The sequence below is a fragment of the Phascolarctos cinereus genome, unplaced genomic scaffold, assembly GCF_003287225.1.
Source record: "Phascolarctos cinereus isolate Bilbo 61053 unplaced genomic scaffold, phaCin_HiC Scaffold_4;HRSCAF=312, whole genome shotgun sequence".
NCBI lineage: Eukaryota > Metazoa > Chordata > Mammalia > Diprotodontia > Phascolarctidae > Phascolarctos > Phascolarctos cinereus.
Genome location: NW_027555847.1, coordinates 207,359,214 through 207,503,392, shown reverse-complemented (window position 1 = coordinate 207,503,392; position 144,179 = coordinate 207,359,214). Strand labels below are relative to the sequence as shown.

The window sequence follows — 144,179 nt, the reverse complement described above, 5'->3', positions numbered from 1 at the left end:
AACACTACTGTAGAGAAACCTAGCATTATAAGCATGGGATTTTCTCAGCAGTTGGTAACATTCATTGTATTCTTTCTCTTGCAATATGTAAAGACAATGAAGCTTATACGCAGGAGATAGAATACCTACAACATATCTCTCTCTTTTAAAAATGAAAGTGGAAGTATAACTCAATCCTTCTCTAAGCAATGCAGTCTTAGCAGAACACTTCTATAGAGAAACACAGCAGTGTAAGGATGGGATTTTCTCAGCAGTTGCTCACATTCATTGTATTCTTTCTGATGCAATAGGGAGAAGACAGTGAAGCTTCTTGCAGGATAAACAATAGCTAAAAGATATCTGTTTCTTCAAAACAGTAAAGTGGAATTGTAACTCCACACTTCTCTGGCAATTTTGTATTAGCAGAACACTACTATAGAGACACCTTGCATTGTAAGCATGAGATTGTCGCAGCAGTTCGTAACATTCCTTGTATTCTTTCTCATGCAATGTTGAAAGACAGTGAAGCTTAATGCGAGATGTTCAATAGCTAAAAGACATCTCTTTCTTTGAAACACAAAAGTGGAATTGTTACTCCACATATCTCTCGGCAATCCTGTATTAGCAGAACACTACTACAGAGAAACCTAGCATTGTAAGGATGGGATTTTCTCAGCAGTTGGTAACATTCCTTGTATTCCTTCTTTGGCACTTTATAAAGACAGGCAACTTAACGCAGGACATCCAACAGCTAAAAGATATCTCTTTGTTTGAAAGAGAAAAGTGGAAAGATAACTCCAGCGTTCTGTTAGAAATTCGGTCAGGGCACAACACTAGCATACAGAACCAGCGTTGGAAGGTTGGGGTTTTCTCAGCACTTGCTAACATTCCTCGTATTCTTTCTTTGGCAGTTTGTAAAGTCAGGGAAGCTCAACGCAGGCCATCCAACAGCTAAAAGATATCTCTTAGTTGGAAGGAGAAAAGTGGAAGGAGAACTCCAACGTTCTCTACACAATTCGGTCCGAGCAGAACACGAGTATATATAACCAGCGTTGTAAGGTTGAGATTTTCTCAACACTGGCTAACATTCCTCGTATTCTTCCTTTGCCAGTTTGTAAAGACAAGCAACCTTAACGGAGGACATCCAACAGCTAAAAGATATCTCTTTGTTTGAAAGAAAAAGTGGAAAGATAACTCCAGCGTTCTGTAAGAAATTCGGTCAGGGCACAACGCTGCATACAGAACCAGCGTTGGAAGGTTGGGGTTTTCTCAGCACTTCCTAACATTCCTCGTATTCTTTCTTTTCATTTTGTAAAGACAGGGAAGCTCAACGCAGGCATCCAACAGCTAAAAGATATCTCTTTGTTTGAAGAGAAAAGTGGAAGGATAACTCCAGCGTTCTCTAAGCAATTCGGTCCGAGCAACACGAGTATACAGAAACTGCGTTGTAAGGAGATTTTCTCAGCACTTGCTAACATTCCTCGTATTATTTCTTTGGCAGTTTGTAAAGACAGGGAAGCTTAACGTAGGACACAACAGCTAAAAAGTATCTCTTTGTTTGAAAGAGAGAAGTGGAAGTATAACTTCCACGTTCTCTAAGCAATTCGGTCCGAGCAGAACACTAGTGTAGAGAAACAGCGTTGTAAGAATGAGATTTTCTCAGAAGTTGTTAACATTCCTTGTATTCTTTCTCTTGCAGTACGTTTAGATATTGAAGCAAAGACAGTGGAACTGAATGCAGGAGACAGAATAGCTAGCAGATATCTTTTTTTTTTCAAGCAATCAATTCCAAGTTTAATTCCAAACCTCTCTAACTATTTCATTCTTAGCAGAACACCAGTACGAAGAAACAGCGTTGTAATAACTACCTTTTCTCAGCAGTTGCTACCATTCATTGTATAGTTTCTCTGCACTATGTAAAGACAGTGAAGCTGAACGCATGAGACAGAATGTGTAACAGATGGCTCTTTCCTTGAAGCAGAAAAGTCGAAGTTTAACTCCAAGCTTTTTAAGCAATGCAGTCGTACCAGAACACCAGTATAGAGGAACAGCGTCGTAAGAATGAGATTTTCTCAGCATTTGGTAACATTCCTTGTATTTTTTCTGTTGCAGTATGTAAAGACAGTGAAGATGAACGCAGGAGATAGAATACTTAAGAGATATCACTTGCTTTGAAACACTAAAGTCGAAGTTTAACTCCCAGCTTCTCTAAGCAATGCAGTCTTAGGAAAACACCAGTATAGAGAAGCAGCGTTGTAAAAATGAGATTTTCTCAGCAGTTACTAACATTCCCTGTATTCTTTCTCTTGCAGTATGTATAGAAAGCGAAGCAAAGACAGTGCAGCTGAACGCAGGAGAGGGAATAGCTAGCAGATATCTCTTTTTTGAAACAAAATTCGAAGTTTAACTCCAAACCTCTCAAACCAATGCATTCTTAGCAGAAAACAGTATGGAGAAACATCGTTGTAATCACTACGTTTTCTCAGCAGTTGCTAACATTCCTTGTATAGTTTCTCTGCGATATGTAAAGACATTGAAGCTTAACGCAGGAGACAGAATGTGTAACATATCTCTTTTGAAACAAAACTAACTTTAACTCCAAACTTCAGTAAGGAATGCAGTCTTAGCAGAACATCAGTTTACAGTAACAGCGTTGAAAGAATGAGATTTTCTCAGCAGTTTTAACATTCCTTTGTATTCTTTCTCTTGCAGTAGTTAAAGACCATAAGCTGAACGCAGGAGGTAGAAGAGCCAACAAATATCTCTTTTTCTGAAACAGAAAAGTCAAAGGTTAACTCCAGACTTCTCTAAGCAATGCAGTCTTAGCAGAACACCAGTATAGAGAAACAGCACTGCAAATATGAGACTATCTCAGCAGTTGCTAACATGCCTTGTATTCTTTCTCATGCAGTATGTAAAGACCGTGAAGCTGAATGCAGGAGATAGAATAGCCAACAGATATCTCTGTCTTTGAAACAGAAAACTCGAAGTTTAACTCCAAACTTCTCTGAGCAATGCAGTCTTAGCAGAACACTGCTTTAGAGACACACGGCAGTGTATGGAAGGCATTTTCTCAGCAGTTTGTAACATTCCTTTTATTCTTTCTCTTGCAATATGTAAGGACAGTGAAGATTAATCCACGAGATGGAGTAGCAGAAAGATATCTCATTCTTTCAAACACAAAAGTTGAAGTGTAACTCCCCACTTCTCCGGGCAATGCAGTCTTAGCACAACACTGCTGTAGAGAAACATAGCATTGCAAGGATGGGATTTTCTCAGCAGTTGCTAACATTCAGTGTATTCTTTCACATGCAATGTGGAAAGAACGTGAATCATACTGCAGGATAAACAATATCGAGAAGATATCTCTTTCTTTGAAACAGGAAAGTGGAAATTTAAATCTACACTCCTCTGGGCAATTTTGAATGAGCAGAACACTACTGTAGAGAATGTTGCATTGTAAGCATGAGATTGTCTCAGCACTTGGGCACATTCCTTGTGTTTTTTCTCCTGCAATGTGGAAAGACAGTGAAGCTTAATGCCGGATGTTCAATAGGTGAACCACATCTCTTTCTTTGAAACAGAAAAGTGGACTTGTAACTCCACACTTCGCTGTGCAATGCTGCATTAGCACAACACTACTGTAGAGAAACCTAGCATTATAAGCATGGGATTTTCTCAGCAGTTGGTAACATTCATTGTATTCTTTCTCTTGCAATATGTAAAGACAATGAAGCTTAACGCAGGAGATAGAATACCTACAACATATCTCTCTCTTTTAAAAATGAAAGTGGAAGTATAACTCAATCCTTCTCTAAGCAATGCAGTCTTAGCAGAACACTTCTATAGAGAAACACAGCAGTGTAAGGATGGGATTTTCTCAGCAGTTGCTCACATTCATTGTATTCTTTCTGATGCAATAGGGAGAGACAGTGAAGCTTCTTGCAGGATAAACAATAGCTAAAAGATATCTGTTTCTTCAAAACAGTAAAGTGGAATTGTAACTCCACACTTCTCTGGGCAATTTTGTATTAGCAGAACACTACTATAGAGACACCTTGCATTGTAAGCATGAGATTGTCGCAGCAGTTCGTAACATTCCTTGTATTCTTTCTCATGCAGTTGAAAGACAGTGAAGCTTAATGCGAGATGTTCAATAGCTAAAAGACATCTCTTTCTTTGAAACACAAAAGTGGAATTGTTACTCCACATATCTCTCGGCAATCCTGTATTAGCAGAACACTACTACAGAGAAACCTAGCATTGTAAGGATGGGATTTTCTCAGCAGTTGGTAACATTCCTTGTATTCCTTCTTTGGCACTTTATAAAGACAGGCAACCTTAACGCAGGACATCCAACAGCTAAAAGATATCTCTTTGTTTGAAAGAGAAAAGTGGAAAGATAACTCCAGCGTTCTGTTAGAAATTCGGTCAGGGCACAACACTAGCATACAGAACCAGCGTTGGAAGGTTGGGGTTTTCTCAGCACTTGCTAACATTCCTCGTATTCTTTCTTTGGCAGTTTGTAAAGTCAGGGAAGCTCAACGCAGGCCATCCAACAGCTAAAAGATATCTCTTAGTTGGAAGGAGAAAAGTGGAAGGAGAACTCCAACGTTCTCTACACAATTCGGTCCGAGCAGAACACGAGTATATATAACCAGCGTTGTAAGGTTGAGATTTTCTCAACACTGGCTAACATTCCTCGTATTCTTCCTTTGCCAGTTTGTAAAGACAGGTGAGCTTAACGCAGGACATCCAACAGCTAAAAGATATCTCTGTGTTTGAAATCGAAAAGTGAAAGAATAACTCCAGCGTTCTCTAAGCAATTCGGTCCGGGCAGAACCCTGGTATACAGAACCAGCGTTGAAAGGTTGAGATTTTCTCAGCACTTGCTTACATTCCTCGTATTCTTTCTTTTCCAGTTTGTAAAGACAGGGAAGTTTAACGCAGGACATCCAACAACTAAAAGATATATCTTTGTTTGCAAGAGAAAAGTGGAAGGATAACTCCAGCGTTCTCTAAGCAATTCGGTCCGGCAGAACACTAGTATACAGAAACTGCGTTGTAAGTTTGAGGTTTTCTCAGCACTTGCTAACGTTCCTCGCATTCTTTCTTTTGCAGTTTGTAAAGACAGGGAAGCTTAACGCAGGACATCCAAAGCTAAAAGATATCTCTTTGTTTGAAAGAGAAAGTGGAAGTATAACTAACGTTCTCTAAGCAATTCGGTCCGAGCAGAACACTAGTATAGAGAAGCAACGTTGTAAGAATGAGATTTTCTCAGAAGTTGTTAACATTCCTGTATTCTTTCTCTTGCAGTACGTTTAGATATTGATGCAAAGACAGTGGAGCTGAATGCAGGAGACAGAATAGCTAGCAGATATCTTTTTTTTTCAAGCAATCAATTCCAAGTTTAACTCCAAACCTCTCTAACTATTTCATTCTTAGCAGAACACCAGTATGAAGAAACAGCGTTGTAATAACTACATTTTCTCAGCAGTTGCTACCATTCATTGTATAGTTTCTCTGCACTATGTAAAGACAGTGAAGCTGAACGCATGAGACAGAATGTGTAACAGATGGCTCTTTCCTTGAAGCAGAAAAGTCGAAGTTTAACTCCAAGCTTTTTAAGCAATGCAGTCGTACCAGAACACCAGTATAGAGGAACAGCGTCGTAAGAATGAGATTTTCTCAGCATTTGATAACATTCCTTGTATTTTTTCTGTTGCAGTATGTAAAGACAGTGAAGATGAACGCAGGAGATAGAATACTTAAGAGATATCACTTGCTTTGAAACACTAAAGTCGAAGTTTAACTCCCAACTTCTGTAAGCAATGCAGTCTTAGGAAAACACCAGTATAGAGAAGCAGCGTTGTAAAAATGAGATTTTCTCAGCAGTTACTAACATTCCCTGTATTCTTTCTCTTGCAGTATGTATAGAAAGCGAAGCAAAGACAGTGCAGCTGAACGTAGGAGAGGGAATAGCTAGCAGATATTCTTTTTTTTCAAGCAATCAATTCCAAGTTTAACTCCAAACCTCTCTAACTATTTCATTCTAGCAGAACACCAGTATGAGAAACAACGTTGTAATAACTACCTTTTCTCAGCAGTTGCTACATTCATTGTACAGTTTCTCTGCACTGTGTAAAGACAGTGAAGCTGCGCATGAGAATGTGTAACCGATGGTCTCCTTGAAGCTGAACTCGAAGTTTAACTCCAAGCTTTTTAAGCAATGCAGTCTTAGCAGAACATCAGTTTACAGTAACAGCGTTGAAAGAATGAGATTTTCTCAGCAGTTTTAACATTCCTTTGTATTCTTTCTCTTGCAGTAGTTAAAGACCATAAGCTGAACGCAGGAGGTAGAAGAGCCAACAAATATCTCTTTTTCTGAAACAGAAAAGTCAAAGGTTAACTCCAGACTTCTCTAAGCAATGCAGTCTTAGCAGAACACCAGTATAGAGAAACAGCACTGCAAATATGAGACTATCTCAGCAGTTGCTAACATGCCTTGTATTCTTTCTCATGCAGTATGTAAAGACCGTGAAGCTGAATGCAGGAGATAGAATAGCCAACAGATATCTCTGTCTTTGAAACAGAAAACTCGAAGTTTAACTCCAAACTTCTCTGAGCAATGCAGTCTTAGCAGAACACTGCTTTAGAGACACACGGCAGTGTATGGAAGGCATTTTCTCAGCAGTTTGTAACATTCCTTTTATTCTTTCTCTTGCAATATGTAAGGACAGTGAAGATTAATCCACGAGATGGAGTAGCAGAAAGATATCTCATTCTTTCAAACACAAAAGTTGAAGTGTAACTCCCCACTTCTCCGGGCAATGCAGTCTTAGCACAACACTGCTGTAGAGAAACATAGCATTGCAAGGATGGGATTTTCTCAGCAGTTGCTAACATTCAGTGTATTCTTTCACATGCAATGTGGAAAGAACGTGAATCATACTGCAGGATAAACAATATCGAGAAGATATCTCTTTCTTTGAAACAGGAAAGTGGAAATTTAAATCTACACTCCTCTGGGCAATTTTGAATGAGCAGAACACTACTGTAGAGAATGTTGCATTGTAAGCATGAGATTGTCTCAGCACTTGGGCACATTCCTTGTGTTTTTTCTCCTGCAATGTGGAAAGACAGTGAAGCTTAATGCCGGATGTTCAATAGGTGAACCACATCTCTTTCTTTGAAACAGAAAAGTGGACTTGTAACTCCACACTTCGCTGTGCAATGCTGCATTAGCACAACACTACTGTAGAGAAACCTAGCATTATAAGCATGGGATTTTCTCAGCAGTTGGTAACATTCATTGTATTCTTTCTCTTGCAATATGTAAAGACAATGAAGCTTAACGCAGGAGATAGAATACCTACAACATATCTCTCTCTTTTAAAAAAAGTGGAAGTGTAACTCAAACCTTCTCTAAGCAATGCAGTCTTAGCAGAACACTTATATAGAGAAACACAGCATGTAAGGATGGGATTTTCTCAGCAGTTGCTCACATTCATTGTATTCTTTCTGATGCAATAGGGAGAGACAGTGAAGCTTCTTGCAGGATAAACAATAGCTAAAAGATATCTGTTTCTTTAAAACAGAAAAGTGGAATTGTAACTCCACACTTCTCTGGGCAATTTTGTATTAGCAGAACACTACTATAGAGACACCTTGCATTGTAAGCATGAGATTGTCGCAGCAGTTCGTAACATTCCTTGTATTCTTTCTCATGCAATGTTGAAAGACAGTGAAGCTTAATGCGGATGTTCAATAGCTAAAAGACATCTCTTTCTTTGAAACAGAAAAGTGGAATTGTAGCTCCACATATCTCTCGGCAATCCTGTATTAGCAGAACACTACTACAGAGAAACCTAGCATTGTAAGGATGGGATTTTCTCAGCAGTTGGTAACATTCCTTGTATTCCTTCTTTGGCACTTTGTAAAGACAAGCAACCTTAACGGAGGACATCCAACAGCTAAAAGATATCTCTTTGTTTGAAAGACAAAAGTGGAAAGATAACTCCAGCGTTCTGTAAGAAATTCGGTCAGGGCACAACGCTAGCATACAGAACCAGCGTTGGAAGGTTGGGGTTTTCTCAGCACTTCCTAACATTCCTCGTATTCTTTCTTTGGCATTTTGTAAAGACAGGGAAGCTCAACGCAGGCCATCCAACAGCTAAAAGATATCTCTTTGTTTGAAAGAGAAAAGTGGAAGGATAACTCCAGCGTTCTCTAAGCAATTCGGTCCGAGCAGAACACGAGTATACAGAAACTGCGTTGTAAGGGTCAGATTTTCTCAGCACTTGCTAACATTCCTCGTATTCTTTCTTTGGCAGTTTGTAAAGACAGGGAAGCTTAACGCAGGAGACAGAACAGCTAAAAAGTATCTCTTTGTTTGAAAGAGAGAAGTGGAAGTATAACTTCCACGTTCTCTAAGCAATTCGGTCCGAGCAGAACACTAGTGTAGAGAAACAGCGTTGTAAGAATGAGATTTTCTCAGAAGTTGTTAACATTCCTTGTATTCTTTCTCTTGCAGTACGTTTAGATATGGAAGCAAAGACAGTGGAACTGAATGCAGGAGACAGAATAGCTAGCAGATATCTCTTTTTTTTTCAAGCAATCAATTCCAAGTTTAATTCCAAACCTCTCTAACTATTTCATTCTTAGCAGAACACCAGTACGAAGAAACAGCGTTGTAATAACTACCTTTTCTCAGCAGTTGCTACCATTCATTGTATAGTTTCTCTGCACTATGTAAAGACAGTGAAGCTGAACGCATGAGACAGAATGTGTAACAGATGGCTCTTTCCTTGAAGCAGAAAAGTCGAAGTTTAACTCCAAGCTTTTTAAGCAATGCAGTCGTACCAGAACACCAGTATAGAGGAACAGCGTCGTAAGAATGAGATTTTCTCAGCATTTGGTAACATTCCTTGTATTTTTTCTGTTGCAGTATGTAAAGACAGTGAAGATGAACGCAGGAGATAGAATACTTAAGAGATATCACTTGCTTTGAAACACTAAAGTCGAAGTTTAACTCCCAGCTTCTCTAAGCAATGCAGTCTTAGGAAAACACCAGTATAGAGAAGCAGCGTTGTAAAAATGAGATTTTCTCAGCAGTTACTAACATTCCCTGTATTCTTTCTCTTGCAGTATGTATAGAAAGCGAAGCAAAGACAGTGCAGCTGAACGCAGGAGAGGGAATAGCTAGCAGATATCTCTTTCTTTGAAACAGAAAATTCGAAGTTTAACTCCAAACCTCTCAAACCAATGCATTCTTAGCAGAAAACCAGTATGGAGAAACATCGTTGTAATCACTACGTTTTCACAGCAGTTGCTAACATTCCTTGTATAGTTTCTCTGCGATATGTAAAGACATTGAAGCTTAACGCAGGAGACAGAATATGTAACAAATATCTCTGGTTTTGAAACACAAAAGCCTAACTTTAACTCCAAACTTCAGTAAGGAATGCAGTCTTAGCAGAACATCAGTTTACAGTAACAGCGTTGAAAGAATGAGATTTTCTCAGCAGTTTTAACATTCCTTTGTATTCTTTCTCTTGCAGTAGTTAAAGACCATAAGCTGAACGCAGGAGGTAGAAGAGCCAACAAATATCTCTTTTTCTGAAACAGAAAAGTCAAAGGTTAACTCCAGACTTCTCTAAGCAATGCAGTCTTAGCAGAACACCAGTATAGAGAAACAGCACTGCAAATATGAGACTATCTCAGCAGTTGCTAACATGCCTTGTATTCTTTCTCATGCAGTATGTAAAGACCGTGAAGCTGAATGCAGGAGATAGAATAGCCAACAGATATCTCTGTCTTTGAAACAGAAAACTCGAAGTTTAACTCCAAACTTCTCTGAGCAATGCAGTCTTAGCAGAACACTGCTTTAGAGACACACGGCAGTGTATGGAAGGCATTTTCTCAGCAGTTTGTAACATTCCTTTTATTCTTTCTCTTGCAATATGTAAGGACAGTGAAGATTAATCCACGAGATGGAGTAGCAGAAAGATATCTCATTCTTTCAAACACAAAAGTTGAAGTGTAACTCCCCACTTCTCCGGGCAATGCAGTCTTAGCACAACACTGCTGTAGAGAAACATAGCATTGCAAGGATGGGATTTTCTCAGCAGTTGCTAACATTCAGTGTATTCTTTCACATGCAATGTGGAAAGAACGTGAATCATACTGCAGGATAAACAATATCGAGAAGATATCTCTTTCTTTGAAACAGGAAAGTGGAAATTTAAATCTACACTCCTCTGGGCAATTTTGAATGAGCAGAACACTACTGTAGAGAATGTTGCATTGTAAGCATGAGATTGTCTCAGCACTTGGGCACATTCCTTGTGTTTTTTCTCCTGCAATGTGGAAAGACAGTGAAGCTTAATGCCGGATGTTCAATAGGTGAACCACATCTCTTTCTTTGAAACAGAAAAGTGGACTTGTAACTCCACACTTCGCTGTGCAATGCTGCATTAGCACAACACTACTGTAGAGAAACCTAGCATTATAAGCATGGGATTTTCTCAGCAGTTGGTAACATTCATTGTATTCTTTCTCTTGCAATATGTAAAGACAATGAAGCTTAACGCAGGAGATAGAATACCTACAACATATCTCTCTCTTTTAAAAAAAAGTGGAAGTGTAACTCAAACCTTCTCTAAGCAATGCAGTCTTAGCAGAACACTTCTATAGAGAAACACAGCAGTGTAAGGATGGGATTTTCTCAGCAGTTGCTCACATTCATTGTATTCTTTCTGATGCAATAGGGAGAGACAGTGAAGCTTCTTGCAGGATAAACAATAGCTAAAAGATATCTGTTTCTTCAAAACAGTAAAGTGGAATTGTAACTCCACACTTCTCTGGGCAATTTTGTATTAGCAGAACACTACTATAGAGACACCTTGCATTGTAAGCATGAGATTGTCGCAGCAGTTCGTAACATTCCTTGTATTCTTTCTCATGCAATGTTGAAAGACAGTGAAGCTTAATGCGAGATGTTCAATAGCTAAAAGACATCTCTTTCTTTGAAACAGAAAAGTGGAATTGTAGCTCCACATATCTCTCGGCAATCCTGTATTAGCAGAACACTACTACAGAGAAACCTAGCATTGTAAGGATGGGATTTTCTCAGCAGTTGGTAACATTCCTTGTATTCCTTCTTTGGCACTTTGTAAAGACAAGCAACCTTAACGGAGGACATCCAACAGCTAAAAGATATCTCTTTGTTTGAAAGACAAAAGTGGAAAGATAACTCCAGCGTTCTGTAAGAAATTCGGTCAGGGCACAACGCTAGCATACAGAACCAGCGTTGGAAGGTTGGGGTTTTCTCAGCACTTCCTAACATTCCTCGTATTCTTTCTTTGGCATTTTGTAAAGACAGGGAAGCTCAACGCAGGCCATCCAACAGCTAAAAGATATCTCTTTGTTTGAAAGAGAAAAGTGGAAGGATAACTCCAGCGTTCTCTAAGCAATTCGGTCCGAGCAGAACACGAGTATACAGAAACTGCGTTGTAAGGGTCAGATTTTCTCAGCACTTGCTAACATTCCTCGTATTCTTTCTTTGGCAGTTTGTAAAGACAGGGAAGCTTAACGAGGAGACAGAACAGCTAAAAAGTATCTCTTTGTTTGAAAGAGAGAAGTGGAAGTATAACTTCCACGTTCTCTAAGCAATTCGGTCCGAGCAGAACACTAGTGTAGAGAAACAGCGTTGTAAGAATGAGATTTTCTCAGAAGTTGTTAACATTCCTTGTATTCTTTCTCTTGCAGTACGTTTAGATATGAAGCAAAGACAGTGGAACTGAATGCAGGAGACAGAATAGCTAGCAGATATCTCTTTTTTTTTCAAGCAATCAATTCCAAGTTTAATTCCAAACCTCTCTAACTATTTCATTCTTAGCAGAACACCAGTACGAAGAAACAGCGTTGTAATAACTACCTTTTCTCAGCAGTTGCTACCATTCATTGTATAGTTTCTCTGCACTATGTAAAGACAGTGAAGCTGAACGCATGAGACAGAATGTGTAACAGATGGCTCTTTCCTTGAAGCAGAAAAGTCGAAGTTTAACTCCAAGCTTTTTAAGCAATGCAGTCGTACCAGAACACCAGTATAGAGGAACAGCGTCGTAAGAATGAGATTTTTCTCAGCATTGTAACATTCCTTGTATTTTTCTGTCTTTGCAGTATGTAAAGACAGTGAAGATGAACGCAGGGAGATAGAATACTTAAGAGATATCACTTGCTTTGAAACACTAAAGTCGAAGTTTAACTCCCAGCTTCTCTAAGCAATGCAGTCTTAGGAAAACACCAGTATAGAGAAGCAGCGTTGTAAAAATGAGATTTTCTCAGCAGAGTTACTAACATTCCCTGTATTCTTTCTCTTGCAGTATGTATAGAAAGCGAAGCAAAGACAGTGCAGCTGAACGCAGGAGAGGGAATAGCTAGCAGATATTCTTTCTTTGAAACAGAAAATTCGAAGTTTAACTCCAAACCTCTCAAACCAATGCATTCTTAGCAGAAAACCAGTATGGAGAAACATCGTTGTAATCACTACGTTTTCACAGCAGTTGCTAACATTCCTTGTATAGCTTCTCTGCGATATGTAAAGACATTGAAGCTTAACGCAGGAGACAGAATATGTAACAAATATCTCTGGTTTTGAAACACAAAAGCCTAACTTTAACTCCAAACTTCAGTAAGGAATGCAGTCTTAGCAGAACATCAGTTTACAGTAACAGCGTTGAAAGAATGAGATTTTCTCAGCAGTTTTAACATTCCTTTGTATTCTTTCTCTTGCAGTAGTTAAAGACCATAAGCTGAACGCAGGAGGTAGAAGAGCCAACAAATATCTCTTTTTCTGAAACAGAAAAGTCAAAGGTTAACTCCAGACTTCTCTAAGCAATGCAGTCTTAGCAGAACACCAGTATAGAGAAACAGCACTGCAAATATGAGACTATCTCAGCAGTTGCTAACATGCCTTGTATTCTTTCTCATGCAGTATGTAAAGACCGTGAAGCTGAATGCAGGAGATAGAATAGCCAACAGATATCTCTGTCTTTGAAACAGAAAACTCGAAGTTTAACTCCAAACTTCTCTGAGCAATGCAGTCTTAGCAGAACACTGCTTTAGAGACACACGGCAGTGTATGGAAGGCATTTCTCAGCAGTTTGTAACATTCCTTTTATTCTTTCTCTTGCAATATGTAAGGACAGTGAAGATTAATCCACGAGATGGAGTAGCAGAAAGATATCTCATTCTTTCAAACACAAAAGTTGAAGTGTAACTCCCCACTTCTCCGGGCAATGCAGTCTTAGCACAACACTGCTGTAGAGAAACATAGCATTGCAAGGATGGGATTTTCTCAGCAGTTGCTAACATTCAGTGTATTCTTTCACATGCAATGTGGAAAGAACGTGAATCATACTGCAGGATAAACAATATCGAGAAGATATCTCTTTCTTTGAAACAGGAAAGTGGAAATTTAAATCTACACTCCTCTGGGCAATTTTGAATGAGCAGAACACTACTGTAGAGAATGTTGCATTGTAAGCATGAGATTGTCTCAGCACTTGGGCACATTCCTTGTGTTTTTTCTCCTGCAATGTGGAAAGACAGTGAAGCTTAATGCCGGATGTTCAATAGGTGAACCACATCTCTTTCTTTGAAACAGAAAAGTGGACTTGTAACTCCACACTTCGCTGTGCAATGCTGCATTAGCACAACACTACTGTAGAGAAACCTAGCATTATAAGCATGGGATTTTCTCAGCAGTTGGTAACATTCATTGTATTCTTTCTCTTGCAATATGTAAAGACAATGAAGCTTAACGCAGGAGATAGAATACCTACAACATATCTCTCTCTTTTAAAAATGAAAGTGGAAGTATAACTCAATCCTTCTCTAAGCAATGCAGTCTTAGCAGAACACTTCTATAGAGAAACAGGATTCTAAGGATGGGATTTTCTCAGCAGTTGCTCACATTCATTGTATTCTTTCTGATGCAATAGGGAGAGACAGTGAAGCTTCTTGCAGGATAAACAATAGCTAAAAGATATCTGTTTCTTCAAAACAGTAAAGTGGAATTGTAACTCCACACTTCTCTGGGCAATTTTGTATTAGCAGAATACTACTATAAAGACACCTTGCATTGTAAGCATGAGATTGTCGCAGCAGTTCGTAACATTCCTTGTATTCTTTCTCATGCAATGTTGAAAGGCACGGAAGCTTAATGCGGGATGTTCAATAGCTAAAAGACATCTCTTTCTTTGAAACACAAAAGTGGAATTGTAGCTCCACATATCTCTTGGCAATCCTGTATTAGCAGAACACTACTACAGAGAAACCTAGCATTGTAAGGATGGGATTTTCTCAGCAGTTGGTAACATTCCTTGTATTCCTTCTTTGGCACTTTGTAAAGACAGGCAACCTTAACGCAGGACATCCAACAGCTAAAAGATATCCCTTTGTTTGAAAGAGAAAAGTGGAAATATAACTCCAACGTTTTGTAAGAAATTCGGTCAGGGCACAACGCTAGCATACAGAACCAGCGTTGTAATGTTGCGGTTTTCTCAGCACTTGCTAACATTCCTCGTATTCTTTCTTTGGCAGTTTGTAAAGTCAGGGAAGCTCAACGCAGGCCATCCAACAGCTAAAAGATATCTCTTTGTTGGAAGGAGAAAAGTGGAAGGAGCACTCCAACGTTCTCCACACAATTCGGTCCGAGCAGAACACGAGTATATATAACCAGCGTTGTAAGGTTGAGATTTTCTCAGCAGTAGCTAACGTTCCTCGCATTCTTTCTTTGGCAGTTTGTAAAGACAGGGAAGCTTAACGTAGGACATCCAACAGCTACAAGATATCTCTTTGTTTCAAACAGAAAAGTGGAACGATAACTCCAACGTTCTCTAAGCAATTCGGTCCTGGCAGAACCTTGGTATAGAAAACCCGCATTATAAGGTTGAAATTTTCTAAGTGCTTGCTAACATTCCTAGTATTATTTCTCTTGCTGTTTATACAGACAGGGAAGCTTAACGCTTGACATCCAACAGCTAAAAGTTATGTCTTTGTTTGAAAGAGTAAAGTGGAAGGATAATTCCCACGTTCTCTAAGGAATTCGGTCCGGACAGAGCACTAGTATGCAGAACCCGCGTTCTACGATTGAGATTTTCTCCGCACTCGCGAACATTCCTCGTTATCTTTCTTTTGCAGTTTGTAAAGACAGCGAAGCTTAACGTAGAACATCCAGCAGTTAAATGATATATCTGGTTTTGAAAGAGAAAAGTGGAAGGATAATTCCAACCTTCTCCGAGCAATTCGGTCCGGGCAGCAGTCTCGTATACAGAACCCGCCTTGTAAGGTTTAGATTTTCTCAGCATTTGCTAACTTCCCTCATGTTCTTTCTTTTGCATCTTGTAAGGACAGGGAAGCTTAACGCAGGACATCCAACAGCTCAAAGATATCTCTTTGTTTCAAAGAGAAAATTGGAAGCATAACTCCAAGGTTCTCTAAGCAACTCGGTCCGCACAGAGCACTAGCATGCAGAACACGCGCTGTATGATCGAGATTTTCTAAGCACTTGGTAACATTCCTCGGATTCTTTCTTTTGCAGTTTGTAAAGACAAGGAAGCTTAACGCAGGGCATCCAACAGCTAAAAGATTTCTCTTTGTTTGAAAGAGCAAAGTGGAAGGATAACTCCAACGTTCTCTAGGCAATTCGGTCCTAGTAGAACACTAGTATTCAGAACCTGCGTTGTAAGGTTGAGATTTTCTCAGCACTTGCTAACATTCCTCGGATTCTTTCTGTTGCAGTTTTTAAAGACAGGGAAGCTTAACGCATGACATCCAACAGCTCCAAGATATCTCTTTGTTTGAAAGAGAAAAGTGGAAGGATATCTCCAACGTTCTCTAAGCAATTCGGTCCGGGCAGAACACTAGTATAGAAAACCCTCCTTGTACGATTGAGATTTTCTCCGCACTCGCTAACATTCCTCGGATTCTTTCCTTTGAAGTTTGCAAAGACAGGGAAGCTTAACGCAGGACATCCAACTGCTAAAAGATTTCTCTTCGCAAGAGAATACTGGAAGCATAACTCCAACGTTTTCTAAGCAACTCGGTCCGGATATAGCAGAAGTATGCAGAACCCACGTTGTAAGGTTGAGATTTTCTCCGCACTGGCTAATATTCCTCGTATTCTTTGTTTTGCAGTTTGTAAAGACAAGGAAGATTAAATCAGGACATCGAAGAGCTCAAAGATATCTCTTTGTTTGAAAGAGAAAAGTGGAAGGATAACTCTAATGTTCTCTAAGAAATTCGGTCCGGGCAGAACCCTGGTATACAGAATCCGCGTTGTAAGGTTGAGACTTTCTCAGCACTTGCTAACATTCCTCCTATTCTTTCTTTTGCAGTTTGTAAAGAAAGGGAAGGTAAACGCAGGACATCCAACAGCTAAAAGATATCTCTTTGTTTGAAAGAGAAAAGTGGAACGATAACTCCAACCTTCTCCAAGCAACTCGATCCGGGGAGAGCACTAGTATAGAAATCCCGCCTTGTACGATTGAGATTTTCTCAGCACTTGCTAGCATTCCTCGGATTCTTTCTTTTGCATCTTGTAAGGACAGGGAAGCTTAACGCAGGACATCCAACAGCTAAAAGATATCTCTTTGTTTGAAAGAGAAAAGTGGAAGGATAACTCCAATGTTCTCTAAGAAATTCGGTCCGGGCAGAACCCTGGTATATAGAATCCGCATTGTAAGGTTGAGACTTTCTCAGCACTTGGTAGCATTCCTCGGATTCTTTCTGTTCCAGTTTGGAAAGACAGGGAAACTTACCGCAGGACATCCAACAGCTAAAAGATATCTCTTTGTTTGAAAGAGAAAAGTGAAAGGATAACTCCAACGTTCTCTAAATAATTCGGTGTAGGCAGTACACGACTACACAGAACCAGCGTTGTATGGTTGAGATTTTCTCAGCCCTTGCTAACATTCCTCGGATTCTTTCTGTTTCAGTTTGGAAAGACAGGGAAACTTAACGCAGGACATCCAACAGCTAAACGATATCTCTTTGTGTGAAAGGGAAAAGTGGAAGGATAACTCCAACGTTCTCTAAGCATCTCGGTCTGGGCAGAACACTAGTATAGAGAACCCGCGTTGTAAGGTTGAAATTTTCTCAGCACTTGCTAACATTCCTCGTATTCTTTCTTTTGCAGTTTGTAAAGACAGGGAAGCTTAAAGCAGGACATCCAACAGGTAAAAGATATCTCTTTGTTTGAAAGAGAAAAGTGGAAGGATAGCTGCAACCTTCTCTAAGCAATTCGGTCCGGGCAGCAGTCTCGTATACAGAACCCGCCTTGTAAGGTTGAGATTTTCTCAGCACTTGCTAACATTCCTCGGATTCTTTCTGTTGCAATTTGTAAAGAGAGGGAAGCTTAACGCATGACATCCAACAGCTCAAAGATATCTCTTTGTTTGAAAGGGAAAAGTGGGAGGATATCTCCAACGTTCTGTAAGCATCTCGGTCTGGGCAGAACACTAGTATAGAGAACCCGCGTTGTAAGGTTGAAATTTTCTCAGCACTTGCTAACATTCCTCGTATTCTTTCTTTTGCAGTTTGTAAAGACAGGGAAGCTTAAAGCAGGACATCCAACAGGTAAAAGATATCTCTTTGTTTGAAAGAGAAAAGTGGAAGGATAGCTGCAACCTTCTCTAAGCAATTCGGTCCGGGCAGCAGTCTCGTATACAGAACCCGCCTTGTAAGGTTGAGATTTTCTCAGCACTTGCTAACATTCCTCGGATTCTTTCTGTTGCAATTTGTAAAGAGAGGGAAGCTTAACGCATGACATCCAACAGCTCCAAGATATCTCTTTGTTTGAAAGGGAAAAGTGGGAGGATATCTCCAACGTTCTCTAAGCATCTCGGTCTGGGCAGAACACTAGTATAGAGAACCCGCGTTGTAATGTTGAGATTTTCTCAGCAGTCGCTAACATTCTTCGGATTCTTTCAGTTACTGTTATCAAAGTCAGCGAACCTTAACGCAGGACATCCAACAGCTTAAAGATATCTCTTTGTTTGAAAGAGAAAAGTGGAAGGATAACTCCAACGCTCTCTAAGCAATTCGGTCCGGACAGCAGCCTCGTATACAGAACCCGCCTTGTAAGGTTGAGATTTTCTCAGCACTTGCTAACTTCCCTCATGTTCTTTCTTTTGCAGCTTGTAAAGACAAGGAAGCTTAACCAGGACATCCAACAGCTCAAAGATATCTCTTTCTTTGAAAGAGAAAAGTGGAACGATAACTCCAACCTTCTCTAAGCAACTCGATCCGGGGAGAACACTAGTATAGAAATCCTGCCTTGTACGATTGAGATTTTCTCAGCACTTGCTAATATTCCTCGGATTCTTTCTGTTGCAGTTTGGAAAGACAGGGAAGCTTAACGCAGGACATCCAACAGCTAAACGATATCTCTTTGTGTGAAAGGGAAAAGTGGAAGGATAACTCCAACGTTCTCTAAGCATCTCGGTCTGGGCAGAACACTAGTATAGAGAACCCGCGTTGTAAGGTTGAAATTTTCTCAGCACTTGCTAACATTCCTCATATTCTTTCTTTTGCAGTTTGTAAAGACAGGGAAGCTTAAAGCAGGACATCCAACAGGTAAAAGATATCTCTTTGTTTGAAAGAGAAAAGTGGAAGGATAGCTGCAACCTTCTCTAAGCAATTCGGTCCGGGCAGCAGTCTCGTATACAGAACCCGCCTTGTAAGGTTGAGATTTTCTCAGCACTTGCTAACATTCCTCGGATTCCTTTTGTTGCAATTTGTAAAGAGAGGGAAGCTTAACACAGGACATCCAACAGCGAAAAGACATATCTTTATTTGAAAGAGAAAAGTGGAAGGATTACTCCAACCTTCTCTAAGCAAATCGGTGCGGGCAGAACACTAGTATAGAAAAGCCGAGTTGTACTATTGAGATTTTCTTAGCCCTTGCTAACATTCCTCGGATTCTTTCTGTTGTAGTTTGTAAAGACAGGGAACCTTAACGCAGGACATACAACAGCTAAAAGATATCTCTTTTGTTTGAAAGAGAAAAGTGGAAGAATAACTCCAACGTTCTCTAAGCAGCTCGGTCCGCACAGAGCACTAGTATGCAGAACCCGTGTTGTAAGGTTGAAATTTTCTCAGCACTTGCTAACATTCCTCGGATTCTTTCTTTTGCAGTTTGTAAAGACAGGGAAGCTTAACGCATGACATGAAACAGCTAAAAGATATCTCTTTGTTTGAAAGAGAAAAGTGGAAGGATAACTCCAACCTTCTCTAAGCAACTCGGTCCGTGCAGAACACTAGTATACAGAACCCGCGTTGTAAGGTTGAGATTTTCTCAGCAGTTGCTAACATTCCTCGTATTCTTTCTTTTGCAGTTTTTAAAGACAGGGAAGCTTAACCCTTGACATCCAACAGCTAAAAGTTATCTCTTTGTTTGAAGGAGTGAAGTGGAAGGATATTTCCCACGTTCTCTAAGGAATTCGGTCCGGACAGAGCACTAGTATGCAGAACCCGCGTTGTACGATTGAGATTTTCTCCGCACTCGCTAACATTCCTCGGATTCTTTCTTTTGCAGTTTGTAAGGACAGGAAAGCTTAACGCAGGACATCCAACAGCTAAAAGATATCTCTTTGTTTGAAAGAGAAAAGAGAAAGAATAACTCCAACCTTCTCTAAGCAACTCGGTCCGGGCAGAACACTAGTATAGAAAACCCGCATTGTACGATTGAGATTTTCTCAGCACTTGCTAACATTCCTCAGATTCTTTCTGTTGCAGTTTGTGAAGACAGGGAAGCTTAACGCAGGACATCCAACAGCTAAAACTGCCCAACGTATACTTGATTGGATAAATAAACTCCATAACCCTTTTGATAACCTTGGACATTGGCTTATGTCTCTATTGTCTTCTTTGTTGCCAGTATGTTTGCTATTGCTGGCCATGCTGTGTTTTGGACAGTGTTTGCTCAGGTGAATAGCTTATCAGACAAAGGACTTTGGGACTGAGCTTCATATGCTCCGTCTCCAACAAAAACAAAAAGGGGTAATTGTTAGGGATCTCTAAGGATGTAGAGGTCCACAGGCTGTTCAAGAGGTCTCACTGATGGGCAGAGGCCCCTCTCAGGTGACTGATCTATGAGCAAAGGTCGCCTGGTTCAGTGCTCCATTCTATGGATCTTTAACAATCTTTAATTCCCCTAGTTATGGTATGGTCATTTGCAGTTTCTTTGGGATTGGAGTCAGATAAGTACACAAGATATGCATGCACTGTCCTTAGCACAGCATGAGCTCTACGTCATTGTAAGTTGATAAGAAGTTCCTGTTACTTTACTACTTAAGTGAATGCTTTGCAAAAATTAAGTGGAGTTGCTTCTATCCTGCCTCCCGCCTCATCAATGCTCATTTGAGATAGAAAATCAAGCTGGTCTTGATTTATCAGGTGATTGGGAAAACCTAGGCCCTAGGTAGGCTCTATGGCCAAGTGAACTAGTTGTGCACAACAGGTTATCAGGACTATCATCTCTTTTGTCCGTACACTGTGTTTCTATTGACACAGCCTAAGATCCCAAAAGTTTTGCTAGGTGAGTTGTCTTAATGTTGGCATACATAACATTTATGGTACACTAATATCTCTATTTCTTCTCCACATGAAAAGCTCCTTAGTCATATCTTCCCTCCTTGTATTAGTAACTTTTTTAACCCAAGTGTAGAAATCTACATTTAACTCTATTAAGTTTCATCTTATTAGATCTGGCCCAAATATTTGACAAAGTAACAGAAAGAACCCAGGACACAGAATTAGGAAAATTGCGCCCAAATCCTAGCCAACACGTACAGGTTGACTCACCTGATAAAACCAATCAACAAGATAAAAAATAAAAGTCTTAAAAATGCAACCACACTGAGGCCAGTCTGTGTATCCTCAGCACCTAACACAATGCCTGGCACATAGCAGGCACTCAATAAATGCTTTTTAATTACTTCTTCCAACTTAAAAAAAATCTATCTAAAAGACAAATCAAAAATTAATGCGAGTAAATCATTTATTACCTCAGTCCCAGCTTCCTCATCTGCAAATAGATATTTTTAAATGACCTACCTAAGAAGGTTATTTTCTTTGTAAATCTGAAGGTGCTATACAAAGAAGGGTTATTATTATAATCTGTAAAGATTTCTTGGATTCCAATCTATTACTCAATTACTCTTACTTTCACATCATTCACAAATTTAATAAGTATGTGAACCATGCCTTCATTCAAGTCACTGTTTAGACATAAAGACAAGGAAAGACCCCTGTGGTTCTCTAAGGGGAGGATTCACTCCACTACTAACAGTGATTACCTTTATTTCTTTCTATGACTCACAAATTATTCTTTTAATAATGAAATCTATAATTTTGCCAGGAATCTAAGTCAAGCTTAGCTGTCTATAGTTTGCCCCTTCATGAAAATAATGATATTTGGTCATCTCTAATTCCTAGAATTCCTTTCTCATTCCTTATAACTTTTCAAAATCTATAACAGTTGCTCCCTAGTCCCATCTTCATGTTCTTGCAGTACAATGAGATGGTGGCTGTCTGCTTACTTAGTTACCTGAAACTCACTGAGGGAAGATAGGTCTTACCTCTTGCCGTCTCTCTAATCTTGAGTTTCAATTCCTCACTAGCCACTTGTGTATTATACTTCTTAGTCTGAAGGTTCTCTTTGGTAAGAAAAACAAAAGCATAATTAAAAGATCAATCATCTGCCTGCTCCTTTTTCCATCACCTCTATTCCCTCTACTCGAAGCAGAGCTCCTATTCCCACTACTCTAATCCTCTTTTCTCCAATATAATGAAAACATATCTTCATATTTCCATTAGAATTCACTGTAAGCTATAAGTTACGCTGGTCTTTAGAACTCCTGACACTCATATAAAAGCATTCCATTCTTTTGCATTCATTCTTAGTTATCTTCTGTTTCCATTTTCTGTACATGTCTTTTCAAAATACAAGTTGTTTCTGGGATGTGTGTTACTACATGTGTGTGTCACACTGAGTTAACCTGTAAGCTGGTTAGGCTGAACTGATTTTTTTCCTTCTTTTACCTTTCACATCAAGGGATGGTCACTGGGTAAGGGATATTAAAAGATATCAATAAAAACAGACAAAAAGAAAAGTTGGTCTATACAACGTATACTCCCTGAAGTTATGTAAATCTCTGTAGAAATTGTCTTCTTACCTTAATGGAAAAATTTATATTTGTCACCAGACTTTATCCTTGAGACTATCTCATCTTTTTGCAGTGACTTTCCCCACAGAATTTTACGCCATGAGATCCTGCCCATGCTTTCTGCGAACTCTTTGAAATTTTGAAATAGTCTCTCCCAAAGTCAAGGGTGGACATCAGAATACATTTAGCTTTACTCTACTGCATTAGAAACTCTAAGTGCTATGAACACTTACACTCAGGATTTTTAACACTTCTTATCTGGCTACCAACTCCTCTTTATTGGTCAGAATGACACCTCTTTATTTCCCTCATCTTGCCTTTGAATCCCTAGCATTCTATAAAGCTCTACTTAAGTGCCATCTTCCACAGTTGGCCTTTCCTAACCTTCTCAATGAAATTACTTGGTACTTAGTTTGTATATACTTGTACACGTATAGGTTGACTCACCTGATAAAACCAATCAACAAGATAAAAAATAAAAGTCTTAAAAATGCAACCACACTGAGGCCAGTCTGTGTATCCTCAGCACCTAACACAATGCCTGGCACATAGCAGGCACTCAATAAATTGTTTTTAATTACTTCTTCCAACTTAAAAAAATCTATCTAAAAGACAAATCAAAAATTAATCAGTTGCTCAGCTTTTGGCGAGCAAAAGCTCAAACAGATATCCAGGTATTTCAATTCTTCCAACACAAATAGATTTTACTCTGATGTTGACTTTGTGATCTGCTTCTGGAGTGAATCCACTTCCTCCTACTAGCTAGATGGTCTGGAGTAGATTACTATCATTATGACTGCCTCTGTTTTTCTATCTATTAATCTTAACTCAACTACTTCCTCTCTCAATTAATGAATCTTCTCACATAATACCCACTACTCTGTATATTCTTTTAGACAATCTATTCCTTCCTTGGGCAGCTAGGTGGCATAGTAGACAAAGTACCACACCTGCAGTCCAAAAGACCTGAGTCTAAATCTAGCTTCAGACATTAACTAGCCGTGTGACCCTGGGCAAGTCACTTAACCCCGTTTTCCTCTGCTTCCTCATTTGTAAAATGAGCTGGAGAAGGAAATGGTAAACCACTTCAGTATCTTTGCCAAGAAAACCCCAAATGGGGTCACAAAGTGAGTTGAACAGAACTGAAATGAGTGAACAATAATTCCTTCCTTGCTATATTCTAGTAATAAGTCTCATCTTGCCAAGTCTCAGTAATACCTATGAGGCCAAATTTACCTCTTTTATGTTAAGTTCTCTAGTTCACTTTATTACATTCTACATATATATATATATATATATATATATATATAAATCAAAGGGCATATTGCTATACCCCTTCTTGTACACTATCTCCTATGAATTGCTTAGCTTTTCCACTGCTACTCTTATGTGGTGTCTGACATTTTCTGAATCAGCAGATGTGCAAGACTCCACTTGCAGTTTTAAGTTCCCTTGGGCCAGACCCACAAGTCCACAGGCAAATACATTCTTTCCAAAATCTGTTAGATGTCCTCAATCCCTTGTAATTTTTGTTTCATAAACTGGGTAGAGAAATTTAATTTCATTCTTTAACACCACCTTCTTAATCAACTACTCGCTACAAATCTAAGTCATTCCAATTCAAACTTCATTTATTCCAAGTAAAAGCAGTTGTGAAATATTTCAGTCTTAAGCACAGGCTTTTATTTAGTCTGGAATAGTCTATGTACTGTGCTACATTTCTAAACATGTAGAACCATGAGATAAACTGCATGTTTATAAACACATAAACATAATTTATACAAACGTTAATAGGCAATGTCAATGGCCTATTAAAAATTTACCCCCATAAAAGTATCTTAAATATTCCCCTAGATGACTTATAACTTACAACATGATTGCTGAGGTTTTTCATTCTTTCCACTACACTCTTCATAGTCTTCAATACTGGTAAATATATACAAACATACAAAAATGAATAGAATAAGCAAAAATAATTTAAAACAAACATGAAAGCTATAGTAAATGATAATTACATGTAGAGATTTTAGACTTGGTTCAAATTTCAATTTCCTCCAAAAGTCACCCAGTGTAAATGATTTTCCTTTCTGAGATTACTTTCCATTGAAACTGTACATATCTTGTAGTCAACAAGAATTTATCAAGCATCTATTATGTGCCACGCACTGTGTTACTCCCTGCTCTAAAGAAGCTCAGTCTAATGGGGCAAACAACTTTGTAAAAAGAAGACATATTCAGAATAAATTGGAGATAATCAACAGAGGGAAGGCATTAGCATTAAGGGGATAGTGAAAGGTTTCTCACAGAAGGTGGGACTTTAGCTGGGACCAGAAAGAAGCAAAGGAAGCCAAGAGATGGGGATGAGAGAAGAGAGAATTCTAGGTCTGGGGGACAGCCAGTGAAAATAAACATAGTAGAGATATGGAGTATTCCATAACAGAAACAGCAAGAAAAGCAGAAGCAGGAGCCTAACATTGTATACAGTAATAGACACACTGTGTGATGACTAACTTTGATAGCCTTAGCCCCTCTCAGCATCTAAGACAACTCCAAAAGACTCACAATGGAAAACGCTATCCACATCCAGAAAAAGAACTATGGAGTCTGAATGCAGATAGAAGTATATATCATTTGTTCTCTTTTTCTTCTGCTGTTTTATTTTGTCTACTTTCTCATAGTTCTTCCCATTACTTCTAATTCTTCTTAACATCATGACTAATGTGAAAATATGCTTAATATGAATGTATAAGTAGAGCCTATATCAGACTGCATTCCCTCGTGGGGAGGGGGAGAAAATTTAAAACTCAAAATCTTATGAAAATGAATATTGAAAACTGAAAATGAACAAATAAATAAAAATTTTAAAAGAAAGAAACAGCAAGGAAGTCAGTTATGAAGACTGGAAAAGTAGGAAGGAGCCAGATAATGAAGGACTTTAAAAGCCAGAGAGGATTTTCTATTTGACCTTGGAGTAAATAGAGAACTGCTGATGCTTGGTGAATAGGGGAGTCATACCTGCAAGTAAAAAAGATTATTTAGACAAATAAGTGAAGAATGAATTGGAGTAGAAAGAGACTTGAAGTAGGGAGACCAAATAGCAGGCTACTGTAATAGTTCAGATGAGGTGATGTGGGCCTGCACAAGGGTAGTGGCTGAGTCAGAAGAGAGAAGAGGGAATATATGACTTAAAAAGATAGAACTTACAATACTTGACAACTGACTGGACATTCGTGGTGGCTAAGAGTGAGCAGTTGAGCCTGAGATAAAGGTTTTGAGCCTGGGTGACTCAGAGGACACTGGTGTGAGAGATGATCTCTCAGAAGTGAAGACTCCTCAAAGAGTCATTAGTTCTTGTATTGTTGCTTTTCAGTGGTACATGTGTACCAACACTAAGGGAAGACCCCTCAGAATACAAGACCCCCTCCCCTAGCTTTCTCCCTCCCCTACTCTTAGATAGTGGTAGCAGAAATTCCTGAGCCATAAGAGCATCCTGTCTGTCTCCTCCTCTAGCTAGTTCTATGACCTTGGGTAAAAGGCTGCTGAAACTGTGAGGCACTGAAAAGAGGAACATGCTAACATTATTTCTATACCTCTTTGTTCTCTCTGTTACTGGGATTTTTTTACAGGAATAAATTGTATACCTGAGGCTCTTGCCTTCAACAAAGAGAACTGACACTCTTGGGGCAGCTTAGGCAGCACGGGGGTGCCCTTTCTCGAGAAAGTCAATAAAGAGATTTCTCCTTTTTGCAAACTTTTGCCAAGACTCCGGGTTTTAATTTGGGTAGGTGGTCTCTATCCCACACAGATTTTGGGGGATCATCCAGAATTTAACCCTTTCCTTAGGGTTTTCTCTTGACCCCCTTCTGGGGCAGGTGCCTCACCAGCACTTTCAGGTGATCCTTAGGTTGGTGTCCTAAGATCCCCTTTGGTGAGGGGAAGACCCGAAGAGAGTTTTGACTAGGCAAAAACGAGGAGCTCCAATGCACTAGTGGAGAAATCAAAGCCACCTGTTACACGGAAGCAGCCACATAAATTTGTGCACACAGACCCAGGTAAGCAAGACCTGTGAGTACTTGGTGCACCTAAGCAGTTCTAGTCCATAAGGTAGCCAAGGGCAAGATGGGTGAGCCCCTGGGTGGTCAGTCCCAACCCTATTAACCTAAGTGGGTTCAAATCCTTAAGGCTAAGGGAGGGGTGAAAAATGGAAGCTCTAAGCAGTCCGAGTCTGTAAGAGCAATCCCATGCTTTCCAGGATGCCTAAGCAGTTCGAGTCCATAAGGCTAGGGCAGCGGTGAAAAAGGGAAGCTCTAAGCAGTTCGAGTGTGTAACACATAGGGAAAACGAAAGCTCAGGATGGCAAAGACCGGGATCCTTTACCAAATATTCCAGATAACAGCCCTTCAGGATGTAAGCTTAGTGACTGGGATGAACTTCCAAAGTATAAAGGGAAAGATGAAAATGATTAAATATGATTTGATGATTTGAGGGTTCTACAGCAATTTGTTGTATGTCATTTTGTGTTCCTGTTTGTGTATGTGGTGGTGTGAATGAGTGTTAACAGCCTTTGACAATAAATGATTTGGAAACTTTTTGGGGAAAAAAATTTCTCTCTCTCTCTCTATGCATTGTAATTCTGGCCAAATTTGCATGTGGAGAGAAAGAGAGAAATTAAGGAACCTTTTTCCCCCTCAGATGAAAAAGAAAGTCAGATTAAGCAGCACCAAATCTTTTCTGCCTCCATAACAGAGAAAAGTTTTTGTGTACCAGAAAACAAACAAAAGGCAATTTATGGGCAGCCAAGGGCTGTGCTGAGGGCTGTGGCTTGTTGGGGATAAATGGGTTTGGCTGCTGCCAAAACCATGATGTTTCCCCATGAGCCCCAACTCATTCAAATTGGTAAAAATGTGATGTTTTTTAAGTTCAGAACTTGTTACACTGTTTGCCAGTAAGGTAAAGTGGGAAAATGTAAGGATCTGAAATTTGTTACCTTAGTTTATTTCACATGATTGGAAGGTGCCTAACAGTGCCTAGCAGAGGGCAGATACTAAAAATGTTAACAACTATTCCTTAATTAGATGTGACCATTTGGGAATGCATTCAACCAGATTGGTAATGTGTTTGTTTCATGTTTTTAAATAGCTACTATTGTTTCAAATTGGTAAACTTTTGTATTGTTATGTCAAGTAGCTTTTCATAATTTGAATGTTATTAAAAGTAAACTGAAAGAAACTAAAAAACAGTAAAACAAAATTGTGTACAACAAGTAACTGGTTTAGAATGCATAGCAAAGTTGCAAAAGCAGTTTTGGAAGAGAGAGGGGGAAGGAGAGCCCTATTAAATTATCTCCCTTCAGATTTGCAAAAACAAAGCTGTATAGCAGTCTTGGTGAGTGTAATTTCGGTGGGGAGTCTTAAGTTCCCCATCCTTGGACTAGGCTATCCTCTAAATACCTTTAGATAGTTTAAGTAAATTGAGAAGGTGTGAAGAAGTGGTATGTTTTAAAGTAGAAGGATGGAAAAATAATTTTTTTTAAAGCCTAATTTAAAAATCAACGGATAAAGTTACGGAGAGATGGAAGGAATTATGTCCACCCACCTTTCAGGCTAGATCTGTGGGTGGGTTCTATTAAATCTAATATAGATACTGGCTATGATAAAGATATTGGTTATTGTAAGTTATGATTATTACTGTTCAATTAATTATCAAACTCCAGAGGTGTCTACCTGCAGGGAGAGCTGATCATACTTTGTCAGCATTGATTCAGATTCCTTAGGCTTGCTTTTTTTCTTCCTGGGCCAAAAAGAAGTAGTTAGAATACTGGCCCAGCACATTTTAAACTGAGCTGATTACAATAGGTCATTCCAGACTGTTTGTAAAACTTTCGCAAGAAAATGTGGACATGAAAGGGGAACTGAAATACTGAAGAAATATATGAATTTGTGGATAATATTCCTTTATAAAGGGTCAAGGGTATTGAACTTAGAAATGTGTATTTGTATAATTTAAAGAGTACATATTGTTATTTGTCATTAAAGAAATTTGTTAACTATGGCCCCAAGAAAGTTCAATTTACTTTAGTTTACTGTTCAATAAGGGGATGGTGGTGGAATTCATTCCCAGGGATATTACGAAGGTCACATAATTGTAAAGGTGCTTGGCACAATGCTTAGCATAAAACAAATGCTATCTGAATGTAAACTGTTTTAAGTTGAATATAATTGCTTCATACTTGTTAACTTCATGTGGATTTTCTTTGATGTGAAGGTTATGTCAATGGTGATGAGATGAATGATTCTCTGTGTAAGGCAATTTGGGAAAAGATCCGATAAAAGTAAAGCCACCAGAGTGGTAATTAATTGGTATTGCTTTTAAAGTTTAAATAGATGATAGCTGTTTTATGGTATTGTTTTATTTCTAAAATTTTCCTTTATTGCATAATTTGGTAAGCAACTGTATCATCTGTGTTGTCAGAAAAAGCAATTTCTTTTATAATCTAAATGTTGTTAGGTGAAGAACTGCAGTACAAAAGGGAACATTTTTTTTTTTAACCCAGGCCTTCTTAAGGCTAACTACCAGGTTTGTTGGGGAATAGGCAGTAGGAGCCAGGCTCTTAAGGCAGGGACTAGCGGTCATGGGGAAATCTAGGCCTTGAAGAACCTTGATTGGGAATGGCCCCAGGAGACTGCTGCACCTGGTAAAGGGGTCTAGAAAGAAAGAAAGTTTTTTTATTGGGTCTCTTTTAAGTTTTTAATACACTGCTTATATATTTCTGAATTTTCTTATATGATGCAATTCAGTAAGCAATTGTATCAGTTATGTTGCTGGAAGGGCAATTTCTTTTATAATCTAGTATATTAAATTAATTATGCCTTCAAAGAAAAGAGAAAAAGAAAGGAATTTGGCGGTTGGGGCATTTTATATGATCCTGTTTGTAATATTTCCTTTTAAGTATTGTTATTTAAGAAATCATAAAATTTCCAAATTTTATCTTTATTTAAAGGGAATTTTTAGTTAAAATTGTTTTGCTGTCATTTATGAAATTTGTGAGATGGTTAACTAAGTTATTTGGGGTTACTGTTTTCATGCTAAAACTTAAAAATGTTAATTAATTACTGTATGTGGAAAGAAGGGAATGGTGTAAAGCCTTATCAGGTTGGTTCTGCCCATTCAAGGGCACCAGTATCAGCCCTCTCTGAGGGCCATGTCAATTCTCCTTATTTTGTAAACTTGCCAGTGTCCCTGGAAACCATGAGAAAAGAACTTGTTAGGATTATGCACTTCCTAGACAATGAACTTAGCTTGCTGAGAATTTGCAAGTGTATAGAAATGATTTCTAATACTTGGCTTTTACACCAGAACAAGTTTAAATTTGAGAAAGATGTTAAGTGAAATCTCTTATATATGTGAATCCTACTAAATCTTTATTCCTCATTGCAACTCCATGAGAGTAAAATTAAGTGTATCTGGCTTTAAGCTGTGATTAGTGAGAATTGCTGTTTGAGGTAAAAGGCTCTTGGGACTATAACTAATTTTGTTTTGAGTTTGAATTTGGGTATAGTTGTCTATTAAATCAGTATCTGAGAGAAATGCCACAAGGTACCCAGAACAGGTGGAGGTCTGCATCTGGGAAAAAGCCGAGGGGACAATCTTAGCCTCAATCTAGGATGGCAACCTCCTGGCTCAGTTTCCCCGTTGTGTTCCTTTGGAAAGGAATGTTTCCCACCTGACTATTCTTGAGTCTGGCTAGGAGGAGAAACAGATACTGCATGATTGGAGAACTGAGACTCTATCTGAATTTAAACAAAGTTAAGAGTATTTTATCTTGTTATATTTGATATGTCATACGCCCATACTCTTTTTCCTTCTATACTAAGTTTCTATAATGAAAGCAAGTAGTTAATATAAGATATGAGCTCTTTTGTGTTATCTTATTGGGAAATCTAATGATATTTTTATCTAGAACTAGAACATGTGCAGAAATTTACGGAAACTGCTTAAGACTCACTTCAAGATGTTCCATTTGTTTAAAAGAATTCTGAGAGCAGTAGTATTTCTCATGTAATCAGTCTCTTTGTGTTACCAATGTGAGATTCTATTATAACATATTTTGACAAAGGAACTTTGTGATATATAGGGATTCTGTGATAACTAGGAATTTAGTTTCTTGATAATACTCTACAATTTGTGTTATTTAAGGACTTTTGCACCAATTTAGTAAGATTTTATGAACAACAGTGGAAATTCATGCAAGCTATTTAGGGCTCACTTTGGAGATGTTCCGTAGGCAATGTGAGATTATAGTAATGCCTTAAACTGATTGTTGGAGCTTGCTAGGACTAATAAGTGACTGTTTCTGAGTCTAACTCCAGGTGTAAATATCAAGGAAGGCTGTCTGAGCCACTGATCCATGATGCCAGTAGCCCTGTGAGGGTTAAGTATGAACTACAGGTATGATTTCTTGGGAAGCTTGAGAGGGCAACTATTCTGCATGTGCTGAGGTGTGACCCTCTTGACTTGATTCCTTAACTGAAACCTGTCAGGTTTTTAAGTCTCGCTCAATGAAGTTTGAAATAACACTCTGTCTGGAGTTGACAGGAAGTTGGGGGAAATATTGTTCTCTTATTCTAATCTCTTAGTGGCAAGTTTCTAAAATCAGAAGATTTTGTAAGTACAGTAACAAATTTACTAAAATAATTGATTATGGAACATCTTAAATTACTATAGGGCTGGGACTACTGTTCCTGTGTGTGTTCCCATATGAGTTAGGGTCTTTAATTCTTGGTAATGGCATGGTCCATAATTTTCTGGGACTAACCCCACAGGAATGTCATGTGTTACAATGCGACTACTGCTTGATAAAGATGGCTGCCAAGAAAAACCACAGAGTTGGAAGTTCATTTTTAATGTTATCAATAAAAAGCGCTAAACTCAGAAAACAGGAGATGACAAGTTGGTAGTATGAAATCTATATTGATATTTCTCAAGTTACTTTTTACTTTCAGTTCATGTCTTTGTGCCTCAGTTTCTCTACTATTGAAATGTTGAGAATAATAGAAAATATTTCACAGTGATGTTTGAAGCTAATACCATCTCAAAGTGTTTTCACTATTGGCATACCTCATTTTATTGCACTTTGCTTTATTGCACTTTGCAAATATGCTTTTTATAAATTAAACGTTTGTGGAACCCTTCATCAGTTAAGAAAATAACAAATGTAAGAGACATGAAGAAATAGGGACACTAATGAACTGTTGGTGGAGTTGTGAACTGGTCCAATCACTCTGGAGAACAATTTGGAACTATATGAAAAGGACCAAAACCTTTACATACCTGTAAAGGCCCAAAACCCTATACAACTCTGTATATACCCTTTCACTCAACAATACCACTAATGGGTCTGTATCCCAAAGAGATCAATAAGGTAAAAGGACCCATTTGCACAAAAATATTTATAGCAGTTCTTTTTGTGGCAGCGAAGAATTGGAAATTACAGAGAATGCCCATCAACTGAGGAATAGCTGAACAAGCTGTGGTAGACGATTGTGATGGAATACTACTGTGCTGTAAGAAATAACAAGGTCTGCTTTGTTTTGTTTCCTCTTTCTTCTGGTTTCTTCTATTGGCTCTAATTCTTCTTTACAACATGACTAATGTGAAAATATATTTAATAGAAATGTATATGTATAGCCTATATCAGATTTCGTCTTGGGGAGGGAGGTGGAGAGAGGGAGGAGAAAAATTTAAAGTTTGAAAGCTTATGGAAGTGACTGTTGATAAATCAAATTAATTTAAAAAAATGACAAGAAGGATGGTTTCAGAAAATCTGAACAGTCTGATATTAACTGATGCAAAGTCAAGGGAGCAGAACCAGAATACTGTACACAGTAAAAGCAACATAATAATGATGATCATTGTGAAAGAGTTAGCTGCTCTGATCAATTCATGATCCAAGACAATTCCAAAGGAACCAAGATGAAAAATGCTATCTACCTCCAGGAAAAGTGATAAGCTCCGAGTTTATCACTGAAAAAGCTGAGATTTTTCACTTTTTTATATGACTTCACATGTATAATTGATAATATATTGCTTGCTTTCTCAAGGAGCACAAGAGGAGTGGAAGGAAGGGAGTCAATTTAGAATTCATAATTTAAAAAAAGAATGTTAGAAAATTTAAAAAATGTAACTGGTAAACATTTAATGAAAGAAATAAAAATATATTTTAAACAGCCTATATTACTCCCTCTCATACACTCTACTTTGCCAGCCAAACTAATTGCCTTGTTGTTCCCTATTCCCAGTACATTCTGTCCACTACTGCTGTGCTGTCCCCCCAAGTCTAGAATTCTCTCCCTGTCCACCAACACCTCTTAGAATCCCTACCTCCCTTCAAGGCTCAGCTCAAGTGTACTTCTCCTATATGAGATCTTCCTTTACCCTCATCCTCCTCAAATAATTTGTATTTACTTTGCATATATTTTGTACTTCTTTCTATGTGTATGTGATTTCACGATCAAGAATAACTTTCCAATCCCCCAGCTCCAAACAGTGCCTAGAATTTGGGAAATATTCAATAAAAGGTTTTTTTTAATTGAAATATAGTATCCAAGACCAAGGATCACATAATCTCACTATACATTGAACTAGCTATATTACCTCCAAAATACTGTTTTTATTTCTGGATAACACTTTAAATAAGCACACTGAACAGCTACATCAAAGGGAAAGGAGGCAATTCAGAATATTAGGAGAACTCAAATCCAAGCAGCACAATGATCCACTGATGGAAATAAGGATGTTTCGCAGATGTTCAGCCCGGAGAAGAGAACGGACAAGCTGATGACTGTCTCCTTGAGCCCAGAGAGTAGAATTAAAAGCAACTGATAAAAACTGTAGGAAGGTAGATTCCAGAAGAACACTTCCTAATAATCAGAGCTAACAATGAAATGAACTCTATCTCTCTCCTCACCTGTACATTCTGAAATCTCTGGATTCCTTTCACATTCAGCTCAAGCACTGCCTTCTGCACAGGACGTTTTCTTTCAGTCTTTCCACTTGCTAGTCCTGTACTTTCACCACAAACATCTCAATGTCCCCCAGGTTACTTTGTAGCTGATTTGATTTGTGTGTGTGTGTGTGTGTGGTGTGTGTGTGTGTGTGTGTGTGTGTGTGTGTGTGTTGTCCCCTCCATTAGAATACAAGCTCCTGGGGGGCAGGAACTGTTTTGCTTTTGTCTTTGTATCTCCACTGACTTGCATGGTGACTGGTATAGAGCAAGCACTTAATATTTGCTTCCTTATTAGTTGATTTGTTAGTAAGGCATGTGTTCTCTATCATTTGAGGCCTTCAAACAAAAGATAGATGACCACATTTTGGGAACTTTGTAAAAGTGGCTCCTGCTCAGGGAATGGGTTGGATGAGCTGATCTATCTGGTCATTTCTAACTCTCACATTCAACACATCTACTTAAGTCCCTATTTTGGCCAAGGCCCTGGTGACATTAAATTAAGTAGGATGTGAATGGTGGCCCTCCAGGGGCATGTAAGTAATTTTAGGAAGGAAGCTTAATGCAATAAAAGAAGACTGAATCAGAAGTCAAAGGACCTGGGCTCAAGTGCAACTTTCTAGCTGTATGACCTTAAGTAAATCATTTAACTTTCTGAGGTTTTCATTTCTAAAATAAGCATAATTAGCTGAACTATCTGCTTCAGAGAGCCTTTGTGAGGAAATCATTGTAAAAAACTTTAACGTCCTAAAAGACAAGTGAAGTTTTTAAAAATTTCATAATGATATAATGGCGTGGTGGACTTGAAGCCAGGAAGAACAGGGTTAGAATCTCACCTTAAAACACTTACAAGCTGTGTAATCTTGGGCAATTCATTTAACATCTCTGGAATTCAGTTACCCTATCTGTAAAATGAGGGGGTTGGACTTGATGACCCTCAAGGTCCCTTTTCGCCTACTCTAAATCAACGATCCTATATTAAATTCAGCAGGAATATAAAAGTTTCATATACAAAATATTTGACTCCAGACTATCTTTCTGGACTTGTTACGTATTACTGAACTCCACAAACACCTTCTAGTAAATGTGGCCTGTTTGCTGCTTCTCATACATGACAGTCTATGAAGGGCTTTCTGAACAAGATGCCCTTTATGCCTGGAATACATTTTCTTCCCAACTCAGACCGGGCTTCCTTGAAAGTTCTGTTCAGCTGTCACCTCCCACAAAATGCCCATTTCCCTCTTCCTTCCCTTGACAGCACCCTGCCTCCAGGAATCACTTTGTATGTACAGTATTCTGTCTTTAGTGTGTACACGGTTTTCCTGCCATAGAATTTAAACTCCTTGTGGGCAGGAGCTGTTTCTTGTTTGCCTATGTATCCCTAGCACCAACCACAACGCTTTGCAGACACCCAGCAAAATCTGGTTGAACTGAATGACAGATACAAGATAATACCAGTCAAGTGAAAAAGAAGGAAACCCCCATCCCCCAAATTGTGTGAACTCACCAGCTCCACAGCCACGGTGAGGCAGGGGCACTATTTTTGGTCAGTTTGATCTTCACTGCTGTGGCGTGCTGGGCCATTTTCAAGGCTCTGGATAAGGAGGGCAGAGACCCAACCAGGCCCCGAGGGAGAGGCCTCAGCTTGGAAGCAGGGACTCCTTTGTTCATCCCTGACGCTAATTCCGCGGCTGGCACACAGGCAGCACATAATAAATACCAGCTGGTTGTCTGGGTGACCAGACGCCCCACCGAGCATACCAGAGCGAAGGGAGAGAGCAACGCCCCCCCATTCTCATCCATGCGAAACTTCCTGCGCGCGCGAGCGCTGCTCACCTCCGCGCTTCTCACCCCCGCGCTTCTCACCCCCACGCTTCCTAGGCACAGCCGCACTCCCGCACCCCACGCACGAGCCGCTCAGGGGTGAAGATTCAGGCAGCCCAAATCCACGGTCTTGGCCCGGAACCTCATAGCGCCGCGGCTGCAGCTGCGAAGCTGTATGCTCCCCATGCTCTGGCGGTCCACTTTCTTCCCCTACCTGGCTTCGCGAAGCGGGCGCCTAGCTCCCAGGTTCCGCCGGTTGCCGCGGCGACGGCAGGGGCCGGAGGCCTCCTGCCCTTTGACCCAAAGCGGTGCCACTGAGCCTCCGCGAGCCCGTCTGTGCTGGTCAGGCAAAGGTTAGTGGGACTTTCAGAGAAACGTGGAAGTAACTGCCATAACGTGTAATCTTGTTCATTTCTTTTTCTGAGCAAGAAAGTTTGCATTTCTCTACCCCCCCCCCATAGTTTGAGCCTTTGAGGGAGCACCTGCTGTTGTGCGAAGAAGGCCCCAATTTGCACCAAGTGTTGTTTTTTTTTTTACATTTTATTTTTAATGTTCATTCTTCACAATCAGCTTTAGTGGCCTAGCGAAGCTGCCGAGAGTTCATTGGCCCGTGGGCTGCCCCTAACCTCAGCTGGAGGTTAAGGTAACCAAGGAAATGGACCGAGTGACCCCTCTATCACTTGTTAGCTGTTATCTCCTTGGGCATGACCCTCCATCCCACATGAAGCACCCAGTCTCCTCATTTATAAAATGGGAATAGCAGTAAATATAGGGGCCCCGAAAGACTTAGTGCAGTTTCTAGCTTTGAGCAGCTTGAAACTGCACTTGGACTTTGTGTTACTGTATCAGAGGAGTCTTGTCTGTCTTGTCCCATGGGGAGTTCCACCCAACAGACTGGAGGAATCTTCCTCCTGCACTTAAAAACACTTCATGTTAAGAGACCTGGAGATTTATTTCTTGTGCAAAATTCTCGGTGTTGATCCTTTTTCTCTCCATTTCTCTGAAGGAAGCAGAAAAGGGAGATACTCTGAGATCATAGTCTGGAGGTAAGTAAGAACAACTCATCAGGAAAAAACTGCTCTGCTTTAATACCTATGGTGCCGCTAAGCTTTCTTTGGCAATGAAAATGCATTCTCTTTGGTCCTGGGCCCAAAATTGTCTTAGGTCTCTCTTTGCCACAAACTTGATGCTCCAACTCTCACAGTTCACCATATCTAGCAAACCCTGAACCCACCACGTCTTAGGTTGTGGTGCATTATACCATGTCTCCTCTTTGCCTTTTCCGTGTCTTGCTCTGGAAACAGTAATCAATTCCATGCTACCTTTCTTGAAAAGGGTATGTCAGTCAGTTGCCCTCTCACTAATTTCACAGACCAAAAACACAACTCCCTGGCCACCCTCCCCTCTTCATGTATTGCCTTGCCCTTTTAGAATGTAATCTCTTTGAGGGCAGAGAATGTCTTACTTTTTGTCCTTGTATCCTAGTGCTTAATAGAGGGTCTAGCATTAATCTTTTATAAATGCTTGTTCGTTCATTCATTCATTGACTTCTTAGGGAAGATACTAGGAAGTAAGTAAACATTACAGGGAAGGTGTAATTTGGTTTACCCTAAGACCTTAATAATTACAAATATCTGAAAATGGAATGGCTTGCTTGATCATATATTTTGGACACAGGAGGTGTTTAAGCAGAGGCTTTCCTAGAATGTCATAGAGCGAATTTATCCATTCAGTAGGGAGTTGGGATAGCTCAGTCATGTCAAATTCAAACAGAAACAGATCAGTTCTGGCCGCATATCAACTTAGAAAACCTAATGTTAATGTTATGTTTTACTGTGTTTTTATTTATTTCATTAAATATTGACCAGTTATATTTTAATCTGGTTCTCCAGTGTGTGAAACCTCTGACCTAGATGATCTTTAAGGTGTTTTATGGGTCAGGCCTGACTTGGGTTGGTCTGTCCAGTGGTCCAATCTCAGGACTGAATCACAATGATACACTTAAGAGACCATCAAACATTTAAGAAAAAAGAAATGTACTTCATAGAAACAGAAAAGATATTCAACGAGGATATAGCACTGTCTCAGGAAAGAGACAGCCCTTGACCTCTCCACACAGAAATGCCTCTTGCCAGGGTGTGCTGACTCACATAGGAGGGACATCTATCTTGTTCCTACCACAGGTGCCTTCTAAATCTAAGGTTCCATGACAGGAGAAAAAACATTTTCCAATTGGAATTAGAATATAAGTTCACTTACAGGTAAGATTGCACATTTTATCCCCTGAAAGTAAGCCAGAGAACAAGTCCTAAACACTAAGCAAAGGAAATCTAAATCATTTCCCAGCATAAATGAAGAAATTCCTAAGTAATAGGAGTCAGAAGGATAATGTCTAAATAAGAAAGTAGGTCAGTCATGGAACAAGAGAGATGAATAACCCAGGGATAACCAAGTGCTCCACCATTCTCCATTTAATATTGGAAGAACTAGAGGAAGGTATTTTGGATGGATCTCCATGGAAAGTACGCAGGAGCACATGGATGAGCTGGGAAAAGATGGGAAGGCATACATGGGTTGGGATCTGCATTGTTAAAGGGAACATTAGTAAAATAAGATCACAGATCCCTTTAAGAACGTAAGGTTTGCATATAATGTGACAGACTTCTAATGTTCTTCATAGAGGAAACAACTTTCTTCCTCCATGCTTTCAAAGATAGAGAAACTTGATGACTAGTTAAACATCATCCTTCTGAATTTGCTACTGTAGTTAATGTCATGACCACTTTCCTCAACGCTCAGGTTCCAGACCTTGGTGTCAGTTTGATTTCTTTCTATCCTTCTTAGGCAGCTATGTGGCATAAGGGATAGAGCACCAGTCCTGGAATTAAGAAGACGTGAGTTAAAATCCAGCCTCAGACACTTGCTGTGTGGTCCTGGGCAAGTCACTTAATTCTTTGCATCAGTTTCTTCATCTGTAAAATGAACAGAAGAAGGAAATGGCAAACCACTCCAGTATCTTTGGCAAGAAAACTCCAAAAGGGGTCATGAAGAGTTGGACATGACTGAAAAACAACTGAACAAATCTCAATAAGCCCTACCTCCATATTCCACCTCCTCTCCCAGGCTTTTGTTTGAATTAAATCCAAATAAATCCTTTCCCCAGGAAAGAAACATATTTCAGACAAATCAAAAGCAAAAACAGATTTGTCAAAAGAGAAAAGGAAGCTATATCTTGCTAAAAAGCACCATAGACAATGAAGTAGTATCATTACTAAACATGTATGCACCAAATGGCATAGCATCCAAATTCTTAGAGGAGAAGTTCAGGGAGTTACAGTAAGAAATAGACATCAAATAAAGTAAGGAAAGAGAGGGAGGTAGTATTTGAGCATAAAAAAACCAAACTGATAGAAGTTAATTTCCAAACATTTTTATAAGCAACATTCACTAACTGTAGAAAACCAACTTTACTTAGTATTTTAATGCAAGTGTGAAGTATTTTCCTTGAAGCTGTCCGATTCCAGGGGCTTTAGCTATTTTCACTTGGTAGATATGCCATTTTACATCACCACAGTCAAGTCCCTTGTTCTGGCTTTCCATGGACTCTGAATCGATATAAGCAGGTATATTTGGAGTGGCCCCAATTTGTTAAAATTTTTAGTTTTATGTATAATATGTATTCAGAAACTGCATTCTAAAAATAAACAAAATACAAATCCAAATTAATATTTTATAGTTAAGCCCATCTTAAAGAATATGAAAGTAGTTCAGAAATAATTGTGAATTTAAGCTTCTTCATTTCCTTTCTGACATAAATATTTTTTAATCTTCATTTCATAGATGGAAACAATGAACTACAGAGGAGTGAAGGGATGTTCCCCAGCCTACCTTCATTCCCACACAGATCATACAGAAGAAGAAAAGGAATAGAAAGCAGGCGGTCAGATTCCTCCATATAATTCTCTGTAACAGACTTCCTACACACACATTCAAGCATATACATGTGTTCATTTTGCCTAAATTTTCTAAAAATAGCCTAATGAGCATAATGAAACAGTGATGTTTGTTTTATTTTATTTTTGTTTGTTTGTTTTTAATTTAAATTTTTTTTATTGTTTCCCTACGCTTTTGAGTTGAAAATTTTTCTCCCTTTTCCTCCCCCCCACCCTCCCCAAGAGGGCACACAATCTGATATAGGCTTTACATTTACGTACCCATTAAACATATTTTCACATTAGTGAAGTTCTAAGTGAAAATTAAAACCAATAGGAGGAACCATCGAAAGAGGAAACAAAACTCAACAGAAGGTAAAAATAAGTGATACGATTCGACTTCCATAGTTCTTTCTTTGGATGTGGACAGCATTTTCCATCCAGGCCTCTGGAATGTCTTAGATCCTCATAATGCTGAGAAAGGTTCAGTTTAACAATCTTAATCATTGCATAACGTGGCTGTTATTGTGTACAAAGTCCTCTTGGTTCTGCTCACTTCACTCAGCATCAGACGATATAAGTCTTTCCAGGTTTTTCTGAAGTCAGCCTGTTCATCATTTCTTAGCACAATAGTATTCCATTACATTCATATACCACAACTTGCTCAGCCATTCCCCAATTGATGGGCATCCTCTCAATTTCCAATTCTTTGCCACCACAAAAAGAGCTGCTATGAATATTTTTGTACATGTGGGTCCTTTTCCCATTTGTTTGATCTCTTTGGGATATAGCCCTAGAAGTGCTATTGCTGGATCAAAGGGTATGCACATTTTTGTAGCCCTTTGGGCATAGTTCCAAATTGTTCTCCAAAATGGTTGGATCATTTCACAACTCCACCAACAATGTATTAGTGTTCCAATTTTCCCACATCTCTCCAACATTTATCATTTTCCTGTTTTGTCATGTTGGCCAATCTGATAGGTGTGATGTGGTACCTCAGAGTTGTTTTGATTTGCATTTCTCTAATCAATAACGATTTAGAGCATTTTTTCATATGACTATAGATGGCTTTAATTTCTTCATCTGAGAACTGTCTGTTCATATCCTTTGACCATTTATCAATTGGGGAATGGCTTGTGTTCTTATAAATTTGTCTTAATTCTCTATATATTTTAGAAATGAGGCCTTTATCAGAGAGACTGGTTGTAAAAATTCTTTCCCAATTTTCTACCTTCCTTCTAATCTTAGTTGCATTGGCTTTGTTTGTGCAAAAACTTTTCAATTTAATGTAATCAAAATTATCCATTTTGCTTTTCATAATGTTCTCTATCTCCTGTTTGGTCATGAATTCTTCTGTTCTCCATAGATCTGATAGGTAAACTATTCCTTGTTCTCCCAGTTTACTTATGGTATCAGCCTTTATATCTAAGTCATGAACCCATTTTGACTTTATTTTGGTATATGGTGTGAGATTTGGGTCTATGCCTAGTTTCTGCCATACTCTTTTCCAGTTTTCCCAGCAGTTTTTTTCAAAGAGTGGGTTCTTATCCCAGAAGCTGGGGTCTTTGGGTTTATCAAATAATAGATTACTATAGTCATTGACTACTGTGTCTTGCATATTTAACCTATTCCACTGATCCACCTCCCTATTTCTTAGCCAGTACCAAGCAGTTTTGATGATTGCTGCTTTATAATACAATTTAAGATCTGGAATTGCTAGGCCACCTTCCCCTGCATTTCTTTTCATTAGTTCCTTTGATATTCTGGACCTTTTGTTTTTCCAAATGAATCTTGTTATTATTTTTTCTAACTCTATAAAATAATTTTTTGGTAGTTTGATTGGTATGGCACTGAATAAGTAAATTAGCTTAGGTAGGATTGTCATTTTTATTATATTAGCTCGGCCTACCCATGAGCAACTGATGTTTTTCCAATTATTTAGATCTGATTTTATTTGTGTGAAAAGTGTTTTGTAATTGTGTTCATAGAGTTCCTGGGTTTGTTTCGGAGGTAGACTCCTAAATATTTTATAATGTCTACAGTAAGTTTAAATGGGATTTCTCTTTCTATCTCTTGCTGTTGGGCTTTGTTGGTAATATATAGAAATGCTGATGATTTATGTGGGTTTATTTTATAGCCTGCAACTTTGCTAAAGTTGTTTATTATTTCAAGTAGTTTTTTACTTGATTCTCTAGGATTCTCTAAGTATATCATCATGTCATCTGCAAAGAGTGATAGCTTTGTTTCTTCTTTGCCTATTCTAATGCCTTCAATTTCTTTTTCTTCTCTTATTGCTAAAGCTAAGGTTTCCAGTACAATATTGAATAACAGTGGTGATAATGGACATCCTTGTTTCACCCCCGATCTTATTGGAAATGCTTCTAGCCTGTCCCCATTACATATAATGCTTGCTGAAGGTTTTAGATATGCTATTTATTATTTTAAGGAAGACTCCATTTATACCTATGCTTTCTAGTGTTTTTAATAGGAATGGGTGTTGTATTTTATCAAAAGCTTTTTCTGCATCTATTGAGATGATCATGTGGTTTCTGTTGGTTTTGTTGTTGATATGCTCAATGATGCTGATAGTTTTCCTAATATTGAACCAACCCTGCATTCCTGGTATAAATCCTACCTGGTCATAGTGTATTATTCTTGTGATAAGTTGCTGCAATCTACTTGCTAGTATTTTGTTTAAAATTTTTGCATCTATATTCATTAGAGAAATTGGTCTATAATTTTCTTTCTCTATTTTGACTCTTCCTGGTTTAGGTATCAACACCATATTTGTATCATAAAAAAATTTGGTAAGACTCCTTCTTCACCTATTTTCCCAAATAGTCTATATAGTATTGGAATTAATTGTTCTTTAAATGTTTGATAGAATTCAATGTAAATCCATCTGGCCCTGGAGATTTTTTCCTAGGGAGTTCATCAATGGCTTGTTCAATTTCTTTTTCTGAGATGGGGTTATTTAAGTATTTTACTTCCTCTTCGTTAATCTGGGCAATTTATATTTTTGTAAATATGTATCCATTTCACTAAGATTGTCAAATTTGTTGGCATATAGTTGGGCAAAATAATTCCTAATTATTGTTTTAATTTCCTCTTCCTTGGTGGTAGCTTCCCCTTTTCATTCTTGATACTAGTAATTTGGTTTTCTTCTTTCTTTTTTTTAATTAAATTAACCAAAGGCTTATCTATTTTATTGGTTTTTTCATAAAACCAGCTCTTAGTTTTATTTATTAGTTCAATAGTTTTCTTAATTTCAATTTTTTAATTTTTCCTTTGGTTTTCAATATTTCTAATTTGGTGTTTAGTTGAGGATTTTTAATTTGTTCTTTTTCTAGTTTTTTTAGTTGTATGCCCAATTCATTAATCTCCTCTTTTTCTATTTTATTTATGTAAGCATTTAGAGATATAAAACTTCCCCTAAGAACTGCTTTCGCTGCATCCCATAGGTTTTGGTATGTTGTCTCATTATTGTCATTTCTCTTGAATGAAATTATTGATTGTTTCTATGATTTGTTGTTTGACCCAATCATTTTTTAGGATTAGATTATTTAGTTTCCAATTATTTTTTAGTCTATCTTTCCATGGCCCTTTATTACATATAATTTTTATTGCATCATGATCTGAAAAGGATGCATTTAATATTTCTGCCTTTCTGCATTGGATTGTGAGGTTTTTATGCCCTAGTACATGGTCAGTTTTTGTGTATGTGCCATGTACTGCCGAAAAAAGTATATTCCTTTCTATCCCCATTCAGTTTTCTCCAGAGGTCTATCATACCTAACTTTTCTAATGTTCTATTCACCTCCTTAACTTCTTTCTTGTTTTGTGGTTAGACTTATCTAGTGGAGAGGGGAGGTTCAGGTCCCCCACTAGTATAGTTTTGCTGTCTATTTCTTCCTGTAACTCCCTGAACTTCTCTGTAAGAATTTGGATGCTATACCATTTGGTGCATATATATTTAGTAATGATATTACTTCATTGTCTATGGTGCCTTTTAGCAGGATGTAGTTTCCTTCCTTATCTCTTTTGATTAGATCTATTTTTGCTTTTGCTTTGTCTGAGATCAGGATTGCTACCCCTGCTTTTTTCACTTCAGCTGACATAATATATTCTGCTCCAGCCTTTTACCTTTACCCTGTATGTGTCACTCTTTTTCAAATGTGTTTCCTGTAAACAACATATTGTAGGATTATGGTTTTTAATCCATTCTGCAATCCGTTTCCGTTTTATGGGAGAGTTCATCCCATTCACATTCACAGTTATGATTACTATCTGTGTCTTTTTCTCCATCCTTTCCCCCATTTATGCTTTTCTTTCTCCTTTTTCCTTTCCCCTTCACTAGTGTTTTGCTTTTGACCACCGCCTCATTCAGTCCCTCCCCCTTTTATTATCCCTTTCTCCCCTTTAGTCTTACTGCTGCTTCCCTCCCTTCTTTCCCCCCTCCCTTTTCTTTCCCCTTTTCCCTCCTACTGCCTATAGGGCAAGTTAGATTTCTATACCTAACTGATTATATTATGCCCTTCTTGAGCCTAATCTGATGAGAGTAAGGTTCAAACAATGCTCCCCCCCCTTTCCCTCTGCTGTAATAGGATTCTGTGTCTTTTCCTGTAATGTAATTTACCCTTGTCTGCCTCTCCTTTCTCAGTACTTTTCTAAGATCAGATTGATCCACTTATTTGGATTCATTTAACCCACTTGATTAGTTTTTTTATCATTACATCAAAGTCAACTAATATCCACCCTCTTTATGTATACTCCTTTAACAAGGTGTAATAACAATACAGTTCTCAAGGGTTGCAAGTCTCATATTCCCTTGTAGGGGTTTAAACACCCCCCCCTTTATTAACAACATATTGTATCCTTCTGTCCCATTTACCTTTTTAAGTCCTTCTTGAGTCCTGTACTTGAAGATCAAATTTTTTGTTGAGCTCTGGTCTTTTTATCAGGAAAGTTTGGAAGTCTCCTATTTCGTTGAATATCCACCTCCTCCCTTGAAAAATGATGCTCATTTTTGCTGGGTAATTGATACTTGGCTGCATTCCAAGCTCCTTTGCCTTAAAGGAATATCATGTTCCATGCCCTGCGGTCTTTTAATGTAGAAGCTGCAAGGTCCTGTGTAATCCTGACTGTGGTTCCATGATATTTAAAGTGTTTGTTTCTGGCTGCTTGCAGCACCTTCTCTTTCATCTGGTAATTTTGGAATTTTGCTATTATGTTCCTTGGTGTTGTCAATTTGGGATCTCTTTCAGGTGGTGATCAGTGGATTCTTTCTATGGTTATTTTCCCTTCTGGTTCTAGGACTTCTGGGCAGTTTTTCTTTATGATTTCCTGAAAGATACTGTCCAGGCTCTTTTTTTCATCATGATTTTCAGGTAGTCCAATAAATTTTAAATTGTCTCTCCTGAGTGTATTTTCTAGGTCGGCTGTTTTACTGACCAGGTATTTTACATTTTCATTTATTATCTTTTAACTTTTTTGTTTCTGTTTGACTGATTCTTGCTCTGTCATAGAGACATTAGTTTCCATTTCTCCAATTCTAGTTTTTAACAGATTGTTTTCTTCTGTTAGTTTTTGTACTTCCTTCTTCAACTGGCCAATTGTATATTTTAGGGACTTGTTTCCTTCAGCATACTCTTCTGTTAGATTTTGTACTTCCTTCTTCAACTGGCCAATTGTGTTTTTTAGGGACTTGTTTTCTTCAGTGTATTTTTTTTCCAACTGGCCAATTGTATTTTTGAAGGACTCTTTTAACCTCTTTCATTTGACTATTAAAATCCTTCTTGAGCTCTTCTAAGAAGGCTTTTTGGGCTTCAGACCAGTTCATATTCCCTTTTGTGGTTGCAGATGTGGGTTTGTTGACAATGTTGTCCTCTTCAGAATTTCTGTCTTAATCTTCACTCTTCTCATAATATGAGTCTATGGTATGTTTCTTTTTACTCATGGTGTTTCCTTGTTCCCTGGCCCTTAAAGAGATTGAGCTCTCCTGCTGGGGAACAGAGGGTACTGACCCGAGCTTCTTGTGTTGGGAGCCTAGGTCTTGGTCACTGGCTTTGCATTCTGAGGCCTCTTATGCTGGGATTTGGAGGCTATAGGTTTCTGGCAGCTTACCTTGTGGTGGGCTGGAATCAGCAAGGGTGGAACTTTCAGGTAATTCTAGGTTGCCTGCTTTTCCTTTGCTTTAGCTTTCTTCTGCTCCTTTTAGATGGCTGCTGCAGGATGTTTATCTGCCTGGGGCCCCCTGCAGTGTTGTCTCCCTCATTTCTGCTAATGCATTGGGAGATTCCTTTGCAGTAGATTGCTGAGACTCCTTGTGGTTTTCTGAGCTGGTTTCCACCAGTTCCCGCCCTCAGTGAGGCACTTGGAGGTCCAGGTGTTGGTGTTTGCCTGCTCTACCACCTGGGCTTCAGGATTTCTTCACAATTGGAGGCTTCAGGGCTCCTACAGCTCACCTGGTGTTGGGGTGGAATCAGCAAGGTTGGGGCTTTAGGAAGCCTTTAGGTTGTTTTCTTCACCTCCTTTCAGATGAATGCAGCAGGGTACTTAGTTGCCTGGGGCCCCTTGTTTTTGCTGAGGCACTGGGAGACCCGTTTGCTGGGCTACTGCACTGCTGTTCCTTGTCTTTCTTCTAGTTCAGGTGTTCCAGGGTTCTTTTTTTCCTGGGATGATATTTTCTGGGTTTTCAGAGGTTGATAGGGGAGAGTGAGAGTGACTACCTTTTCACTCTGCCATCTTGGCTCCCGGAAGTGGAACCCTGATGTTTCTTTTATTATCAAGTTTTTGAAGCCTTATTTACAGGATTTTATATGACTTAGGCATTTCTTCATCCACTTCCTATTGGTATAGGCTTTTATGAGAATTAAATCCAAATACCTCCCTTCCCAGGAAAGAAACATATTTTTGTCTAATTATCTTTTCCCAGGTCTCTCATTACCTGGAGCTGAAATGTCTGAACAGTGATCCCTTTTTTCTCGTACACAAACTGCCCAAGGAAGATTTCTTCTCCCTCCCTTTCATCTTTGAGTCCCTAAACATATGAAAGACATGGAAGTTAGGAGATTAAGGATTATGTGAAAGACTGCTTCACCCAAATGATGAAACTTCTTCGCTCAACTAGCAACAACTCTCTAAACACTTAATTGGCTGGACAGTATCAGTTTAGGTATATTGGATTCAAATTAAATGCACTGCAGTTTGTCAGATACCATGTTCTAGGCATTGTGTTAAGTGGTACAAGAGATTCAAAAATAAAGAAGACACAATTTTGACTTTAAGTAGTTTACACTATAGCACAGCCGATAGATAGGTATCAAAATACATAACAATGTGATAATTGCCTAGGAGAAGTGGGGAGAACATTTACACTTGTTCATAGTTCCTGAGACAAGTAAAAAATTGTTAGGAGAAAAGGCAACATGAACATCACTTTTAGCAGTAACAATGACTAGCTATTTTCATTAGGCAGACTCTATTTTTTATATGGATATCTGAAAGCATTTTGCTTGTAGGAAATAGAGAAAATGGCAAATCACTTTTAGATCTGTTAGTCTCATGATGTAAAAAATATTTTATTTCTAATTTAAATCTCAGGTTACCTAAACAATTTTGTTACTTAGTATACTTTCCAAAATATAAAACATATATTCCTACCCTAGGGCTCAAGGGATCACACAGCACACAAATATATTTCCCTAGTGTGTGTGTAATCCCTTGTCAGCTGAATGAAAGTGACAGTGCATCTTATACACCTTCTTTCATGCTTCTTTCTCTACTCAGTACTTGAAAATAAAGATTAGTTTAGAAGAGAAAAAAAAGCAGGCACTGTTTTACTGGTATTCCAAAGTTTAATGTTTTGTGCCTAATATAATAACACAAAAGGAGGAGTGTGTTAGCTGAATTGATCACATTTAATAAGAAATATTTAATTATTATAATGAAATCATTTTGCCATAATAAAGTCATGTGTCCTAAAACTTAGATACATATGATAAAAGCAGGTCTGACACAACACATTTTATAAAATGACAGAATTTTAGAGTTTGAAAGAACCTTAAGTAGCTATCTATTACAACACACAAATGAAATAGAATTCTCCACTCTATAGCCAACAAGTGGTCAGGTCTCAGCTTCAAGATTTCCAATAAGGAAATGGGCTCTGAAGGCAGCCTGTTCTATATCTGGGTGGCTTGAAGCTACAAAGTTTTTCCTAACATAAAGCCTAAATTTGCCTTTTTGCAACTTCTCTCTATCACTCCCAGTTTTGTTTTATGGAAACAGACAGAACAAGTCAAATCCCTCTTCCATGTGGCAGCCCTTCAAATACCTGAATACAGTTGTCTCTTCTCCAGACTAAACAACTTCATTTTATTCAACTGATTCACCATCATGATGACCTTCCTCTAGACATACCCTAGCTAGACAGTTCAATATTAAATATTTATTTACTCATAATTTCCTACCTCTTTGCTTTTCGTATGCTATTCTATGTGTGGGATGCTCTTCCCTGCCATTATCCCCCATAAATTCCTACCCAGATTTTAGAGCTAAATTCAAATAAAAACTATTTTATCAAGACTTCCTTAGTTACTTCCTCAATTATTAAAACCTTTTTTCCTTTTTGGACTTCACATAACACTTTGCTGCTCTAATATATACTTATGTCTTATTTTTTATTATATGTCATATACCCTCCTCTAGATGGTAAGCATCATTTGGACAGTGACCTTTCTAGTGTCTAAGCAAGGGCTCTGTGTACTGTATATAATCAAGAAATATTTGTTCATTTGAATTTAAATGAACCGAGAATTCTTTTAAGTAATATGTTTTCTATGGCTAAAATATGATTTAATTAGCTAACAGAAATGTTAAAAGTCTGGAAACCTCATTGTTTGAGGGGCTATTTGAATAGAGGAAGCTGTTTCATTGGTGGTGGAATTGTGAATTGGTTCAACTGTCCTGGCAAACAATTTTGAAATATGCAAGAAAAAGTTATCAAGTTGTTCATAACCTTTGACCCAGAGAGCCCTTTACTGGAAAGGACCTTACTGGCAACACAAAAGAACATATATTTCCAAAAACATCTGTAACAGCAATATTCGTGATGATGAAAACCTAAAAGCAAAATACATGCCTAATTACAGAATTGCTAAATAATAGGATATATAAATGTAATAGAATATCATTGTATGATAAGGAATGGCAAATGTACAGACTTCAAAAAACATGGGTAAACTTGGGTGAAGTGATGCCAGATGAAGAATGCAGACCAAAACCACTACAACAGTATAAATAAGGTACATCATGAGGCAATAAAACTGTGCTTCAGTACAATGGGCAATGTTGGTATCATCCTACCAAAGTTAAAATGTAAAAAAGTTAACATCTCTTCTTTCTGTTGCTAATCATTGATCTAACTTTATTTAGAGACTGTACAAAAAGGTTTATTTTTGAGTGTTTGTTGGGAGCATACATTGTATAAAAACAAAATATGCAAATACACGTTAAAATATTGATTTAATTTGCCAAATCAGTTTGTATTCAGTGTCTCTGGAACCGTGACAATGATTTACTGCATAAATTATAATAACTCTACATAGTCAGGTATTTACATGCCCAAAGCACATTTCATCATCTTTCTTTTTCTTTTATAATAATTTGAATTTTAAATGTAAAAAAAAAAAGAGCTTACATATACAGAAAAGTCCTTGGGAGCACTGGCAGTACTTCCTGAGGGAGAAATCTTCTCTGAGATGTGCTCCATGGTAACTGCTCTTGGTATGATTTTCCTGGCAAGTTTGATTACAGTATGACCCGTAGAGCCTGGAAATGCCCAGCACTTCCCAGGATGGACATCTGGCTAAAAAAAATATAAATTATTATCCTCTTTGACCTCTTTCTAAACACTAGTTCAGTCAGTAAGTGTTGGTGAGTACCCATCATATGCCCAAGAGTAGGCTAGGTACTATGAGATACACAAAAGAATATAAAAGAAGATTCCTGCCATCAGGAGTTTACATTCTAGTGATGATGATGTCATTAATATAAATTATAATTTAGATAAATAATGAATTGTGCTCTAAATGCTGTAAAAGTTTAGAGAATAGAGAAATGAGAATGTAATAGGAAAGGCTTCATGGAGGGAAGCAGGACAAGAAGTAGACCTTGCAAGGTGAGTAGTGAAGGGGTTAGAGTGAAGTGATGCCATTGTGGAGGTGGTACATTGAGTCTGTATGAGGAAATGCCATGTTTCATATCTAGGGAGGGTTAAAGCACTTCACTCACATTGTTGTTGACTTGTGTAAGAATTGGATTTAAGGAGGCAGAGATGGCAAAGTGTCAGCCTTTCTTCTCCAGAGTCATTGAAGTCCAGTGGCAAGACAAAAGTCAAGGTGACTGGCAATGGCCTAGGATGCAGTGGATGACTTGGCCTTTCTAAATTAAAGTCTTTCCCAGGCCTCAGTTTCTCTGAGGCAATGTCCGTTCAATGACTAAGGCTAGGTAAGAATTGAGACAAAATATGGCCTAATTTACCATCACAAAGATATCAGTTTGGGAGGGGAATTGTTTTCATATCTTGGATACCAAACCCTTATCCCATTTGATTACTTTAAATCTTAACCCACTTATATCAATTTTGTTTGTGAGTGGGGAAGCAAATTGACTAGGGAGGAATAGAACTTTTCTGCCCTATTACACTGAGGGCCCAGCTGAGATTATATCATGTGAATTTGTGACCCAGTCAATGAAATGTCATAATCTTCTCTTCAGGAGCACATGAATAGGAATGAGGGAGGTGGATGGTAGAAGCAATGCTGGAGTTTGGCAAGGCGTGATCAGTGATAAGTCAAGGAAAGGGCAAGAGATTCAAGAATGAAGAATAGTGTAAAGTTGAGTTGGTTCACCAAGAAGTGAGTTAAGGAAGAGAGAATATAGCCAATGCAAGGTAATGGCCTAGGATAGACAAGAGGCGTGAAGGATATGGAGATCACTGACAATGAAAAACTTTATGATGGATTAGCATGCAAGCAGACTAGTAATACAAAAATATTGGTGTAATGAGTATAATACCAACTTCAACAGCCTTTCACAGACACTAGAGACAGGATTACTGTATCTTTAAGAGGTACAGGGAGCTAGGATTAACAATTTAACCATCATTTTATGAGAAACCTGTAAAGAGAACTGGGATCTAAATAAACTATTGTTGAAATTGAGCTTGACCCAATATTATTTTTAATGGAAAGTATTTAATTGATATCCTGAGAAGACTGAATGTTGAGATTGTTTCCAGAAATGAAGATAAGTCAGTGGCTGGGGAACGTTAGAAAAGTGGTGCCTGTAGAATGATATGATCTGCAAGATCCTTTCGAGATCTAAACTCTATGATCCCATAAACTGTGAAAAGTTAGGGGGATTATATCAGGCCTCCAGAAAAGGAGTGATTAGAGTATCTTCTCTTATCCAGCTTTAAGCACTGGGGATTCCATAATCAGGAAATTCATGAGAATGAGGAATAAGATATATTTAATTTTGGTTCTACCTGAAGAATAATATCAGGAGGCATTTCATAATGTAAGAATCCTATCTCATGCCAATGTAGTTTGGCTTTATCATTTTTGTAACTCTCAGAAGTCCATGCTTCAACAATGGAGGCACCTGAAATTAGAAAACAAGAAGGCAGAAAAAAATAAATTAGTATGATTCTAAAAATGAGAAGGAAAATGTTAAAGAAATTAAGTAGTATAGTTTGTTCTCAGGAAATCGCAAATTTTAGTGGGTTTGTCAGCAGGTTTGGTGAAGGGAGTAATCCATATCCACAGTGAAATCACAGCTCTTTTAAATTACTGTGTGAAAAAGTCTTCATTCTATCTAATTTACCTTTTATTGCCCAGGCAGGGTTATAAAGGACTAATGATGAAACATGCTAACTTCTTCTTGATAGAAATGTGAAGGACTCAGAATGCAGAATGAGACAATTTTTTTTTGTCATAGCAAACATTGGAAATTTGTTTTGATTGACTATATATTTATAATAGGTTTTGTTTTTCTTGTGTTCTCAACTGGTGGAGGTGTTAGGAAGTTTGAAGGGCAAGTGGGAAGGAGGATCTTGACTGATTTAAAATATATAGGTGTTCACTCTACCTAGTTCTTTCAAAGAGAAAAAAGATACTAACTATCCTTTCTGTCTTCTACCATATACTTCATATGTTCCCTCTTAAACTGCCAGGTACAGGATCATGTTTTTCTTAGTGAGAAGTACGAAGGATGGAAACACTGAAGTTCTATGTACAGATATAGAAACATATACAAGTTTGCAGCCAATTCTCTTGTCATGAGTTTTATTTGATCAGTATGTAACTCACCTGCAGATTTGAGGGCATAGTCAGCCATCTGCACTTGATCTTCCCTTAACTTTTTAAGGATATAATTCACCAGAGACATCTCCTGTGAGGAAATGAATGGTTTATAGTTAACATACAGAGATACTTGTACTGTGTCACAATTAAATTTATCACCCTGATGTGGAGGGGTTCCAAATGCTGTTTTGGGCTTAAATGTTTATTAGAATCAAACTTCTTTTATACTATTGTATTTAGAAAATTTGTTGTTTTAGTGTCTTCCAGATTGCTCTCTATTTAGCATTAATTTTCTATGACTGAGAATATTATTTTCTAATACCATTACTATTGAGAGAAGCATTATGATACAGTTGAAAGAGTGATGAACTTGGAGTCCAAACACCAAGATTTCAATACTGGCTCTGCCCTTTCTAAGCTGTGTGACCATGGAGCAGTTGTTTCACCTCTCTGGGAATCAGTTTTCTCCTCTGTAAAATGAGTAACAAGAACACTTGTTTTACCTACTGTATGGGATTACAATGAGAACTCTGTAAATTTGTAATATACCTGTAAGCTATCATCATATTATTAATACTAATAGCACTCATTTATTAATGTTAAGTAAGATTATTATGTAATAGTATTGTTATTTTTAAAATAACACTTCTGGTTTTAACATAAAGTTATGTTTACATCTCCATAACTCGTATATTGTCATACCTGGAATATTTTTGGTTAGCAAAATGAAAGGAGGGTATCTCTGGAATCTTAATTCCATTTGCTGTGATTAGGATAGAAGTTTTATGAACTGTTAGTTCTGTTTTTCATAAAATTATTTTTTCAAGGAAAATAATAAATGTTGGATGGATGTGGCAAGACTGGGACACTAAGATACTGTTGGTAAAGTTGTGAACTGGTCTAACCATTCTGGAGAGCAATTTGGAACTATGCCCAAAGGGCTGTAAAACTGTGCATACCCTTTGATCCAGCAATGGCACTGATAGGTCTGTATCCCACAGAGAGGAAAAAAAGGAAAAGAACCTATTTGTACAAAAATATTTATAGCAGCTCCTTTTGTAGTGAGCAAGAATTGGAAATTGTGGGGATGCCTATAAACAGGGGAATGGCTAAACAAGTTGTGGTATGTGATTGTAATGGAGTATGACAAGCAGGATGATTTCAGAAAAACCTGGAAAGACTTACATGAATTGAAACAAAGTGAGGTGAGTAGCACCAGGAGAACACTGTACACAGTAACAGCAATATTTTATGATGAAGACCTATGAATGACAACTATTCTCAGCAATACAAGACAATCCCAAAGGACTCATCAGGAAAAATGCTATCTGCCTCCAGAGGAAGAACTGATGTCTGAATACAAACTGAAGCATACTACTTCCCCCTTTCTTTCTCTTTCTTTCCTTCTTTTTTTTTTCTTATTTGAATCTTCTTGCATAAAGTGATGAACATGAAAATGTTTACATGATTGCTCATGTATAACCTATATCCAATTGCTTAGCATCTCAGGGAGATGGATGGGAGAGAAGGAGGAATAGATTTTGGAATTCATATACCACAACTTGTTCAAAACTTTAAAAAAATGTTAAAAATTGTTTTTACATGTAATAGGGGAAAAATAAAATATTATTTTAAAAAACTAATGGGGAGTTTGGGGGAAACATGGGATAATGGTATCATGAGTGAAAAACATCCCCAAAGGTAGCCTGAGGCACATTGTCTTCAACCAAGATAACAGTTTATCAGTAAGGCCAAATCAATAATAAAGGGGCCAATGGCTTGTCTCAATTTATGGCAAATACCTAAGAGGAATATTTCACAAATTTTTATAAGGTTAGAACAAAGAACAGAATAGACGAGGTGATATCATATGGTTGTGGACAATGTGATTGTTACATAACTAAAGCAAGGGGAACAAAATTATTGGTTTGAAGTTGGGAATCTAGAAACTAGCGATAACCCCCACCTTCCCTCCTGTGACTAAGTATTCATTGTTTGAGTCCATGGTAAGAGCAGGGGCCAGACTTCTTTGAATAACAAACTAGATATCTTTGAAGGATAGCTTAATGGTGTAAGATACAAGACCAGACTCTATGGTCCACCTGTATCCCTCATAACAGATTTTCTTAAGTGAAGAATAGAACAGTGATTAACAGGAGAAGTTGGTGTCCAAACTTAATTCCTTATAGACCAGTTGAATTCCTGAGCCAAGTTTAGAGACAAAGAACCATGATTTAGGTGGTTACAGAACAAAATCAATTTCAGAATGAAATAAAATATAAAATCCATGCTTGTTTTTCTCAATGGAAAAAGCAGTATGCTAGAAATCAGGGACCTTAGATTATACAGCCACATGTAACTTTGAAGAAACCTCTGGGTCTCTATTTCCTCATGTGTAAAATCAAGTGGATTGGACCAAAGGCTTTCTGATAACCCTTTCCATCTCTGAATTTCTGTGATTCCTGACAAAAACTTGAATTTTTTTTGTAACAAGATATGACCTAGGGAGAGAAGGCAGTGGCCTCTTTCACTTTCATTTTGCTGTCATTGTTTAATTGTTTGCACATGGCATGAAAACAGATATAGACCCTAATGATGAGCCTATACAATGGTTCATTTGTATAAATGGCTAAATTACTGGTTCATTCAATTTTGTGGGTTCCATGGGTGCTACTCTAGAAGCCAAATAGTCTGTCATTCATCTTCCTTGCTCAGTGAGTCATCCAGCATCTTTTGAATACACTGCATCTAATATATCTGGAGGCAGATAGCATTTTTCATCATGAGTCCTTTGGTATTGTCTTGGATCACTGTATTGCTGAGAATAGTTGTCATTCATAGGTCTCCATCGTACAATATTGCTGTTACTGTGTATAATGTTCTCCTGGTGCTTACTCACTTCACTTTGTATCAATTCATGAGTCTTTCCAAGTTGTTCTAAAATCTTCCTGCTTGTCATTTTTTTATAGCACATTATTGAAATACTATTACTCTTGGGATGGTGTAACACACTCATCTTTGGATAGTCATTAATCATTAGGTTATCAATTTGCATTGTTAGCTAAAGTATAAATGAAATGAGCATGTAGAATTGCTGGGTGACTACAGTCCTGAATGAAATGTGGAAATGGGGTGGGGAAAAGACAAGAAGAGGGAAGCTATGGGTTGAAGGTACCCAACATGACATTATTGGGTATTTGGGAGAAGGTATGAGGCAGAACCACTAAACAAAAGGTTTGTCGAATTCAATATGTTTTTCCCAGAACTTCTACTGATTCAAACAAGTGCGTCTCTGTATGTGTCTTAGAAATGGACCTAGTAAAAACCTAGCAGCTTTAAAATGTTATTTCTTTGCCTGGATTAAAAACAAAATAAAATTAACCATTTCTCTAGGCAAGAAGTCAGCCTCACCAAATCTTGAGAAGGTGAGAAAAGTAAGCTAGTTCTAGAGTTAAAGGCATAACTTGTGCCAGGGCTAAATTAGGGTGGGAAGGGGGAAAAGAGAAACCTGATTTGGCCTTAACACAATGATTTCATGCAAAGATTTTATTAAAAATATAAAAAACAGAACCCCAAATGCCTCTAAATCCTTTCTTGCCTCATCAGTAATATCTGAGATTTCCGGCTTTCCAAAAACATCTGCATCAGCCTTCAGAATGTCGTTCTCCAGTTTCTCTTTCAGATCTTTGAGTAAAGCCTTCAGGATATCTATCCGTTTGGTCAGGGACAGAATTTGTTTAGAATTGTTTTCCAGATCACGACTTCCCTTCCTATTAAAAAATAGGATATTGATTAGGAAGCAGAAAGAGGCAAAAGACCACCCACATTTTCCTATTTACCTAAATAACTACTGTTGTGCTTTAGTAGGCCATCAACATAGGTACTTAATATATTTGTACAAACTATATATTATAATATGTCACAATATAAAACTTAAAATAGTAGAGAAGTATGTTTCAGAGAGAGTAGAGAATGGAGAATGAACATTTGTTTAGAAAATATAATTGCCATAAGAGTCGAGTGCTAAGGGCATTATAGTTGTGACAGAGATACCTACTATTGGTATGACTTTAAGCCTTTTTTCTCTTCATGCTCCTGTTTCTAGCAGCATAATATAATGAAAAGAGAATTTAAGATACCTGAGTCAAAATCCCAGCTCTGCCACTAATTAACTATGTGACCTAGAAAAGTCACTTAACTTCTCCGGGCCTCAGTTTTTGGGGTTTTTTTTCTTTCTTTCTTTCTTTCTTTCTTTCTTTCTTTCTTTCTTTCTTTCTTTCTTTTTTCTTTGTACAAAGTGAACAGTTAAATTAGATTGCCTCTACACATTTCCTTCTAGTTCCAAAGTCTAAAATTCATTTAAAAAAATGGGGATATTCTCTTTCAGTGATGTTACAGAAAGAAACAAAATTTAATAGTTTCTAAAGAACTATATAACTCTTAGATTATATGTAGAGAAGTCACAGAGTGTAGTGGGTGAATAGAATGCCAGACTTAGAATCAGAAGAGCTACGTTCAAATCCTGCCCTTCACATTTGCCTTTGATGGGCCCTTGACCATGCCTTTGACAGGCTTTGTGACCATGAGCAAGCCACTTATGATCTCTGATTCTCAGACAACTAAGACTAAATTATGAATGCCTTGTAATTTGCATGTGAGTAGAGGAAGTTCCTACCCCATGAGATTACAAATTAAAATGATTTTTATGACCTCAAATATATAACATTTTGAGGAAGTGACAGTTACAAAAAGGTTGTGATAAATTTCATGGGATCATGGGCTTTGATGCTAGAAGGGATATTAAGTCATTAAGGCCAACTTTTTTGGTATGTTTTTTAAAAGGAGGAACGGAGACCTCATGAGTAGATAATCTCCTAAAATTCATACAGGTAAAGTACAAGAATTAGGAATTGAGGCCAAACTTCTGACTGCCTTGTGAATCTTTCCACCAGACTCAACAAAATGGTTCCCTTATAAACACTATTATTCTTTTGAGGAAAACAACCTTCAATAAATACCTGTCTCTCTAAACACTAATAATTCTCTTGTACAAGAGAAAAAAGTGCTGCCTTAAATTTATTGTTAAAATGTGGCTGGACCACGTAATAAGTAGGCTTCCTTCTACCTCTGGAATTTCACTATTCTATAGGATCACATTGCATCTCTCTGACAAAAGACTTGGACAATACATAGTGTTGTAAAAAGGAAAAGACAAATTTCCATCCTGCACAGTGACTCAGGCCTGATGTAGAAGCAGTACTGGACTGGATGACATGGCTCCAAGGCCTGACTTCTCCACTGATTCACAGTGTGACCTTAGGCAATGCATTAACCTGTGTCTCAGTTTCCCTCTATATAGAATGAGAATAATATTTTCTTTACCTGTATTATAAGGTTATTGGGAAGATGAAATGACAAAACATATATGAAAGAACCGTATCAAGTTTAAAGTGCTGTGCACATGTAAAGCACTTTTATAAGCCATACTTCAGATATAAAGATAATACAACCCCTTATATACCATGTAATATTAGTTGCTTTTTTAGTATTGATTATAAATTTGCCTAAGTCCACTTAATATTCTTTTACACCATAATGCCCTTGCTGCCAGGGTCAGTTTAATCTAAAGCCATTGAACAGAGTATATTGTTCCACAGTGACATCAAAATCATTTGTATAATGCTTTAAGTCAGGGGTGGGGAATCTGCAGCCTTGAGGCCACATGTGGCCTCCTAAGTCCCTGGGTAGGGCCTTTTGACTGAGTCCAAGTGTTACAGAAAAAATCCTTTAATTAAGGGGATTTGTTCTGTGAAGTTTGCATTCAGTCAAAGAGGCACACTTGAGCATCTAGAGGGCCACATGTGGCCTCGAGGCTGTAGGTTCCCCACTCCTGATCTAAGGAACTGAGGAAGTCAGTCACAGACACATTTATAGTGTCACAGAATCATATATCTGGAAGAGAAGGTAACAGAGACTATCTCTACTAATCTAACAATGCTGGGCAATCAGGAAATTGGATGCTATTTTTTTCTTAATTAACATTATCTCAATGTTATCAATATTCCTCAAAGTATGACCCAATACTTAAGTGAACCATGTCCCAAAAGCATATGCAAAAATGTCCAAAAGCTCCATGATTCACAGATCAGCTGTGTTTGTAAGCCTGTGTTTTGGGAAATGGTTAGCATTGGTGGTTAGGTCACCAAAAGTTTATTTAATCCTTAATATATCTAAAATAACTGCATATTTGCAATGAAGAACTATAGAAAACAATACTGCCATAATTTTATTAACAGTAAAAAACAATAAATTGGAATTTAAATTTTTTTTAAAATGTATTGTGAATACTGGTTCTTGAGGAAAGGCAAGTATGATTAGAGAAAGACCAAGAGATGGAAATATTCATAGAGATTCCAAATCGAACTTTGGGGTATTTTCCAGGACTTTAGAGCTTTGTGGTTGTTTATGACATGTAATTTGACTTTAAAACTTACAATTTTTCTTTCCTTTGGTGTAGTTAGTCCATAACATTTAAGGCCTACTTGCAGATATAGCCTGTTCTCAAGGTCTAGGACCAATCTCACCTATAACAGGAGAAACACAGGGAACCTTGGATCCAAAGTTCAGTCTTATTACTTTTGGTCTTGCTCTGACCTTGTATCCTCATTCCAAAAATTGGACTCTTGTCTTGTGCTTTGTGTTCAATTCCAGCAAACAGAGCCTCATCTTGTTCACTTTATGGAACCCTGCTTTGATTCCCTGCCGAATACTTCAGTCCTTACCCCCCCATTACCTCTAGACCTTTTAGGCCTGCCTAAAAACTCCACATTCTGTGGTTCCTCACTAATTATCAGACTTTCCCGATTCAAACTAGATAGCTGGAGATCTGCTATCATCTGCTGAATGATTCTCCTACAAATATGCTTCACCTTCCTGCTAGAGCATTTACCTGTTGCCCAGTACTAGATTTCTCTGACACAGAATACCTGCCTACCTGGACTTCTGTCTGTTCCCATAGCCTGTTCTGATTATCTAGTTTCTAAGTCACAGACATCTGCTATGGGGTTTTTCCTGCTTCCAAAGGAAGGTCTGTTTTGACAATACCACTCTTGTATGTATAAAATATACTTTGGGCTGGTTTTTGTGTGTATTGGGAAAAAGGAGGTTGGGTGTGATATATGACCTTTTTTAGGCCCATAAGTGAATGAAGAAAGAACAAGGTAGTAAGGTAGGGAAAAGTTGAGAGGTTTTCCTCAGGTAAATGGGCAAGTGTTAGAAGAGAAGAAGGAATGAATAAAAAAAAAAGTATATGTATATGTGAGATAGAATGAATCCAAGGTAGAATTATGGATAAGGGTGATGAAGCAGAAGAAAAAGATATACTGAAGTATGTGCAAGGTGCCCGTGTGAAGAGAAGGGAGGTGATGAAGGCACCTTGGGTCAGTCACCCACCCATAGCAGGCATAGGGGATGCCACTGAACCAGGACAAATTCTTTGCTCCCTGAAGAGAGCAGGGTGGAGATAGAGGGGTCCCAGGATAGATGGAATTGGGATAATGTGCAATGTACCATTTGTACAAACAGAAACATCATAAGTGCTTTTAATTTGAGGAGTGACTATACTAAGATGATAGGGTAGAGTTAAGACAAGATTATTGGGCTAGGCTCCAACAGATCTGGGTTTTCTTCGAGGTTCTATCACTGCCTTACTATGTGAGTATGATCAACTCACTCTCTGGGCTTTGATTTCCTCTTCTTTAAAATGAAGGGTTTCAACTAAATAGTCACCAGGGTCCCTTCCAACTAAAAGAGTCTAATCAATTACATTTTTTAAGTGTAAAAGAAAAAAAAACATGATCTTGGTTGGCATGGAAGAAAATATTTGGAAATATATTTTACTATTAAATACATATGTGTCCCTTAAATCACCCCAAAGATGGTATTTTTCCAAAGTAGTAAGGCATACACAACAGAATAAACAACAACAACTCACTTTAGAAGTTCTATTTTGCCTTTCCCCATACGAATTCTGGCCTGTAAGAAAAAAAGTAGGTTGAACAAATCATTCTGAAATCTCCCCATTCAAAGCTAGGTATTTGTAAAAATGTGTTTGTATGAAATCCACATTATTCTGTGATAAACTTTTGATATATCTACCATGTTTCAGGTTTCTATGCTACTACAGAGAATATATATTTAAGAAAGGTGAAAGTCATAGCTACTAATATTGAAAGAGTAATAAAAAAAAGATAAGGGATGTGTAAGATTAAATTTGGTGGAGAGGCTACATAGCAGCCTTATAATATTTACCAAGATTTTGCTATATGAAATTGTCACTCCAGTAAAAGTCGATGAGCTATCATTTATTAAGTTCCTACTATGTACCAGGCACTGTACTAAGTGCCAAGGATACAAAGGCAAAACACAGTACCTTTTCCAAAAGACCTCATACTCTTTTTTTTCAATAATTAATTAATTTACTTTTAGTCTTAAACCTGCATTTCCATAAGATTTTAAGTTTTAAATTTTCTTCCCCTCCTTCTCCTCCCCCCTCCCCAAGATGGCATGCAATCTGATAGAGGCTCTAATTATACATTCATATTAAACATATTTTCACATTAGTCATGATGTAAAGAAGAATTAGAACTAATGGGAGGAACCACAAGAATGAAGAAACAAAACAAAAGAAAAAAAAGGAGAGCAAATAGTATGCTTCCATCTATACTCAGATTCCATACTTCTTTCTCTGGATGTGGATAGCATTTTCCATCACAAGTCTTTTAGAGTTGTCTTAGATCCTTGCATTGCTGAGAACAGCTAAGTCTGTGAAAGTCAGTCATCATACAATGTGGCTGTTATTGTGTACAATGCTCTTTTGGTTCTGCTTATTTCACTCAGCATCAGTTCATATAAGTCTTTCTAGGTTTTCCTGAAGTCCACCTGCTCCATCATTTCTTATAGCACAATGGTATTCCATTACATTCATACACCACAAGTTGTTCAGCTATTCCTCAATTGATGGGTATCCTCTCAGTTTCCAATTCTTTGCCACCACAGAAAGAGCCACTATAAATATTTTTGTACATGTGGGTCATTTTCATGTTTTTATAATCAGACCTAGAAGTGGTATTGCTCTTTGGGCATAGTTCCAAATTGCTTTCCAGAATGGTTGGATCAATTCACAACTCCACCAACAGTTCATTAGTGTTCCAACTTTCCCATATCTTCTCCAGCATTTATCATTTTTTGTTTTCTCACATTGGCCAGTCTGATAGGTGTGATGTGGTACCTCAGAGTTAGGAGCTCACATTCTTATGGAGAAGAAAACATGCAAACAACTATGTACAAACAAAATAATTATAGGATAAATTGGGGTAGTGTCAGAGGAAAGGTATTAAGATTACGGAAGTCTAGGAAAAGTTTCTCACAGTAAGTTGGACTTTATCGGAGACTTGAATGAAACTAAGGAAACTGAGAAACAGACATGAGGTTTCCTACTGCAGGCATGCTAAATGATCACTGAAAATTCTGGAGCTGGAAGACAGAGTGTCAAGAAGTAGGAAAAGCAAGGAGGATAGTGCCACTTTATCACAGAATACATAGACAGGAATAAGATATGAAAGTGAGAAGTCCACAACAGGAAGAAGGAGGCAGGCTTTCAATACTAAACAAAGGATTTTATATTTTATATTAGAGATCATAGGGAGCCAGAAAAGTTTACTGAATATGGGAGTGGAAAGGTCAGACTTAGGCAGACATAGGAGGATCCCTTTGACAACTAAGTGGAGGATGGATTGGAGTGGGGAGACTTGTGGCAAGAAGAATAACCAGCAAGTCATTGCAATTGTCCAGGCATGAGGTGATGAAGGCCTGAATCAGGGTGGTTGCAGGGTCAGAGGACAGAAGGAGAGATAGATCAATGATATTACGAAGATAGAATTGATAGCACTTGGCAAATGAGTAGATATGAGGTGTGTGAGAGAGGGAGGAGTCGAGGATGACAACCAGGTTCTGAGACTAGGACGATGGCGGTAAGGCTTGAAAGGGACTGATAATGAATACAGTTGGGGACTTATTGAGTTGAAGATGTCTATAATATGCAGTTTGTGATGTTTAATAGGCAGTTAAAGTTGTGAGACTAGAGGGCCAGAGAGAGGTTAGGTCTGGAAAACTGGATAAGTAGATCTGAGAACCATCAACATAGAGATGACAATTGAAGCCATGGGAGCTGATGAAATCACAAAGCGAAATAGTACAGAGGGAGAAGAGAAGGCCCAGCACAGAGTGCTGTGAGATGTCTATGGTTAGTGAAGATCACCTGGATTGAAATTTTTACCAAGGAGACTGAGACAGATTGGTCAGACAGATAAGAGGAGAAACATAAGAGAGCGGTATCACAAAACCTTAGGCAAGTATCAAAGGGAAGAGAATGATCAACAGTGTCAAAGACTGTCCAGAGGCTAAAAAGGATGACTGGCAATTATTAAATCACTGATAATGTTGCAGAGAGCAGTTTCAGTTGAACGATGACATTAGAAGCTAGACTGCAGAGAATTAACTTGAGAGTAAGAAAAAAAGGAAGTAGAGGGGTCATCTCAAGGAGTTTAGCCACAAAAGAGAGGAGAAATATAGGATAATCAGGGCAAGTAGGTGGCACAGTGGACAGAGCTCCACCCTTGGAGTGAGGAGGACCTGAGTTCAAATCTAGTCTCAGATACTTGACACTTCCTAGCTGTGTGACCCTGGGCAAGTCACTTAATCCCGATTGCCTCACCAAAAAGCAAATCAATTATATGTGATAAGAGCCAGTAGGGAAGGACAGATCAAGTGAGGGTTTTTTGAAGTTAGGAGTGTGATATGGGCATGTTTGTAGGCAGTAGGGAAGCAGCTAACAGACAGAGAATGAAGAGAAGTGCAACAGTAGAGATGATAGAGGGGACAAACTTCTAGAGAAAATAAGATAGAATGGGGTCATGGAGAAGGGTTTTACCTAAGAGTCTCAATCTTCATGTGAGATAGAAGAAAGGAGGAGATGGTGGCAGAAGGCATTTGGGTGATGTGAGGTGAAAGAAAAGGAAGCTCTCTGAGAATGGCCTCAGTTTTTTTTCAGTGAAATATGAGACAGGGTTCCCAACTGAGAGTGTGGGGAGATGGGGAGAGATGAGGGAGGTTTGAGGAGGGATGAAAAGGTTTAGAAAAGCTACTGTGGGTGAATGGGAGAGTAAATCAATTAGTGAGGTTTCCCTTGCCTCAGTAAGAGCCCAGTTAAGAACTTATAGTAGACCAATCTGCATGATTTTTTTCCCCTCCACTTTTGTTTAGCCTAAAATTGCTAGTTGATGAAAGTGTTCTTAGGTTAGTATGGAGTTAGCTTTGTGCTCTCAAAACTTTTGCCAGTGGGAGTGTGAGATCTAGCAGATTCTACTAAGTTTTGAGAATGGTTCCAGGGATAGAATTTATATCTGTCATCTGAGTATTAGCCTGGAGAGGTTTAGTAATTGTTGAGTGGCCACCATGGTATATAACAGTTTAAAAATTTATGTCAATAAACTATTGAAAGATAATTATTTCTTCGAGGAATATGCCTGACTCATATTCAGCATAAATCTATGCATTGCTACTATTCATGAAGTACTTCCAATGTCTCAGTCAAATCTTGTTACAGGAAATACTTGCAATGAAAATATTCATGCCATATTTATGGAATCTAAGCATCTATGATTCTCTTATGTTAGAAGATATGTCAGAGCAATTTAGTCCTATCCCCAACAAAAGCATAAATTTCTTCTATTCTACATTAGTCATCCAGTCTACTTGAATACCTCCATTGACAGGAAACTCATTACCAAATAAGCCATCCAATTCAATTTTGAACAGCCCAAAATGTTAGAAAATTCTTTGTTATATTGAGCTAAAATTTCCTTCATTCGAACTTTTGCCAATAAGTTCCAATTCTCTCTCATATGGATGTAAGTGGAATAAATTTAAACCTTTTTCCTTGTGGAAACTCTTCTTACATCTGAAAAAAAACCTCAACGATGTTCTCCATAATGTTTTTTCTTCAAGATAAGGATCCCCAGTTCTTTCAATCACTTTTCATATGCCATTGTTTTCAAATCCCTCTAAACATTCTGGTTCCCGTCCTCTGTACAAGTACCTGCTTGTCAATGTCTATTTTAAGCTAGATGCTTATGAGTAAATACAATATTTCATATATAGCCTGATCATCAAAGAATGTAGTGAGACATCACCTCTCTTGCTTTGGAAATTATATTTCTTTTAACTTATGGGATCATAGGTTTAGACTAGAACAGAACTTAAAAATCATCTAAATTAACACTATCATTTAGGGGGTGGAGCCAAGATGGCAGAGTGAAAGCAGTGACTTGCTTAAGCTCTCCCCCAAACCCCTCCAAATACTCATAAAAAATGGCTCTAAACAAATTCTGAAGCAGCAGAACCCACAAAAAGACAGAGTGAAACAAATTTCCAGCCCAAGACAACCTGGAAGATTGATCAGAAAGGTGTATTGCACTGGGCTGGAAGCACAGGGCAGTGCAGCATAGGCTTGCAGGCTGCAGTGAACCTGGAGCAGGCCTCAGGGGACTGAATCATGGGTAGCTGTGGAAATTTCCAGACTCCTCAATCCACAAATTCCAAAGACAACTTAGAAGGTCACTGGAAAAAGTCTGTTTCTCTCAGTGCTAAGAGAGGAAGGCGGGGTTTCAGCTCCATTCCCCAAGAGCATGGCACTGTGGGGGGGTAGCTGCTTCCCGAGCTTCTGGCCCACAGACTGAGGGGGAATCCAGTGGCTGATCAGAGAAGGACTGCAGGGATCTCTTTGCCAGTGCTGAGGTAGAAATCTCTTGCTTTACCCGTGTTTGGATCTGGGTCACAGTTCTAGGCGGTGGTGCTGGGGTGAGAAGGAGCACTGGCATGGAGGAGCTTGTAGTGGCTGTGGAGAGGAGCCCCTTCCCACAGTTACAGGACAGAAAAGAGTACTTGTGTTCACAGGCCAGGAAAGCAGTAAACACCTCGCCCCTTATCATACCACCTTGCAAGAGCTGAAAATTTAGAGGTCCCTACAGGTATCTCTGAAACCAGCTATACAAACCCATGAAGCTTGGGACAGTACAGTCTCCACATTGGAAGCAGACTCTTACCTTAACAAAGAGTTTAAAACTCAAGTAATTAGCCAGGATCATGAGCAAGCAGCGCAAAAAGAGTCAGACTATATTATCTTACTTTGGTGAAAAAGAAGATCAAAATATACAACCAGAAGAAGACAACAAAGTCAAAGGTCCTACATCCAAAGCCTTAAAGAAAAATTTCAATCTGTCTCAGGCCTTGGAAGAGCTCAAAAGGGATTCTTAGAAGCAAGTAAGGGAAGCAGAGGAAAAACTGGGAAGAGAAATGAAAGCGATGCAAGAAGATCATGAAAAACAAGTTAACAGCTTGCTAAAGGAAACCCCAAAAAATACTGAAGAAAATAACACCTTAAAAAATAGCCTAACCCAATTGGCAAAAGGGGGTCCAAAAAGCCAATGAGGTCCTAAAAAGAAAAATTGGCCAAATGGAAAAGGAAGTCCAAAAGATTACTGAAGAAAATACTTCCTTAAAAATCAGGATAGAGCAATTGGACGGTAGTGACTTTATGAGAAATGAAGACATTGTAAAACAAATCCAAAAGAATGAAAAATTAGAAAATAATGTCAAATATCTCATTGGAAAAACAACTGACCTGGAAAATACATCCAGGAGAGAGAATTTTAAAATTATTGGACTATCTGAAAGCCATGATCAAAAAAAGAGCTTAGGGATCATCTTTCAAGAAATTATCAAGGAAAACTGCCCTGATATGTTAGAACCAGAGGGCAAAATAGAAATAGAAAGAATGCACAGATCTCCTTCTGAAAGAGATCCTCAAAGGAAAACTCCTAGGAATATTATAACCAAATTCCAGAGTTCCCAGGTGAAAGAAAATATTACAAGCTACCAGAAGGAAACAATTGAAGTACTGTGGAAACACAATCAGGATAACACAAGATTTAGCAGCATGTACATTAAAGGACTGCAGGGCATGGAATATAATATTCCTGAGGGCAAAGGAGATAGGATTACAACCAAGAATCACCTACCCAGCAAAACTGAGTATAATCCTTCAGGGGATAAAATGGTCATTCAGTGAAACAGAAGACTTTCAAGCATTCCTGATGAAAAGACTAGAGCTGAATAGAAAATTTGACTTTCAAATACATGACTCGAGTGGAACATGAAGAGGTAAACAGGAAAGAGAAATCATGAGAGACTTATTAAGATTCAACTGTTTACATTCCTGCGTGGAAAGATGATATTTATAACTCAGGAGACCTTTTTCAGTATTAGGGTAGTTGAAGGAAAAAAAATATATGTATGTATATATAGATAGACAGATAGGTGGCACAGGGTGAGTTGAAGATTAAGGGGTAATATCTGGAGAATAAAATTAAGGGATGAGAGAGGATGATACTCAGAGAAGAAGAAAGGGAGAGGTAGAATGGGGTAAATTATCTCACAAAAAAAACCCCAGAAAAGTCTCTTACAGTGGAGGGGAAGCAGGGGAAGGTGAGAGGGAATGAGTGAATCTTATTCTCATAGGATTTGGTTTAAGGAGGGAATAACATACACATTCAATTGGGTATGGAAATCTGTCACACCCTACAGGAAAATAGGGGGAGAAGGGGACAAGACAGCAGGGGGATGATAGAGAGGAGGGTTGCTTGGGAAAGGGGGTAATCAGAAGCAAATACTTCTGAGGAGGGGCAGGGTCAAAGGAAAGAATAGAATAAATGGGAGGGTAGGATAGGATTAAGGGAAATAGAGTTAGTTTTTCAGAACAGGTCTACTATGGAAGTCTTTTGCATAACTGCACAAGTATAACCTATATTGAGTTGTTTGCCTTTTCAGTGAGGGTGGGTGGGGGAGGGAGGAAGAGAAAAATTTTGAAACCTAAAGTTTTAAAAACATATGTTTAAAAAAATGTTTTCACATGCTACTGGGAAATAAGAAATACAGGAGATGGGGAGTAGAAGTCTATCATGCCCTAGAGGAAAATACAAGGGGAAAGGGATAAGAGAAGGGGGGAGAGAGAGAAGGGGGGGAGAGAGAGAAGAGAGGACAGACTATGGGAAGGTATATTCAGAATGCATGCCATCTTGGGGTGAGGGGAGGGAGGAGATGGGGCAAAAATTTGGAACTCAAAAACTTGTGGAAGTGAATGTTGAAAACTGAAAATAAATAAATTTATATTTTAAAAAACAAAAACAAAAAACAAAACCAAAAAAAATGACTTTCATTTAAAAAATAAGGCAAGTGAAACCAAAGAGGTTTGTGAGCTGTGCTAGGTTTAAGACTGAAATAGCTTTTTGGATGCTACATCACATTGTTCACTCACTGAGCTAAAGCCCCCAAATTGTTGCATGTCTCTCCCATCTTACATTTGTAGTTTGACTTGAAACCTGAATGTAGGACTTTGCATCTATCCCTATTCAATTTCATCTATGTTTTGCCCATTGCAGCCTGTTGAAATCTTCTGCAATGTTGATTTTTTAAAGAAAAATATTATTAGCTTTCCCTTAATTTCATAATATCAAATAATTTGAAAAGCATGTGAAATGTTTTCATCTAAGTCATCAAGAAAAATTTAATGGAAAAAAGAGTAGACGGAGCTGCAATAGAAGCTTCTACAAATTTAGCTTAGTACTCTTTGGATCCATCTAATTAGTCAAGTAACAACAAATTATCCTAATTATACTACCATATAACCTACTTTTCTGTCTTTTGTCTGCGTTTAATATGAAAACTCAATACCAAAAAAAATAGCCTAAACACTGAAATATCACACATGGAATCAGAGAAATCAAACAAATAACTCTTTGGTCTCATCTCCTTGTTCTGTATAACATGCTATAATATTTCTTCTGACAAAGCAGTGTTAAGCAACATATTCCCTTATGATAAAATACTCTTCAATATGGCTACTTCAATTTTTCCAAAGTGCTAAGACATAAATGAATAAATTAAGTATTCCAGAAAACTGTATCAGTTGGCCTTTTAAGACACTGTATTAACAAGAAGATGATTAAATGTGGAGTTTCTGCAAGAAACAGAAATACAAGATAGGAAGGAGACTTACTGCCTCAGGAATAAGATCTCTGGTCGAATACACTACAATTTATTTGGTGCAGACCTGTGATTTCATTGGTATGGGGAGCTCTCTTTCCACCTCTAGCCCTGAGAATAGTAATCAGATCAATGCTATCATTTTTGGAAAGGTTATGCCAATTAATTGCCCTATGGTTCCACTCATGGTCTCTGTGACTTCTCAGTTCAAAACACTGGCCACCACTCTCCTAATTATATTTTCCTATACTATTCTCCTTCAGGGTAGGGATTATTTGGCTTTTTTCTATTTTTATTTCCACTCAGCACATTTTCCTGTCTTTCCCTCTTGTTCCCTCCCTCCTTTCCTCCCTTCCTTCTTCTGATACTGAGAAGTTAAATGGCTTTCTCCCAGGATCATGGAGCCAGTACAGGTCAGACGCATCTCTCAGGACAGCTAGTTTTCTATCTTCCATATTACACTGCTTCCTCCTTGCTTTAACATCATACTAAAGGAAATTTCATACAAATGCAAGCCACTTTGAATGACGATAGATTTAAGGACGTGAGCTTTGCTGGAAGTATTTCATTAAAAATGCAACATCTGGGATTCTCTGTGATGTGCTTTCTCTAATGCCCCTAACACAAACTTTCCAACCTATTTTGACTATGAACAGCAGTGATGAAGAGCTGTACAATGGAAGGAATCCTGGAATTGGAATCAAGATCCTAGAAACCTGGGTTCAGGCCTTGACTCACCACATAATAGTCTAATCATGAGCAAGTTACTTTACTCAGCTTCAAGTTTCTCCTTTGTAAAATGAAGGGGTTGGATTAGAGAACCTTTAAGGTCCTCTCTTTCCAGCTCAAATATTTTATAAGTGACTGGCTAACCTTGTATGTATAAGGTTGCGAGAGGCAATACAGAGACAGAGAGCAAAGGAGAGAAATTTAGCATTTTGGTTGATGAAGCTTTGTCATTAAAGAATCTTTGAAAATTGGTCATGGGTCAGTTGGTGATTGGCCTTAATCCCTGCCATCCTCTGATTTCACATAACAAAAACAATAACAACTGTATGATACCATTGCTTAGTTTGATAATTACACACAAAAAACCCTGATTTTACTTTGATAAATTTAGCCCAATAGCCCCAAGAAGACAATTCTAAATGATGAAAAATACTAATCAGAACTTTTACACTGTTATTACATTTAAGAAAATTTACAAGTACAAGTATCGTTGACTCAGGGAATTTTCTGCAAGTAAACAATAGAAATAGTAAGAAAGTTTAGGATTTAACATTGTGAAAAGAAGAAAATAGGACAAAAAGTTAAGGAAAGCACACATATTAAGTAAGGCAAAGGTACAAGGATGAAAAATGTCACATTCCATTTTCTTAACTGACCAAAGTATATAAAATAAGACCCAAGTTAATTCATCTAAAGTAGCTTTTAAAAATAAATAAAACATATAACCTTCACACAAGAAGATATCAAAAGTAGGTGTTAGTTATAAATGTTACCTGGTAATTGTAGAGTTGAGTTCCATATTTTACAGATAGTTCATATAAGTGCCTAGGAATGTGAGATAATCCTGTTCTTGTGAGGTTTTCACTATTATGCAGTCCTGTTAGTCACACAAAATCAAACTGATTATAACAGAGAGCTCACTCATTATCTGGAAACTTGTACAGCTTGATGTCTATTATTAGTAGAAAACTAATAGGACTGATATGTAAGTTGTTTCCAAAGTCACACAATCCCACATAATTTTACTGGAATAAATTAAACACTACTTGTAGTTTAAAGTAGATATGAGATTACATACTAAATTTAGTGCCTAGGTTGGTGGCTTGGCCTGCATGTCATTATTCTGAACCCTTTCCTGGACACCTCAGCTTAGATGGGTCCTTCAAAAAGTAGCAGTGTTTACTTCAATATATTTTTAAAATACTAAGGGAAGTTCATTTATCAATCTCATGGCATGCAATTCCCAATTCCAAAACAACAAAAACCAAAAAGTATGTAAGAGTGTGTGTGTGTGTGTGTGTGTGTGTGTGTGTGTGTGTGTTTTAGAAGAGCACAGAAAGGTATGGAGAACCAGTGATGGTCCAAGTGAACAAGGCCAGACTGGGTTTACAAGTAACTAGCAGTTTGGAAACATATTTGTATGCAGTCATAGGGCTTTCATGACTTGAAACATCTAGAAAGATTTTAGAGATCCTTTTATCATTCAACTAAAACTTACCTATAAAGACAGAAGCCAGAAAGAACATCATACTTAGCATAATCTTCCATGAGTAGTATTCCCTAAATAACATAAAACCAAGAATACAATGTTGCAATAGTATTGGAAACCTTTTTGAGATATTGTCATGATTTATGTCTCTATCCCCTCAAATCCCCTCTGGCTAAGTTAATCTATTTGCTCTCTTCTTAAAATGGTTCACCTGTTTCTACATGTAACGTTGACCATATACCAGGACGGACTAATGTCTCAGAGAATAGAATGTAAGAAGCTTTCTATATCAGGTAGAAATTGTCTTAATTTCAAATTTCTGTGACATTGTGATATTGTGCCTTCTTCTGTTCTGTGTGTGTTTGTCTGGTCTCTTAATCCTTGCTACATTTTGATCTCTGGATGTGCTTCCACTTACCTGACTTCTGATAATTTCAGTTCTGCACTTATTTCCAACTCCTTAGTCACTTGCTTTCCCCTTCAGTTCAGGACTGAGTAGTTCTTCCCACCCCTTGCTATCCTCCTCATCTGACATCATCTGTCTAAGTTCTTTTCCCTGATTCTCTTTATAGAGGCACTGGGAAAATGTGCCTCAATTAAGAAACTGAGACTACTGCTGGACTTCTTGGTGAAAGGTACTAACAGCCTTCTCAATTGTTTTCTGGTCCAGTACTTTTCCCAGCTTCTTCTTACCTTTCCCCCATACTGCCTGTCTTATAGAATTGAGCACAACCAAGGAACAACCTAATTCTTTTCTTCATCCTCTCTTTTTGTCAAGGTCCATTTGGAGAGTCTTTCCTTATTTTCAAATGTTAGACCTCCCTGACTTGCCTTCCTTGGTTACAGAAGATCTAATCTTCCCCACCCTCCTACTTCATTGTGGGCACTACAGACTGACACTTTCCCCTCCAATGACTTTAGACATGGACTTGTGTTATGGAAAAATTTGAGTGGGGACATCTGTCTCAGCCTTACCCTCTGGAGGCTTTTCTAGTGGAAGGGTATTGCCCAAATCATCAAGTAGGGAATGTTGCTTTCCCCATTGGGCCAATTGCCTCTTAAGCCCCACAAAACCTGTCTTGAGGATTTTCAGCCTCAATATACTCTCTAGAGACTGTTTCCTCTTCACAAGGTCCTGATTTTCATTCTGAGCCCAGCCACAAAAATATTAGAGGGGGAGGCCCTAGTTGTTCCAGGAATTTACACTAAAACTAGACCTATTTCTCTATCCCCCTCCCTTCTTTGGAACACACACACACACATACACACACACACACACACAGAGCCCACTCCTCTGGATGTGTCTATCTGAACCATTAGGTTATCCTGTTAGGGAGAAGTTCAAGTTTGTTGTTCAAATGATGCTTTATCAAAATTGTGTACTTCCAACTTCAAATGGGTCTCAAATACTGAAAATTGTTTATGGACCAGGACCTTTCCTTCTGCCTGAAGCTGATGAAAACTGCTGCATCCTGTGTCCTAAAAGCATAGGTATCCAAACATTTAATAAATTTTGATTTCAAAAGCTGATGCTTCACCAATCCTGTAGTGACCTTTATGAACGACACTGACACTATTTTTAAGAGAGTATCCCAGGGAGGCACAGGTGATGTTGGGGCATAGGAGAAATTTCATCTCAAAGCAAATCTAGGAGGAACTGGTGTTTAGTTAGGTAGAAGGACCCGAAATCTGATCCACAGTTTCTTATCATTGCTTATTGTGGTTGTAGTCACGTTGTAAGGGGATGCCTGGGATCAGACCTGATGTCCCCACACAAAGTCTCCTGTGGACCAGGGTTCAGTGGCAGCTCTGCACTTGTCCTGGCACTCACCGACTTCTTCACTTTCCAGTATACATACTCACCGATTCAAACACGCCCTCACTCTCTCCATGTTCCCTTGATCACCACCTCAGCACTCTGTAGAAGTCTCTGAAACAAACAAGCAAAAAAAAATTAATAAAGTAAGCTTAAAGAAATGAGCACATTGAACAGAACCAGGAGAACATTGTACATAGTAGCATCAACACTGTGCAGTGACTGACTGATAGACTTACCTCTTCTCAGCAATACAATGATCTAAGGCGATTCCGAAAGACTCATGATGGAAAATGCTATCCACATCCAGAGATGCAACTATGGAGTCTGAATGTAGATTGAAGCACACTTCTTTTTTGTTTGTTTTGTTTTCTTTCTCATGATTTTCCCCTTATGTTCTGATTCTTCTTTCACAACATGACTAATGTGGAAATAGGTTTTATATGATTGTACATGTATAACCTGTATCAGATGGCATGATATTTTTGGGAAGGGAGAGGGGAGGGAGAAAAAAATTTGGAACTCAAAATCTTATAAAAATGAATGTTGAAAACTATCTTTTCGTGTAACTAGAAAAAATACTATTAAGTGGCAAACATTTTAAGAGAAAAGAAAAACAAATGAGCACATCAAAAAAAATAAAGGTCTAGATAATAAATACTGCTTTCCAAAGGGGAAAGATAGCCATTAGCATCCCAAAGAAGGCACAAATGATGTTGACAACTACATTATCACTTGAAGACTCTTAGACAAACCCTTTCAGTAATATATTGTGAGAATTATAAATATAAAAATAATTTCATAAAGGATTTCAGAATACCATTCCATCCATCTCGTCCAGCAGACTGCCCCTCAATCAACTCAGTCTCTTACTTGCCTTCAGTCTCTCCCAGTCTATGGGCTGCTTCCCTACTGCCCACCCTCAAAAAACCCTCACTTAATCCTTTCATATTTGTTATCTATCATCCCGTATCTATCTTTCCTTTTTTGGCTAAACTGTTTGAGAAAACTGTCTATTATAGATGCCTCTGATTCCTTTCCTCTCTTTCTCTTCTTAAATGTCTTCAACACAGCTTCCAGCCTCATCATTCAACTGAAACTGCTCTCTCCAAAGTTACCAAAGATCCCTTAATTGACAAATCTAATGGCCTATTCTCAACCTTCATCCTTCTCAACCTCTATACAGCCTCTGACCCTATTGATTATCCTCTTCCCAATACTCTCTTCTAGCTAGGTTTTTGAGACATTACTCTCTTCTGTTTCTCCTCCTCCTTTTTTGAAGATGACTCCTCAAGCTTCCTTGAGGGAACTTCATCTAGATTGTGTCCTCTAACTATAGGTGTCCATCAGGTTTCTGTGCTAGGCCCTCTTTTCTTCTTCCTCTATACTGTTTTCACTTGGTAATCTCAGCAGTTCCCAGTTATGATCTCTTTGCTGATAGTTCTTAAATCTACGTTTCCAGCACTAACCTCTCACCTGACCTCCAGACTTGTATCTGCAACTGCTTATTAGACATCTCAAACTGGATGTCCTATGTTGTTGTATTATTCAGTCACTTCAGTCACATCCAATTCTTTGAGATTTCATTTGGGGTTTTCTTGGCAAAGATACTGGAGTGGTTTGTCATTTCCTTGTCCAGCTCATTTTACAATTTCCTAGATGTCCTATAGATATCTGAAACTCAATATGCCCAAAATTGTACTCGTTATCTTTCCCCTAAACAGTCCTCTCTTCCAAACTTCCTTATTACTATCAAAGGTACACCATCCTTCCAGTCCCTCAGGCATGGAACCTGTTATCCTCAATGACTCACTAACTCTCTTCTCCCACATCTAATATAGTGCCAAAATCTGAAAATTTCTCAACAACACCTCTCATGTAAGCCCTTTTTCTCTCCTCTGCTGTTGCCACCACACTTCTGGCAGCCTTCATCTCCTCACTCCTGAACTCTTGCAACAGCCAGCTGGTTGGTCCACTGGTGGCAGATCTCTCCCCACTCTAGTCTGTCCTCCATTCAGCCACCAAAGGTATTTTCCTAAAGCTCAGGTCTGACTATGATATTCAGTCAACTCCACTGGCTTCCTAACACCACCAGGACCAAACTGAAATGTTTCTGTTTGGCATTCCAAGTCCTTCACAACCTAGCTCTGAGCCCCTCCTACTTTTCTAGTCTTCTTACACTTTAGACCCCACCCCACTCCCTCTATGTCCTCTTCAGTCGAGTGGTACTAGATTGCCTGGAATACTTTCTCCTTTTGGCTTCCCTGGTTTCCTTAAAGTCCTAGCTAAAATCCTATGTTTTATTGGAAGCCTTTCCCAATCACCTTTAATTCTAATGCCTTCTGTCAATTGTTTCCTTTTCATCCTGTATACAGTTTGTACATAATTGCTTGCACGTTGTCTATTCAATTGTGAATTTCCTGAAAGCAGACACTGTCTTTTGTTTTTCTTTGTGTATCCCTAGTACTTAGCACAGTGCCTGGCACATAGTAGGCATTTAACAAATATCTGCCGACTGACTGATGAAAAGAACTAATCAAGTAGTTATACAATAAAGAGTGATAAACAATCAGAGGAAATAGGTACATATTCTGGCAGAATTTGTACCCATTTCCTCTGATTGTTAATCTTGGATAAGTTACCTTTTCTTTGAATCTTTAAAATGAAAGTGTTGAAGATGATCTCAAAGTTTATCTATCCAACTTAAAATGCTATATTCTCCCCCTCCTTCAGCATTTCATGGAACTTTGTATTTCTCTTGTGCATTCACCAGAGGGTAATTTGGTATATAATTATTTATCTAGTTATCTTATGCTTCCTTGAGATCAGGGAGCAAAACATATTCATTTTGTGTGCCTAGAACACCTAGAATGGTATGTTGCAATTACTAAGTACTGAATAAATATGTGTGAATTGAGAAAGCAGATCTAACAACTAACAAAAAAGGTATCTTTGAATATTAGAGAAATACTGATTTCAACTATATGCTAGTAAGTGTCATGACCAAGTAGAAATTAGAAACTACTTAAAAAATAAAAGGTAAAAAAATGTATTGCCCAAAATAAAACACTTAAATATGCCAATAATAGTTAACAAAGAATTACCAAACAGTGGTCTTCAGCTATGACAAATTTACTAGAACATTATTTCAGAACTTCAGAAGAGTAACTATTTCCTATAGTCCATAAACTATTTTAAAATAGCTAGAATAACATTTCTTATACATAAGAGATTATTGCCTTGTACATGCATAATGGGTACTTCATAAATGCTCTTTGAATTAAATTGAAATGATTTACTACCTAGATAATTTTGAGGTAAATATGGTTTTGCTCTCCAAATCTGAAAAATAACTTAGACAAATAAAATTATAGGCCCAATTGAAATAGCTGCCTACAATAAGTTTAGGATTAGCTATAATCAAATAGTATTTATGCCTAGAATTGAAGGTTAGCGTGTTATGGGTCCCCACCTCAGCATGCGTTGGGGATGGGGATGGAATAAGATAGATGGAGGTATGGCATATCCCATCCATGACCTCATGGATATGTAAGTACCAGTTATGAATAGGGCACACATGATAGAATCCTACTAAAGCTGCCCCCAACCTCAATCACTGAACAGCAGGCATGCCCTGATTTGACCACATAATCTGGCTTTAACCACATCACAGGCCCCCAGACTCAATACAGCCTCCTGCTTCTAGCTAGCCTCTGTCGCCAGATACAATTCTCATGTTTAAAGAGGTGTGTCCATGGACTCAACAACAATCACATTATCCATCTAGCTCAATACAGGACTGTAACACCTATCTACCTTGACCAGACAGGACCACAATAGCTAGCCAAACAGAAAGCAGCACCACCAGGATGTAGGTCAGGGCGTTGGACCACTGAACCACAGAAGGGGCTTCCCCTAAGATAGCGCCTGTGCAGTAATAGTAAAGAACTGGCCTAGAGTAAACTTATGACATAAAGAGACTTATTATATCTTCATCATACATAAATCTCATCCCACCCCCATTTGGATTTTTCTGTATGCATTGTGGGTAGTGGCATGCACAGTTCCACTGAGGCTGGGGACCCACCCCTTACCTAATCCCTTGACAACCCCTTCATGCCTTTTTAATATTCACGATTTCTGTTGTATAATCAGCATCATTACCCTATGAAATTGCCTGTCTTGTCTTACTAAGCCACTGGTTCCTCTTGGAACTCATCCCATTAGAGGCGTCACTGCCAATAAATGCTTTCACTTGGACCAGAGGTGGTCTGAGTCTGAATTCTTTGAGATGACCTCACAACAAACCATGAAAACCACAAAATATAAGCAACACGATAAAAAAAAGATCTAAACTTTGGGAAATCAGCATCAAATCCCTGGAACTCCATTTTTGGCTTACTGATCTCCTATGGACTCCTTTGGCGCTGAATTTTCTAACTGGCAACTAGTTTAACTACTGGCCTCAGTCCCTTGGATGTTGGCACCTGGTAAGAAACCAGGCCTAGCCTTGCAGATTAGAATTGTTCTCATCTCAACTTCGGTCTTTCTTTCTTACTCTGGGCAGGATGTAACAGGTATGACATAAGACACATTATCAACATAATTCATCATGGGAATGGGAAAAATAATAAATATGGCAGTATTATCTTTATACTGAGAAGGTATTTAGTAAAATTTAAAATAATCCACCTGTAACATAACCTCCACTAATACCCTACTCCAATGTTTTATGGGATAGCGGTAACCTAGGTTTCTCACAAGCTGTGCCAACAGAGCCAAAAACTGACAGGTCCTATCAACCTGAAAGACTTTAGCTACAGATCCTCCAAAAAACTGTCTTCCAAAGACTATATTCCAAGTGCTAAATTTTCATCACGAAAATAATGGCTGTTGTATACACGTTGTCCTGCCTGTGAACAGACACTGTTTCATTTGTCCTTGTACCTCCTTCACCCAGCCCTATGCCTGGCACATAGTCAGAATTTAATAAATGCCTGTTATTGACTGTCACCAAACCTACTTAACATAGTACTATAAAGGTTTGCAATGGCTCTTAGAGGCATAAAAAGGTTTAAGTATGAGAAAAGAATTCAAATTGAAGAATCCTACCTGAAAGGGACCTTAAGAGTGATCCACAAATCAATCACAGAATTCTGTAGCATTCCTAGAAACCCCTATCCTCTACTTGTATATTTTTTATTTTACCTAAATGCATTACTTTAAATTTGTTCTGTCAAAGTTCTTATTGGTCAATTTAGAACATCATTGCAGCCCTCCCAGTGTATACTAGTATTTAATTGCCTTAACCTCCGTGAATTTGAATTTACTCATCTCTTAAGGACTCTAAGACCTTGGGGGGCTCCTTTCCAGCTACATCAAGATCCTTTGGTATTATGGATCTTCATTCTGTTTTCCAACATCTTAGCTATTTATCTCTGCCAGTTTTCTATGATCCAAAAACATGACAAGAGGCAGTGTTAGTATAGAGGAAAGAACACCGAACTTCGATCCAGGAAGCATCAATTAAAAGTTTAACTTCAACTTAATACTTAACGTGACATTGGGCAAGTTCCTTAAACTCTGTTGTCTATCTGCAAAATGGTGCTAATATTAACTCATTAGTTAATACTCTTTGGTATATCCACCCAACTTTTAGCCCACTGAAGTGTGCAGTGTAGCAGACCTATGAATACAAGGAAGGAAATATGCTTCCACTAGTAGAGTGTACAATTAAAAGCATACTGAAACAATGTGATGCAATAGGATGCTGCTGAGTTTTGCAATGAATTGGCATTTTTATTCTGTTATCTATGACCATCAAGTAAGAGGGGAAATGAAAAAAAAGATTTATACATGTCAAAATCCATAAATCTGTAAGTCAAATCAGCAAGCATCTATAAGCACCTAATATGTGCCAGCATTGATTATGCACAGAAAGACCAAAAAAAAAAACAAACCCCGATATCTAGGAGGTATAGAGTTATGGAGAGACAACATGCAAACAATCATAAACAAATAAGATATGAATGAGACAAATTAGGGATGATCTCAGAGAGAAGGCACTAAGGTTAATGGAGGACCAAGAAATGTTTCTTCCATAAGGCAGGCCTTTAGCAGAGACTTAAAGGGAGCCAGGACTAATGGAAATGAGGGGTGAGACCGATCCAGGCATGGGGGACAATCAGTGAGAATGACCAGAATGGGAGGATATGGAGTGTCTTGTGTGAGGAATAGAAAAGAGGCCTGGGTCCCTGGATCACAGAGTGCATGGAGTAGAGTAAAGTGTAAGAAGACTGTAACAGTAGGAAGGAATCAAGATATGAAGAACTGTAAAGCCAGACACTTGATATTTAATTCTGAAGATTATAGGTAGTTTATTAAATGGGTGAGAGAAGGGAACAGGGTCAGATCAGTGCTTAAGGAAATCACTTTAACAGCTGAGTGGAGGATAGTCTGGAGTGGGGAGGGAATTGAGGCAAGGAAAATCAAATGGTCTACTGCAATAGTCTAGGCGTGAGGTAATGAAAGTATCACCGCATCTGGATGGTGGCAATATCAATGTAATGGGAAGAGATTATATATGAGAGATGCTGCAAAAGTGAAATTGACAGGATTTGGCAACAGATTGTATATGGAGATTGGGAGTAAGGAGTCAAAGATGATACATAGGTTGACACCTCAAAAAAAAATCCACCAAACAGCACTTAAAAGAGATCCTATGAGGAAAACTCATAGGAATATTATAATCAAATTCAAAACCCCCAGCTCAAGGATAAAATATTAAAATCAACAAGAAAAAATTTAAATATGATAGTGCCACGATCAGAATCACACAAGATCTAGCAGCAGAGATATTAAAAGACTGCAGGTCCTGGAACCCTATATATAAAAGAACAAAAGAACTGGGGCTCTGGCTAAAAATATCATACCCAGCAAAGTTAAGCATAATCCCGAATGAAAAAAAATAGTCATTTTATCAACTGTCAGACTTTCAAAATTTTGTTAAAAAAGCAAACAAACAAACAAACCTGAACTTAATAGAAGATTTGACACACAAAAGCCAAGAGAAACATAAAGTACATACCAAAGACTGATTACAGGGGATACAATAAGGACAGCCATTTACTTTTTTGTACATGTAAAGTATAAAATGTATGTCTAAGATTCTTATTAGTAATTAGGGTAGCTCACAAGAAAGACTGGGGTATACCTGAGTATGATGTGACTTTAAAAAAATAAAACCATTTAGGAACAGTTAAAAAGAGTAATTATTTTATATAAATGAGGTGCAAGAGGAAGAATTGATAAAGGGGAATTAGATGGGGGAGGTGGACTGGGAGTCTGGTAATCTACTTTCATTGGAACATATATATTTAGAAGATTATGAAAGTCTTCTAAATTTAGAAGAAATAAAATGGTGAGGGAATGGGGGGCAGAGAGGACAAGGGAGGGATCTCTGGAGGGGAGGGTGAGGGAATAGGTTATAGGGGGTTATAGAAGGGTTTTTAGATTTATGGGAACTAGAGGATAGGGGAAGGATCCTTGGAAGGGGATAGGGTAAGTAATAGAAGGACAAGGTATTGGGTAGAAGTAAAGTAGAGGAATCAGGATGGATAGGAAATAACAAACAGAAAAACAAAGATCAGGAGTAGAATTTGTTTGGGAAAGTATATCTCTATAAATGTAAGCATATATGTATATGTATATATCTATAGCTACAGAGAAATATGTCCATGCTTAATTGTAGACTTCTTGGGGGGAAGGAAGGGGAAAACAAGAACAAAGTGAAAAAATGCACAGCAGAGAACAAAAGAAAACTTATAAGGAAACACAGAAAAGATGGACAGCTCTTGACACAACATGTAGTACTTCACACATAGGCTTTCTTGAAATGAAAATTTATTGTTACACATTCTGAATCCTCTCTTACGTTCTGGTATGCACGTGACATGTTTTTTTTCTTTTCTTACTTTGTAATTAAGTTCCAATATTTAAGTTTACAATATTTTATTTCTGTATTCTGTATTTGTGTTCTGGTGTTTGAGTATAAAATAAAATTCCATTAAAAAAAAAGTTCAGCAAAAATAACCAATATATCACCTTAGTATAACGTACATGTTCCATACCCATAATACCTAACCTCTATAAAGAAAGGAGGTAGATATATTTTTATTTTTCTTCTTTGGGCTCAAGATTGGCTCATATAATTTCAAAGGGTTCAGTTTTAACTATTCTGTGTTTGTTCTTTCCATTTTCATCATTTTGTCCTTGTATGTATTGTTTTCCTGATTCTGCTAACTTTATTTTTCATCAATTCATATGTCTTTTCTTATTTGTAGTCTTTTTTGTATCATTTCTTACTGCATAGTAAAACTCTATTGCATTCATATACAACAACTTATTTAGCATTCTCCAGTTGAAGAGAATCTATTTTGTTTTCTGTTCTTTAATTACCAATAAATAAATAATTCTTGGCATATATGGGCCTCTTCTTTCTGCTGGGACCTACCTGGGGCACATTCTAATGCAATGAACAGTGGGGTCATGGGTATGAATATTTTAGTCACTTTCTTAGCATAATTTGTCTTCATGAATAGATCAAATCACAGTTTCACTAACGATGCAGTAGTGTGTCTCTTTCCACAACCCTCCCCACATTGACTGTTCCTATCTTTTATTTTCTTCGACCATTTCCAGGTATGAGATGAAACCTCAGAATTCTTTTATTATAAGGATTTAGAGAATCTTTCATATGGTCATTAATTGTTTCTAGTTCACTGGAGAACTCTAGCTCACTATGCTTTTGCTATCTGTGTATTGGGGAAGGCACCATTTTGGTGTTATATATTTCTATGAGGTTGCCTATATACATATATATATATATATATATATATATATATATATATATATAGGATATTAGATACATATTAAATATATTTTATATGTTTTTCTATTCAACTACTTCCTTTCATATTTTGTTGCATCAATTGTGCTTTTTAATTTCATATAGTCAAATGATCCCATCTCTCTTTTGTGACCACCTCTATCTTGTTTGATTAAAAATTTACCCCCTATGTACACAATGACTTATTATTCAGTCCATTCAGTTGTGTCCAACTTTTTGTGACCCAGTGGACTATCCACGGGGATTTCTTGGCAAAGATACTAGAGTGGTTTGCAATTTCCTTCTCCAGTGGATTAATGTAAACAGAAGTTAAGTGACTTGCCCAAGGTCACACAGCTAGTAAATGACTATATATACAGTACTAAATAACAATACAATAACTACATGAATATAAAAGGAATGAATAATAACCACAAAGCAATAGAAGTGAATGTTTTAAAACTATAAAGAATAAGTTTGGCCCCAAAGAAGATAGTTGAGAAGATACCTTCCCTAAGTCTTTGCATAGGTTGAGGATGGGGGAGTACATGGTAATGGGACATTGCACAACATCAGTTTCTTTTGACATATTGATCAGTTTTCCTGACCTTTTCCCTTCCTTTTTCTTTTTTTAAAGAAATAATTCCTTGTTAAAAGGGATGGTTGTCTGGAAAGGGGAAGGGGGAAGAATTTAAAGAAAATTTTGGTGATATAAAAAGCAAAAGATATCAAAACCTACTTTTTAAAAAATTTTACCCCCTCTCCATAGCTTCAAAAGTTACCGGATAAAAGGCTCCTTTTTTGTATGATCTTTAATATTCAGGTCATGTGTACACTTTAAATTTAGGGTAAAAGTTGTTGGTCTAAAGCAATTTCTGGCATGACCTGCTCTTGATGAAGCTATGGTGGCTGCCCTTTCTAGATTCTCACTATCCATATTTTTAATGACCGATTCTATAATTTTCCCAGTAATTAAAAAATTTCTCAGTAATTAAAGTCAAGCTTACTGACCTATCATTTGCAGACCATGGTTCCTTCTTTTTTAAAAAAATATTGATCCTTTTCCAGCCTTGTAGTACCTCTCCCATTGCATGATCTTTCAGATATTACTGACAGGGACTCCGTAATCTAATCTGCCAATTCTTTCAGTACCCATGGAGGTAGGCCATTTGAGCTAGATGACAAATCCTTTGAAGGCAGTTTCTTAGCAGAATGGCAAGAATGGTTCCCAGAAAGGTTGGGCAGTTCTTGCACAGGTGCCCTCTTATTAGCTCCTTACTCATTGAATAGCAACTTTCTATTCCTCATTTTTGTCCTGTCATTTCCAGCTCAAAAGTTATATTGTCTTTGGCAGAGAAAACAGATGCAAAACAAGAATTGAATGGTCTAGTCCCCTCCTCTTCACTCGAGAAAAGGTCCTGTTGTCCCTTCTTTCATTTTCTTTTTCTCAAAGCTTTTTGGGTAGCCTGAACTTCCCTTACCATCTTTAGCTCATTCTGAACTTAGTCCTCCTGAAACTATTTTTATAGGACTGTGCCACATTCTTGTATTCATCTTCTATTACCCGACTTTGCTTTCATCTTCTGCAAATTTATTTTTTAAACCTGATAGACAATATTATTATTAAGTGCCAATACACATTTGTTAAGTGTGTAAGTGGGTTGATGAGCTGACAAATCCCATTTTTTTTCTATTCATAGGAATTGCTTTCCTTTTGTGTCTTCCTATGTCATTCTTGAGAAACTTCTATCTTGGGGCAGCTAGGTGGCACAGTGGATAGAGCACCAGCCCTGGATTCAGGAGGACCTGAGTTCAAATCCAGCCTCTGACACATAACACTTAACTAGCTGTGTGACCCTGGGCAAGTCACTTAACCCCACTGCTTAACCAAAAAAGAAAAAGCCCAGAGAATCTTCTATCTTCCTGGGCAGATTTCCTCTTTAATTTTAGTACATTTTTATTCTTTAGTCCAAATTTAGTCTTTCCTCTGAAACCTTTCAAAATGTGCTTTCCCAAAATCTAGGATTCAGGTTAGACTACACTTAAATTTTTTCTGTTTATCACAAACTCTAGTAGTCTCACTATTTCCTTCCCAGCAGCCAATTCTTATCTGTTAGAGAGATCCAGAAAATAGTTTCTCCTTATCAATTCCTCCATCTTTTGAAGGACATCAAGGCAAATTAAAAAGTCATTAGCTATTCTGGTTTAGGAAGAGAGAAGGCTCCAGTAGATATCTGGATAATTAGTTCCAGTTCCCATTGTATCATGCTTTTGTATCAAGCTTGTGACATTTTTCTAAGCTCCTCACCTACCTCCACTTGTGGTCTATAGTATGTTCTAGTGACAAAATTACTTGTTTCTCCCTCTAGTGACTTTCATTCAAATATCCTCTATACAGCTTCTCTCCTAGAGTTCTTGGATTTTCTTATATGACTATACCTTAATATTCAATGCTACCTCCATGTACCTATCCTGTTTCTTTTAAATAGGACATAGACATTCAGAGCCATAGCTCAGTAATGTGTTTTATGGTCAGGGTCAAAAATGGTCAATCCTATACTTCAGGAATATTAATTTGGTAGCTCAGTGAAGGATGGATTGAAGAGGACAGAGATTAGATGCATGGAGACCAATTAGGATGATAAAGCAATAATCTAAGGAAGAAGTGATGAGAGCCTACACTAGGTTGGTCATAACTGGAGAGAAGAGAATGAGAGAGAGAGGAGAAATGTTACAGAGATCAAAATGACAAGACCTGGTAACTCATTTTTAATACAGAAGTTGTAGCAGATTATCTCTAGGGTTTCTTCTGAATGAAAGCAAACATTCTGAATAGATCCTCTGAAAGTCTCTTTGGATTAGTCAGGCAACACTGTGGAGGATGGATTGGAGTGGGGAAAGGACAGAAGTAGGAAAATGTGTTAGGAAGCTATTGGAATAGTCCAGATACATAATAATTAGAGCCTGTACTAGAGTAGTACTAAGGCAAAAAAGAGGGAAGAGGATGGATATAAGAAATTTTGAGGCACTAAGGCAGGACCCTATTCATTTGGTAATGCTACTTGAAGTCACAGTAGCTTAAAAACTCCTCTTCTGAAGGGCTAACCTTGCAAAGCAAATGTATAAAATGGCAAATTTGACAGACACCTGTATTCAAGATAATTTCCTTCCATTTTCCTCTAACTCCTGAATCACCAAAGGACAGTGTTTCCTTTCTTATGTAACAAAATTAGTAAGACGTAGCTCTGAGCACTAACCTATTTAAAAGAAATTTAAAAGAAATAATTTTTAAAAGAAAATCTAGTTTAACCTCTAGAAATATGCTTTTTAAAGTGCTGTAATCTTGGACATGTTTCTGACAAGATGTCCATTTTATTTTTTCCTTTAGTCTACACTATCTAAAACAATTATCATTGTACCAGTGATTTAAAGTGAAAATTTCAGAATTAGTCACTTCAAGTAACCAGGATATTGTTCTCTAGGACTTTGTAATTTTCTGGAGAACTACACATCAAAGTATATGAGCTGGTTAAGGACTATATGTTTATCTAGCTAAAACTTACAGATAAAAGTACAGGAGACCTACAAGTACTAATTGCTTACTATTTTGCTAAGAACTATGCTTGATGCTGTGAGTAGATATAAAAAAAATAAGTCCAAGATAAGGTTCTTGCCCACAAACAAAGCCTGGTCAGAGAATTTTCAAGGTAGAACAATATAACCTTAACAATGTGTGTTTCTATTATATGCCTACATTATATGTATATGTGTTTTCCTTACCCAGCACATTTCAACAATTCACTGCACCTGTATATATCAAGAAAGAGTAAAGGAAAAAATATAAAATTTGATCAATACAATCTTTCCATAGGTCATAATTGGAGTAAAAATGCTCCAAAAGAAGAAAGAAACTGGTTGGGATAGTTTCAAGTATCTTTCACTTCTAAGTATACTGGATACCTGTAAGAAGGTTTACAAGGTTACATACCAGTTTTAAGTCTGCAATTCAGGGCAAAGCCCCCAAAGCTTTATACCCCTACTGAGGACTAACGTTACCTTTAGGTCCATCTACCCACTGAATAATCACTGGTAAAATGAAATATGTCATTTCGTATAAAACATGAAGCTTTACCTACTTGAAAGTATTCTGAGAAATATACAGTTCTCTTCTTCTTTACGAAGAAAATGGTGAGTGATCCAGACTAGGTCAGACTTTAAACACTTCTTTCTACTGCATCATTATAATACATCATAATGGAAAAATGGCTGACTATCAAGCATAAGTTAAGTAAGCACTTTACCTTCATCATGCTCCTTGCTTTCCATATTTTCCCCTTCGTACTACTTTGACCACAGGGTCTTTTAAAATGAACCCAGTTGGAATCATTCTTATTGTTAGAATTGGAAGAGTTGGAATTCCTAATGTCATAGAGCTGTAATCAACAGACAAGTTGGACAGTGGGATAGTTCAGCAGATTGACAAATATTAGTCTGATCCATCCGGGTGAATAAAATACTCTGAGTGTAAACTCACTGGCTGAAATGTAATTTGGGAGAAACTTTTCCTCTTTCAGACCACTGGGATACCATTTCACTTAAAATTGTTTCAAATTTGCATAGTGATATTCCAATGTCTGAAAGAGCTATGTTCCTTTAAAGTATCTAACACCTAAAAATAATCTGTTTGTCTGGAAGCATATGATAAATTATATTTTTATACCTTTTTGATTAAAACATTTCAAGTGACCAGGATAGCACACTTTATAGCTGCTTTGAAAATACATGATCCCTGAATAAAAACTTAAGACTTTAACTACCAAAGTTTATTTTAAAATGCTATCATCATCTCATCATTTATACTAATTAATTTATGGAGGCCATAGATACTGTGACTGAAAGGTTGATAAGTGTACATTAAAAATTTCTAAACAGCTCTATTATTTATTACATTTTGTTGCTTAAGTGAGCTCTTAAGTCCAGGTTCAGGGAAGCCAGAGACCTCTATTGGACTCAGGTTCTATTTGGACCAAAGTTTTATACCAAAAGAACCACAAAAATACAAGCAACATTGAACAAGGAATAGTACAAAAAAAATGAGGATTCTGTATTACAAATGATTTCTCTGTCTTTCGTATGCCCACATTTGAACCCTTCATTAGACGGAAATTTGTTTACCTACAATGTACATAATATATTTTTCTCAAGGAAAATTACGTAATAAGGATTTCATTCCTAAAGAGTTTTTAAGATATATAAGAAGCCTGCTAATAAATCTAATTGATATTGTTGGAGTTTGGCTCCAGGGGCTGTTAACACATCAGCTTTGTCACTGTTTCTGTCAAATCAAAGTCTGAGAGTTCAGTTGACTAAATGGGAACGACTGACCTTAATGAATATACTGCTGAAGGTGAAGCCTAAGTGTGGGTAGTTAAGCAAACTTTGTCAAGAGACCCTTATAACTTCACAGGGGTCTCTGAGGACCAAACTACTGTTAAGTAATAAAGACTTTTGTTAATTAATAAAGATGATAATAGTAGCTGACACATATGGACATATATCAATTTAAAGTTTGCAAATCATTTTTCATATATTATCTCATTTGATCCTCACAACAACCCTGTGAGGTAGACAGAACTGTCATCCCTGTTTTACAGATGATGACACTCAGGCTAAGTAAGGTTAAGTGACTTGTCCAAAATTACAATGCTGCTTAAATGTCTCAGGAGGGATTTGAACTCAGATAACCATAACTCTGAAGTCTACTGACCCATCTACCATGCCATATTTCCTCAAGCAGTCCATAGAACAATATTTTAATATTCTTTTTGGTGACTGTTTTAATGATTCAAGTTATTAAGTTGCAGGAAGGCCTTTTTAATAAAAATATCCTCCCCATCAGTCTATTTTGATGTTTCAAATTAGAAGTTAATTCTTAAGAGATAAAGCATTGCCCTCTTTTGAGATGAAAATACCCTTGCTATAGTTATTATATGAACCTTTCCAGCATGACTGCTGGTGGAGAGAAGAGAAAGGACATAAAGAAGTTTAAAATACAGGGAATACACTTGGGGAGGTAGGATTAAGGAGACTTTGAAGCCCTGAACTACCAACGGATCCATGAGGGCACTGGGGGAGGGAAGGAAAGAGAGGGATGAAAGGTACCAAATACTGGGGAAGCAATGACACATGAGTAGTCTACATAAATGGTGTCACACTGGAATGTTGGTAGCAATAAGAGCTACAGCATTCCAACAAAGTCCAAGATAGGGAATCATATTAAATGGAGGGATCTACCATATACCACAGGTCTGAAAAATCAAGTTTAAGAAGGGTCTTATAAAGGAAAGTGATGTTTATACTAGGCATAGAGTATCTACCCTGTTTTATATTATGTGTCAGGAAGTGGGCAGCCCAGAGCTCATAGACGTTAATTTTACCTAGAAAGAGGTTAGATATTAGAATTACCACACAGTACTTTCCCTCCTACCAGGATATTATTTCATTTACGTCTGAGATCCCAGCTTGTTAGGATAGATTCACTGGAAGACCCAGACTTCAGTGATATTGCAAATCTTGCTTAGAATTGAGTAGTTTTGTTTAGGATTACGCAGAAGATTCATTAGCTCAGACTTCTTAGCAGTAGCTTAGGGATCATCAAGATAGGGAAAGTTAAGTGTTATGACTAAATACACAGGAAGGAGGCTGCTAGTCAAGACTGACATACAAATTGCTCAAGTATAGGGACAGGACAACTTAGCAAGCATGTGGCTTTCTTGGTTGAAAATCTATAAGAAAATTGCAGCAAGGATCAGGGCATGATGAGATAGGATAAAAATAGGAAAGAAGCTAGGGACTCTTCAGCAAAGCGGGCAAGTCAAGTGGAGTCAGGGAAGATTGGGCAGCTAGGTGTCACAGTGAATAGAGAGCCGGGCCTGGAGTCAGGAAGATTCATCTTCTTGAGTTCAAATCTGGCCTCAGACACTATGTGACCCTGTGCAAGTCACTTACCCCTATTTGCTCTGTTCCTCATCTGCAAAATGAGCTGGAGAGGGAAATGCAAACCATTCCAGTATCTTTGCCAAGAAGACCCCAAATGGGATCATATAGTCAGACATGACTGAAAACAACTGAACAACAGCATGTGTATGTGTAAATAGGCTGGGTCAGGGTCAGAGAAGATGAGGGGAGGAGTAAAAAGTGGATCTTATTAAGGTCAGAAATGACATCTTGGATCTCTATTAAGAGGATAATCATTCACTTGATAGTTTGGCTGCCAACTGCCTCCGTTTCAGGAGATGGACTTTCCCAATAGCCCCATCCTAGGAAAATGGGGTAATTCCCCTCTCAATGGACCTAGCCACTGGAGAGAGGTAGAAATCCTAATTTGTTTAGTATGGTAAGAGTGCTATACACCCTTGAGGCAGATAGGAAATACCTCTGTGGCTTAGATGGGCACACTTTCCCCTGAGTCTGGGGTTTTCATTGTTCACTTTGTCTTCTGGGGCTGAAACTAAAGAAGTACTTGCTTGTAAATGAAATTTTTGTGTGAGCTCCTTTTCCTTGGACTCCCAAGATTAGATTTTTAACAGAGACTCCCTTCTACCTAGGTGGAGTTATTAGATAACACAGGAGGAGAAAGGGGAATGATGACCAGTCAGAAGAGAAGTTGTCCCAGTACTGGATTTGGTGTACATGTGCTGAGAAAAAGAGAACAAGCTCTGAGAGTACACATGTTCCTGATTAAGGTAGGGCCATAGCAATGTCAAGCAGTCGGCATTTATTAAGGGATCACTTTGTGCCCTACACTGACCGTGTTAGGTGCTGACGATATCAATAGAACAATAAACAAACAGCAGCCCCTGTCTTTTGGGAGCTTTCATTTTTCTATCTGGAGAGACAATGTGTACACACATAAGTATATATAAAGTAAGGAAAAAGGCATGAGCAGTTGAGGACATCAGGAAAAACCTTCATGTAGACTGAATTTTGGAGAAAATTAGCTATTTTTTAAAATTAGCTATTCTAAGAGGCAGAGATGAAGGAGTACATCTCACGTGAAGGGGACAGTCAGTGTAGAGATACAGAGAGCTGTGTGTAGACAGAAAGAGGGCCATTTGCTTGTCCAACACCATAGGGCATACTCCTCAGAAGCTGACCACTGACAAAGCCTTGACACTTTCCCACTATTTAGCAGATCAAATGAGATGATAAATGTAGAGTGCTATATAAATGCAGGCAGCTGTTACTGTTTTATCTACTTCTTACTCAGATTTCTAAAGATGATCCTATAAAAATATGTTTGACCAACCTTTCCAGTCTTCTCATACAAAGACAGACCACCTTATAGGCTTTTTAGAGATTTAGCTATATAGGAGACAAGAAACCTTGGGGTTGTTAGAAACTTCCAGAATAAAGGAGAACAGTTATTTCTATTTTTTAATACTAAACTTATTCAGGGCACAATAATCTATCTAGGCACAGTCAGTCAATAAGCATTTATTAATGGCCTACTATGTCCCAATAACTGTGCTAAATCCTGGGGATAAAAGAAAAGGTGAAAGACAATCCCTGCCCTTAAGGAGCTCATAATTTAATGAGGGAGACAACATGCAAACAACTATGTACAATCAAGCTATATACAGCATAAAAAGGAAATAGTCAAACAGCGGGAGGAAGGCATTAAGATTAAGAAGGACCAGGAAAGGTTTCATACCTTGAAAGCCAGAGGATTTTGAATTTGATCATAGAAATGATCAAAGTGGAGAATGTGGTCAGACCTGTGCTTCAGGAATATAAAATAACTTTGGTGGCTGAATAGAAAATGAACTAGAGCAGGGAACTTGTGGCAGGCAGTCCAACCAGCTGATTACTACAGTAGCCCAGGCATGAGAAGATGATGGCCTGCTCCAGGGTGGTGGCAGTATCAGAGGAGAGACGGGGTACATTAGAGATGTTATGAAGGTAGAAATGTAAGCCCTTGACAATAGATTGGCTATGGGGGGCAGGGTACGTGAAACAGTGAGTTGAAGATGACAGATTTCAAGCTTGAGGGACTGGGAGGATGGTGATGCTTTCAACAGTAATAGAGAAGTTTGAGAGGGTGGGGGGTTTAGGGACAAGGATAATGAGTTCAGTTTTGGACATACTGTGTTTAAGATGTCTGCTGGACATCTCATTTGAGATGTCTAATAGGTACATGAGGGATGGCTCACAGTGAAGTTCCCTCATTAGTGTCTCCTTGCTACACTCTTACCTCCCTGCTATGCTCCTGTGTCTCTCCTGCACTCTGCCTGAGTGTCAGAGATTGTCAGCAGTGCAGTTCCCAGAGGCCTAAGTTTCATTCCTCCAGAAAGCCTTGAGCTAAGTTTCCATATTCCCCAATAAGTTTCTATTTCTCCAGAACCACGTCAACAGGGGTGGGGGAGCTTTGTTGCCTGGTTGCTCCTACTTCTTAGTAGTCCTAGTACACATATACATCTAGTCCACACATGGGCATGTTTGCTTCTATTGGGTATTAGTTGCCGAGTTTAGAATGTATGCCCTCAGTATCCAGTCAAAGGAGAAAGGGGTAAGAGAGTGGAAGGGGGCATCACATTAAGGGATAAAAAGCCAAGGGTGGGGCTCCCAACTCATACTCTCCTGGCCAGCAATGGCGACAAGGGGCGGTACCCTTCCTCATGAGAAAGCAATAAACTCCTTTCTGCTTTCAAGGTATCTAAGTCTTTGTTTTTATTTTGAGTGAGTGGTCTCCGTCCTACACAGCTGGAGAATTGTCTGGAATTTCCTCCTTATTTGGGAAGGGCCTCCCAGCCAGTCCTAGGACAGGTGCCTGCAGGCTACTTGTCAGCGGTCCTTGGAATGGTTTGGGAATTTCCTTTCACTTTTAAGGAATGCACCCGAAGAAAGACAGATACCTGAAAGCAGAAACCTCAGAAAGGGCACAAGGACCACTACCTGTTGAAGAATTTGAAGCGGTCGTGTAAGTCTGTGTGCACAGACTCAGGTAAGCAAGACCTGTGAGTCCTTTGTGCACCTAAGCAGTTTGAGTCTGTAAGGCAGCCAAGGCCAAGACTGGAGCCCCTGGGTGACCGGACCCAATTCTGTTAGACCAAGTGGTTCAAGTCTTTAAGGAACAGTGTCGGGTGGAAAGCGAAGCTCTAAGCAGTTTGAGTCTATAAGAGCAGTCCCACATTTTCCAGGCTGCCTAAGCGGTTCAAATATGTAAGGCATGGGGAAAACAAATTCTAAGGTTGTGCACCTAAGCAGTTTGAGTCCATAAGGTAGCCAATTCTAAGGTTAATCGTGGCAAAGTTCCTTTCCAGATGTTCTGGACGATAAGGGAAAGACAAGAGAAAATAAAAATGATCAAATACTGCTGCTTAGTTTCGGGTGGAGATGCCTAATTTGTGCAGGAGATTTCTAACAATTCTCTCTGAGCTTTTGGATCTCCCTGTCATTTTTTGTCTGTATCTGTTTTCTGTGTTTGTGTCTGTGTGGTGTGAGTGAGTGTCCTGTGTAATTTGATGCCCTCTGCAGCCAGGTAGCATCCCAAGGCTTCAGCTGGACTCTGAAATGCTGCTTTCTTTCTCTCCCCATTTCCTTCCTTGATTGCAGTAATCTCAGAGGATTGGCTGGATGGGAGAGAGAAAGAGAGAATAATACTTTATTATTTAGGTTATATGATTGGTAAAAGGCAAGTCGAAGTGTCAGGTCAGAAGTAGAAAGAAATAAGATATGTGCAGTTTTAAAGTGACTTTAATCAAAGCCCCTCAGAGGGATAAGTAGGTAGAAGGAAAGGCAAGAAAGTTTAAGCATGTAGGAGACAGGAGTATGTGTACAAAGTTTAAGGAAGGTATAATTTATTTGCACAGTGTGAATAGGTTTTGAAAGCAAAAAGTTTTGGAAACTCTTGAAGAGTTGTTGGAAAATATTCTCTTCCTCTCTCCCACATTCCAACTTTGGCCACGTTGTTGAATGTAGAAGTGATAAAGATAAGGAGGAAAGGAGGGTGAATCTTTCCCCTCAGATCAAAGGGAGGCAGGCTAAATAAGCCTTTAACCATTCCCTGCCTTACCTAAAAGAGAAAAGTTTTTGTGTAATAGGACCCAACCAGAAAGAAATTGAATTCATTCTGGTCATATTTAAAAAAATATGAAAAATGTAATGTGTCACTCCTAATTTAATGCTTAAGATAGGTTAGAATTTATTTTACTATTTGGCACTAAAGTAAGATTAGTAAACAAAAATCTTAAGCAGGCAGCTTAGAGTGAAAGGCTGATAGCCTAATTTAAAAACCAATAGATAAAGTTATGGAGAGATGGAAGGAATTATGTCCACCCACCTTTCGGGCTAGATCCCTGGGTGGGTTCTATTAAATCTAATATGGATACTGGCTATGGTAAAGATATTGGTTATTATGAGTTATGATTATTTCTGTTCAATTAATTATCAAGCTCCAGAGGTGTCTACCTGGAGGGAAAGCTGATCATACTTTGTCAGCATTGATTCAAATTCCTTAGGCTTGCTTTTTTTCCCCCCCTGGGCCAAAAAGTAGTAGTTAGAATACCAGCCCAGCACATTTTAAACTGACCTGATTACAATAGGTGATTCCAAACTGCCTGTAAAATTTTTGCAAGAAAATGTGGATGTGAATGGGGAACTGAAATATTGAAGAAATATATGAATTTGTAGATAATATTCCTTTATAAAGGGCCAAGAGTATTGAATTTAGAAATGTATATTTGTATAATTTGAAAAGTACATATTGTTATTTGGCATTGAGAAATTTATTAACTATATGGTCCCCAAGAAAGTTCTATTTACTGTAGTTTACTGTTCAGTAAGGGGATGGTGGTGGAATTCATTCCCAGGGATATTACAAAGATCACATGATTGTAAAGGTGCTTGGCACAATGCTTGGCATAAAACAAATGCTATCTGAATGTAAACTGTTTTAAGTTAAATATAATTTCTTCATATTCATTAACTTTATGTGGATTTTCTGTGTGAAGTTTATGTCAATGGTGATGAGATGAATGATTCTCTGTGTAAGGCAATTTGGGAACACATCCAATTAAAGTAAAGCCACCAGAGTGGTAATTAATTGGTTTTGGTTTTAAAGTTTAAATAGATGATAGTTGTTTATGGTATTGTTGTATTTCTAAAATTTTCCTTTACTGTATAATTTGGTAAACATCTGTATCATCTGTTTTGTTGGAAAAGCAATTTCTCTTCTAATCTAAATGTTGTTAGGTTAAGAATTGTACTGTAAAAAAAATGATGAATGGGTTAGGAAACTTTTAAGTCATTCTATTTGACCATGTATTATAATATTTTGAAGTATTGTAATTTAAGAAATCATAAAATTTCCAAATTTTGTCTTTATTTAAAGGGAATTTTCAGTTAAAATTGTTTTCTATCATTTATGAAATTTGTGAGATTGTTAACTAAGTTATTTGGGGTTACTGTTTTAATGCTAAAACCTAAAAGGGTTAATTAATTACTGTATGTGAAAGAAGGGGATAGTGTAAAGCCTTATCAAGTTGGTTCTGCCCATTCAAGGGCACCAGTATCAGCCCTCTCTGAGGTCCATGTCAATTCTCCTTATTTTGTAAACTTGCCAAGGTCCCTGGAAACCATCTGTGTGGGCAAGGTCATCTGCCCTGAGAAAAGAACTTGTTAGGATTATGCAGTTCCTAAACAATGAACTTGGCTTGCTGAGAATTTGCAAGTGTATAGTAATGATTTCTAATGATTGGCTTTTACACCAGGACAAGTTTAATTTGAGAAGGAAAGATGAAAAGTGAAATCTCTTATGCATGTGAGTCCTGGTAAATCTTTATTGCTTATTGCAACTCCATGAGAGTAAAATTAACTGTATCTGGTTTTAAGCTGTGATTAGTGAAACTTGCTGTTTGAGGTAAAAGGCTCTTGGGACTATAACTAATTTTGTTTTGAGTTTGAATTTGGGTATAGTTGTCTGCATTAAATCAGTATGTGAGAGAAATGCCACTCAAAGGGAATGTGATCCTGTACCGTAAAGCCGAGGAGACAATCTTAGCCTCAATCTAGGATGGGATCCTCCTGGCTCAGTTTCCCCACTGTGCTCCTTTGGAAAGGAATGTTTCCCACCTGACTATTTCTGAGTCTGGCTAGGAAGAGAAACAGATACTGCATGATTGGAGAACTGTGACTCTATCTGAATTTAAACAACTAAGGGTATTTTATCCTGTCATATTTGGTATGTCACATGTCCCTGCTCTTTTTCCTTCTATAGTAAGTTTCTATGATCAGAGCTAGTAGTCACTATAAGATATGAGCTCTTTTGTGTTATCTTACTGGGAAATCTAATAATATTTTTATCTAGAACTAGAACATGTGCAGAAATTTATGCAAAGAGCTTAAGAATCACCTTAAGATGTTCCCTTTGTTTAAAAGGATTCTAAGAGCAGTAGTATTTTTCCTGTAATCAGTCTCTTACTGTTACCAATGTGAGATTCTATTACAACACCTTTTGACTAAGGAACTTTGTGATATTTAGGGATTCTGTGATAACTACGAATTTAGTTTCTTGATAATGCTCTGGAATTGGTGTTACTTAAGGACTTTTGCGCCAGCTTAGTAGGGTTTTATGAACAAGGGTCGAAATGCATACAAGCTATTTAGGGCTCTCTTTGGAGATGTTCCTTAGGCAATGTGAGATTATAGTCATATCTTGAACTGAGTATAGGAACTTGCTATTCAAAGACTTCATGGGACTAATGAGTGACTGTTTCTGAGTCTAACTCCAGGTGTAAATATCAAGGAAGGCTGTCTGAGCCACTGATCCATGATGCCAGCAGCCCTGTGAAGGGCAAGTATGATCTGCAGGTATGATTTCATGGGAAGGTTGAGAGGGCAACTGTTCTGCATGTGCTGAGGTGGGACTCTCTTGACTTGATTCTTAACTGAAACCTGGCAGACTTTAAGTCTGGCTCAATGCAGTTTGCAGTTTGACATAACACTCTGCCTGGAGTTGACAGGAAGTTGGGGAAATATTTTTCCCTTACTATAAGTCTCTAATGTCTTAGTGGCAAGTTTCTATAATCAGAAGGTTTTGTAAGTACAGTAACAAATTGATTATGGAATATCTTAGGTTACTATAGAACTGGGACTAGTGTTCCTGTGTGTGTTCCCATACGAGTTAGGTTCCTTTAATTCTTGGTAATGGTATGGAGACAATTAGGTCATGGGCTTGTGAGAATGTTATTTTGTTATTTGGTTAATATCATACTTGTCTAAAGTTTTGTTACAATTAATAATGTCAAAAGAAGAATGGCTTGTGGTTTATTTTGTAAATGCCATCAAAAACATGATGTGACTAAAAGTTTATGATTTTATAAGTACTGTGCTAAAAATTGATTATTTAATATATTTATGTATGTACTGGAGCCTGTTATTAATTCCTTAGTGAAATCTCATCCTCCTGGTAAGGAAATTAATGATGGATTAATGTAAAGCATAAGACACTGGGTTCTGATGTGAATTTCTTAAACATGACAGTTAGCCATGGTTCCAATTTTGAGTTTGTAAAAATGATCAGGGTTATAAGGATTAGAAATGGTAATTTAAAGTTGTGCTAAGGTCACTTTTGTAGTAGAATGGACTGGTTCCTACAAGAAGACAAGAAGATGCTGAGATGCTGTGCTGGAGATGGCCAGAACAAATATCAAGGACCAGAGGACTTCATTGATGATGTTCCCTGCCAGACAGCTATATAGGAAAAGACTTTTTGAATCTTAAAGGGACAATTGCATTATAGTTTTCTTTTGGGTCTGCATTTATAAAGGGGACTGCCCCTTTGATTTGTCAATGCGTAGATCAATCCATCCCATATTTACTTAAAGGGGTGATGGTTAAGGGGAAGAATTCAGATGAGAACAAGAGTAAGGAAGTAAAGGAGGCAATGAGGAAGACATTAAAGAAGAAGTTTATCAACAATGGTGAAGGAACTTCAAGACAGGATAAAAGAAAAGGGGGGATTGTGAGGGACGGCTCACAATGAAGTTCCCTCATTAGTACCTCCTTGCTACACTCTTACCTCCCTGCTATCCTCTTATCTCTCTCCTGCACTCTGTCTGAGTCTGAGAGACGGCCTGCAGTGCAGTTCCCACAGACCTAAGTTTCGTTCCTCCAGAAAGCCTTGAATTAAGTTTCCATTTTCCCCGAAAAGTTTCTATTTCTCCAGCACCATGTCAGTATGGATGGGGGAACTTGGTTGCCTGGTCACTCGTATTTCCTAGTACAAATATGTATCTAGTGCAAACATGGGCATGTTTGCTTCTATTAGGTATTAGCTGCCGAGTTTAGAATGTACGCCCTGAGTACCCAGTAAAAGAAGAAAGGGGTAAGAGAGTGGAAGGGGGCATCACATTAAGGGATTAAAAAGCCAAGCATGCGGCTCCCAACTCATACTTTCCTGACTGCAGTGGTGACAAGGGGTGGTACCCTTTCTCATGAGAAAGCAATAAACTCCTTTCTGCTTTCAAAGTATCTAAGTCTTTGTTTTTATTTTGAGTGAGTGATCTCTGTCCCACATAGGTAGTTGGATATGCAAGTCTGCAGGCCAGGAGAAAGGGTAGGGATGAATAAGCAGATTTGAGAACTATCCACACAGAGTTCCAAACTTCCCTGTTACTGTTGAGGATACTATCATCTTGTTAGTCACCCAGGCTTGCAGCCATGGACATATCCTTCACTCTCCCCACTCTCTCTCTCTCTCTCTCTCTCTCACTCTCTCTCACACACACACACACACACACACACACACACACACACACACACACACACACTGTAATGCATGCATTCATAAGGACATTCTAATCTCACTCACTATGACCACATTCTGACCCTAACTATATGATTTTGTTTTATGTTAATCTTATCCTTAGTCAGACATTGAAGGACTACTTATGGTGTTCACTCCCAGGAAGGGCTGGACACTCCTCCACGAACCCAGCATTCATAAACAGGAATGCTCTCAAGGATGCTTTGAGAGAAGCTTCTTTCCCATAGATCATGTATTTTTGGCAAAAAGCTTTCCTTTTTAGAAGGAATTACTAAAGGCAGGTAGTCTTGAGGCATCTTCAGAGTCTCCCCCATGGCATGGAGGCATAGCCCAGGACCTTCCCATTGGGTGTCTGAAGAGTGACTCTGGACTCCCCAGCAACATGATCCAGATGTAGATGACCCCTGATGGTGATGATTTGATACTGATTGTGGTAAGATTTGATACTGATTGTGACTTACTGATTCAGACTTATGTTAACTATTGAGACATATTATTTTATTATTGTTGCTTACTTACTGAGATTTATACCATCACTTACTTACCTTTAATATTGTTTTAATAATAAATGTTTACTATATACATACATATATCTATCAAACCTGAGACTCTGTCATTTCTGAACCAATCTGAACTAAAACTAAATTAAGCTGTAGCAAATAAGGTTACTTCACAACACACACACATGCATACTCACACACACATACAAACACACACACACACACCTCACCCATATCCAATCTATTGCCAAGGTCTGTCAATTTTATCTTCATAATATCTCTAACATATGCTACCTTCTTTCCTCTCAGATGGAGGATTTCATCTCCTCACATCTGGACTATTGTAATAGCCTGCTAGTGGCCTTCCTTCTACAAATCTCTCCTTATTCCAGTCCATCATTCACTCAGCTGTCAGAGTGATCTTCCCAAAGCACAGGTCTGAGCATGTAACCCCTCAACACATACTCAGTAAACTACAGTGGCCCTCTATTCCTTCCAGAACCAAATAGAAAACCTTCTGTTTGACTTTTAAAGCCCTTCAAAACCCTCCCTACTACTTTTTCTGCCTTCTGGCATCTTTCCCCATCCCCCTGCAAGTACTCTTTGATCCAATGACACTGGCCTTGTACCCCAAACAAAACACTACAGTTCTTGAATGAGCATTTTCACTGGCTACCTTCTATACCTGGAATGCTCTCCTTCCCTTATCTCTACCTTTTAGCTTTTTTGCTTTCCTTCAAGTCCCAATTAAAATCCCGCCTTCTACAGGAAACGTTTCCGAATGTCCTCTTCATTTTTTTTTAATAATCAATGTATTTTTAGTTTTTAACATTCACTTCCATTAGATTCTGAGTTTTAAATTTTCTCCCCTCCTCCTCCCCTCTCCCCAAGATGGCACGCAATCTGATATAAGCTCTACTTATACATTCATATTAAATATATTTTCACACCAGTCATGGTGTAAAGAAGAATTAGAAGTAATGGGAGGAACCATGAGAAAGAAGAAAGAAAACAAAACAATGGAAGAAAAGAAGAGCAAATACTATGGTTCCATCTGCATTCAGACTCCAAAGTTCTTTCTCTGGATGCAGATAGTATTTTCCACTGTGAGTCTTTTGGAGTTGTCTTAAATCCTTGCACTGCTGAGAAGACCTAAGACTATCAAAGTCAGTCAATGCACAATGTGGCTGTTACTGTGTACAATGTTCTCCTGGGTCTTCTCGCTTCACTCAGCATCAGTTTGTGTGGGACAGCTGAAAGTTTCTCATATGAAATAGAAGCTATGCCCCCAAATTCAGTTAAGTCCTTTGGTATTACCCAGGCCTAAGTTTTCCTGTAAATCATGCGATCGGATCATACACCTGTTGCCCACCCCCTCCCTTGTTTTATAACCACCACTCCAGCCTTATCTTTGCCAAATAAGGCAATCTTCTAGCTTCCAAGCTTGTTTTGGGTAAAATGTATCTCTTAGTTTCTGGGTAGAATGTAAGGTCTCTTATCTCAACCAATGGGGATAATGAGATTCAGGTTAAAAGGTGGGAGGGTGGGGTTTTCCTAGAATTGTTTGTCTAGGGATATATAACTGCTTTCTTGCTTGTATCCTGCCTCCCTACTCCAGTAGGCCCTGGATAGCTGATGCCCAATTCTCATGCAAGACTTGCTAGAATAAAACTTCTGTTTCTACTGAGAAAAACCTCTGAATTTTATTTTGGGTAGGTGGTTTCTATCCCACACAGTTGGGGAATTGTCCAGAATCTTCTTTGATTAGGGAGAGGGCTTCCTTGCTGAGGTCAAGACCGAGATCACATCTGACATTTCTCGGAGGTCTTGAGCCCCGGAGGGAGGTTTCCACCCAGTCTTTGAAATAAACCCAAAGAGAGGGACTTGGAGAAACAGAAGGCGTGTTAGGGCTCTGACAACTGAAAACAAAACTAAGAAATTCCTGCTGCCTGGTGAATGAGAGCAGTCACATAAGTTGTTTGTGTGCAACCCGGCGGTAAGCACTCAGGGCTCTGGACATAATTGGCATAGGGTGGTGGCCCTTTAGGGCAGACTCTAGTTTAGGTGGAGTCCGGGCCTGCTCAAATTACAGAATAGATACCTTACTGAAAGGATGCTGCTCAGAAAGCTTCATGGGTGACTGGTGAGGAGTGGGCAACCCTCCTCAGTGATTCAGGTGAGTCTTTAGACTTGAGGAGTTTGGTGACAGCTCCTGTAAATTGGTCCCTTGGAATGGGAAAGGGACAATCTAAATCTGCTCAGTCGGAGAGCAAATGTCAGGTACCTATAGACAATCCTTTAGGCAATCGATTGCAGAATTTGAATGTACTACCAAAATACAGAGGAAAGGATAGGAAGAAAATAATTAAATGTGATTTGAGGATTTGAGGATTCTACCAGGCAGAGGATTGTTGTATGTCTACTTTTTTGTGTGTTTGTGTCTGTGCGTGGTATGAGTGAGTCCCAGTGTGTATCTTTTGCAGCCAGACAGCAAAAGGCTACAGCTGGACTCTGGAATGTAGCTTTCTTTCTCTCCCCCTCTTCCTCCCTGGTAACAGCAGCTTTAGAGGGGTGGGTAGATGGGAGAGAGAAAGAGAGAAATTTTTAAGTGTGTACAATATGCCAGGCACTGCTCTTAGCCATTGGCAATAAAAATACAGTAAGTGAAATGATTCCTACTGGCAAGGAGTTTATATTCCAACAGAAAATACAAAGACATATACAAGCATATGTAGAATATAAAGGGAATTAGTACAAATAAATACAAAGTAGGTAAATATGGGTTTGAGAGGTTGGGCACAATCAGGTGGGAGTATTAGGAAAGGTTTCAAGTAGAAAGTGGTACTTAAGTTGTACGTTGAGGGAAGAAAAGGATTCTAGGAGATAGAGGAAGGGAAGGAAGTAATCCCAAGCACAAGGGTGAGTCAATACAAAGACAAAGGAGAGGGGTGATGGAGTGTCTTTTTTGAGGAATTGAGAGAAGGCCAGTTTGATGGTCAGAGTGAAAGGGTAACAATGTGCAATGAAATTATAAAAGATTGTTGAGGTAGTGTTATGAAGGGATTTAATAGCTAAATAGGAATTTACAGTTGATTCTAGAGGCAATAGAAGGCCACTGAAATTTACTGAGTAGGGGTATGATGTGGGCATTTCTCTGCTTAAGGAAAATCACTTTGGATCTGTGTATACAATGGCCTAGAGCCTTGTAGCAGGGAGATCAATTAGTGACAAAAGCCTGAACCAGTTGATAATAGTGTGAGTAGAGAAGAGTCAAGAAAGGTTGTGGAGTCAGAGAGGGCTTGCCCTTACCCTTCAAGAGAAGAAGTAGAGAATTTATTTCAGAAAGCATCTCATAAAGGTTTCTCCACATGCCAGTGATCCCTCTAAGTATAAAACAATTATGGATGTATTCAGAGAATATGAAGCTTACATCACTAAAAAATCTAGAAAAACTCGAATGGGCTACATTCCATCATAACTCAGCACAGCACAAGTGTAGCAAATACTATGTATTTGCTATGTATTTGCTATATCTCACTACAAAGTCACAACAGAAACTGTTTTGGCCAAGGATCCTGGGAACTATTATCTAAAAAAGAATGACAAAATCCTCCTTACTTACACATGGGAAGACGTATTAACTGAAGCAAAATGAAGTAGAGCCAAGAAAACAATTTATGTACACCATGACTAAAACAATATAAATAGGAAGAACAACAAAACTGTCAAAACCAAATGCTGAAAAATTACAAAGATCAAACTTCACCCCAAAGAAGAGGTATAAGAAGATGCCTCCTATTCCTTCTTTTCAGATGTGTGGGTCTATGGATATGGAATATGGAATATGAATTACATTTTTTTCTCAGTTTGTTAGTTTTGCTGAACTTTTTAATCTTTACCTTTTTAAATTTCTTGTTTGAGAAACAGATCTGTATTTGGGGGCAGGAAGAAGGGATAACATAGTATAGGTGATATAAAAACAAGTTATTGGTAAAATGTGTGTGTCTATGTCTATGTGTATATTATAGGGTAGTCTAATATGCATATCCCAGCATCGAATGAACTGCTGTAAATCTGCTCTTTCCCAAACCAGATAGAGCTAGGGCATCTCTGTTGCAAAATTCTATCCGTATTCCTCTGCCCTCACCCCTGTAGGTAACATAATGGAGAATATGAGACTTGGAGTCAGAAGATCTGGGTTCACTTCTGTCACTTAAAAACTTTGACTATGGACATGTCACAACCATTACATGATTGCTTCTTGACTTATAAAATGAGATAATTGTTTTATTTCCCTGGGATCATTTCACTTTTCATTGTTAAATCCCCAGTACTTCCATGTAGCAGGTATTTGAAAAAATATATATTAATTGAATCTGCGCTACCTATGTTAAAGGGTTGTAAGGGCTAAATGAGGTAACATAAAGCATCATATAACTGTACAGTGCTCTATAAATGTAAACTATTTTAGTTACCATAGAATACAGGTTGTATAATACACACAGATCATCAATTATAATCATAACCTTATTAAAATACTTCAAAAGATCTGTGATTTCAGGTGGCTAGGTGGCACAGTGAATGAAATACCGGCCCTGGAGTCAGAAGGCCCTGAGTTCAAAACTGGCCTCAGACACTTGACACTTACTATCTGTGTGACCCTGGGCAAGTCACTTAAGCCCATTGCCTAGCAAAAAAAGAAAAAAATCTGTGATTCACATATATATCTAGGTTTGTATGCATATACATATATATATTCACATACATATTCATACGTCTTGCCTCATATACCAAGTGTTCTAGGTGCATGTATTCATTTAGATATATCTACATACACACATATCTATCTATCTGTTATTTAGACTCAGAGATACAAGAGAAGGAACCAGGAACTAGCCTACAAGAAAGAGATTTTCCACAAAAGAACACTAGCCAAATTAGTGAGGCAAGTGGCTGCCTAGACAGCAATTTGAACCAGATGCCAAAAGGGTGGACACAATCCTCAAGACAAAAGGAAACAAGTTAACTTCTTGATGCCCTTGAGTCCCTTCCTGACTGCTTCCTTCAGAACCTTATTCCAGTAGTCATCCACTCTTTCAAGGATCTTACATCTCCTTCTTTCCCATTTGCATCCAAATACATTCAGCTCAAATGATAAATGCTGGAGAAGATGTGGGAAAACTGGAACACTAATGCAATGTTGGTGGAGTTATGAAATGATCCAACCATTTTGGAGAACAATTTGGAACTATGCCCAAAGGGCTACAAAAATGTGCATACCCTTTGACCCAGCAATAGCACTTCTAGGGCTATTTCCCAAAGAGATCATAGAAATGGAAAAAGGAACGACATGTACAAAAATATTTGTAGCAGGTCTTTTTGTGGTAGCAAATAATTGGAAATTGAGAGGATGCCCATCAGTTGGGGAATGGCTGACCAAGCTGTGGTATATGAATGTAATGGAATACTATTGTGCTATAAGAAATGATGAGTAGGCTGACTTCAGAAAAATCTGGAAAGACTTGTACAGTCTTATGCTGAGTGAAGTGAGCAGAACCAAGAGTACGTTGTACATGATAACAGCCATGTTGTGCGATGACTAATATGGATAAACTTAACCCTTCTCAGCAATACAACAATCTAAGACATCTCCAGAGGCCTTGTGATGGAAAATGCTATCCACATCTGAAGAAAGAACTATGGAAGTTGAATTGCTATCTTTTTTTTTCCTCTTCTCTTAAGTTTTGTTTCCTCTTTCTGATAGTTCCTCCTAGTGGTTTTAATTTTTACTTACAACATGACTAACATGAAAATATGTTTAATAGGAATGTAAATATATAGCCTATATCAGATTGTGCACCCTCTTGGGCAGGGTGGTGGGGGAAAAAGAGGGAGAAAAAATTTTAAACTCAAAAGTATATGGAAGTGATTGCTGATAAATCAAAATAAATTAATAAAATAAACCAAATACATTCAGAACTCTCTAATACTTAAAAACAAAATAAACAAAAAAAATATCCTTTCCTTGACCCTTCTGTCACATTCACATATTATCCCATCTTTCTCCTCCATGCAGAACTTCTTGAAAGAAACTGCCTCTTAATCAATGCCTGAACACTTAGTTTTCTAAGTTTTCTTACACCTTACAGTTCTGCTATCCCCATATCTTCTGAGATCCAGAGACCTGATCCTTGCATTTGCTTGCACTAAACACTCTAACTCTCTATTCTGGGTATTTTTATTTGCTGTTCCCCTCTGCCTGGACCTCTCTCCCTCATCTCAGTCTAGCAGTTTCTCTAGCTTTCTTGAAATATGTGCTCAAGTCCCACCTTCTGCATGGAGCCTTTCCCAATACCTCTTTATGCTAGAGCTTTCCCTCTGTTGATTATCTCCAATTCATCTTTTTTTTCTCTGCTGACTTTTTAAACATTTTTTAATATAAATTTATTTATTTTATTTTTCAACATTTACTTCCTCGGAAGTATTTGTTTCTGATTACCCACTTTCCCATTCTGCCTTCCTCTCTATAATTCCCCTGCTCTCTTGTCCCCTTCTCCCCCTATTTTCCTACAGGGTAAGACAGATTTCCATACTATGTATGGAATGTGTGTTGTTACTCCCTCCTTAAGCCAAATACCATGAAAATAAGATTCACTCATTCCCTCTCACTTTCCCTCATTTCCTCTCCATTGTAAGAGCCTTTTCTTTTTTGTTTTTCTTGAGGTAATTTACCCCGTTCTACCTCTCCCTTTCTTCTTCTCCTAGTACAATCCTCTCTTACCCCTTAGTTTTATTCTCTAGATATGACCCCTTAAACTTCAACTCATCTTGTGCCATCTATCTATGTATCTATCTATGTATGTATGTATCTATCTGTCTATCTATCTATCATTCTATCCATACATACACACATATAATGTTTTACCTCAAACTATCCTAATACTGACAAAGGTCTCATGCATGATAAATATCATCTTTCCATGCAGCAATGTAAACAATTCAACCAAAATAAGTCTGTTATGATTTCTCTTTCCTGTTTACTTCATGTTCCACTTCAGTCTTGCATTTGAAAGTCAAATTTTCTGTTCTGCTCTGCTCTTTTCATCAAAAATGCTTCAAAGTCCTCTATTTCACTGAATGACCATTTTTTCCCCTGAAGGATAATACTCAGTTTTGCTGGGTAGGTGATTCTTGGCTGCAATCCTATCTCCTTTGCCCTCCAGAATATTATATTCCATGCTCTGTGTTCCTTTGATATACAAGCTGCTATATCTTGTGTTATCCTGATTGTGTTTACACGGTACTTGAATTGTTTCTTTCTAGCGGCTTGTAATATTTTCTCCTTGACCTGGGAACTCTGGATTTTGGCTACAATTTACCTGGGAGATTTCCTTTCGGTATCTCTTTCAGGAGGAGATGGGTGGATTCTTCCCATTTCTATTGTGTCCTCTGGTTCTAAAATATCAGGGCAGTTTTCCTGGATAATTTCTTGAAAGATGATGTCTAGGCCCTTTTTTTGATCATGGCTTTCAGATAATCCAATAATTTTTAAATTCTCTCTCCTGGATCTATTTTCCAGGTCAGTTGCTTTCCCAACAAGATATTTCACATTGTCTTCTATTTTTTCATTCTTTTGGATTTGTTTTATAGTGTCTTGATTTGTCATAAAGTCACTAGCTTCCAATTATTTCGTTCTAATTTTTGAGGAAGTACTTTCTTCAGTAATCTATTGGGCTTCCTTTTCCATTTGGCCAATTTTTCTTTTTAGGGCATTCTTCTCCTCATTGGCTTTTTGGACCTCTTTTGCCATTTGGGTTAGGCTATTTTTTAAGTTGTTATTTTCTTCAGTATTTTTTTTGGGGGGTCTCCTTTAGCAACATGTTGACTAGTTTTTCATGATTTTTGTATCACCCTCATTTCTCTTCCCAATTTTTCCTCTACTTCTCCAACTTGCTTCTCAAAATCCCTTTAGAGCTTTTCCAAGGCCTAGGACTGACTCATATTTTTCTTGGAGACTTTGGATGTAGGAGTTTTGACTTTGTTGTCTTCTTCTGGTTGTATGTTTTGATCTTCTTTGTCACCAAAGTAAGATAATATAGTCTGACTCTTTTAGTGCTGCCTGTTCATGATCCCAGCCAATTATTTGAGTTTTCAACTCTTTGTTAAGGTAAGAGTCAGCTTCCAATGCGGAGAATGTACTGTCCCAAGATTCAGGGGTTTCTATAGTTTTTTTCAGAGATACCTGTAGGTACCTGTAAATTTTCAGTTCTTCCAAGGTGGTATGATAAAGGGTGAGGTGTTTACTCCTTTCCTGGCCTGTGCTCTGGTCTATTACTGACCACAAGCACTCCTTTCTGTCCTGGAACTGTGAGGAGGGTTTCTTCTTCACAGCCACTACAAGCTCAACCTTGCCAGTGCTCCTCCTCACCTCAGGACCGCCTCCCAGAACCGTGACCAGATCCAAGCACGGGCAAAGCAAGAGATTCAGGCCTCAGCACTGGCAAAGAGATCCCTGCAATCCCTCTCTGATCAGCTACTCGATTCTCCCTCAGTCTATGGGCCAGAAGCTCAGGATACAGCCACTGCCCCCAGGGCCATGCTCACTGGGGAACTGGATCTGAGACCCCACACTCCTCTCTCAGCACCACAGAAACACACTTTTCCCACTGACCTTCTCAGTTGTCTTTGACGTTCATGGGTTTAGAGGAAGCTGCCACAGCTGCATGCTATGCTACTGAAACTGGTCTTATCAAATATATCTCATTGACTAAACTCCTCAGCTTTTGTTTTCAGTCCTCATCTTTTCTGAAAGTTTTATAATTGCTGAATACCCACTTCCTATTGGATATTATGCCTCCTATTGGATATTATGCCTCCATTAGTTTCAGAAGCATCACACTCTCCTGCTTCTCCTTTTATTTCTCCTAAATCTCTCTACCTGGATGACCCACTGGAACCTCAAATGCAATATGTTTCCTCTGAAACACCAACTTCTCCTTCTGATGGTACTGTTTCTTTCTGTAGAATCAACCTTTCACTCTGTTTCCTGGGTTTATGAGCCTGAGATTCTTTTAACTAAAACTTCCCTCTCCCACACCTTTTACATTTAAATTCTATTAATTTCACCTCCACAAAATTCCTTGCATATATCTCTTTCTTATTCCAACCATCACCACACTTGCATAGGGCTTCATTTTACACTTTCCTAGTCTGTTTACAGTATAAAATAAATACTTTTTCAGTAATTCACTTCAATGGATCTGTGCTCTAATACATGTTGGTATATTCTCCAACAATACAGATCACAAGCTTACCTTTCTCATAAGACTGTATATATATATATATATATAAATATATATATGTATATATATATATATATATATATATATATACATATACATATATATATATATGCACACACACACACACACACACACACACACACACACACACACCCCATGGTGTGTGATGCCAGACTAAGGACTTCCTCACACTAAGGTTAGTCTCCCTTTGCCATCATTCTGGGCCACCTCTGGCTTAACGTCTCCTGGTTGTCCTGGTTTGTTACGTGGTTCTCCCCTTATTACTTTCTATAAACTGTTTTTTTTTTTCAGTCTCCTTTGCTAAACCTTTCTACCAGTCCCATTCCCTAACTGCGGACTTCCCCCAAATCTCTGTCCTGAGCCCTCTTCTCTCTAGTCTTCACAATCTCTCTGTGATCTCATAAGTTCAATTACCTTTATAAAGATGATTCTCAAATCTATATATCCAGCCCTAACTCTTCCTTGAACTGCAGTCGATATCTATCACTGACTGCCTGCTACTGGATATCTCCATCTCAGTGTCCCAAAGGCATTTCAAACTCAACCTGTCTAAAAAGGAATTATTCATTATACTTTTTCAGTATTCCCTCCCTCCCATAATTCGGCCCCTTCTCTAAACTTCGCTGTTTTTATTGAGGGCATCACCATCCTTGCAGTTACCTAGGTTCACAATCTTAGAATCACCCTTTCTCTTTCCTCAACCCCTACTATAGCCAATCAATTGCCAAGTTTTCTTGAATTATTGTAGACCAAGTTCAAGATTTTAAATGCAATAAGTGCTCCCAGACCATGATCCAATTAAAAAACATTTTACTGTTTAAAAGTCAAAACAACACACCATATAAAATAAGAACAAAACACTACTCAACTCTTCCTATAGTCATCAACACATTAAGGAATTCAAAGACATTAAGGTGAAGTTTAGCTTAATTTGTCTTTATATTTCAAAAAGCAGAACCTTGCCTACTTCTTAAAGGGTCTATCTAGCTAGTTCCCCTGTGGCTAGTATATGAAGAGATAGGTGGAGTAGCCAGGGAGAAAGGAAGTTCAGAGAAGCAATGGAGTATTGGTAAAAAGGAACTTGCAGGCACAGTGGTTACACTCAGAAATTTGAAGACAGTTCAGTCATTCCTCCCAACAACTATCATCCAGTGCCCCACTTGTTGTCTGCATACCTCCTACCTCATGAATATATCTCCACATCCCTCCTATCTACATCTTTCATTTCCCTCACATGAAGTTCCTACATCAGGCCTTCTTGATGGGATGATTGCAAAAATCTTTCAGCTGGTCTCCTTGTTACGTCATTCTCTAATCCATTCCCCACACAGCTATCAAAACCTTCTTATAACAATCTGAACATATCAGTTCCATGCTCAAGAATCTTCAATGGCTCCCTATTGCCTCTGGAATAAAATATACATTCAGCCTGGCATTTTAATGCCTCTCACACTTTGGTTCACCCTTATTCTTCTATACTTATTTCATTCGACTCCCCTTTACTTTATACTTGCTAACCTGGCCTACCTGCTGTTTCCCAAATTCAGAACTGCATCCTCTGCTTGGTGCCCTTTGCACAGATGGCATTCCATTCCTAGAATGCACTTGCTTCTTATCTCCACCTCTTAGAATCTTTAGTTTTCATCAAGGTTCTGTTCAGGTATCGCACTCCCAAGAAGCCTTTCACAATTCTCGTAGTAATTAGTCTCCTTTCCTGCTCAAATTATCTATTTACTTATATGTTTTATGCCTCAGTAGAAGATAAACTTCCTGAATAAAGTACTAATGAGCTGCCTAAACTAAACTAAAACTAATAAAGTTTGCCCTTTTTGTCTGGGAATCCCAAAGCCTAACATTATTGCTCATAGCAGGCACTTTAATACATGCTTGTTTAATTGAATTAGCCTTATAAAAGCTTACTTAGGGAGCATATTTCTTGTGGTTCACTGACTTCAAGAGAGTCTCTGGCACCAACTTCAAATCAAATAAAGTGACTACAAATTATGATGTGCTTTCTCCTTTTGATACATGGCAAATTTGAAGAAAACCTGATTCTTAAACTATCCTATAAATCACCTCAATTTATCCCTAATATAAGTAGTATGTATTGCATAATTTCTTAATAATCAAGCATTTATTAAGCATTTATGTACCAGATACTACGGATGGAGAGACAAAACCCCCTTGTCTTCAAGAACCTTCTATTTTTAAGTGGGAGATAATATGTCAGATTATATACAAAATAAATGTGATAATGAGGGCAGCATTTAGTGCCTGAGGGACAACAGGAGGGAATAAGAAAGGCTAAAAGTATGCAAACTAAGCTTTGAACAAAACCAGAAAGAGATGGATATGTGGAGGGGAGTGTACTCTTAAGTATAAAGGACAGCTAAGCTAAAAAAAGGGCAAAGGGCCATGGAAATAGTGTTGAGTGTGAGGCACACCAAGTCAGTCAGAAAGACTAGAATACAAGAAGGAGAGTAATGTATTAAAAGGCTGTAGGCTAGGGGCAGGTTGTAAAAGGCTTTAGGTATTAAACAGTTTGTAATTTGTTCTAGAGATAATAGGGAACCTTCAGGGTATAATGAAGATTATTTAGCAGGCTATTGTAATTATAATAGCCCAGATCCAGGCTGTAGCCCTGTGTGTTGAGAAAAGGAGAGAGATGTGAAAGATGTTGCAGACACCTTGGTAGGCTTGGCAAATGACTAAGTACATGGGGTGAGGAGTTCAACACACCTCTGAGACTGAGAATCTGGGCAACTAGGAAAGACTAAGTGTATAGATAGGATTATGATAATATGGCATGACTTTCAACAACTCCTGCTAGTTAATGGTATCTATCTAGGGGTAAGGGTGGCAAGGAAAATGTGCGCTTCCAAGTCCTTCAGCATACTAATTCCCTCTGGGAATATCTTTTATTTAGAGAGAGGGAAGGGGTAAAAGATTGAGGATAAGCTAGCTACATTTTATTATGAGTACATGCGAAAATTAAAATTACTGTACAAGGTGCTGTGGGTGAGGTAAAAGGTTAGAAATGTTCTGTTATCACTAAACAACTTGATGGACGATTTTGATCATTGAAGAATTTAAGGAGAAAAGCAGGAGACTTGAGTTCCCCTATCTTCATTTGTCTAATGGATTTAACAACAGTCGGTTAGATCTGAAATTCTGGCCAAATGTAATTTTTCTCAGGTTTTTCTTCAATTCATAGCGTGTGCGTGTTGAGAGAGAGAGAGAGAGAGAGAGAGGAGAGAGAGAGAGAGAGAGAGAGAGAGAGAGAGAGAGAAAGGGAGGACGGAGAATGGTCAAGATTTCGGGCTGAGAGCAGACTGCAGCTCATCTTGGTGGAGACAGATGTTTAAGTCTGTCCTGGGCTAGTAAAACTCCTGCCTCTCCTGGACGGCCTCAGGCAGGGATCCAGGCTGAGTCCGCGGGTTTCTATCAGTCTGCAAATAGCAATGCAAGGGAACAGCCCAGCACTGGGCAGAGTAACTTGGAGTCAAGAAGTATTTACTTTCCTAAGTGCCTTCTTCCTACATACAAGCCAAGCAGCCTAGACCCCTTCTTTCCCCAATGCCTAGTGCATTGGAAAGAGCTTTGAGGTCAGAGGACCTGGGTTCCAATCCAGCCTCCGCCACTGCCTATAGGACCTCGGTAAAGTCACTTGACCTCTCTGGGCCTCCCCTCTCGTTTCCTCATCTGTACAAAAAGACTGGTGGGCCAGAGGCCCCTGAGATCGTGTCTCGGTCAAAATTTATGACACCGCGACCTACCTGGACCAGTCACAAAACTCACTGCAAAAGCAGCCGCACACCGCGCCCACAAAAGGCAACTTCCTCAACCGCGTTCCTAGACCCCAAACGGCCACCAACCGCCCGGATTCCTGGGCGGCCTGGCCCCCTCCGCGCGCAGCGCCCCCGCCACAGGAAACCAAGCCCTTCCCCCGGGCTCCCCCGGCTCTTCCGCGGGCTCCCCCGGCTCTTCCGCAGGCTCCCAGCCTACCCAGACTAGCGCTCCAGTGACTGGGGCCCGCGCCGCTCCGGGCCCGCGTGCAGCCTTGGCTGGGGTTTTTAAGTTTCTGTTGCCCCGCGTCGGCGTCTTCTTGTCGAGCCTGGGGCTGCCACACCGTTTTTTCCTGCGGTCGCGCCATGCTCCTCGACCTGCACGCTCCTGGGCCGCCTGCAGCCTCCCAGCTACCCCGGGCCAGTACTACAGTCCGCCGCCCCCCAGCCCCAGCCTCGCCTGGACTGACGCCCGGCCCGGAGCCAGAGTGAGGCGGAGGAAAGGTGAGAGGGGGAAGTGGCCCGACCTGGGGGAGTGACGTGGCCTCAGGGCGCCGCTGGGGTTGGGGGATGGGGGAGGGGGCGCGGGGTGAGCTTGCTGGGCTGAAGAGCGATTCAAGGGAATGAGTTTTGGGAACCGCCCCTCCCTTCCCCCCGATCAGCAAGCACCCGGAGGTGGGGCTGTCCTTTCTCTCATTCACTTGCTTAACCAAGTATGTGTTGGGCCCTTACTTGCACGGCCTTGCAAGGACTGCATCCTGTTGTGAGCGAGAGAGAAGCAGGGAACTGAAGAATGCGACTGGCCGGGCAAGAACCGGGACCCTTTTCTAGCCTTTAATGCATCGGTCAGAAGAATTGTGCTCGTTTTCTTACCTTAGTAAACTAAATATCCGAATTAATTGTTGATTCTCTTAGTAAAATAACACTATCCTCTAGTAAGATAATTATATGAAGTGTTAATTCTGTTCTTTTAAAAACAATGCCTACAGATCTCCAAAATGAGAAACAAGAGCAAGGACCTTACTCTACCTACCAGTCGCTATGCCTCTTGTGGGAAATATGACCATTTGATCTTTGTAATAATTGCCAAGGAGAAAGTTATAGATTGGACCCCAGATTCCCTGACTTAATCCACCTGTAGTTCAGAATTATTTCATTCTGAAATTGTAACTATCACACGTTTTCAGAAAGAAAAAAAAACACCCTCTCAAAGAGGCTGGGGCCATTTTCTTTATCTCAGTACTTAGATGAGAAACGAAAAAGGAATTTCAACAGATATTAAACAGTTATCTTATTCTAAGAAGAGAAGAGGGAAGTCATCCGAAAGCACATTAGTGTATCAAAGGTTGTTTACCAGATCTATACAAGTTTCTTTGAATTTTTTTTTTCCAAAGAGAATCATACCTCTAGAGCTGGAAAGGTCCTTAGAGATAATATAGCACAACCTCCCCGTTTTTCAGCTGAGGAAACTGAGTGCCAGAGACATTAATCCACTTTCTGTGGTAAGTACTACTTTACTACACAGATAGTGTAAACTCAACTTTTGTAACTACAGTCTTGCTTATATCATGCAGACTTCCTATCATTTAATATATTTCTATTCCACTTCTATTACTGTCCTACTCCAGGTTTATATGAGAATAGCTCACATTTATGTGTAATTTTACAATTTATAAAGTGCTTTTCTCACAACTACCCTATAAAGTTCGGAGTGGAAGTTGTAGTATCCTCATTTTACAGAGGAAACTGAGCCCCAAAGAGATTTAATTGGCCAGTAGTCTCACAGAGTAGCTCAAAGTATTGGAATAATGGACAGTTATATAGTACTTTAAAGTTTTCAAAATGCTTTACATACTTCACAGGAACCTCATAACAACCTTGTGAGTTGTTATATATCACAAGCATATTTTCAGTACCTTTTATGTAATAGACACTGTTCTAAGTGATAGAGATACAAAGAAAGGTAAAAGACAGTCCCTGCTCTCAAAAAGCTTAGGTATTATCTCCATTTTATACATGGAGAAATGAAACTTCATGGAGGTAAATGAAATTGCCTGTGCTTGCATATAGCAGTTGAAGTGATGGACTTAATGATTTCCCATTCTTCTAACAGTTGTGGTGGTTGATATCTGTTATTTCTAATGGGGTTGGACAGTTCAGAGGGGGGAGAGAAGAAGTGAAATGGTTTCCTTTACTCTTTTCCTCAACTCTTAACTACTACTCTCACTTCTAATAGATAGAAGAAAGAGAAAAAATAAGGGAAAGACTGACTGGAAGTAGAGGAAAGGGGAGAGGACAAGGAGGAAGAAATGATAGAGGAATGATAGTATGCATTCTGGAACAGTTTTCTTTGGCTGTCTTGCATCTGTCTATCCATTATTTTCCTATGTCCTGGCATTATACCAGTTCCGGCCCTTGGTACTTCATACAGTCCAAGCTGAAAGAGACCTTCAAGTTAGACTCACTTTATGAATGAAAACATTGAGGCCTAGACAAAGTAGGTGATTTATCCAGTTAGTCAAAGAGAGGCTGGCCCTGGAACTCATATCATCTGACTTACAGGCTGGTGCTAGACTGTGTTGCCACCACTAGCCCTAGATTACAGTAAGATCTTCTAGTTTCTCTTTAACGCAATATATCTTTTCTGTCTAGAAGGGGGAGGGAGAGCAGCTTCTGAAAAATAGCAGATTCTTTTTTAAAAATAACCAAATATATCAAAATTTTTTTTAACCATACGTGAGATTTCATTAGTATAGGAACACCCAGTGATGAAATTCTCACTACTAATTCAGATTGGCACCTGCTCTTTGGTTTATATATTCTAGAGAGGTAAAGTAATTTGCCCAAGGTCACATAGCCGAAATATATCAGAAGTGAAACTCAATTCAGATGTTCCTGACTGTGAAAGAAGTTCTATCCACTGTACTATGCTAGCTCCCATGTACCTTGTGGCAAATTAATGGTGCTGAGTAAAAGCTCTGATATTGTTCATTTCAGAATTCTCTGAGTTTCTCATCTCTACTAGATAAAATCAAAATTCCCTAGGCTGGAATTCTTAGCCATAGCCTCTATTCCCTGACTCCAAACTGCCTTTCTGAGGCTGTCTCTCAATTTTACCCTAATCTTACCCTGTGTCAAAGCCAAGCTACACTACTCACTATCACACTCTCCCTTGTCATTCTGTAGCAGCCAATATCTTCTGACTTTCATGACTTTGCTCATACCTTAACTGCTACCAGGAATATCCTCCTCTGGCATTTTTGTCTGCTAAAATCTTAGTCATCTTTGAAGGCTTACCTTCAGTACCATCAACTTATTTATGTGTATCCACCCCATACTCCTTCTTTAGAAAAAAAAAAAAGGCAAGACTGTAATTTCTCCCTTCCTCCCTCTTCCCCATAGCACTTTGTGCCCCTCTTTTGGTGGTTATCATTTTCTGCCTTTCATATTACATTTTTTTATGTACGAACTTGTCTTTTCTCACTACTACAAATTCCTGGAAGGTTGTCTATCTTCTTTGTCTTTATTTCCTAAAAAGACCCAGTAGAATAACTTGCACGTAGTAGTTATTCAACACGTATTTATTGAATTATCAAGTTAAAAAGAAAGAAAATGAAATATTTTCCATTCCTCATTAAGTTCTTATTATAAGTGTTGCAAATGATACTATTATAATGGTAGAAGACAGAAAATCTATGAGTGATTACAGTTGAGTGCAAAGAACACTGAACCAGGATTCAGGACACTTGGATTCTAGTGCCACCTAGACCTTGCCTCACCTTTTGAAGGTCTTTTAATTTCCCTGGGCCTTCTCCATAAAATAGAAAAAACGTGACTTTCCCTGTGTGAAGAGACATGCATCAGGAGGCAATGCCACCTTGATTCTAGTGCTCTGAGACCTTGCATGTCCTTGGGCAATGCACTTAACTTCTCTTGCCTTAAATTCCCCAATTGTAAAATGAGGGGGTAGGCTTTATAATGTCTAAGGATCCATCCAGCTCCAGAGCTATGGTTTCTCTGGAAAAAAATCTAACAAATCTTTGACCCAACAAGCAGCATTTAGTAGCCTACTGTAATTTTAGATGACTTCACTTTTTAAACTATTGTACAAAATTTGTTGATTTCCCTTTTCAAGACCCTAGATGCTATGGTTATGTAAAATTTGATTAAGTAGTTTAAGAGCTTGTGCTTAATAAATGTTTCTTAAATTAAGAAAGAACATTTAGCAAATGAGTAAAGGATAGATATTTTACTTATTGTGTTCAGTAATAGTGGTGAATGATTTAGAAAGGTTGTCCCAAAAGCTTTTGCATTTTTAAGCTTTTATAGTTATTAAATATATCATTGTGTGTATGACTAAGTACATATCATTAGTAAATAGGTTACATTATCATTGGTATGATCTCAACCACACTCTTGTAGTTCCCCTTCTGGTCAATAGGACTTATAACAGGTTTAAAGGTGAAACAAAGTAAACCTGCCTCTAATGAAATCCTTGCTCCAGGTCTGATTAGTATGGTGTTCATGAACTAGCTGTTTTCTACACTTGAAATTGATTTCTTCTTTTGTTTTTAAGAATCATATAAATTGGGAGAAAGGAGAAGAAGGCTTGAACTTTCTGAAATTGGTTTTATTGATCTCTTCTGGAATTATCTCTTTAGGAATAAGTTTCTCATCTCACCAGAAAAATCCTTCTTGACTAGATAGGTTCTTCCTTCCAAACTACATTATTCTTGTCTTAAATGTTTTTGATACATATAATGTCAGGTTTGAGAGTGAACGTTAACCACTGCAGTAAAATGCTTTTCTATAATGAGAAAGATAGATGGAAACTTTCTGTCCTGTTTTGATCAGTTATGAATCAACATGGAATAAGTTCTTATTGATTGATTAAACACTTACGTGGCAAGTGTGCCCTAGGTTCTGGAGGGGATAAATACAAAAAAAAAAAGAAAGAAAGGAAACATTCTCTGCTCTCTAGGTTACAACAATATACTCACCAAGTGATCTTCCAGCTTTTGCTTGAAGACCTCCATTGAGGACTATATCTCTCAAAGCAGCCCAATACAATTTTGAAGACCTTTAATTTTTAGAAGCCTTCTCTTTGCACAAGAAAATTAAATTTTCTACTTTATAATTTCTACCTATTTTTAGTTCTAGCCTCTGGGTTCAAACACAACAAGTATATTCTGTCTTTGAGGTGACAGTTCTTCAAATAGAATAAATAACTTCTAGAGAACTCTCACTTTCTCCTTAAGTTTCCTTATGAAAAACCCACAGTTTGTTGTGTCTCCCAACATGTACTGCAAGTCAGAAATTACATTCATTTTAATTCTTAACTTTATTCTCTTTGCCCTTCCTTCCCTCTTTCCCTATCCCCACTGATTCCTCCAATTACCACACTCCAACCCAATGAAAAAGAATGAGAGCATCCCTCAGCCACATCTACCATTTCTTTGTAGATCTCTGAGTTTTAACCTGTTGAATTAAAGTAATTCAATTAATAAGTATTTATTATGTACATATGATGAGCCAAACACTCTGCTAGGCACTGGGGATAGATGCACAGAGGAAAACAATCGCTATTTACAAGGAGCTTACATCCTAATGAGAGAGAAAATAAGTACATCCAAAATAATTATAGTTAATAAAAATAATAGCTAACATTTATATAATGTCTATTACATGCCAGGCATTGTGCTACAAGTTTTTACAATTAGTGTCTCATTTGGTCCTCACAAAAACCCTGGGAGATAGGTGCTTTTATTATTCCCATTTTACAGTTTAATATAGAGGGCTTGCAGTGATGAGTTTGAGGATGTAGGCGAGGCTGGGTTTTACTTGTTGCCTGTCCTTTGTCCAAGGGCTGCCTAAGTCAGAATGTAGGCTGTCCAAGCCCTCCCTTGCTCTGTCTCTCCCTTGAGAACAGAAGGACCTTGAAAGATAACCGAGAAGTGAGGAGACATTTCAGGGGGAACTCCCCCCAGCTACTGTTCCCATTTGAAAAATTATTGTTGATACTTTGCCTTTTCCACTCTGGGTGCTGTTCTCATGAGTGGGGTATAAAAATACTAACCCTCAAATCAATAAACGGAACTTATTCTGAAATTGCTACCCACCTGGTCCGCATAATTTCTCTCTCTCTCATACTCGACCGGCAGTTAATCATGATGGTGGACGCAGGTGTCTGTGACAGGTGGCGCCCGAACAGGGACTCAGGGAGTCTGAAAGAGTGGCTTTCCCACTGGCGAGTAGCCGTGAAACAAGGTGGGCTGTTTGGCCAACAGCCATAACAAGGAGTGGCTCCAGCCGTCTGAAACAAGATGGTCAACAGGTTGCCTGAAAGAAGATGGCCCACTGTTTGAAAGAAAACGGCAAACAGGGTAAGGTCAATAATTTCTTCTTATGTAGTTCATCAGGTTTAGCGGGATATTAGATACAGATCAGTGTGTGTGTTTTATTTTCACTTTGAATTGAAGTACCTTGTTATATTCAGTTTACAGTGAAGGTGAAGTTACAGGAGCTGTTTGAGAATATAAGAAAATATAAGCAGTTGAGAAGGGGCATCATCAGCAGAGTGAAAACGTAGAGAATATTATTTACAAGTATTAAAATCATTAGTAAAAGACAGGGGATTATTGATCACTTCTGGACAACTGATTAAATTTTTAGATACAATGGAACAGTGTTGTCCTTGGTTTCCCAAAGAAGGGACCACGGATATAGAGACATGGGAAATAGTAGGTAAACAACTAAGTAGTTTCAAGAATGCAGACCTGGTGCTTCTCCAGTGTCCACTTTCTCAATTTGGAATACACTTAAAATATGTCTTCAAAAACCACAAAAGTAATTAAGATAAAAGTTTCTTGTGGCACCACAGAGGAGGAAGAAGTTGCAGATATGTTAACAAACAGAAAAATTAAAAATGAAGTATTAAAGTAGCTGAAGCTTCAAAACCCCCTCCACACTCTCCATGCCCAGAGCTGTAAGACAGACTCAAGCAGCATGATGAGAGGTCCCATATAGAACTACAGATTGCTTTGCCTCTTATAAAAATCAAGACCTTAAGAAAGATTTTCCCTGGTTTCCATAAAATCTGGAATACTATGAAAAGAAAAGATAAAATAAAATAAAAACAGTATTATTTAATTTGTGCAGGAGATTTCTTACAAGTCATCTGAGCTTTTGGATTCTCCCTGTCATTTTGTTATGTGTTGTCTGTGTATAATGTGTGTAATCTGCCTTCTCGGAGCAGGTGGATAAAGGAGAGAAGAAGAGAAAAAATATTTTATCATTTGGGTTATATGATTGATAAAAGTCAAGAAAGTTTAAGCATGAAGGAAGAGATGATTTGAGAGTAAAAGATTTGGAAACTTTTGGAGAACTGATAGGAAGAAATTCTTTCTTTTTGCATTCTAAGTCTCTGGCCAAAGCTTTGGATGTAAAATTGCAAGGTTATCAAAGATAAGTTATTGGAAGATATTCTCTTCCTTTTTCTCGCATTCCAACATTGGCCAAATTGGGGTGCGGGAGAGAGAATGAGAAAGGAGGGTAAATTTTTCGCTCCTCAGATCAAAAAGAAAAGTTTTTAACTATTAGAACACAAAAGATAATTTAGTTCATTCACATTAGTAATATGTTTGTTTCAAATTTTAAAAGAATCTAGTATTGTTACAGATTGGTAAACTTTTATATTGTTATGTGTTATGCCAAGCAATTTTTAATAATTTGGATGTTATTAAAATGTGAACTAAAAGTGACTGAAAGATAGTGGGAAAGGTATGCAAAACCAGCTAAATTATGTTATCAAGCCTTGTTAATCTTGTTTTATAATGTTTTATAACTGTCAATTAGAAAATCAGGTATTTCCATCTTTACCTGTAATTAAAGAACAGCTTATAGCTAAAACAATTTAACTATCACTTATGAAAATTACCAAATTGTTAATTAAGTTATTTGAAGTTACTGTTTTAAAGTTAAAATCCAGAATTTTTAATTACTTATGAGTGAAAAGGAGGGGCACAAGGCAGTTCCCTTTACTTTGTAAGATTGCCAAATCTCCTAACAACCAGCTGTGTGAGCAAGGTCTTCTGCCCTGAGAGAAGAACTTGTTAGGATTCTGCAGTTCCTAAACAATTAACTTAGCTTACCGAAAAGTTGCAACTTTTTAAAATGATTTCTAATAATTGGCTTTTTCACCAAAACAAGTTTAAATTTGAGAAAGAAAGGATGTTAAGTAAAATCAGTATGTGAGTCCTAGTAAATCTTTATTACTTATTACAATCTCAACTCCGTGAGAGTAAAATTAACTGTATCTGGCTTTAAGCTGTGATTAGTGAAATTTTCTGTTTGAGGTAAAAGACTCTTAGGAGTATAATTGATTTTGTTTTGAGTTTGAATTTGGGTATAGTTGTCTCCATTAAATCAGTATTTGAAGTTTTCTATTATGTTCCTTTAAGAAGGATTTTTCTCACCATGTGCCAAAATTTTGTTCATAACACTATTAAACCTGTTAGGCAAAAACATTCCCAGATGAAAATAATTTATGATATGGATGATAATCTTTGTGGACTTCCACTCCCAGGAGCCAAGATGGTGGAGTGAACAGGTAGTCACTGTCACTACCAACCTCTGAAAACCTGGAAAATATCACCCCAGAAAAAAACCCTAGAACAGCTGAACTAGAAGAAAGATGAGGAACAGCAATGCAGCAGCCCAGCAAACTGGTCTCCCAGTGCCTCAGCAATCATAAGGGAGGCAGAACTACAAGGGGCCCCAGGCGGATAAGCACCCTGCAGCATTCATCTGAAAGGAGCTGAAGAAAGCAACCCAAAGTCTTCCTAAAGCCCTGGCCTTGCTGGTTCCAGCCCAACACCAGGCAAGTTGTCAGAGCCCTGCAGCCTCCAATTGTGAAGAAATCTTGAAGCCCAGGTGGTAGAACAGGCAAACGCCAACACCTGGACCTCCAACTGCCTCAGTGAGGGTGGGGGGGAACCAGTGTAAACCACCTAGGAAAACCACCAGGTGCCTCGGCACTCTACCACAAAGGAATCTCCCAGTGCATTAGCAGAAACGAGGGAGACAACACTGCAGGGGGCCCCAGGCAGATAAACACCCTGCAGCACCCATCTAAAAGGATCTCAAGAAAGCTAAAGGAAAGGGAAAACAGGCAACCTAGAGTTGCCTGAAATTTCCAGCCCTGCTGACTCCAGCCCAACAGGAGGTAAGCTGCCAGAACTCTACAGCCTCTAATTACCAACATAAGAGGCCCCAGCACACAAAGCCAGGGACCAAGACCTAGGCTCCCAACACAAGAAGCTTGGGTCAGTGCCCTCTGTTCCCCAGCAGGAGAGCTCAATCTCTTTAAAGGCCAGGGAATAAAGAAACACCATGAGTAAAAAGAAATGTACCATAGATTCATATTACAAAAAGAGAGAAGATCAAAACAGAAATTCTGAAGAGAACAACGTTGTCAACAACCCACATCTGCGGCATCAAAAAGGAATATGAACTGGTCTGAAGCCCAAAAAGCCTTCTTAGAAGAGCTCAAGAAGGATTTTTTTTAACTATAAATTTATTTATTTTTAGTTTTCAATATTCACTTCCACAGGTTTTTAAGTTCCAAATTTTCACCCCATCTCACCCCTCCTCTCCCCACCCCAAGATGGCACGAATTCTGAATATCCCTTCCCCTAGTTTGTCCTCTCCTCTATCTCTCCCCCCTTCTCTTATCTCTTTCCGCTTCTATTTTCCTGTAGGACAAGATAGACTTCTGGACCCCATTTCCTGTATTTCTTATTTCCCAGTAGCATGTGAAAACATTTTTTTAAATATATGTTTTTTAAAACGTTAGGTTTCAAATTTTCTCTCTTCCTCCCTCCCCACCCACCCTCATTGAAAAGGCAAGCAACTCAGTATAGGTTGTAAATGTGCAGCTATGCAAAACACTTCCTTAGTAGACATGTGGTGAAAAACTAACTCTATTTCTCTTAATCCTATCCTGCTCCCCCATTTATTCTATTCTTTCTTTTGACCCTGTCCCTCCTCAGAAGTATTTACTTCTGATTACCCGCTTTCCCAATCTGCCCCCCTCTCTATTATCCCCCTGCTCTCTTGTCCCCTTCTTTTCCTATAGGGTAAGACAGATTTCCATACCCAATTGAATGTGTATGTTATTTACTCCTTAAGCCAAATCCTATGAGAATAAGATTCACTCATTCCCTCTCATCTTCCCTGATGTCCCCTCCACTGTAAGAGGCTTTTCTTTTCTGTTTCTTTTTTGTGAGAGAATTTACCCCATTCTACCTCTCCCTTTCTTCTTCTCTGAGTATAATCCTCTCTCATCCCTTAATTTATCTCTTCAGTTGAATTAGAAAAGTGGAATTGTAACTCAACACTGCGATGGCCAAACATGGGATCAAAAGGATGGTACTTTCCCAGCAGTTGGTAACATTCCTTAGATTCTTTGCATTTTAATATGTAGACACTGTGAAAATTTTAGGTCTTCAGATGGAAGACTTAAAAGATATCTCTGTAGCAGAATTGGAAATGTGGAATTGTAACTGAACTCTACTTTGGCGAAACCTATGTTAATTGAACACTACTATGGGCAAACATAGGATTGAATGGATGGGATTTTCTCATAGGTTTTTTGCAATTCTGGTATTCTTTGCATTGTTATATGTAGAGACTGTGAAGCTTTACACATTTGATGATAGACTTCAGGAATGTCTCTATTAGAATTATAAAAGTGTAATTGTAAGTGAATAGTAGAGCAGCCAAACATAGGATCGAAATGATGGGCTTTTCTCAGCAGTTATTTACATTTCCTGGATTCTTTCCATTGTAATATGTAGAGACTGTGAAGGTTAATGCATGAGATGGATGATCTAAAAGATATCTCCTAATAGAATTGGAAAAGTGGAATTTTAACTGAAAATTGCTTCGGCCTAACCTCTATTAATTGAACACTGCTATGGGCAAACATAAATCAAATGGATGGGAGTTTCTCAGAGACTGTTTACAATTTCGGGAATCTTGGCATGGTTCTCTGTAGAGATTGTGAAGCTTTATACATGTGATGGTTTACCTAAGAGATTTCTCTGTGTTAGAACTGGGAAAGTGGAAGGGTAACTGAGTACTTCTATGGCCAAACATAAGATCAAAAGGATGGCATTTTCTCAGTAGTTGTTTATATTTCTTGAATTCTTTGCAGTGTAAAGATTGTGAAGCTTAATGCATAAGATGGAGGACTTAAAAGATATCACTATAGGAGAATTGGAAAAGCGGAATTGTAACTGAACACTACTTTGGCAAGACCTATGTTAATTAAACACTACTATGGACAAACGTTGGATCAAAAGGATGGAATTTTCTCAGCATTTACCATTTACCATTCTGGAATTCTTTGCATTATAGTATGTAGAGACTGTGAAGCTTTATACGTGTGATGGTTTACCTAATAGATTTCTCTGTGTTAGAACCAGAAGTGTGGAATTGTAAGTGAACACTGCTATGCCCAGACATAGGATCGAAAGGATGGAATTTTCTCAGGTGTTCCTTATATTTCTTGCATTCTTTGCATTGCAATATGTAGATACTGTGAAGGTTAATGCATGAAATGGAAGACCAAATAGATGTCTATGTATTAGAATTTTAAATGTGAAATTGCAACTCAACACTGTTATGGCCAAACATAGGATTGAAAGAATGGGATTTTCACAGAAGCGGTTTACAATTCTAGGATTCTTTGCATTGTAATATGTAGAGACTATGATGCTTTATACATATGATGGTAGAACTAAGAGATATCTCTGTATTGGAACTGCAAAAGTAGAAGTGTAACTGAACATTTCTATGTGCAAACATGGGATCGAAAGGATGGGATTTTCTCAACAGTTGTTTATATTTCTTGGATTCTTTGCACTGTAATAGGTAGAGATTGTGAAGCTTAATGCATGAAAGGGAAGAAATTAAAGATATCACTGTCAGAATTGGAAAAATGGAATTGTAACTGAACACTACTAAGGGAAAACAAAGATTTAAAAGGATGGGATTTTCTCAGCAGTTGGTAACATTCCTTGGATTCTTTGTATTTTAATGTGTAAATACTAATGCTTGAGATGCAAGACCTAAAAGATATCTCTGTAGTAGAATTGGAAATGTGGAAGTGTAATTGAACTCTATGTTGATGAAACCTATGGGAACTCCTCAGCAGTTATTTACATTTCTTAGATTCTTTGCCTTGCAGTAAGGAGAGACTGTGAAGCTTTATATGTGTGATGGTAGACATAAGAAATATCCCTCTATTACAATTGGCATAGTGGATTCATAGTAACTGAACCCCACTACGGCCAACCATAGAATCGAAAGGATGGGAATTGCTCAGCAGTTGTTTACATTTCTCAGATTGTTTGCATTATAATACGTAAAGACTGTGAAACTTTATTCATGTGATAGTAGACCTAAGAGATGTCTTTCTACTAAAATTGGCAAAGTAGATTCATTACAATTGAACCCTACTGTGTCCAAACCTAGAATCGAAAGGATGGGAATTTCTCTGCAGTTATTTCCATTTCTCAGATTCTTTGCACTGTAATACCTAGCGACTGTGAAACCTTATGTATGTGATGGTAGACCTGAGAGATGTCTCTCTATTACAATTTGCAATGTGAATTCATTACAATAGAACCCTATCATGGCCAAACATAGAATTGAAAGGATGGGAATTTCTCGGCAGTTGTGTTGAGGGCCAGCACTGAAAGTCAGAGGATTTACGCCAGTCCAGGTTTTACCTATTGATTTCCTCTATCCGATGGCTGCCTAAGTCAGAAATGTGGGCTCTCCAACCCCCCCTTGCTCTGTCTGTCTTGAGAACAGAAGGACCTTGAAGATTACAGGAGACGAGGAAACAGTTCAGGGGGGGACTCCCCCTGGTTACTGTTCCCATGAGAAAAATAATTGTTGATACTTTGCCTTTGCTACTCTGGGTGCTGTTTCCCTGAGTGAAGTATAAAAACCCTAACCCTCAGATTAATAAACGGAGCTGGTTCTTTACTTGGATCCCACCTGGCCCGTGTATTTCTTTCTCTCTCTCATTCTCTACCATAGTACAAACACAGCCACTGATGCAGGCGCCCTGGCACAGTTGTTTACATTTCTTGGATTCTTTGCGTTGTAGTACATGGAGACTATGAAATTTTATGCATGTGATGGTAGACCTAAGAGATATATCTCTATTATAATTGGCAAAGTAGATTGCTTTGTTCAAGTCTGTTCTGAAATGGCAAACTACATTTAAAGAGGAAATTTTCATAGAAACCTTAAAAAACATTATATTATGCAGAAGAAGTAAAGAAAGGTTGAAGATAAAGTCATGCTGTGCAAGACATCTAAGATTACTGTGCTGTTAGATGGAAAGAAATATTAATAATATTATAGTAAGTATATCTTCAAAGGAAATAATATGGTGAGATTAAAAAGTAAGACAGAGAAGTCCATAAGACAGTAATACATTCAGTGTAACCAGGCAAGTTTTCAAGGACTTTGGCCGATACCTTTGGAAAGGGCTTTTCCTTTAATCTCTTTGCTTCAGTTTCTATGTATATAGCTTTCTTTCCCAGGAAAATCCCATTCTAAGCAGAATAACCTCAATGTCTTTGAAATAATAGTTGCAGTTGCATTGCAAAGGGAGAAGTAGATGTCTCTTGGAATGTTTATAGGGAAATGCATAAATATTTTTTCTAGTGTTATTCTTGTGTTTTGGGGTATGGCTCACAGCCTATCTATAATAGGCTCCATTGTAATGGAATACTACTATGGTCAAACTTAGAGTCTAAAGGATGGGAATTCCTCAGCAGTAGTTTGCATTTCTTGGATTCTTTGCATTGTAATGCTTAGAGGCTGTGAAGCTTTATACATGTGATGATAGACCCAAGAGATGTCTATTACAATTGGCAAACTGGATTCATTGCAAATGAACCCTACTATGGCCAAACATAGAATCAAAAGGATGGGAATTTCTCAGCAGTTGTTTGCATTTCTTGAATTCTTTTCATTGTAATATGTAGAGACAGTGCAGCTTTATGTATGTGACAGTAGACCTAAGAGATGAATCTCTTTTACAATTGGCCAAGTGGATTCATTGCAAGTCAAGCCTATTATGGCCAAACATAGAGTCAAAAGGATGTCAATTTTTCAGCAGTTGTTTACATTTCTTGGATTCTTTTCATTGTAATATGTAGAGACTGTGAAGCTTTATGCACGTGACGGTAGACCTAAGAGATGTCTCTTTATTAGAATTGGACAAGTGCATGGCTTTGTTTCAGTCTATTCTGAAATGGCAAACATACCTTTTAAGAGGCAAATCTCGACAGAAACCTTATGAAATGTAATATAATGGAGGAGATGTAAAGAAAGGATGAAAATAAAGACATACCTTGCAAGATATCTAAGACATCTGGGCAGCTATAGTGAAGTCATGTATCCTACTTAACAATGTTATACCCAACATGTCTTACAATGGAAGGCAATAGGTCAAGATTAAAGACTAAGGCCAAGATGTCAATAAGACCCCTAATAGCTTCGGAGGAATTGAGCAAATTCTGAAGGACCTTGGCCTGTACCTTTGGCAAGTGTTTTGCTTTAATCTCTTTTCTTCAGTTTTAATGTAGACAGCTTTCTTTCCCAGCAAAATCCCATTCTAAGCAGAATCACCTCAATGTGATTGAATTAATAGTTACATTTGCATTGGAGAGAGAGAAGTAGATATCTTTGGGAATGTTTATGGGAAAAGCATGGAATATAGCCCTATTGATTTCTATGATGTTATTCTGCTCTTTCTGGGCATATTTCATAGCCAATTTTTAATAGGCTCCATTGAAATGGAATAATACTGTGGGCAAACTTAGAGTCAAAAATATGTGAATTCCCTCGCAATTGCTTTCATTTGTTGAATTCTTTGCATTGTTATATGCAGAGACTGTGAAGCTTTGTGCATGTGATGGTAGACATAAGAGATGTCATTTTATTAGAATTGGCAAAATGGATTGCTTTGTTTGAGTCTGTACTGAAGTGGCAAACCTACATTTTAAGAGGAAAATTTCCATAGAAACCTTAAGAAATGTAGTATAATGCAGGAGATGTAAAGAAAGGTTGAAGATAAAGATATACCTTGGCAGATAGCAAAGATTTCTGTGTGCCTTTCTACTAAATCAAATAGGTCTGTAATTCAAATCTTCTCCTTTGCCATCCATTCTAGTCCATTGACTTCCATTGAAAGATATGTTGGGTACAAAATTGATAAATCTTTAAACAGAGGAAATTTCATTCATTTTATCTCCCTAGAAATCTTGCACTTCTTGCAAGGCACGTCTTCCTCTTCCTTCTTGTTGTCTTCTTTTTCTTTTTCTCATGTTTCAGGTTACAATAGTCACTTTCATTTTCCAAAATTGGCATTCCTCTTCACTTGAGGTTTAATCAAAGACAATCCATTTTTCCAGTTCTGCAAAAAGGAAAGGTGTAATGTCTACTACCAAATGCAGAATGAGCCGCACTCTCTATATATGGCAATGCACTGAATTCAGGTATTCTAAGCAAGTGCTGAAGAATTCCCATCTTTTCCAAAATTTGTTTGCCCTGACTAGGCTAGTGTTTTCTATGAGCCAATTAAGAATAGAGTTTGAGAGACCCACACAAATAGTAGAAGGGCATCAAAGAAATCAATAAGGCTTCATACCATTCCTTTCCAACAAATATGGCAAAAGCCATCTACTTCTCTTGCTACAATGGTAACATGTTGTTTAATTCAATGACTTAATCTTGATTTCACTTGGAATGTGCTTTCTCTTGGAAAGAAGGCCTTCTGCAGGCAACCTGAAGGAATGAAATTGTAGCCAAAGTCCTTTTCCAAAAGAATAGCTTAATGTCTGGAAGAATTTACACCTTTCTAGTAAATGTAAAGGTCCTCTTATTCAAATCTTCTCCTTTGTCATTCAGTCTAGCCCATTGAATACCATTGAAAGACATGTGGGCACAAATTTTTTTCTTCTTTTTTATATATAAATTTATTTCTAGTTTTCAACATTTATTTCGACAAGATTTTGAATTCCATATTTTCACCCCATCTTGCCCCTCCCCCCACCCCAAGATGGCATGCATTCTGAATACCCCTTCCCCTACTCTGCCCTCCCTTCTATCCCCGCCCCCTTCTCTTATCCCCTTCCCCTTCTGTGTTCTTGTAGGGCAGGATAGATTTCTGTACCTCATTTCCTGTATTTCTTATTTCCCAGTTGCATGTGGAAACATTTTTTTAAAAACATGTGTTTTAAAACTTTGGGTTCCAAATTTTCTCCCTTCCTCCCACCCCACCCACCCTCATTGAAATGGCAAGCAAGTCAATACAGGCCCTACATATGCAGTTATGCAAAACACTTCTATAGTAGACATGTTGTGAAAAACTAACTCTATTTCCCTTAATCCTATCCTGCCCCCCCATTATTCTATTCTTTCTTTTGACCCTGTCCCTCCTCAGAAGTGCTTCCTTCTGATTACCCCTTTCCCAATCTGCCCTCTTCTCTATCATCCCCCTGCTCTCTTGTCCCCTTCCTCCCCTATTTTCCTGTAGGGTAAGACAGATTTCCATACCCAATTGAGTATCTATGCTATTCCCTCCTTAAGCCAGATCCTATGAGAATAAGATTCCCTCATCTCCTTTCACCTTCCCCTCTTTCCCCTCCACTGTAAGAACCTTTCCTTGTTTGTTTTGTGCAAGATAATGTACCCCATTCTACTTCTCCCTTTCTTCTTCTCCTAGTATAATCCTCTCTCGCCCCTTAATTTTATTCTCCGGATATTACCCCTTCATCTTCAACTCACCCTGTGCCTTCTATCTATCTATCTATCTATCTATCTATCTATCTATCTATCTATCTATCTATCTATACATACATACATACATATAATTTTTCCCCTCCCACTACCCTAATACTGACAAAGGTCTCATGAGTTATAAATATCATCTTTCCATGCAGGAATGTAAACAGTTCAGCCTTAATAAGTCTCTTATGATTTCTCTTTCCTGTTTACCTCTTCATGTTCCACTTGAGTCTTGTATTTGAAAGTCAAATTTTCTATTCAGCTCTGGTCTTTTCATCAAGAATGCTTCAAAGTTCTCTATTTCACTGAATGACAATTTTTTCCCCTGAAGGATTATACTCAGTTTTGCTGAGTAGGTGATTCTTGGTTGTAATCCTATCTCCTTTGCCCTCCGGAATATTATATTCCATGCCCTGGTCCCTTAATGTAGAAGCTGCTAAATCTTGTGTTATCCTGATTGTGTTTCCACAATACTTGAATTGTTTCTTTCTGGCTGCTTGCAATATTTTCTCCTTGACCTGGGAACTCTGGAATTTGGCTACAATATTCCTAGGAGTTTTCCTTTGGGGATCTCTTTCAGGGGAGATCAGTGGATTCTTTCAATTTCTATTTTGCCCTCTGGTTCTAAAATATCAGGGCAGTTTTCCTTGATAATTTCTTGAAAGATGATGTCTAGGCTCTTTTTTTGATCATGGCTTTCAGATAGTCCAATAATTTTTAAATTCTCTCTCCTGGATCTATTTTCCAGGTCAGTTGTTTTTCCAATGAGATATTTCACATTGTTTTCTAATTTTTCATTCTTTTGGATTTGTTCTACTGTGTTGTGATTTCTCATAAAGTCACTATCTTCCAATTGCTCTATTCTAATTTTTAAGGAAGTATTTTCTTCAGTAAGCTTTTGGACTTCCTTTTCCATTTGGCCAATTTTTCTTTTTAGGGCATTCTTCTCCTCATTGGCTTTTTGGACCTCTTTTGCCATTTGGGTTAGGCTATTTTTTAAGGTGTTATTTTCTTCAGTATTTTTTTGGGTCTCCTTTAGCAAGCTGTTGACTTGTTTTTCATGATTTTCTTGCATCACTTTCATTTCTCTTCCCAGTTTTTCCTCTACTTCTCTTACGTGCTTCTCAAAATCCCTTTTGAGCTCTTCCAAGGCCTGGGACTGATTCATATTTTTCTTGGAGGCTTTAGATGTGAGAGTTTTGCTTCTGGTTGTGTGTTTTGATCTTCTTTGTCACCAAAGTAAGATAATATTGTCTGACTCTTTTTGTGAAGTTTGCTCATGATCCCAGCCAACTACTTGAGTTTTAAACTCTTTGTTAAGGTAAAAGTCTGCTTCCAATGTGGAGAATGTACTGTCCCAAGCTTTGGGGGTTTGTATAGCTGTTTTCAGAGATACTTCTAGGGATCTGTAAATTTTCACTTCTTCCACGGTGGTTTGATAAGGGTCAAGGTGTTTACTCTCTTCCTGGCCTGAGCTCTGGTCTTTGAGGTACTGGCCACAAACAGTCTTTTCTGTCTTAGAACTGTGAGGAGGGTTTCTTCTCTACAGCCACTACAAGCTCCACTATGGCAGTGCTCCTCCTCACCTCAGGACTGCCACCCAGAACTGTGACCCAGATCCAAGCATGGGTAAAGCAAGAGATTCCTTCCTCAGCACCAGCAAAGAGATCCCTGCAGTCCCCCTCTGATCAGCCACTTGATTCCCCCTCAGACTGTAGGCTGGAAGCTCAGGACAGAGCCACCGCCCCAGCACTTACACTCTGTGCTTTGGAACTGGCTCTGACCTAGCTCTTCTCTCATCGAAAAGACAGATTTTTCCCATTGGCCTTCTAAGTTGTCTTTGGCGTTCGTGAATTGAGGAGTCTGGAAGCCACCAGAGCTGCCCGTGATTCAGTCCTCTGAGGCCTACGCGTCCACACCGAACTGCCCTCCTCTCCCCACCTGGTGCGATATACCTTTCTGATTAACCATACAGGCTGTCTTGGGCTGGAAATTTATTTTACTTTTTTTGTGGGTTCTGCTGCTTTAGAATTTGTTTAGGGCCATTTTTTTATGGGTATTTGGAGGGATTTGGGGGAGAGCTCAAGCAAGTAACTGCTTTCACGCTGCCCTCTTGGCTCCACCCTCATGTGGGCACAAAATTGGTAAACCTTTAAACATAGCAAGTTTCTTTCAATGTAACTGCCTAGAAATCTTGGACCTCTTGCTGGGCACATCTTCATCTTCCTTCTTTGTTGTATTCTTTTCCTTTATAGCATGTTTCAGGTTATAATAGTCATTTTCATTACCCAAAATTGGCTTTCCCATTCACTCAAGGCTTCATCAAAGACAATCCATTTTTCCAATTCTTGGGAAGAGAACAGTCTGATGTTTACCACCAAATGCAGAAAGATCCACAGTCTCTATTTATGGCAATGCACTAAATCCAGAGAATTTAAACAAATGCTGAGGAATTCCCATCCTTTCCAATATTTGTTTGCCCTTACCAGAATAGTGTTTCCTTTGAGTCTATTAAGGATGGGGTTTGAGAGACCCACACAAATAATAGAAGAACATCAAGGAAATCAGTAGGGCTTCATACAATTCCTTTCTCAACACACATTGCGAAAGCCATCTACTTCTCTCACTACAATGGTAACAGGCCATTGAATTCAGTGACTTAATCTTGATTCTACTTGGAATATGTTTTTCTTAGAAAAAAAGGCCTTCAATTCAACTCAATTGAAGGAGATGGCAGCCAAAGTCCTTTTCCAAAAGAATAGGCCAAAGTCTGGCAGAATTTGCACCTTTCTACTAAATCCAAAAGCTCTCTTGTTTATTCAAACCTTCTGTCATTCAATCTAGCCCATTGACTTCCATTGAAAGACATGTTGGGTATAAAATTGATAAAGCCTTAAATGTAGCATGTTTCTTTCAATTTAACGGCATAAAAATCTTGGACCTGTTGTAAGGCACTTCTTCATCTTCATCCTTTCTTTTCTTCTCTTCCTTTTATCGGGTCTTTTAGGTAATAATAGACATTTTCATTATCCAAAGTTGGCTTTCCTGTTCACTCAAGGTTTCATCAAAGACAATCCATTTTTCCAGGTCTGGGAAAGAGAAAGGTCTTATGTCTACTACCAGAAAGGGAAAGATCCACAGTTTCTATGTATTGCAATTCCTTGAATCCAGAGAATCCAAGCAAGTGCTGAGGAATTCCCACCCTTTCCAATATTTGTTTCCCCTTACTAGAAGAGTGTTTCCTTGGAGCCTATTAAGGATAGGGTTTGAGACACCCACACAAATAGTAGAAGACCATCAAGGAAATCAGTAGGGCTTCATACCATTCCTTTCCAAAAACATATTGCAAAAGCTGTTAACTTCTCTTGCAACAATGGTAACATGCCATTGAATTCAATGACTTAACCTTGATTTCAATTGGAATGTGCTTTTTCCTGGACAGTGGCCTTCTGCCTGCAACCTGAAGGAAGGAGATGGCAGCCAAAGTCCTTTTCCAAAAGAATAGGCCAAGGTCTGGCAGAATTTACACCTTTTTCCTAAATCCAATAGGTCTCTTATTTAAATCTTCTCCTTAATCATTCAGTCTAGCCCATTGACTTTCATTGAAGGACATGTTGGCTTCTAAATTGAGACAGTTGTCAATACACCAAGTTCTTTCATTGTAACTCCATAGACATCTTGGACCTTTTACAAGGCACATCTTCATCTTCCTTCTTTCTCCTCTTTTCCTTCTATCACGTGATTTATATTCACATAGATATTTTCCATATCCAATGTTGGCTTACCCATTCATTCAAAGGCTTCATGAGAGAGAATCCATTTTTCCAATTCTGGGAAAGAGAAAGGTCTTATGTCTACTACCAAATGCAGAAAGATCTGCAGTCTCTATGTATTACAGTGCATTAAATCAGGCAATGTAAGGAAGTGATGAGGACTTCCCATCCTTTCCGGTCTTTGTTTTCCCTTACAAGAATAGCATTTCCTTTGAGCCTATTAGAGATAGGCTCTCAGAGACCCACAGACACAATAGAATATCAAGGAAATCAGTAGAGCTTCATAACATACTTTTACCAACAAATACTGCAAAATGCCATCTACTTCTCTTGCTACAATGATAACATTCCATATAATTCAATGACTTAGCCTTGATTCTACTTGGAATGTGTTTTCCTTGGAAAGAAGGCATTTTGTATGCAACCAGTAGAAAGGAGATGGCTGCCAAAGGCCTTTCCCAAAAGAATAAACCTAGGTAAGGCAGAATTTGCAACTTTGTACTGAATGGAATAGGTCTCTTATTCAAACCTTCTTTCTCATTCAGTCTAGCCTGTTGACTTACAATGAAAGGCATGTTGGGTTCAAAATTCAGAAAGGTGTAAACATAGCAAATTTCTTTCATTGTAACTCCATAGATATCTTGGACCTCTTGCAAGGCATGTCTTCATTGTCCTCCTTTCTCATCTTCTCTTCTTTTTATCCTGTGATTCATGTTCACATAGACATCTTCCATATCCACTGTTGGCTTACCTGTTCACCCAAGACTTCATCAAAGAGAGTCCATTTTTCCAATTCTAGGAGAGAAAAAGGTCTTATGTCTACTACTCAATGCAGAAAGATCCACAGTCTCTACGTATTGTAATGCATTGAATTCAGAGAATCTAAGAAAGTCCTGAGGAATTCCAATCCATTCCAATATTTGTTTCCCCTTACTAGAATAGTATTTCTTTTCAACCTATTACAGCAGGCTTTGAGAGACCCAGACAAGTAGTAGAAGAACATCAAGGAAATCAGTAGGGCTCTACATCATTCCTTTCCAACAAATATTTGAAAAGCCATCTACCTCTCTTGCTATAATGGTAGCATGCCATGTAATTGAATGACTTAGCCTTGATTCTGTTTTGAATGTCCATTTCCTTGGAAAGAAGGCCTTCTGCATAGATCCTGAAGAAAGGACCTGGCATTCAAAGGCTTTTTCCTAATGAATAGGCCAAGGTCTGGCAAACTTTGCACCTTACTACTAAATCCAATAGGTCTCTTATTTAAATCTTCTCCATAGTCATTCAATCTAGACCATTGACTTGCATTGAAAGGCATGTTAGGTTCAAAATTGTGAAAGATGTAAACATAGCAAGTTTCTTTCATTGTAACTCCATAGGTACCTTGGACCTCTTGCAAGGCAAGTCTTCATTGTGCTACTTTCTCATCTTCTATTCTTTTTATCACATGATTCATGTTCGCATAGATATTTTCCATATCCAAAGTTGGCTTACCTGTTCACTGAAGACTTCATTAAAGAGAATCCATTTTTCCAGTTCTGAGAAAGAGAAAGTTGTTATGTCTGCTAGCAAATGCAGAAAGATCCGCAGTGTCCACATATTGCAATGAATTGAATCCAGGGAATCTAAGCAAGTGCTGAGGAATTCCCATCCTTCCCAGTATTTGTTTCTCTTAATGGCCATCATTTGTATAAGTTTTGAAAACCATGCAGGTGCCACTTCATTTGATCCTCATGACCTCCCTGGTAGATAAATGTTATTATTGTCCCCACTTCACAGATGAGGAAGCTGAGTGTCACCCAGTAAGTCCGTAAAGTAGGATTTGAATTCAGATTTTCCTGATTCCTGTCCAGGCTCTGACAAGAATCATCTACCTTGAGAATTTCCATGGAGGCTTTGTTGAAGCTGTGCAGGAGAAGAATCAAGCCAACCTTCTAAGAAAGTCTGGTTTAGCAGCTTGCCATTAACCCTGCTTGGATGAGTCCCCTGCTTTCAGAATCACATAGTACTAGAGATGGAAGTCCTTAGAAGTCATCTAGCTTAATCCCTTTATTTTAAAGAAAAGGAAACTGAGGCTCAGAGAGGCAAATTGACTTGCCTAAGGTCACACAACTAGTCTAGGCAAAGGTATAGATAGAGAGATAGGAGGTAGAACACCAGCTATGTGGTAGGCAAGTATTATTGCACACATTTTACAGATGAGGAAACTAAGACCCAGAGAGGTTACCTATTTCACAGGGCTGTTGTGAGGATGAAATAAAGTCATAGGGTTGTAGATTCGAAGCTGGAAAGGACCTTGAAGATCATCTGACCCAATCTTTTCATTTTATAGATAAGGAAATTGAGGCCTAGAGACATTAAGTGATTTTGCTAAAGATTACTCAGCTCATGAACTAGTCCCACCATTATGGAAAATTGAACAATTTGGAACTATGCTCAAAGTGCATATTCTTTGATACCACTAGGTGTGTACCTGAAAGAGATCAAAGAAAAAGGAAAAGGACACATGCATACAAAAATATTTATAGCAGCTCTTTTTATAGTGGCAAAGAATTGGAAATTGAGGGAATGCCCATCAGTTGGGGAATGGCTGAGTTGTAGTATGTGATTTGTGATGGAATACTATTGTGCTATAAGAAATGACAAACAGGATGGTTTCAGAAAAACCTGGGAAGAATTATATGAACTGATGCAAAGTGAAGTGAGCAGAACCAGGAGAACATTGTACATAGTAACAGCAATGTTGTAACGATGATCAACTGTAAAAGACAGCTACCCTGATCAAGACAGTTCTAAAGGACTCATGATGAAAAATGCTGTCAACCTCTAGAGAGAGAATGGGAGAACTCTGAGTGTATGGTTTCTTTTACTTAATTTTTCTTTCCTCTCCCTCACCCCCAACAGCACTGATGTGGAAATATGTTTTGCATGACTTCACAAGTATAATAGGTATTTCTTATCTTCTCAATGGTGAGGGAGGGACTCAAGAGAGGAAGAGAATTTGGAAATGAAAATAAAAATTAAAAATAAAAAAGATTACGAGGCTAGTGGCAGCCAGAATTCAAACCCAAGGTCTTTGCTAAACCTATCACTTTTCTTACTCTGCTGTGAGGTGTGAAAGATGCAAAGTGCTTTGCGATTACAAACAGCTATGCAAATGCCAGCCAAAACTTTCATTAGCTTTAAAATGGGTATACTCATACTAGTCTTACCTCTTAGAGCTTTGGGGAGTATAAAATGAGATTACAGATGAGAAAAAGGGTTGTTGAGATGATAAAGTCAAAAGGGCTATTAAGTTGCAAGGTAATTATTGTTATTGCAATTATCAACACTGTTAGTACTAATATTAACATCCTAATTCACCATAGGCCCAGCACACCCTGCTGGGCTAAGGGCTTCCTCTCCAATGTCTACCTCAGACAAACATCAATCCCTTTGCCTGGAAATCCCCAAGAGAAGAATGCAGAAGCCCATGTACTAGAAGCAAGAGTTTAGGTGTGATGACATGAAGTTCTTTCCATCCTGTGATTCTCCAGTTCCATGCTAATGTGGAAACACAAGCTGAAACAGCAGTGAGCAATAAACAGGCAATTGAGAAAACAGTGGGTAATAAGGGCTACTTAAGAAGCCAGAAACACAGGAAAATTACCTGTCATAAGCATCTATGAAAGAGCCCAGTTCCTCTGACAAGGAAATCATACTCCATTGCAGGCTGTTAATCAAAAGGAAGTGACAATCTCTAGCTGACTGCAGAGAACAAACAGGGAACAAAATGGACAAGGGTGGGGAGTGAACAGCCCCCCTAGCATTTTGTGCCCAGCTGAGGAGATGCTGATTGGATGGGGTGACCTTTACAGCCAGCCATGGAATGTGTACAGCAGAGCATAAGGAATAGATTCAAGCCTGCTAATGATGACGGCAAGGATAATCATTGTTATAAGACCTCTATCTCTCTGTCTCTCTCTTTCTGTAATTATGTCATATCTGTATGTATCTATATTTATATCTATATCTATATCTATTTTTTCTCTCTACATCTATATCTATCTGTATATCAAACTGTAGCTCCTGGTATACCCCTTCTCATTATGTGGACATCAGAAAAACTGACATATAGGTCAGCACCCATTAAAAGCTGTATTTCGTTAACCCGCAACAATGTGCTTATTTTTACTAGTCAGAAGGAGAATATATTAGTTTAAAACAAAAGACAAAAGCAGTGATAAGAAAATATATCCTCATGGGCACATACATGAAGCATACTATCAAAGGTTATCATACCCTCAGTGGGGAGGGTATAGGTGCAGAGAACATACGGGAAAAGCATGGAAGACACATTTAGGGAGCACATGTGACCAGAGTATACACATAGAGAGTACACATGGAATAGGGCATATGGGTTGTTCAGGGAGGACTAGCACCTCTGGTGTGAGGGCTTGCCAAGCCCTTTTCAGGGCTGCTCAACCATATTTGGTGTCCATCTTTCACCCAACTCTCACTGGTGGCTCCAAGAAGCTGTAACACGTGCAGTGACCACACCCTGGTAAACCATCTTGGCAGATAGGCAAAACCAGGTTGAGGGTAACCAACAGGCTTCAAACCTGTCTGTGACATAAGGGGATGTCTACCCCAAGCATGTGAAGACTTCCCCAGGAAGAATGGGTAATAAGAGCAATTTGTTCCAATGGCCACGAAAGCAGCTGAAGCAGGTATTGGAGAGAGCTTAGAACTTGGTCAGGTTTCAAATATGCCAAGGTCATCCACTGCATCCCAGGCCATTGCCAGTAATCTTAACTTTTGTCTTGCTACTGGAGTTTGATGACTCTGGGAAGAGAGAGTGAGGCTGATGACTTTGTGCAACTCTGTCTCACTTAAATCCAATTCACACATGAGTCAAGACATCACCCCATGATGTCACTGGTACTCTTAAAAAACTAAGCACACACACACACACACACACAAAACTAAGGACAAAAAACAGTACATGGAATTGACATATTCAATCAGGGTATACATATGGCCAGGGTAGCTCGTAGATCTGACGTTACGGTGCTTCCAATGACCTCTGATAACATTCTAAGCTCCTCTCAAATGGACATGTCACTTTTCTGAGCTCATCATGATTCAGGTAGAGGCTGGATTCAGTGACCTCCAATATCTCTTCCAACATTAGAACTCTGTGCTGAGAATCCCATTGTCCGTACCATCTATTTCTTTGGTCAAGCTGCTTTTTTTCTAGTCTTTGGGGTTCTTCACTTTCATCTGCTAAGGCATTAGAATGGACAGACAGATAATAAGAACAACCAACAAAAGCCAGCCAAAATGTCCTCAAGGTAAGATTAAGTCCTTCTTTTGACTAACTGTATCAAGTGGCAATTTAATGTTCATCATCCTAGACAACTATTTTGCTAAGGGTTAGAAAATTCTTTGTAACTTAGAGTTAGCCCTTTAGGGATTCTATGCCCCTAAAACATATTTTGTGAACTTTGCTTCCCAAATCCAAGAACTTTGTAGAAGCTGAGGTTATAAAGCCCATTTCCAAAGATCCAAACCAGATTGTCATGTGAATAAAGGGGAGCAAGAACAAAAGCTAAGTGAATAGAACAAGGTTATTTGCCCTCCACTCTTCTGGTCCACATTCCTCTCTTTATCATGCATATTTGCCAGCAATAGCAACAAAAAAAAACCTCTTCCTTTTGCATTGTTTCATGGCCACTGAAAAAGAATTTAAATAGCTCAGATTTATGTGGTGGTATAAAATTTGTAAAGTACTTTATATATGTGATCTCATTTGAAAATCTTGCTGTTTCCCTATATAGAGTAAGGACTAGATCCGTGACTTCACTGGATTAGGGAACTCCCAAGTGAGAGAATTACCTTTACCAATGCAGGTCAGCACCTTTTCTGCAATCTTAGTTGCCTAGAACACTAAGAAGTGACTTGCCTATGGTCATATAGGCAGTATGTGTCACAGATGTGACTTGATCCCAGGCCCTTACCAGCTACATGGCTGACTCTTACTTCATGCTCTCTCTATCTCTGTCACTATGTATGTGTATACCTATATGTCTCTATCTATTTCTCTCTTTCTCTCTCTCTGAAAGGTAATAAGAGTTATATAGCATGTACTATGTGCCAGACACTATGTTAAGTGCTTTACAAAAATCATCTCATTTGATCCTCACAACAACCTTGGTAGGTAGATAATATTATTATCTCCATTTTATAGTTTAGAAAACTGAGGCAAACAGAGGGTAAATGACTTGCCCTGGGTCATATGGCTAGTAAGTGTCTGAGGCCAGATTTGAACTCAATTCTTCCTGACTTGACTGATTTGAACTCAATTCTTTCAGAACCAGCCTTGTGTCCACTGTGCTACCTAGTTGACTCAGAATTACTAGTATGTATGCATGTGCATATATATATATATATATATATATATATATTATATATATTTATATATACATATATATATACATATATATATGTATATATATATACATATGTATATATATTATATATATATATATATATTATATATATTTATATATACATATATATATGCATCAATATATATACAGAAAGTTCTTACTTTATGTAAATTCACATTATACAAATTCAACTTTACATAATTCTGAAAGTAATCTGCATTCTAAAAAACACTTATGTTAACCTGATTGTATAGTACCCTGCTCTCTGTCCTTCTCTGTTCCTGCCCCTGGGTTCGGTGCTCCAAGCCTCTCACCAGCCAAAAAAAAAAAACTAACCTAAACTCTACCCAAAACCCAAGTGAAAGCAAAAGAATGGTTGGGCTCTGGATTGGGGGCTTGGCTTGAGACCTTGGGTTCCAAGAGAGGAGACCTTTGCCACTTGTGTGTCTGGCCTTTGTGTGTCTATCTTCTGTGCTTGCATACTACATGTGTGTTCTTGGCTCCTACTTGTCACCTGTCATATTCGGAATGGTACACTTATAAAGAGAGAACTGACATGTAAATATACATTTACATGTGTGTGTATATACACACACACACACACAAACATAGATATACATAGACAGATGCATACACACATGTATATGTAATATGCTATTCTCCTCCCCACCCCTAATGCTTTTTTTGGATCCAGCCAAACTAGCTTCTCTCTTCCCTATGTATGTATGATGAGCCTGAAAGTCACTTAATTTATGTTTGCCTCAATTTCCTTAGTTGTAAAATGAGAATGATCATAGCACCTACTTATTAGGGTTATTACAAATATAAAATTAGATAACTGTAAAATGCTTAGCACGGTGCCTGGCAAATAACAGGTGCTACAAAATGCTAGCTATTATTATTATTGAGTTAAGTTGGCTCTAGGTATAAAGGGCTTTAAAACCTAAATAGATGAGTTTATACTTGATCCTAGAGACAATAGGGAGCCATTGGAGTTTATTGAGTTGGAGAATGATGTGATCAGATCTGTATTTAAGGAAAAACATTTTGGCAGCTATATGGAGGATGGACTAATCCTTGCTGTTGGAGATATAGGGGTAGAATTTTTCAGAGTTAGAATGGACTCTTAGTGCCCCAAATATCAATCAAGTTCAAATCCATCACTTTACACATAAGGAAATATATAAGGGAAGAGATGCCTAATATGTGCCAGGCACTGTGCTAAGTGCTTCATAAATATTATCTGATTTGATCCTCACACACACACACAAAATAAACCTGGGAGGTAGGCACTCTCACCATTCCATTTTATAGATGAAAAAACTGAGGCAAATGGAGGTTAAGTGACTTGCCCAGGTAGTAAGTGTCTGAGGCTGGATTTTAACTCAGGTCTTCCTGATTCCAGGCTATATATTCACTGTGGCACCCTCGGTGGACTAGAGTAGTAGAAAACTGAAATAACTTGCCCAAGGTCATATACCTAATAAAGGTTATAATGGGATTTGAATCCAGACATTTTGTCCTAGATCCAGTGCTCTTTCTGTTATACTTGGGTTAGTCTTTTAAGATTGATTCTATAATATGCCTGTGAATTTGAGCAGGAATTATTCTAGAAATGTTTCCAATTCTTCTTTATTATTGAACATCTGTCATTTGTCCTGTGTGGTTAAGTTCAGATTTGTAGGATAGGTTATCCTGGGCTGCATCCTGAGCCCAACTGCTCTTTGGAACTCATGATTCCATTTTCTAGTGGGTGTAGAATAGTCTTATGTTATTCAAATGTCCTTTCCTTTGTAGAATTTATTGTTGATGAATTGAATTGAATTGTTAAATTTAATCACTATGAGTCTTGGGCTTTTTTTTTTCTGGAGGTTATTTATGAATGGACAGAAGACCTGGCATGCTATGGTCCATGGAGTCATGAAGAGTCAGACTCAACAGAATGATAACAACAACAACAGCTATGAATTATTTTAATTGGAATTTCATTTTCTATGTTCAGAAGTTCTGAGCAGTTTTTATTTCCTTCATTATGGTATTCTTTTGGGGATCTATAATCTTCTCTGAATTCTGTCTTTGAGATCCATGGGTTTTCTCGCATAGTGGGCATATTTTCTTTTAATGCTCTTGTTTTTTTGCTTTTCTTCTTCTAGGTTGTCCTTCACTTCTGTGTATTTGCATTTCTAATGTATAGTTCTCTCTTTTTCTTTGGTGAGGCTTGCCATTGCAGATTTCAGTTTTTCTCTTCTGACCATTTCTTTTGCTGGTAAAGATCTAAATTCTGCTTTCATAATTCTTGTAACTTTTAAATGTCTCAGAAACAACATATTTCTATGTTCCATGTTCTTAAATTCGACAGGGTCCTGTGTTAATCAAGTTTTGGATCATTTCTTTCATTTGCAGAATTTATTTGTATATATTTGAACTAGTTTGCTACATCTGGAGGCCATTTTTTTTGGTTGTTATTGTTTTTTCTGTTGATTTATCTGTTTATGTTCAAGGTCTTTGAGATTTCTTCTTCCTGAATTCTTTAGTACTTTTACTCCTCCTCTGTTCCTGCCCCTTTATTTTCCTTATCACTCACTTCCTGATTCCCTCCCCTTTGATTGTGGTTTTCTTGGGGGGTTGGATCTCAAAGCATCTCAACCTCTTCCCACATTGAGCAATTCAGGGTTCACCAGCCTAGAGTACAGCCCCACCTGACTTTTGGGTGGTCAGAACTGGATGCTGTGCTTTTTCCCTTAGGCTTAGTGGAGTGTTACACAGTAACCTCCCCTCATACCCCCTCCCCCCAGCCAATACTCGTGTTGTCCTATTTTGCTGACTTACCTCATTTCTTCTGTTTCAGTACCAATAGTTCATAACTTTGCAGGACTGGTGCTTTGGGGTTGTAGCTCCCAGCAGTCTTTTGCTCCTGAAAGGCTGTGTACAAGCTGGCTGTTGAGGGTAGAGCAAACTTCCATATCTTGTGGCCTGGGTTTCCATGGTACATGAAAGAAGGAAGGAGAAGTATGTAGAAGTGAGTTTTGATATAAGCTGGTGTCATGCCCTTGGGTGTGCTACTGCAGCCTTGCTGTTGGTAATGTGGAGATGTTAATCTCATGTTGGACCTTGAAAAGGGTGCCATGTAAAATCATTAAACAGGTTACATTTTTCATTGGTAGTAACTCATTCTGAGAAAGGTAGCACAGGGGAGAGAAATCTGGAGTCAGAAGACTTGGATTTAAATCACCTTGGCCAAGTCATTTCCCTTCTCAGATTTAGGTTCAAATGACCCTTCTAGACTTTTTTGCACATTATTCACTCTCTCTTTTTAAAAATAACATTTTATTTTTTCCAGTTACATGTAAAGATAATTTTAAGCATTCAGTTAAAATTTTTTTTGAGTTCCAAATTTCTCTCTCCCTCCCTCATCTTCCCCCTCCCTGAGTCAGTAAGCAAGCTTATATAGCTTATATAGGTTGAATCATACAAAATATATTACCATACTAGTTATGTTGTGAAAGAAGACTCAGAACTAAAGGGAAAAAAGAAACCATGAAAAAATACAGAAAGTGAAAAATAGTATGCTTTGATCTGTGAGAAATAATTATATCTTTCTTGTATTTAATAACTAATATTGGGACCAAAGTTTTTCGTGTTTTTTTGCTTCCTCATCCAGATATCAACCAGTGTGGGAAATCTTTCTTACCCAGGCTAAAGATCTAATTAAAGATGGTTTAAAGGAACTCTAAGCTTCTTTTTTTTTTTATTTTAATGGATGGAGTCCTGCTCATTGTGTTCATTCAGATAGGTTTGGGAAAACATGTATTCTCCCTTTTGTCAAACTGGTGATCTGGAAATTGATGTCTCTTTGACCAAGATTGGGTGATTCAAGTCATGTACCTCGAAACCCTTATTGAAATATGACCCACCTCTCATTGTAATATTAATTTTCTCATTAGTTGTTAACTAATCAGAATTGATTACCACCCTCAGGAACTCTTCCAATGAAATATAAACTGTGAACTCACTGCCCTAAAGGTTCTTTGCCATTTAAGACTACCACTGACCTCTTTTACTAATAATATGCTAGCCTTAGTAGAAAAATGATTGAATTACCCAGAAGTTATGTTTCTTGAACCTTTTTAATATCACAGATCTGCATTTAAAATCCATCAGTTATTTGTTGAAATGGATAGCATTTTTCATCATGAGTCCACTGGAATTGTCTTAGATCATTGTACTGCTGAGAATAGCTAAGTCATTCACAGCTGGTCATCATTACAATATTGCTGTTACTATAAGAATGTTCTCCTGGTTCTGCTCACTTCATTTTGCATCAGTTCATATGAGTCTTTCCAGGTTTTTCTGAATCATTCTGATCATCATTTCTTATAGGACAGTAGTATTCTATCACTATCACATACTACAACTTGCTTAGTCATTCCCCAGGTGATGGGTGTCCCCTTAATTTCCAATTTTTGGCCACTACAAAAAGAGCTGCCATAAATTTTTTTTTGTGTATCGAAATAGGTCCTTTTCTCCTTTCTTTGATCTCTTTGGGATACAGACCTAGTAGTAGTGTTCCTGGGTCAAAGGATATGCACAATTTTATAGCCCTTTGAACATAGTTCCAAACTGTTCTACAGAATGGTTGGATCAGTTCACAACTCCATCAACAACTCACGTGTTATTCTGATGCTTAAGGATTACCTTTCTTTCCTTTCCATGTTTCCCCAAAATACAGGGTTCAAGGCAAGTTGGTATGATGAATATAGTACAGGACTTTGGAGTTAAGAGACTTTGATCCAAGTTTGGGCTCTGTTATGGGGAGACTTTGTTCAAGTCATTTTCCATCTATGGGTCTCAGTTTCCCCAGCTATAGCTTAAGGGAATTGGACTAGATGATTTTTAAGGCCTCTCCCAGGCCTGAGTCCTGTTAATTCTGCCACTAGAGCATTCTCCCCACTTCATAGTTTGCACCAGTGCCTCTCCTCAAATACCTTGAAATGGCCCTGTACTGTATCCAAGGGTATGCCAGTAAATGTTTAACAGCTGGCTTTCTGAAAAAAAAATGTACGCAGAACCCACCTCTGAGTTTAATCTGCATTATTATCATTTTTTCCCACCACTTTTTAAAGTTCAGACAGTCATCAAAAAATAGATCAAGCTCTGATTGGTAGATGTTTTTCTTTTCTTTTTTTTCTGATATCCAATGTGTAAATGTTCACACTGAAAATTTAATGATTGCTCAATGTTTGAGCAGGTTCCAGCACACCCCTGACTGGATCTCACCCCCTCAAGGACCTAACCAAGGCTTTATTTGCCCATGACAGATGGAGGAGATGTGCTAGGCCCAACTGGACATGGGGAGGTCAGTCTGACTCTTTGGCTTTTAGACCTGCTCCAGGATCATAAATGAGACAAGGCCTGTGTTTACCAGTCTGGCTCCTCTCTGCCCTACTCCATGTCTGCCAGAAGGTGGCAGCCACTGACAGTGAATATGACTACATGCTCTGGGAGAATTCTTTTGGCTTGAAAGTGGAGACATTATAGAGTTTTATAATTAGAGGGAACGTCAGGACCACGTAGTCCAAGCCTCTCACTTAAAAAGTATACACATATGTCCATACATCTATACATATATTTACATATGTAACTTTAACATATACATATATTTACATTCACATACATAGCATATATGACACACATTTATTTAAATATACCTTTACATATATAATATATAGACATTTTTTTTTCCAATTAAGTGGTTTTTTTTACTCTCCTTCCCCCCGAAATGACTTGTAACAGATAAGCATAGTCAAGCAAAACAGATTTCTAAATTGACTAGTTCCAAAAATGTGTGTCTCATTTTGTATGTATGTAAGAGCCATTATTTAATTGATAAATGGGCAAAGAATATGAATAGGCAGTTCTTAAAGGAAAAAATCCAGGTTATCTATAGGCATATGAAAAAAGATTACAAAAGCACTAAAAAGACATGTAAATTAAGGTAACTTCACTATTCTACCTCACACCCCTCAGATAGTAAAATAAATACCTTCACTTTTACAAATGAGGAAATTGAGGCCCAGAAGGTTATGTTGGCATGCCCAAGGTCTCATAAGTAGTTAGTGTCAAAGGTATGATTTGAACTCAAGTCATTTGGATCAGGAAGGAAAAGAGTGAATGAAAGTCACATCTATGAGGTTACTTGTATGTGCCCTTTTAGACTTGGCTTGCAAGGTGGAGAGAATGGCCTTGGAGGGGTTGATTTAGCTGAAGAAATAAAAAAGTAACTCCAGGAGCTGCCTTTCTGGGCACATGGTAAAGTTGTGAATACTGTTTATAAGTTTATCTTTGGTAGTCCTTGGAATTGGAATTTCATAGATGGAAGGGTCCTTAGAGCACATATAGCCTAGGAGTCCTTAAATGGGGGCCATGAATTTATTTCTTAAAAAGTATTTTGACAACTGCATTTCAATATGATAAAATACATGCATTTTATTTTCTGCTTTTAAAAACATTATCTGAGAAGGGGTTCATAAGCTTCACCCCTTTGCCAAAGGATTCAGGACACATAAAAAAGGTTAAAAGTTACTTTTTGTCCAATTCTTGATTTGCTTAAGGTTATACAGGAAGTAAGTATAGTAGTAGAGGCACAAATAAAAACAATAACTTCTGACTCTAAATGTATCACTCACTCTGCTATGCTATGATGGTTGTTGTTGGGTGGTTTTAGTTGTGTCTGACTCTTTGTGACCCCTTTTGGTGATTTTCTTGGCAAACATTTCCATTTGCCATTTCCTTCTTCAGCTCATTTTACAGATGAAGAAACTGAGGCAAACAGGATTAAGTGACCTGCCCAGAGTCACACAGCTAGAAAATGACTGAGGCCGGATTTGAACTCAAGTTGATGACTCTCCTGGACTCCAGGCCTGGTGTTCTATCCACTTCAGTGGCACCTTTTATGTTATGGTACCTCATTTGTAGATGAGAAAGCTGGGACCCAAATTCATAGAAATGGATTTGCTCAAAGTTATTTGGCTAATTGGAGACAGAAGCTGGATTAGAATCCAGTTCTCTTGATTCGCATTTTTTCCCCATGCTATTCCAAATGTACCACTCTCTTTTTTGTTCATTTCCCTTCTCCTTTAGTTGTAGCTTCCTTCCTAGGATTCCAGGGCTTTCTAACTGCTTCAAGGTTCAAATAGGAAAAAATAGACTAATAAGAACACTGAACTTCGATCTCAAGAGTTCTA

The 144,179-nt window shown here is 38.3% G+C and overlaps 1 protein-coding gene and 1 long non-coding RNA gene across 6 annotated transcripts; one reads left to right on the top strand and one right to left on the bottom strand.

The window, feature by feature from the left end:
• Window positions 1-35,322: 35,322 nt before the first annotated feature.
• LOC144456851 (uncharacterized) lies at window positions 35,323-38,949 on the top strand. Its single transcript, XR_013486026.1, has 3 exons — window positions 35,323-35,393; window positions 36,047-36,086; window positions 38,881-38,949. It is a non-coding gene; the product is annotated as an uncharacterized LOC144456851 (long non-coding RNA).
• Window positions 38,455-110,420, bottom strand: LOC110198238 (SUN domain-containing protein 3-like). 5 transcript variants are annotated; one of them, XM_020972435.2, is made up of 11 exons: window positions 110,077-110,420; window positions 71,583-71,649; window positions 69,729-69,790; window positions 69,004-69,107; window positions 59,334-59,374; window positions 54,939-55,110; window positions 51,347-51,428; window positions 50,524-50,639; window positions 48,673-48,840; window positions 45,919-46,011; window positions 38,455-38,734 (listed from the first exon to the last, which is right to left on the bottom strand). In XM_020972435.2, the coding sequence occupies exons 2-11, from the start codon at window positions 71,609-71,611 to the stop codon at window positions 38,615-38,617; spliced, it is 987 nt and encodes a 328-aa protein (XP_020828094.1). In that variant the 5' UTR covers window positions 71,612-71,649; window positions 110,077-110,420; the 3' UTR covers window positions 38,455-38,614. The 5 variants fall into 5 exon arrangements, with proteins under 5 accessions (XP_020828094.1, XP_020828097.1, XP_020828096.1 ...); XM_020972438.2 differs by lacking the exon at window positions 110,077-110,420 and adding an exon at window positions 109,848-109,933; XM_020972437.2 differs by lacking the exon at window positions 110,077-110,420 and adding an exon at window positions 71,775-80,372.
• Window positions 110,421-144,179: the final 33,759 nt, after the last annotated feature.

Bases quoted from the DNA above. Each gene is read 5' to 3' on its own strand.
- LOC110198238 (XM_020972435.2), bottom strand. From the start codon at position 71,611: ATGGAGAGAGTGAGGGCGTGTTTGAATCG. The intron at 69,791-71,582 runs GTGAGTATGTAT...TATGTTATTTAG, and splicing joins GTGAGGGCGTGTTTGAATCG to GGAATACTACTCATGGAAGA. The intron at 69,108-69,728 runs GTAAGTTTTAGT...TGTGACTAACAG, and splicing joins TCTGGCTTCTGTCTTTATAG to GACTGCATAATAGTGAAAAC.